We start from the raw sequence: 144,179 nt of genomic DNA, 5'->3' as shown, positions 1-144,179 counted from the left end.
TGTAAGGGAAAGTTTGTTTTCCATCTCAGTCTCTACTTTGTGGATACTTTCTTATTCCCTTGGTAGAAAACTTTTCCCCATGTTTTTTGAGTTCCTTAGTATCTTCAAGATCTTGGCTTCTTCTTAACACTCTCTCCAGCCTCTCACCCTCTTATCCCTTATTTAAATCTGTTTTCAGGACATAACATATGAATGAATTTAAGGTGAGGAGGTTATATGATGTAGTCAGTGGATAAGGCTCAAACTTAGAAAGACCTGCGTTTAAATATCTTCTCAAATCCTTACTGGCTATGTGATCCCTGGATCAGTGACTTAACTTATTTCAGCCTTACTTTTCCTCATCTGCAAAATGGAATGATCATAATACATTTGACAGGATTGTCGTCAAAATCAAATGAGATTATATATTTATTGTTGTTATGTTTTGTTGACTCTTTGTGACCCCATTTGGGATTTTCTTGAAAAGATTATTGGAGTGATTAGCTATTTTTTAAAAAAATTTTTTTGCTGAGGCAATTGGGGTTAAATGACTTGCCTAGGATCACACAGATAGGAAGTGTTAAATGTCTGAGGTTAGATTTGAACTCAGGTTCTCCTGACTTCAGAGCTGGTGCCCTCTCTACTGTGCCACCTAGCTTCCCCAATTAGCTATTTTATTTCTCTAATACTGTGAAATTTCAGAAAAATCAATGAAGAAGGTATTTTGAGGGGAGCAGTCAATTTGCTCTATCTCTTAAAATCATGCTGTATATGAATTCTACTAATTTTCATGACCAATCTTGTTCATTCCAAAACATTTGGGAGGTGATTGCCTTTGGATCATTCATTGATCATTTAAATAAGGTGTGTGTGTGTGTGTGTGTGTGTGTGTGTGTGTGTGTGTGTGTGTGTATTAAGGGAGAAGAAAAAGATGACAATAAGATCTTTGATAATACTTGATAAAAAGTTTAACTGTCTTGCCTCGTATGTTTCCCCTTTCTCCCTTTGGGGAAGCAAGCTTAACTAATATGATTCAGATAAAAAGTACTAGGCTACACCTGCATACCCTTGTATAATCACCTTCTCTTCCTTTGGCATATTTTGTGCTTGACAAACCACATCATGCATAAAATCATGACCAGCATCCAACAAGCTCTCAGTTCCTGATTTGGGGGACAAGACCTAAAAAGACCCTTGAAGAATTCTAATAACTCTCCCCCCTGCCCCTTCCCAACCAGAACTTGCATAAGTGACAGAGTCTGGGGGATTCTTCCCCTTGCACCTCACAGTATCCCATTCTCTTTGCAAGGGATTTTATATATTCCATAAAGGAAAAAAAAAAACAAGTGACAATATATAAATATTTTGATCTATCTGTCCATGGCTCTAGAATTTGGGTCATCACATAATACTGCCTTAAGCACTTCCAAAGCAATGACATACATTAACTCACAGGTCTAAGACCTGGCTGTTTGAAATGGTCCCATCACTTTTTTTATTTTATTTTATTTTATTTTAACCAGAGGCAATGAGTACCAGCTGTATAATCAGGGAGTTTATAAAAAATTTAACTGACTAGAGAATGGAATTAGTCATCTTTCCTTTTAGCCAATATCTTAATAACTGATTTGACTAAGAGGGCTTTTCAAAAGGGACTCAGGAACAATAAGATTTTAGAGACTCCTCAGCTTCTTCCAGATACCAGCTATGTATCTCCCTGCCAGCAAGTGATTGAGCATCTAATAGATTTTTGACAATATACTTTTGTACATGGCCAGGTGCAAAGAAAATCTCTATTTCTAATCTAGTATAATGCAAGAATAGTCCTAGCAAAGTCATTATTTTTAAAGAAATGATTTTTTTCTTAACCTTTACCTTGAAGTGAAGACATTTCTTTTTTTCTTTTCATGCTATTCCTTGTCATTAAGACAATTCAATGTGTCACATTTAATAGGGTGTGGTTCAGAAAGTATTCCAGATTTGGAATCAGAGGTCCTAGTTTGGAAGCCTGGCTTTGTCTCTTAATTACCAGCACAGTCACTTCCTTTCTATGTATAGATTTTTTCATCTGCAAAATGGCTTCTAGCTTTCAAAAGTCCGTGATCCAAAGTGTTTATTCAATGGTCAATAAACCAATAAGCATTTATCAAATTCCTAATGTGTACCCAAGTTCTAGGTAACATGTTGAATGCTGCTGACAAAAAAAATAGATGAAACAATTCCTCTTCCTCAGGAAACATACATATGTCTTGGAAACAATCCCTACCTCAAGGTACTTCCATTCTATTGGACAATAAAGACACCTGCATATACATATACATACATATATATGTGTGTATATAAATACTTATATATTTTATATATGTGTGTATATTTACATACATATGTAAAAGTTAATATAAGTAGAGAGGAAATATTAAAGGGACTGGATTGAGAATGCATCATGAGAAATAAGAATTCATGAAAGAGTGAAGGATACAGGAAGGTAAATGGGCCAATGTCAGAAGAATCTTAGGCTCAATCCAGAAATGACAACCAAAAAAAAAAAAAAAAAGCCCAGGACAGGTGTGCAGCTTGAGATAAGCCGGACAATTAACTGGAGAAGTGAAATTTCTTTCAGAAAAAAAATTGTTTCTTTCAGAAAAAATTTGGAAGAAAAGGAGGAGGAAGGTTTGTGAAGGATACATATTGACATCTACTCCTTGATTAAAGTAGGTAGGTCTGTAAGCACTTTGGAAATGCAAAGGCCTTTGAACTTGCATCCACTTTGCACTTGTTAGCATATAATAATGGCCCTTGTCCTCTATTATCAAGCAGAACCATGTGCTCCTACACACTTGATTCTAAGGTCATTGAAATAGAAAATAATTGCTTGGGGGAGGAACATACATTTCTTATACACATGAGTATGGGAGCAAAGCGAAGGCTCTGTCTAGGAATGACTCTATTTCAGAACTCCAAGGATTGATATTTAAATTTGCTTTCAACTCAAGTCTCCTTATCTGAACCAAAGACAAAACAGAAAAGGCACAGAGAGTTCCAAGAGTCTTTTTTTTTTTTTTTTTTTTTTAAATCAGTGTCCCGGGGTCTCTGCTGGAAGAAAATAGTCTCCTTGAAGTTTTTTTGACACTAAAGAAAGTGGGAAACAAATGACTTTGAACTCACTTTGTAAAGAATGGAATAACCTTTTCTGAGGCAGCTAGTTGCTTATGAAGTAAGATCACCATTAAATACAGAAACCATCCCCAAGCTACCAAAAACCCAATTTTTTTAGTGTTGTAGTAAGGAAGAGAACATTCTAGCTTTAATCACTGAATGAGTATAGCCTCAGTCAAACTAAGATCTGCTAAAGATCTGAGTTTAAAAAGGTCATGTTCTCTCACTGCATCTAGGACCATCTTCAACCATTTTGATCCATACCTTGCCACTGGACCCAGCTGGCTCTGGAGGGGAAAGTGAGGCAGATGACCTTGCACAGCCCTCCCTTACTTAAATGCAATTCACTTCCTTGTCATGGTCCTGACATCATGACTGGCTTCGAAAACAGAACAAACAACATCTGTGTCATCCAGAGTCTTTGGACCTCAGTTTCTTCATTTCTACAATGACAGAGGTGGAGAGATTATCTTTAAGGACCTTTGCAGCATCCAATTTATCAATTTAGTTTCTAGTCTTGGGAATTTTTTTTTTTTGCTTTGAAAATATATGATTCTTTTGATTAATACAATGCTCAACCATGATTCTTGAGGACTGATGAAAAAAGGATGCTATCCATCTCCTGTCAGAAAGGCAGCCTCAGAATGCAGAATGAGACTCATTTTTTAGATGTGGACAATATGGGAATTTGTATTGGTTGACGATGTACCATTATTACAAATGTTTTTCTTTTTCATTGGGTGAAGAGTTGGAAGGAAAGAAAATAAATGCTTGATAATGGAAAAAAATTAAAAGATATGCTTATTTTCAAAGATAGAAATGAAAGAGGATTCAGTTAGGGAAGACTGGAATAACCTAATGAGCAATCCAGCAATTATTATGTGACTATAAATGGGTTAGGTACTGTATTTTATGATGAAGAGATTATCAAAAGCTTAAGAGACCTCTCCAGACCCTTGTCATCCTTAGCAATTCATCATATCTGCTCCGTGGAAGGTTCCTTCTCCTGAGACTGAGGGAGTAAGGCTTCTTTCCATCATAAAATTGCTGAAGAATGCCAAATAACCCCATGTGTATTTTATTAACCTCCATTTTGTAGGAGGAGTAGTCAAGCTGTTTAATTTTAATGACTTTGCTTTTTCAATTTTTTATCTTTCAAATACATAGTATGGCATGAAATGTATTGCCTCTAAAGAGCTCAATTTGGGAGTATGATTTTTTAGTCTTGCTGGATTTTTCTGTCAAATTCATTTTGGAGACTGGAAAATGACAAGCCTAGACTCTAGACTTTGAGGAAGTCATTAATTCTGTAAAATAAATTTAATGAGTTATTTTAGAATTTTATAATGTCTGAATGTAAATTGTCCCTTATTCAAAGATAGTTTTCAACATTCTCCCTTGCAAAACCTTGTGTTCCAAATTTTTCTCCCTTTCTTCTCCCCTCCCTCTCCCTTAAACAGGAAGTAATCCAAATATAGCTTAAACATGTGCAATTCTTCTAAATATATTTCCACATTTATCATGCTACACAAGCAAAATCAGATCAAAAAGGAAAAAGAATGAGAGGAATAAAAACAAGGAAGCAAACAACAACAAAAAGATGAAAATACCATGTTGGATCTGTATTCAGTCCCCAGAGTCCTCTCTCTGAATGCAGAGGGCTCTCACCATCACAAGTCTATTGGAACAGACTTGAACTACCTCATTGTTGAAAAGAGACACATCCATCAGAGTTAATTATGATGCAATTTTGTTACTGCTATATACAATGTTCTCTTGATTCTACTCACTTCACTTAGCATCAGTTCATGTGAGTCTCTCATCAAATTCAGATGATTTCTGAAATCATCCTACTGATTATTTCTTATGGAAGGATAATATTTATTACATGCATTTACCATAATTTATTCAGCCATTTCCCAACTGATGGGCATTCATTTGGTTTCCTTGCCACTAAAAATAGGGTTGCTACAAACAATTTTGCATGTGTGGTTCCTTTTCCTTTTGCTATGATTTCTTCAGGGTACAGACCCAGTAGAGATTCTGCTGGATCAAAGAGTGTACACAGTTTGATACCCCTTTGAGAATATTTCCTAACTGTTCTTCAGAATGGTTGGACCGGTTCACAACTCCACCAACAGTGTAGGAGTATGCCCTATCTTTCCATATCCCTGTCATTTCTCATATCTGTCATTTTCCTTTTCTGTTTTATTAACCAATATGATACCTCATAGTTGTGTTAATTTAATTTTTCTATTCTAATTCTAAATCTATTTTGATTTAGAGCACTTTTCATATAACTATTGATAGCTTTGATTTTTTCTTCTGAAAACTGTTTCTCTCCTTTGACCATGTATGATTGAGAGTGATTCATATATATATATATATAACACATATATATACATAACTCTCTCTCTCTCTTTCTCTCTCTCTCTCTCTCTCTCTCTATATATATATATATATATATATATAAACATACATATATAATTTGGCTCAATTCCCTATATAGCTAAGAAATGAGATCTTTCAGACACTTACAATTAAAAATCCCTTTGTTTCCTTCTTTCCTTTTAACCTGGGCTGTATCAATTTTGTTTGTGCAAAACCTTGTAAATATAACATAATTAAAATCAACATTTTGCATTCTCTGATTCCCTCTATTTCTTGTTTGGTTATGAACTCTTCTTTTATCCAAAGATCTCACAAGTAATTTTTCTATGCTTCCTTAATTTGCTTATGATAATATCTTTTATGTACACGTACCCATTTAAGTTTATCTTGATATAGAGTATTAGAGTTGTTCTGTGTCTAGTTTCTGCTAGGTTGAATTCTAAGTTTGTCAGTTTTTGTTAAATAGTGAGTTTTTGCCCCAATAGTTTGAATTTTGGGATTTATTAAATACTAGATTATTATAATCATTTGTTTCTGTATTTTATATGCCTAGTCTATTTCTCTGATCAATCAGATTGTTTCAATGATTACCACTTTGTAGTGTAATTTGAAAAATGGTACTACTAGACTGCTTCCTTCACTTAAAAAAAATGATTCCTTTGATATCCTTGATCTTCTGTTCCTTTAGATCAATTTTGTATTTTTTTTCAAGTTCCAAAAAGTATTTCTTTTGCAGTTTGATTTATATGGCATTGAATAAGTAAATTAATTTAGATTATATTGTTATTTTATTAAACTGGTTTAGATTGCCTTTGAACAATTGGATGAAAAGTATCGTATAATAATGTTTACATAGTTACTGTGTATCTCTTGGTAGGTAGGCTCCCAAATATTTTATACTAAGTCCAATTATTTTATTGATTGATTGATTGATTGCTGAGGCAATTAGGATTAAGGGACTTGCCCAGAATCACACAGCTGGGATTTGTTAAATGTCTGAGGTCAAATCTGAACTCAGGTCCTTCTGACTTTAGGGCTAGTGCTCTATCCACTGTACCATCTAGCTGCCCCTCTCCAGTTATTTTAAATGAAATTCCTTTTCCTGTTTGTTCATGACAAATCTTATTGGTAATAGATAAAAAGGTTGATAATTTATGTGGTAATTTATGTGGATTTGTTTCATATCCTGCAACCTTGCTAAAGTTGTTCATTTTTTGGCTATTTTTTTAATTGATTCTCTTGGGTTCTCTAAGTATACCATCATTTTATGTGTAAAGAGTGATTTTTAAAGATAAGATTTTTTAAAAATCTTATTAAATAAAACATTAACTGGATTTCATGTTATTTTTCATAGATTATTCTTACTCTCTCAATTTCCTTTTCTTCTCTTATTGATATTATATGCTTTCTTTTGATGTTAGCTCAGGGGATTCAACTCAGGAGTCATTGATTAACCTTTTTGATAATTTTTAACCCTATGTAGTCTTTTCTTGAATCTTCCTATTGGCAATAACCTTCTCTCCCTGGGGCACCATATAACACTTGCTGGTGACTCTTTAGTAGATTGCACACAACAATAACAACAATAATAATACTTTCCCTATATCATTTGATCCTTACAGCAGGAGGTAGGTGCTGTTATTATCCACGTTTTATAAATGAGAAATTAGAAGCTGAAAATCAAATTATTTGCCCAAGGTCACACATCCTATAAATGTTTAAGGTGGTATCTGAATTTTATTGAGTATTAAAGTTATCTGTGTATGTCTCATCTTTGAATGAGACTGACTATAAGTTTCATGAGGGCAAGGATCATGCCTTATATATATTATTTATTTCCCCCACTGTTCAGCACAGTGCTTCACTATTAAACAGTGATGCTTAATTTTGTTTGTTGAATTAAATTTTGGTAACCTCTGCAGTGAGGAACCAAACATAATTTCTTGTGACATAATAAGTTTTCAATTGGATGTTGACATCACTTACCTATATAACTCCATCTTCAGTTCCAGAGAGTTCATATACTATGCAATGTTGCATGTCTAAGTCTATTGTTGAAGTATCTCTCCTGACATAAGGATGTGAATACAGGTTTAACCTCTGATTAAGAAAATTCTTAAAACTTCAATATGTGCCTCATCTTTCTTATTCAAATGTCTTCAATTACTCTCTTTTAAATTCTTAAACTAATGAAAGACGGTTTTAATTAATTTAATTACATAGCAAAAATATGGAAAAGTTTCATACTTGATGCTATTGATTGTCATAAAAATATTCTCTATTTTGCCACATGGGCTTATTTTAGAATTCATGACTTATGATAGTAACCTCTGTAGTTTGAAGTTGCTATAAAATGAACTGCCTCCCCATGAGTCACAGAATCTGCACAACTCACAATATTGATGAAGAGCAAGATCTGGGTTTATTTCTCCTTGTTGTAGCTCTGTGTTTTCCTGCTCCTGGTCCCCTTTCTCTGGTTCCTCTTTCTCTGATTCCCTGCCACATCAATTCTTCTCCTTCCTCCTCTTTTAGTCTCTGATGCTTTGTCATTACTTTAGTACCCACGCCTGGCACTGACCCTTTCCTCCTGGGCTTTGTGGTTATAGCAGTTTTCAGTGTAGGTGTGATTCAGTATCTCTGCCTGACATCAGCAGATGCGCTCCAGATACTGCTGACTCTAGATCCAAGCAGTTTTGCTCCATATCTGTCTGTTCACCATGACCCTTGCAGCTTCTTTCATATACATACAGGTCCCCTCTCACATTTGTGCCCCAGTCCTGGCTGTCAGCCTTACCTGATGCTTGATATATACCCAAACTACATGTAAAGGAATATATTAAAAGAAATATAAACAAAAATAAAAGTATAAGGAGAAATGATACTGCAGACAACAATAAAGGAAGGAACCACCTCAATTTAACTCCATAATAAGGTTTTACACTTCTAAAGAAGAGATTCAATGTGCTGATTTTTGTAGCAGGAATGTTCATTAGAGCAGCAGAGTGATTAGGGAAGTGAAATTCAGCAAGCTAAAATAGTGAAGTGAGTGACAATTTGTTTCACACAGCTTTGCATTGCAAACAAAACAAAACAAAACAAAGCAAAAAACCTTAGCTATAATCCAGAGAAAGGATTTAATTGGAAACCAAATAGCTTTTTTTGTTAGTTGTGTAGCCATGGAAGCAAAATCTGCCATTTGCATTGGACTCCACTGGACTCCTCTGTTATTTCCTGAAAGAAGAAGTGAATTCCTTAAGACAACCTGAGAAATCAAAACTGACAGGTGCTCAGCCATTCAATGTGCCTATCAGAAGTTGTTTATTGTGTCTAGAGCAAATGATGGTGGCTGCTTTCTCAGAATACAAGAGTAGCAAAACTGTCACCATGTCATTGATTCTAGCACTAGAGTCCTACTGTTTGCTTATTGATTTTCCTAACATTACCTGTCTCATTGGAACGGCTGGAGAGTAAGTCACTTATTAGAATTGCACCTAGATTTGGATTTTCTCATCAAAATCCCATTGTGGCAGAACAAAGGATTATTTTTAATTTAGAATTCATTTCTAGAAAATCCCTGCTAGATACTAGTCCTTTTTTCTTTCTTTCTGTAGAATCATCCTTTCATTAGAGAAACAACAATAACAAAAAACACAACTGTGCAAGATTATATTTCCCCCCTTCTCTCTTCACAATACTGAGGAGCAATTGATTTTGCTTTGAAGCTTTGGTTTATGTGCCTGGAAAGGAAGTTGATATAAAGGGCATCCTCAAATGAAAACACCGACTTTCACTTCCTCTTGGATAATCCCTTTTCTACTTTAATGAGAGCTAGCTCCCACCAATTAGGTGAGCAAGAGACTGAGAATCAGGATTCTTCAAGCCTGAGTTTCAGTTTTATAACATATTATTTCCCTCTGGTCAAACTGAGAGGATTGTTGTTCTGTTTTTGTCAAGGTCTAATATAAATCCATGTCTGTATATGCAAAGCAAATGATAATACCTTGAAGAAACAGTGTATATTGAGTTCATTCATTGATGGATCAGGGATATGAAACCAGCAAAAATGTTGCAGACAGGTAAATCGAACAGTGATTATTTGCAAAGCTTCTAAGAAAACCATCACATAAAAAAAATGACAAATGTGAAGAACTGGGAGGAACATTGGAAGATTTATATGAATTGGTGAAGAGCAAAACAATAGAAATGAAAGGTATCCAAGGTCAGATTAAATTCGGTAACTATAGTTGATTTCAGTGTTTATAATGGAATACATTTTCCTTTTTTCAATGGAAAGTTAAGGAATTTTGAATGCCAAATGTCTCATGTATTGTCTGAAAAAGCACATTGATTTGTATAATTATTCTTTTTTTGTTGTTGTTAAATGGGAGTATTTTTAAGATTGGGGAATAGCTAAGACAATGACTTCTAAAAAATAAAAGTAATCAATAAAAAAGCTTTTTTTAATAAGAAAAAATTAAATCCATACTTGTAGTCCTAGCTATTAGAGAGGCTGAAACTAGCAGATCTCTTAAGCTTAGAGACCTTGGGCTGATTGGGCTTTATTGAGTATTCACACTAAGTTTAGCATTATTATGGAGATTTTCCCAGGAGTGAGGATCACCAGATTGTTTAAGGAAGGGGAAAAATTTCAGTTAAGATCAGGTAAGAAATGCAGTAAGTCAAAACTCTAGTGCTGATTAGTCATGGGATTTGGCTCATGAGCTTCCTTTACATCCAGTCTGGCATACCAAAAAAGCACCCAGTCTTTAAGAAGAATAAAGCAAAATTAGTCTATAGCTTGATTGGTAAATACTTCAATATACATTTTCCCCATGTTCATCAATTTCCTTGTTTTGTCAAAGAAATTGTCCTTTTGTCTATTTTGTGCTTTATTCTTTATAATAGTTTTATATTTTCAAAATGCATGCAAAGATAATTTTTAACATTCATCCTTGCAAACCTGGTGTTCTTTTTCTCCCTCTCTTCCCTCCATGCCTCTCCCCTAGACAGTAAGCAATCCAATATAGGTAAACATGTGTAATTGTTCTAAATATTTTGTGCTTCATTAGTTTGTGACATTCATTATTTTTTTTTACTTTCTAATTCTTTCTTTCCCTTCACTCCTCCATCCAGCAAAAGATTCTTAAAAAAAAAAAAAAAGAAAGAAAGAAAGATGGCATAAAGCTTTACTTGGTTTTTAAAAATTTCAACTGTATTTTATTTTTCCAAATATACATAAGATAGTTTCCAAGATTCATTTTTGTGAGATTTTGAGTTTCAATTTTTTCCTCCTTCCCTCCCTTCCTTTCCCTCTCTACTCCCCAAGATAGCAAGCAGTGTGATATAGGTTATATATGTACAATCATTTTAAACATACTTCCACATTAGTTATATTGTGAAAGGAAAATGAGATCAAATGGAAAGAAATCACAAGGGGAAAAAAAAAACAACAAAAAAGGTGAAAATAGACTGCATTCAGTCTCCATGGTTTCTCTCTCTCTCTCTCTCTCTCTCTCTCTCTCTCTCTCTCTCTCTCTCTCTCTCTCTCTCTCTCTCTTTCTCTGGATGTGGATAGCATTTTCTATCCCAAGTCTATTGGAATTGTCTTGGATCATTGTATTGCTGAGAAGAACGAAGTCCATCACAGTGGATTGTCACATAATCTTGTTACTATATACAATGTTCTCTTGGTTCTTCTCATTTCACTTAATATCAGTTCATGTAAATCTTTCCTGGCTTTTCTGAAATCAACCCACTCATCTTTCTTATAGAGCAATATTATTTCATTACATTCATATATCATAATTAATTCAGCCGTTCCTCAATTGATAGACATCCACTCCAATTCCTTGACATTACAAAAAGAGCTGCTATAAACATTTTTGCACATGTGGGTTCTTTCCCCTCTTTTATGATCTCTTTGGGACACAGACCTAGTAGTGACACCTGAAATAAACTCTTAATTGGTCTTTCTGAATTCAGTCACTTCCCTCTCTTCCATGAGCTACCAAGTTGATCTTCCCAGAGAATACATTTGATCATGTCATGAACTGTTCCAAAAACTTCAGTAATTCCCTCTTATCAAACTCCTATGTTTGGCATTTAAAACCCTTTATAACATGGCTGTAGTCTATCCTTCCTGGCTATTTATGTATATTCTCTCCTCTTTCCAAATTTTAGTCAAAATGTTATAATTATTTTTCCCATATTTAGCATTTTCATCTTCTAATATTGATATCTTTGTACAAATTGCCCCCCATGTCTGGAATGCTTTTCTTCATAACTTCTCCCTCTTAGAATCTCTAGCTCCCTTAAGGGCTTACTTCAAGTATTATCTCCTACAAAGGCCATTCTTAATCTCTTCCTCCCTAATTATTAGTGCTCACTCATATTATATTGTAGGACCCCAATGCCTCTGTTTCTAAACTTGGCATTCAAAAGTTGTAGATTTGTTCCCTGGGAAACACGAGCTATTCCAGGTATTTTTTTATTTGTTTGTTTAATTTTTGTTTTTGTTTTTGCTCTTTTAGTTTTAAAGAAAATTTTCCTGTTTTGACTATATAAGAAAACATTAACACATCTGAAGAAATCAGTACTTGAGTTGCCCCAAGTAGTTGTTGCTTTCACTTTCATTTCTTTGGGTTACTACAGCAACTAATAAGTATATTTAGAAAACAAGAGAGGAAGAAGAAAAAAAATCTTTTGTATTATTTTGTTTTTCTCTAGCACCGCAATTTTTCTTGTTAGATGAAGATAATCTGACTTCCAAACATTATGCAAAAGATTCTCATGCAAAATATACTCAAATAATGTCTCCAGGAGCACAATGTTCACCCAACAGACTTGTGTTAGATGAATGAGGATATATGTATGTATGCATGCATACACATTATATACATATACACAAAATTTAGTCAGCCAACAACTAATTCCTTCAAGGAAAATTTCATACTTTGCAATAGGTTAACAAAATAAAATTATTTTCACCTTAAGACATCAATACCTAGTTGTTTTTATGACCTGTCCTAATCACTTTCGCAACCCCATTTTCTATTTGTTTATATTTAATGATCTGTTAATGATATTGCCTCCCCTACTAGAAGAATGTTAATTTCTTGAAGGCAGAGACTATTTTATTTTGCCTTTGATTCCTTAATCCCCACCACATTACCTGACATATAATTTCTTTTTTTCTTCAATAGTATTTTATTTTCCAATTACATGTAAAAATAGTTACCAACATTCATTTCTGTGAATTTTTTTTTGTTTCAGATTTTTCTCCCTTCCCTTCCTAATCCTCCCCTCCCCAAGAAGTAAGCAATCTGATGTAGTTTATATACATAATTATGTATATTGTGTGTATATACAATATATATAGTTTATACACAGGTACAATAAATTTAAATATATTTCCATATTTGTCATGTTATAAAAGAAAAATCAGAACAGAAGAGGAATACCACAAAAAAGAAAAAGCAAACAAACAAAAAAAAAGTGAAAATAGTATGGTTTAATCTATATTCAGTCTCCGTAGTTCTCTCTTTGGTTGTTTATGGCATTTTCCATCGCAAGATCTGGAATATCCTTAATAAATGGTTTTTTTTTTTAAAATAGAACTGAAATTTTTCTTTAAAGAACTAAAACATATCAGTTTTTATAAGCTGCCATTGGGGGCTCTGTTCCCCTTCCTATAACATTCATAACAGTAGAAAATTTTTTAAAAATTAAAAATTATCTTTAGAAAAATCTACATGTAGATGGAAAGTAAAGACTTCCTCTTTTTACAAGATATGAAATATGAAGCATGAGGGAAAATTAGAAATGTGCTCTTTGAGCTGAGATCTAATTTAACTAATTTTTAAAACTAACGTTCCACAGATGTGCTTGTTAAGCCTTTTGTTCTTCTTTTTTTTAATCTCATGCAAATAAAACCAGGGAAATGTGTAACTCAACTTTTCCTACCAACTACAAGGTTTGACAAATTGTGACTTCTGTTGGATGTGTATGCTCTCTTTTTTGTGAACCCCTCATTTATCATAAGATTACTATGTGAAACAATTTTAAAAAGAGAATACTTTTGGCAAAAGTAAATATAGATTTCTGCTTTTTTCTTTTGAAAATTACAAACAATGCAACAAACATTTATTAATATTTGCCTATGTCCCTATGTACTAGATACTCGGGGTTCAGTAGTTTCCTGCTCTTGTGAATGTTCTAGTCTCCTATGAGACATTTTCATAGGATTTAAAAATTTACAATGTGCTGTCCTCATAATAATCATATAAGGTAATAAAGAGTACAATTATAATTCCTATTTTAATGAGGAGAAAACAAGTTCAGAAAGAGGAAGTTATTTCTCCCCGTTCTCAAAGTAAGTAGCAAAACTGAGACTCAAACTTTGTTTCCTAACTTCCAAGTCCATGACCCCTTTTCTCCAAACCAGGGCCTTTTAACTTGGAGTTCAAAAACTTTTTTTTTTGACACACTTGGATAGCTATATTTCAATATATTTGATTTCCTTTGCAATTCTGTGTATTTTATTTTATGTATTAAAAACATAGTTTTGAGAAGGGGTCCATCAGCTTTGCCAGAATGCCAAGGAGTTTATAGCACATAAAAGGTTTAAAACTTGTCTCTAATATGCTGTCTACCCTATCTTGCACCTATTTCAAAGACAGATTTCCTTCTCCATCCTGCTCCATCCTGTTCTTCAACTCTATAACTTAATACTATCCTATACACATAAATGCTCAGTTAATTGTTATTGCAAGGATCCACGAATACTGTGTGACCAAAACTTAAATACTTAGATACTTGAAATACTTAAAAGCATTTAAATACTTAAGTATTTAAATCACCAAGTATTTTAATTTTAGACAAGTCAAAAGGGTACATTTTACACAAGAATGGGCTTGTTAAGGATGCAGGTTTCCTCATGTTTCAGCATTTCTTTTGTTGAGAGGCAGTTGTGAGAGCAGCACCAGCTGTTTTGGGACACCAGACTACCCTATGGAGTTCTAGAGCAGCAATTAATTTCATTGGTGGCTTTCAATAAAACAGACCACAGATGGACGTAAGTTGGAGGATTATGCACCAGGCTCTACTTTAACTCTTCTATTAAGTTTTTATTCAGATCTGGCATATACAGTCACTTTTAAGTGCTAGAGAAGCAACCTCAGTCAATGGAATAAGTCCTATTTGTAAGAATTTTATTAAGGAAATAAGAGGAGCCTTCAGTGGCTTTTGCAATTGAATGTGTGGCTTTCAAGGCCACTTTTAAAAGTTGCTTCTACTTAATTTTTTTGCTTTTGTTATTGCCTTTTTAGCTCTTGCCCCTCTCTACTTTTTTTTTTTATTTTTATTATCCTTCTGAGCCTCCTTATTAGAAATCTCTATTACTGCAGGTGATAAAGAATACAAAAGTATTGTTTCATGGTTGAAATTTTCCACTGTACTCATTATGTAGCTCATTACTGCCCCCTACCCATCCCATGATCATTTTTCCCCTTTTGCCACAAAACCTCCTCTTTTGCTTCAAATATTCCCAACACTGTCTGAGAGGGTTTTTTAAATTTCCATATAATTTAATTTCCATTTTCTGGCAGATTGTCCTCATTTAAGAGCCTTATCTTCCTCTCCCTTGGGAATCTTCTTCTAGGGAATTCTTTTCTAACAATGAATCAAGCAAGCTTTACCTTTTTTCCTATTTCAGTCTTCCCCTTTGCTACTTCACCTAGTAGCACCTAAATTTTTTTTTTTTGAGAGGATACCAGATTTATTTTTCCTTCATGGAAATTTGATTTGATTTGATTTGATTTGAGTTCATTCCTCACACACTCCTCTCTATCTACCACACCCTTTGATTCACTGTCCTTCTTTGTTCATTTTATTTAGTTCCACAAAAAAAAAAAAAAAGAATCTATTTCCCATCAGAAAAATACATTAACTTTTCCATTTTGGATGAAAATGTACATCTTCCTGAAACATTTCATTCTTTAAATCTTATGGTTATCTGAATATTTTATACAGTCACACAAAATAATTTGGTATCATGATCAAGATACTTTTCAAGGTTTATTTAGTACTTGCTCCCTGATGCTAATATAACTGGTGTGTTGAATACTTTTTCCGTCTTTTGATTAATTACTTTAATTTTGTTCTCTCCCTTGACACAAATGTCTTAGGCTACCTTCAGATTCAGAGCATGAACAGGTATTCTGACCATTTTCCCCTTTTACTTTTCATCAATTCCTGAACCCAAACTGAGATACTCAATGTGTCTCTCACTCAAACACAATCAGGTAGGAAAAACAACAAACCTATTCTAATTAGTGTCTTTTTTTAAAGCAGACTTCTCACCTCTGACTTAGTGTCAAATTGAAAGACTCTTCTTTATGCTGCATGGGAACCAGAACCAAAATACATGCATGCATGCTCTGAATTGGGAAATAGGACCTCCCATATCTATGGAGTTCCAGAAACAAACTTCTTCCCAGGCTATTCTAAATGAACTTGCAGCAGGCAGCCCATACTGTGTATGCTTTGGGAATTCATTGGCCAAGCCCTCATTAACATACCATAGGCTAAAAGATTTACAAAGTAGTTTACTTAGAACAATATCATTATTTGAGTATTACAAATATAATTACATTCATTTTATAGATAAGGACATCTGGGCTCAAGGAAGAAGGTACCTAGGGGTTGGAATACTTTCTCTGATGTTTTCTAATCATATGTAGTTTGTTGTCTACTTTTACAGCACTATGGAACATTAGAAATGCTCTTGTCTTGCAGAATTCTATAGCACTTTTATATTTTTATTTAGTTTGGGTTAATTTTCAGGCTAAGTATGTATAGAACCATTTTCCATATAGGCATATATTAACCCACTGAGGATGTAGCTGAAATTAGTCAGGAATCATAATCTGCATAACAAGAAGGTAAATAAATCATTGTTTCCTTATGAGACAGGAGAAAAGAGGCAGAATCAATTTTTTGCTGAAACTTTTTTGGAGAAAAGCCAAACTTCTACATATTGCACTAGGATAAAAAATATCATTCAGTTCCAAAGCAAAGTCTTTTTTTCTTTGCAATTTTCCATGTGAAAAACTATCAATAAATCTGCCAGGCATTATACTTTTTAGAAATATAATAACATGTTCATTCAAAATAGTAGAATAGTAATTACATAGGGCAAAACTGGCAAGATACAAAAAATGCAGTATATCTGAAAGGCGATAAAATGTACAAATAGTGTTTCCTACATAGAGAATACAATCATAAGGATGATGTAACCTTTCCATTATATCTATATCTATATCTATCTATCTATATCTATCTATCTATCTATCTATCTATATTAGGATTATCATATTTTTCTTTTATTTTCAATGTTTTTCCAATCATTTATGTTCATCTATTTTATTTCTGCTGTCTACTCTCTAGTCTAAAATTTGGGAAAAGTATTCTAATTTCTTCTATTTATTACTTGATTGACCTCTATTTTCATATACCTTGGAGCCTGAGAAGCCAAGATTTCTCACTAAAATTGAGACAGGGAGAATTATATCACAGTACTACACTTGAAATCAATCAGTGAGAATTAGAAACAAAGACTCTGACTAAACAGAAGAAGTTGAAAGACATTAGAAAGCAGACTTCTGTAAGAAGATGCAGGACTATTAGTAAAAATGCAGATTCTGTGGGGATATAGACTTCATCTTATCTGAAAACTACTTGTGAGAAAATTTTTCTAAGGAAAAGACTAAGGATTTATGATGTGAAAACATCAAGGGGAATGGTGGTAAGTGGTTGGGATCATGGTGAAATGTATTTTACCAGTCAGAGGGAAGAGGAGGAAGTATGAAAGGGCATGGAATGGGGATGCTTGGAAAGTTCTTTCTCTTGACTTCTAATGATCTCCCTCCTATCCTTTGATATTACTTTTGATTTATACTGTAACTATCTTGCATTTATATAATTATTTCTATATTTTGAATTCATTAGAATGTGAGCTCCCTTGAGGGCAGGAACTATATATTTTTTTCTCTCTCTCCCCCTTCCTTCCTTCCCTCCATTCCTTCCTCCCTTCCCTCTATTCCTTCCTCCCTTCCTCCCTTCCTTTCTTCCTTTTTTTCCTTCCTTCTTTTTTTCCTTCCTTCTTTTCTTCCTTCCTTCTTTTCTTCCTTCCTTCCTTCCTTCCTTCCTTCCTTCCTTCCTTCCTTCCTTCCTTCCTTCCTTCCTTCCTTCCTTCCTTCCTTCCTTCCTTCCTTCCTCTCTCCCTCCTTCCCTTCTTCCCTCTTTCCCTTCCTAGTTTTCCTCCTTCCCTTTCTCCCTCCTTCCCTTCCTTCCTTCCTTCCTTTGTTCATTTGTTCATTTTTTCATTCCTTCTTCCATTCCCTCTCTTTCTCCCTCCCTCCTTCTCTCTGTGTGTATCTCTGTCTGTCTCCCTCCCTCCCCCACCTCTCCTTCTCTCTCTCTGTCTTTCCTCTCTCTCTCTTCTCTCTCTCTCTCTCTCTCTCTCTCTCTCTCTCTCTTTCTCTTTCTCTCTCTCTCTCTCTCTCCCTCTCTCTCTCTCTTCTCCCTTTCCCTCTTTCTCCCCCTCCCCCTCCCAATTCTTAAGCCTGGCATCTAGCAAACAATTGTTCCTCCTTCATTTTTTGAGATCACAGGGTGATGTCTTGACTTGCATACATATTAGACTTAATTGAGGCACATCAGCCTCACTCTCTCTTCCACAATTACGAAAGTTTAGTAGCAAGACAAAAATTAGGAGACCTTGTGCGGGCCAGGAGGCAGCGAATGACCTTGCCATCTTCAATGTCTGAGCAGGCTTTGAATGTTTCACAGCTTCTGCTTCAGCTGCCTTCATGACTATTGGAACAGCTTGTTTTCATCCATCCATTCCACTGAAGGAAGACTTCACATGCTTGGGTAGACATCTCCCTAACTCAGGGATGGGTTTGAGGCTGGTCAATGACCCTCAACTTGTTTAGCTCATCTGTTGGGATGGTTTACTGGGATGTGGCTGCTGTGCATGTTATAGCTTCTTGGAGCTACAGGTAAGAGTTGGGTGATAGGCAAATGCTTGTAACCTTATTGAATAATTTGCATTTACATAGATATTTGCAGGATGCCCAAATAATAATAATAAAATTAATTTAATTTTATATTTATATAATTTATATAAAATTAATGTGCTAAGTACTTTACAGTGATCTTTTTGGGAGGTAGGTGCTATTATTATCATTATTTTACAGATGAGGAAAAAAAGGCGGCGATTAAGTGATTTTCTCAGGATCACACAGCTTTTAAGTATCTGAAGTCAGATTCAAAATTGATCTTCCCAATTCCAGGTCCAGCATCCTATCCACTGTGTCACCTCGCTGCTTAATGTTTTCAATGTACCTTTCAAGTCCTATCTCATTTGAGTTTCACAACAATCTCATGTGGAAATCACTACAAATAATAATAATAATAATAGCATTTACATAGGGCTTAGGGTTTTTTAAGCTATGTGCATTATAAATATCATCTCCTTTGATTCTCACAACAGCTCTGGGAAGTGAGTGCTATTATTATCCCCATTTTACAAAAGAATCCAAAATTGAGATATAATTTGGAAGAATCCAAATTGAGATGTAAATTAATTAAACAACTTGCTCTTGATCCCAATAGCTACTATGTATCAAGGTGAGATATTAACACAGATTTTCCTGACTCTAAATCTAGAGCCCTATTGCAACTGTTTGTCTCTAAGTCTAAAATAATTTGGAAAGTCAAACTGATACTGTCTGCATGAGCTTTTGTTCATTATCTGAAAGATTTATTTTGTTGAATAAGTACATTAAATACTTTACTATGAGGATTAATAAAGCATTCCTTACTACCTGACACTAATCTTAAAGAATTTAACATTGATACTTCCCATCAATGATTTTGCCATGTTCATGCAAGGACTTCAAGGGCATCCATCAATTCTGGGATTCTCATATCCAAATCCTGGGGGTTTATGGTACAGATGCTCTTTACCAGACTCTCCAAAGTGTTCCATGGCCCTTCAAGCTTTGTGAAAGTTATTTCTTTATTGTTTTTATTTATCCCTTATTAAGCCAACTGTTCTTTCTAGCAAATAACTCTAAGAGCCAACTACCTTTTGTATTGTGTATTGGGAGAGATGCCATCTGAATATTCTTCTCTTAGATACACCTCCCAAAATAAGACAAAGCTTGAGTACTTCAGTGGGAGCAGAGGGAGCTCTGGGGCATTTCCATGATCTAATTGCAAGCTATACACTATGGAATTCCTGAGGAATGTGGACAATGGAGAAAAATACTGGGTATTTTCAAAGGGCTAAATCAAATTTAAAAGCTATATTATATGATTTTTTTTTTCAGAAAACCTCTATGTTAGCAAGCCTTTTGTTGTAGACAAAAGAAAATAAAGTTAATGATAATGGTTGATAGCAATGTTTTTGATGGTCATGAACTTGTCTGCCTAGTCTGTTTATGGTTTGTGGTTCACTGCAAAATCTGTGATGCCATATAAAATAATAGAGCTGTGATTTGGGCCTTCCCCTGGACTGTAAATTATATTTCTCAGTGTGATCAATGGATTTTTATGGGATTCTGAGTGGTCACTAAAAATGGATATTATCCCACAGACTACTTGGTATTGGTGGGAGATCTTAGACCCATCTTTAATTCAAATATATGTTCTGTGAATGCCTCTATTGCAAATGAATTTCCCTTTTGCCACTTCCTCACTCTGCCTTTTCAGTATTGGAATAAGTTGCAATTTCTTTCCAGAAGATAGGGAATTGACTTCTTGATCAACAAACAATCAAATCTTGAAATTATCTGTCCTTTTAAACTAACTTAATTTTCTTAAAATAAAGTGCTGGGAACATAATAGACAATCAATGAATACTGACCAAGGTAAGAGAGGTTTCATCTCCTAATATTTTTTCCACTATACCTTTAAGTAACACAGAAAGAAGAATCCAATTTTGATTCATTTTTGCTATGATCTCTAACTGAAGTACCTTTGACTAATCCTTGTTATGTTCATCAATCTGAAAGAAATATCCTCTCAACATATTTCAGATTTTACTTGGCATCTGGCTATTTAAATTGGCATATGTGTCTATATTTATTATGCTGTATGTATATATTCAAGCATGTATATATGCAGCAGGAATATAGTGTACAGGATTATGAAGAAGAAAAAAAAGGGAAAATTACTCCTAAATTAGAAACCAGTAAGTTTGAATACATTCTCATATAGAGGTAGTGTGGAATAGTAGATAGAAAGCTAGCTTTTAGGACCATGAAGGCATTGAATTTAAGTTTCATCTCTGCTATATATCAACTATGTGAGACTGGTAAGGTTATTTAACCTCACAGTATTCCAGACAACTCTCTAAAACCAGAAATTACTACTTGACAAAGATTAGATAGAATCTCTTCATCTAGGAGTAGTCTATACATTTAAAATCACAGGCCAAGTTGATATCTCTTAATCTCTTACATTGTTATTAAGAATATTTAACCTTCAATTATGTTCTTCCTTTAGCTTAAATATAATAATAGAAGGAATTCTGTTTTCACATTCACAGTTGAGGAAGACAAACAAAGGTCGATTTTATTCTTTGGATCTGTTATAAATAGTGAAGTGAATCTTGGGGAGTCTCACATTTCTCTGGAATTGAGCAACATGGTCAGAAGCAGTACTTCTGATAATGTGCAAGCTATCATCAATAAAATAATATCTGTAGAGCTCTGAGCATAGTGATCGGTACATAATAGGCAGTTAATAAATGCTTGTTCCCTTTCCTTCTCCCTCCACATTCCCTACTGAGAAAATTTGGTTGAATTAAATATTGACTATTAGATATTATCAAGAGTAATTAAACTGTTTGGAGGAGAAATTTTCATTCCTTGATAAACTTCTAATTGTGTTAAGAATTTTGTCTTGAAAACTAGAGTAGATTCAGATTACCAGAAATGGCAGAGAGGCCTTGGAGGAACAGAGTTGAAAATGGCAACAGCAATGCTCATTTGCTATTGAAGAATTGTGCATCTCACGACCAACACTGTATTCTATTTACCTAAAGGCAATAAAACTTGCACCCTCACCTTATGAGGATGCACCTTCACAGGAAACACTGTCATTTAATACACCATGTGATTGTAAGAAGAAGAGACAGACGAGATGTGAGAATGACAAATATGTGTGATGCAGAGTGCTGAACTGATCATAGACTTATTCTCTCCAAGCTGAATGTTCACATTCAACAAAAGCGGTAGCCCCAAGGCAAAAAGACTACTTGAAAAATTAAATCACTATTGATTAGAGAAATGCAAATTTAAACAAATATGAGATACCACCTCATACCTCTCAGACTGGCTAAGATGACAGGAAAAGATAATGATAAATGTTGAAGGGGATGTGGGAAAACTGGGACACTAATGCATTGTTGCTGGAGTTGTGAATTGATCCAATCATTCTGGAGAGCAATTTGGAACTGTGCCCAAAGGGCTATCAAACTGCTAATATGCTTTGACCCAGAAGTGCCACTACTGAGTTTGTATCCCAAGAAAATCATAAAGGAGGAAAAAAGGATCCACATGTACAAAAAGGTTTGCAGCAGCTCTTTTTGTGGTAGCAAAGAATTGGAAAATGAGATGTCCATTAATTGGGGAATGGCTGAATAATTTATGATATATGAAGGTAATATAATATTATTGTTCTATAAAAAATGATGAACAAGCTGATTTTAAAAAGACCTGTGAAGATTTACATGAACTAATGCTGAGCAAAACAAGCAGAACCAAGAATACATTTTACATAGTAACACTAAGAATATGTGATGATCAACTATGAAAGACTTGGTTTTTCTCAGTGGTTCAATGATCCAATGAAATCTCAATAAATGATCTAAGGTAATCTCAAGCTTTGGATAGAAAATGCCATCTACATCCAGAAAAAGAACTATGGAGATTGAATGTAAATCAACACATGCTATGCTCATTTCTACTTTCTGGGTTTTTTTTTTTTTAATCTCCAAAGGTTTTCCCCTTTTGTTCTGATTTTTCTCTCCCAACATGATTCATAAAGCAATGTGTATTTTTTAAAAGAAAAGGAATGGACATCTTTCAAGGATTTGATGGACAGTATGCATCTGCTCATCTGGGTCAGAACATCAAGACTGATTTGATAAAAATTATGGGGAAATTCAGAAGGTGCTAAATGAAAAACAAGAACTCCACAGGATATATCAGCAGGATAGTTCATGCATCTTTAAGAAAGTAGCATGCAATTCCATCAAAAGTAAAGTACAATTGAGACTTAGAGACATCCAGGATTCTTGATTCAATAAGAAGGCAGATGAAATTCAGTTTTATGCTGATGATAACAATCCAAAGTGTTTTTATGATGCATTGAAGGCTATTTATGGGCTTAAGATCTATAGATCTCAAAACTCAGTGCTGATGATACCACACTGATAAATGATAAACATGATCATAGAGAGATGGGCTGAACACTTCCATAGCATTCTCAACAGATCTTCATCAATCAATGCTGAAACTATTTTTGCAACTGAAGAAGAGGATGTAATTAAGCTACACAAAGTGTTGACTCTATTCCAACTGAGATTTACAAGCTGCTCATATAAAAGCTGACTGAAACTTTCCAGATTATATGGCAAGAGGAGGTTATGCCCCAGGAGTTCAAAAATGCTTCCAATGTCCATCTTTATAAAGGAAAAGAGAATAGATTATCCTGTGACAATCACAGCGGATTTCTCTCTTAGTCATTGCTGGCAAGATTCTTGCCAGAGACCATAAACTGGAAAAAGGTCATCTACCTGAAAGCCAGGGTAGCTTCAGAAAGGATAGTCGATACAATCTTTACTGGCTGACAACTCCAGCAAAAATTCCAGGAGTAGAACAGAGGTCTGTATACAACATTTGTTGATCTGGCAAGGCCTTTGATACTGTCAGTCATGAGGGCTTATGGAAAATTATGCCAAAATCTGGTTGCCTAGAGAAGTTTATCATCAATTTCATGATGGCATACTTGTCCCCAGTAGCTTCTTAATAATGGGCAATGCTCTTAAGCTTTCTCAGCCACCAAAGTGAAACAAAGCTATATGTTTGCTCCCATGCTTTTTAGCATGATTTTCAGCCATGTTGTCAAATGCATTCAATGAAGACAAACAGGGAATTAGCTGCTGCACAGATTCCCCAACTTCAAGCCAAAACTAAAGTGGAAGGAGTATTGGTACATGATTTTTGGTGTACTTAATGCAGCCTCTGAAGCTGAGTTGCAAAAAATATGGATAGATTCTCTGCTTCTTATGCTAATTTTGGCCTAATAATTAATACTAAGAAAACACAATCCTCTGTGAGCCAATACCACACTAGCTATATGTGAAACCCTCAGTTTTAACAAAAGGAGCAGTTTTGAATGCTGTGGATAAATTCTCTTACCCTGGCAATATATTTTTCAGCAATGTCCATATGATTAACAAGATCGACACACAAATTGCTAAAGCCAGCTCAGTGTTTGGGAGGCTCCTAAGGAAAATGTAGGAGAGGAAAGGTATGAGACTGAGAACTAAATTGAAGGTCTATAGAGTCATTGTGCTGAACTCATTGTTGTTTGCCTGTGAAACCTGAAGTCTACCAGTACTATGCTATGAAACTAAATCACTTCCATTCAAATTATCTTAGGAAGATTTTGAAGATCACCTGGCAGGATCAGATACCAGAGGATTTTTCTCGAACTAAATTGTTAAGCATTCCAACATTACTGCAGAGAGTACACCTCTGTTGAGTTGTCCACATTGTTTGAATGTCAAATATATGATTGCCAAAAAGATTTATTTTATGGAGATCTGACACATGGCAAGTGCTCACAAAGTGGTCAAAAAAGGTGATATAAGGACACTCTGAAGGTCTCAAGTGTAATGTTCTCTTCTCTAAAATATAATGGTTCTCTGGGAGCAGGTTTCTTGGGGGGCTTTTGAAGGCAGCCTTAGTTTCAGTTCAAAGTAATAATCACTTCAAATGAAGCCAGCTGTTAAAAGTTCAGTCCTTTATTGTCTCTTCCAAAGCCTTCAGCCCGCACAAAGGTGATATATATGGAATGAATTGACTCCTCCTCCCAGAGTGGGATTGTGGGTTCTCTCTGAGCTTGTGGGAGCTCCTCTTAGACTTGTGAATCTTCTCCACTGAATCCTGACTTGTAAATCTCCTCTAATGGGCTCCTCCTCTTATATGCTCTCTTAAAAGTGTGAACTCTTAAAGATATGAAAGGTGTGAATTCTGAACTAGAGAACTGTTAAATACCATGCCAAATTAGACAACCAACTTAGTACTTTGTAAGAATCCTAACACTCAAGAACTTTAGAATTGATTGTACAAGATGGATGATGCTGGCACAGGACCCCCCAGAATGGCGTGCCCTCACCAGAGAAGGTCCTGTGTTCTATGAGCAAAGCAGAATTGAATTAGCTCAGAAGAAACATAAAATGTGCAGTTAGAGAAGCCCCCCTCCCCCAAATGTTCATAGAGACTATTTGTGTCAGACCTGTGGCAGAACACTCCAAGCCAGTCAGACACACTGTAATTCAGCTCTAACACAGTGATGTCATTTTGATCTTCTGAGAACAAAAGGACAACATTCAACCAAACTGCTAATAGAAGATTTTGAATTCTAGACTGATGAGTTGGGGCTTTATCCAATAGGGAACTACTGCAAGTTTTCTGAATGAGAAAATATCATAGTATTCTGAAGAAATATGTGGTTTTGTAGAGTAGGACAATGTAATACTTCCTCTACTTCCCCTATCTTATTTGTATCACCTCTCTCAATTATTCTCTGATCTTCAACATTCTTTCTGCTATGGGTCACAGCACAAACAGCACTCTTGTGCTGTTGCTACAATAATCTCCTTCTTTTGGTTCTTACATCTCCATTCTCTCAGGCTCCAGAAGTTGCACAGTGACCTTAGATTTTGTATTAATAGTAATACATGAATTTGTGTTTGCTAAAGTGTTATTTGTGACAAGACTCTTAAAACTTCAGTGTAATGGGCTGAAGCTCGAGTTGATGCACTGAGATCCCAAGCACATGAGGCTAAATAGTTATTGGACCATACTCTATTAATATATATGCTTGGAGAAAGAATGGCCCCCACCCACTCTTTGTGCAAGTCCTGATGTTTTGTATAGGAAATGACGATTTTGGTGGGTGGAGGCAGAGAGAGAGACAGAAGAGACTGCTTGCTGGCTTCTTGTCGCAGTTGTTCACATAGCTATCGTGATCCCTCTTCACCTCCAAGCCTTCTTCACCTCCACAAAGAATAAAGATCAAAGATTTTCCCCTAACCTGAATTTCTGACTCCAGCTGATTTTAAATACGCAGTCATCACACTTCAGAATTACAACAATAATAATAATGCTTAATATTTATATGACTTTTTAAATTTTACTGAGCAATTTACAGAGATTATCTCATTTGAATTATCAAGCATGAATTACTATTACTATATAGTTTGATGGATCTCCTTGCCTATCTCACAAAAGCCATGTAGTTCTCAAAATAATATTGTTTTATTTTGTTTTGAATTTAATGTAAATGATAAATTTCAGTTAGAAGTGGGTAAAAATAAAGATGTAATTTATTTTTTCTCTAAATTCATGGACCTCCCTGAGATCTTGTCTATGAAATGCAGGTTAAGAACTATTTATCTCTGTTCACCTGGGATTGATCTTTGCCACCGACTTGGCATTTGGTAACATACAACCCTTGGGCACTTCATTTTTTCCTTCTGCAAAATGAGCATAAAATACATTTTCTACTTATGTAAGGTGTTAGTGAGAATGAAGCATATCACAATTTCCAAACATATCCAGCAGAAATTCAATGAATTTATATTGTTTTCATTTTCTCTAATATTATTAGATCTCATGAGACTGTCATGCTAGGCAAATGTATGGTTCTTATTTGCACTGTTTCTGATAAGTAATGGGTAGAAATGGGTCAATTCTTATTGTTTGGAGTTACATTAAAACAGTTTCATTCCACTTATAAGAGCATTTTATTTATTATTTTAAATCCAACATTCTTTCTATGAGAATTTCTTTTAAAATAATAGCCACTTTTTTGTGACTCCCACAAATAACAATCCTCTGTCTTCTTGCTGCTGACTCTGCACTCAAGAGCAGTTAAAAACACACCAGTTCCCAGGGCTGTCTTGACACTAGGCAGCAATGCTAATATGACACAGGCCAGATTTTTTTTCTTTCTGTAACAAAGCACTATATGAGCTGTAGCCGTTATGCTTAAACAAACTCATCGACCTGGTTGGTGTCAATTGCATTGAAAAATGCAGGATGTTTCATATTTTCCAAGGTCAAAAGATATAATTATTGTGTGCTTACTTTTGCACTTTACCTAGGGAATTGTACTTGGTGAAAGATGAATATATTGTAAGTTATAAAGGTAACTGAAAGACTCTTGAGATGAATGTGACCATTTGCTATAATACAAACTTCTTAATTTATTCATTTGGTTTTGTTTTTATTTTTTACATCTCTATTAGCCTGATTCTTCCTTTTAATAGAAAAGTATGAGTTGTAATAAAGCCCTGAGTGGAAGGGACACTATATTATCCTTTGTGTACTCTCCTATATGGATTTCTATAGCTGGTAAAGAAATCCTCCCAGATCTTCTAAGTACTATAGTGTGTGTGTGTGTGTGTGTGTGTGTGTGTGTGTGTGTGTGTGTGAAGATTGGGGGCAAGGAGAGTAGAGACTGCACTTTCCATTTTGTGCACTTTCCACAAGGGGTTTGGTCTGAAACTTGTCAAGGACTAAATAGATTGCAAATTCTATTGCTGCAGTATTTCTTTTTATTTTATTTTATTTAATAATAACTTTATGTTGACAGAATCCATGCCAGGGTAATTTTTTTACAACACTATCCCTTGCACTCGCTTCTGTTCCGATTTTTCCCCTCCCTCCCTCCACCCCCTCCCCTAGATGGCAAGCAGTCCTATATATGTTACATATGTTTGCTGCAGTATTTCTAAAGTAAAAATTATGATTTGAGCCATATAAAAGTAGAGTGGGCTGCCTTATGAGCTTGTTCTTGATTCTTGGAGGTCATTAATTGGAAGATTTGAGTTGTATTGGCTTAACTCATAATCCTTTGGACAAAAAATAACTGTTGGGAGGTTAATCCTGTTTTGTAGCTGATAGCTGAAAAATGCTCTGCCCTTGGTCCTAACTAGGACCAAGGATGAACCAAGTCCCCTGATACACCAACTGCAAATCTGAAACAAGAGCCAAACGCTGATGGTCAAAGAACCCAAGGAGTTTTATGGTCCTTGATGACACAAGGCTATAGGGGCCCTTTTGAAGCTACTTCAGACTGAATTCCACTCTGCAAGACACCCCAACAGAAACATCCACATTCATAACTAAGACTGCTGTAAACCCAAACCAACCTATGGGGGAGGCTGGGATGCTGTTTGACTAAGTACATGTTTTAGTGGACTCAGCTCACATAGACAAAGCAAGCTCTTTCTCATGTTATTCCTGGAAGACATAATCTTGGCAGACAATCACCACGAGTGCTTTGTGGTCTCAGTTTCATTGTCTACTAGCTTACACGGTTTTCTTTTGTTTTTTAGGATTAAGTGCCGTATGATCCAAGAGTTGACATTATATTCCACTCTGGAGAAGAGGGTTGCCAATCAAGAAGTCACATGGTAACTGCAACAGTATGATGGCTCTGGAATGTAAATCGAATTCCAAAATTTATATCATCAAAATTAGCTACATTTTATCAGGTGCTTTTGTTTTTTTTTGCTCTTCAGAAAATAGAAGAAAACCAAATTCTAGACTTATGGACCTTGATAAAACTGATGCTTAATTTAAAAGCAATCTTGATTTCTTGAAATGTAGTGTTGATTACCATCTAGGTTCCTTCACTATCTGCTTCCTTAGGCTTAAGTGACTCTAAATCTCATGGAAAGTATTGGGCTGTAAATTATAATGGCATCAATGTATTTATTTCACTGAAGCAGGAAAAAGCATAGTCTAGCTTGGGCTCCTGGCGTGTATTCCATCTAAAATTTCTGTCTGGTTTACTCAGCATATGTTGGAAGTGAAAAAGGACATGTCAGTGATATCTGTATATTTGGTTATTCATACAACCTTTTTGTTGTTGTTGTTGGCTTTTTCCTGGCATTGTTCCAAGGCATCTTACAAGTTATCAATCTTGCCAGGATAGGCAGTGTTGTCTGACCACTTCCTTTTTGCAATTAAGGACTGTAATCACTCGCTTACGCACAGACTGAGACCATCATCTCCAACCCCAAAAGAGGCCAGAAACTCCCAGCAATTCCCACTGAAGGAGGGGACCAAGCTGAAAACAACATATTGGGTATTTTAAAGTTGAAACTCTAGTTGTGACTGAAAAGGACTAGGAACACCCATTAACACCTTGCTATATTTATCCTATTGCTTCCTTGGATCCAATAGCTATGGAGCAGGGATTATAATTGCAACATGTTTGTAAGAACTTTATTCATATGTTGATTTTTTTACATGGCCATATTTCTAATATTTAATTTTAAATCACTATTGAGCTACAGAAGAAAAAAAAAACTAAAAAAGAATTCTTTTCCCCACCCTCCCTAAAAAAAATAAAAGAACCCAAAGAAATCCAAGAACAACAGCTGCCTGTCTTTATTTGCAGGATCACCAACAAATAATCTGGGTTAGTGTTGGTTGCCATGAGGCATATGTTTCCAGCCTCATTCCTAGAGTTGGTTAGCTGCTCCACAAATAAAATTTGGCCTAGACACACAGTGGGCAGGTTTTGTTCACATAGGAAACCTGCCAGTTTGGTGACATGGATAAAAGTCAGGTCACTATTGGCGTGGTGAGCTTTTTGAGTTTGCTTATTGTCACAGAATCTTGGAATGTTAAAAATAAGAAACCTGGGAAATCATGGAGGTCAACCTTCCCTTTTGTCCTCTCAGTGTGTCCTTCTCTGTGTAATACTGTGTTACCCCTTTCTAGTTTGGGAGTCTGAGTTAAGTCTCCTAGATTACTGCATGTCTCCTTCTTTCTTGGTGGTTTAAACAAAAATAGGGAAGTAGGACAAACATAGTAAGGCTTATTGTGGGTAGGAGAGAACTGAGGAGCTTGGGCTGATTTCGGTTGGAGATAGGAAGGTCAAGTTAAATTGCTTCAGGATCATCCAACCAGGCAGGAAGGCGCGCGCACGCACACACACACACACACACACACACACACACACACAGCCTTTAGAGCTGAAAAGGTCTTTAGAGATCATTTAGTCTTACCTTGTCTTTTTATAAATGGAAAAAAAATCAAGGACCAAAGAAATCAAGATACATGGCTAGTTACTGGTAGAGCTGAGACACAAATCCAGTTCTCATTCTGTACACAATAGTTTTTTTATGTATCTCATGGCTTCCTTTCTTATATCCTTTTCTACTTCTTAGACAAAAATAAAAGCTTCCTAAGGTATCGAAATAGAGAAGTATTCACCAAAATAATGTACATGGAATGTAAGATATGGCCATACTATAATGAATATACTGAATACACTTTCACTGTATTTGGATAGTTTTGAGATATTTATGCTATTTGTGAAGAACGATATAACTTCTTTTTTTTCCTGAGGAAATTGGGAATAAGTGACTTTTCCAGGGTCACACAGCTAGGAAGTATTAAGTGTCTGAGAATTCAAGTCCTCCTGACTTCAGGGTTGGTGCTCTATCCACTACACCAAATAGCTGCCCCATCTTAGGAAGGTGAGGACTATATTTTCTCTGTGAGGGGGATTTGAAGTTTAAAGGAACTAAAATAAATAGGAAAAGAGAAGGCTAACATATATTTCAAATGAAAGATATGGGATATAATGGTATACCCACCTGTCACTCCAGCTACTTAGGAAGCCAAAACCAGATGATTTCTTAAACTCAGGAGTTTTGAATTCTATATTTATCAATCATATGTCTGCCCTAAAGCCAGCATCAATTTGATGGGTCTGGGAATAGAGAGGGCCACCAGGTTGCCCAAGGAGGATCAGAAATTTATCAAGTGAAAGCTATTGTGCTACTCAGTGGTTGAATAGGGAAAAGTAGCCAGTACTTCTGGGTTGGGAGACAGAGATAGAGAGATATTGACAGAGAACAGAGGGAGACACACAGAGAATAATGATAGTTTCAAATAGTTCTAAAAGTGTGATTTATAGCCTGAAGAATTTAAGTTTACTATAAGGAAGACTTTTTTGAAAGTGTTTTTAAATTATGAAATGAATTCTCCTGGGGAGGGATAAGGGGATTGGGAGGAGAAGGTTAAAAATAGAATACACATTTATCTGGATAACATAGGACTAGAGGGATGGATGCTCCTGGACTCGAAGCATTGTGAGTTTAATAAATAGTAATTAAATTGTTAAGTCAGAGTGAAGACAAAAAATGGTAATATAACCAAAATTGGAAACTCTTCCCATTTGTCTTATTCTGAAATACTGACACAATATCCCTTCCCATCTTTTTCCATTGTCACCAGATCAACTAATGATAGTCTGCTTGAAAAATCTCAAAAACCTATTAACAAGTATTTTCACTGCTATATTCTTTTCCTCTTTCAATCCATTTTTTCTCCCTCATCTTTCTGATGTATATATCGAAAATTATTATCCCTTCAATCAGTGTGGTTTAGAGTAAGGAGAAAATCTGCTGAATTTGGAAGATGGAACATACTGTTATTTACTACTTAAACCTTCAGCAAGCCATTTAACTTTTGGGGGTCCTTCATTTGCCAAACAAGGAGAATGAGCTAGATTTAAGTCTATGAACCTATAAACAAATATACTATTTACCTCTCATATAGAAAGAAAGCACTTTGTAAACTTTAAAGTGCTATACAATGTTACTGCTTTTAGTACAAATCTTCAATGGCTCTTCAATCCCTACTAAGCAAAGTAGAAATTACTTAGCCTATTATTCAAAGCTTCTTTTTAATTCTATAGGCAATCTTTGTGTGAGATTCACTTTGTAAACTTTAAAGTGCTACACAATGTTACTGCTTTTAGTACAAATCTTCAATGGCTCTTCAATTCCTATTAAGCAAAGTAGGAATTACTTAGTTTATTATTGAAAGCTTCTTCTTAATTCTATAGGCAATATTTGTGTGGATTATTTTGATTAGCATAGGTAATTTTATGTGTCCAGAAGTTCTGGGCAGTTTTTTAGGTTTTTTTTTTGAATGGTTATTTTAGATTTTTAATTTGTCATTTTTAGGGAGAAACTATAATTCTTTAATTGTCTCTATGCAGTCTGTCTTCAAGTTCAATAAGTTTTACTTGTATTGAGATTTTTTAAACATTATTGATTTTTTGCTTCTTTTCTTCCAGATTATCCTTTGCTTCTGTGTGTTTGGATTCCTAATCAGTTATTCTGTGTGTGTATGTGTATGTGTGTGTGTGTGTGTGTGTGTGTGTGTGTGTGTGATTTGCCACCATGGAATAACATTTTTCTACTCTTTCAATTATTTCTGTTATTTAACCACAAATTCTGTTTTTAAAATTCTTGTTTTTTCTTAATCTATTCAGGAACATTCTGATATGGTTTCAATTTATCAATAAATAAATATATATTATTTATATAATGGGATTGGTTATAGAATGGAAGAAAAATCAATTGAATGGGTCTTCCCCTTCTAGTAAAATCTGAGTGTCTATGTTAACACAAGGGCATCTGAGTCAAATCCCATAGTCTAGTGCTCTAAATCTTGAACAACCAGGCATGGAAGTGAGAGGTAGGGTAAAGCATCTGAGCCAGTAAACAACTGGTGATTTGAATCTCAAGAGAGCTTTAGAGATATAGTTCTCAAAATGTGATCTTTTGGCCACTGATAGTTGAAAGTTTAGTCATATTTGGTACTAGGACATCATGTAGATTCCTACAAATCATTCATTTCCTCATATTCTTTAATAATAATTTATTTAATAATTTAATAATAAGCAGATAAAATAATAATAGTAATAATAATTGCTAGCACTTATACAATACAAAAATGTTTGGAAAGAGGTATACATATGTAATCTTATTTGATCCTCACGTGAATTCTATAAAGTGTTTCCTATTTTAATTCTCATTTCATAGATGAGGAAACTGGGGCTGAGAGTTTGGGTAACTTGTTCAGAGTCACCATTACCAGAATTACCATTAGTAAGTATCTGAGACTTTAAGTCTCAATATTGTAATTGAGACTTTAAACTTGAACTCAGGTCTTCCTGACTCTACATTCAGCATTTTTACTTACTTCATCACTTAGTTGAAGTAACATTCATCTCAATATTAAATGTAGGAGGTTTTGTTTTGTTTTGTTTTTAATGATGAGAAACTAGAAGAGGAGAGGTAGATCATTTTGGGGGTCTTCTAGCCTTGCCAAAAATCATACCCGGTTTATAATCAAGTCTTATCTGAGTTTCTTGGAGCCATCTTTTTAAAACTAATCCAGACTGTCCATTTTGAGATTAGGTGTGATCCTGAAAGGTTCTGATTGTCTTTTGCCACATATTGTGTGAATTCCTCTAGGAAGTTCAGCTCAAACCTTGGACAGAAGAAGAGCCAAGTGTTTTGAATGACTATTCTTCTAACATCCTTGTTTCTACTGCAAGTAAAGAATAAAACATCATGTCCCTGTTAAGCAAGCTGAGGCATCACAGAGAAGTCAACAAGTGGGTGACCAGTTCACTCCAGACCATGGACCTTGCCAAGATGGTAAAATTGCCACAGCCTCTTTTGTTTTTTTGAGGACTGGGTGACCTCAGTCTTCTTCATGAGAGGACAGAGTAGAAAGATTTAGGAAAAATCCAGGAGCAGCTTACTGCACTTTTGTGATACTGGTTGTTCTCCTTACTGATTCCCAAGAGAAATTTGGATGAATGTTCATTCTACCAAATGTAGAAAAAACAGTCTTACAATTCTATCAAGGATCTAAAACAATCTGAAACCATGACACTGTCCAGACTGACTGGGCAGTGGAGCCCATTACTTAGGATGTATTACAATTATATTTATTTGTCTAGACTCTCCTTAGTGTTGCAAAACTGACCCCCATGGACAATTTTTTAAAAAAGTGAGACATTATAGCTTTATTCGTTTCACTATTCTCTGTGGCTCCAAATCCTGTGGTGAAGAAACTCAACCAGACTGCAAGAAAAACCCAGCCACAGTGGAATTAAGTCGACAGAGATGCAGAACCTAGTAGAAGTGGAAGACAGTGAGGAGTGGTCACTGAGGACCCTTCCTGCCTGGACTGGCTTTCCTTCTTAGCCTATTTTACATTCAAGATGGGGAGGGTATCTGGGTCACTTGGGTAGAAAGGATCTTCACCTATGAATAGCTTTACAAAGTAAAGTTAATAAAAAGGAGCGAGGGGGAAGGGTAAGAAAGAGAGGAAACAGCACACACAAGTCTTTCCTAAATATCTTTTTCCCCTGCCCAGACTGTGGTAAAATAGCATGGAGACCAGCCAGCCAGCCATGTTTATCTAAGCTATTGACTAATCTCTGAGTTCATGTGGTGAGCTAGTTCATGAAGTTCTTGAACTTTTATTATCCTGGGGCTTCTGGCTGGGTGGGAGTGAGATAGGAAATTGGCACCAAATGAAGAAGGGTACCTTTAAAAAGAGTCAGTGTGGCCTTGCCTTAAAGAGATCAAGAGATCTGAACTTTTCTCTCCAATTCTGCTATGAACTCTCAGAGAGCTTTCAAAACACTTAGCCAATTTAGGCCTTCCTTAATCTGTTCCAGAAATGAAAATAAAATTATTTAAGAAGACTTAGGGACCCATACATAGATATATTAAATCATACTCATCCTTTAAAACTCAACTTAAATTATTTATTTCACTGAAACTTTCCCTGGTCTCACTCCAACCAATTGTAATTCTCCCTTTTTCCTCTCTTAAATTCTTAAGAATTTAATATTATTCTTATGTCATTTATAGCATTCTGCTTTATATTATAATAATTAGTTTACTTGTTTTAATTCTCACTAAAGAGGAGATAAATAAAACATTTATTAAGTATCTACTATATGCTAGTCACTATGCTTATCATCACTAGAGTATAAGCTCCTTCAGCGTAGAGACTGTCATTTGTTTTTGTGCCTTTCCTAATTCCTTGCATAGTCCTTTTTATTTATTTGCTAGTCAATACATATTTGTTAAATTAACAAATGAAGAATGAAGTATTATGGAATCAATTATTGTACTGAGTAATACAGTACTCAGGTATTGGTCTTTATGTTAAATAGCCCTTAAACACTATTATTTTCAATAAAGCTTTTTTTCTCTAGTCCCCCCATTCTTAGCAGTACAGCAGTATAGACAGTATAAGCAGTACAGCTTACAGGAATGGACCTTTTAGTCAATATGACCTTACTGTTCCCAATCTGCTGCCTTTCATTTCTTAAAAATTTCACATATAAGTGCCTGGACAAGAGCTCAGGAATATTGCTTCTACCAAGTAATGTTAACAGTCTTGGTTTAAGCTATTTCCCATGATGCTCAATGTTTTTCTAAATTAATTCCTACTAATGGTTGTGATATAGACACTCTGCAGATGTAAACCTTTGAGGAGTTAGGAAGGAAGTTTGGTACTGTCTTTTGGCACACACTCATTTGAGGTTCTGGTTGTTAAAAAATTAATGATTATGATTTTTAGATTCAAAACCAGACCCAAAAGTACATTATCTCCTTTTAGGAAAGATGAAGTTGATTTGGTTTAGATGCTTGGGATCTGCATTTGCCATTCTCCACAGGTAAATGTTGTCACAATTAGCAGAGAATTTATATTCGTTATAAATTTCTTCTTGCCTCTGCACTTTGATAATTCTGGAAGAAAGAATGAGAATGTTGACTTTTTGCAATTTACCTCACATGCATCCAATTGATGTGCAAGTCAAGACATCACCCCATGATATCATGGATCCTCTTTGAAAACAAAGAATGAACAATTAACATCTTCTCACTGAAAGATTCCTCAGAGTCTGGTGTCCCAGTAAGTAGAGCTGTTATTACATGTTTCTATCATTTTAAGTGGATTTAATGTGTAAATATTCAGAATTTTTTTTCTATTGAAATGAATTGATCAGAACCTTTTTTGAGAGAAGCCACTGATCTTCATCTTCTATTCTGAATATGAACCTTTGGTGTATTTTGGGAACAATACAAGAAAGTCATGTGATAATACAGTCGTTCTGGATGGGTCTTGAGCAGCTATTAATAATGTGCATATAGGTACTTATTAGCCTTGGCTTGTTTATGATGATATGTTGTATGTTTGTTGATCATGAAAAATATTTGTTCGGATCCAGAAAAACCCAATCTGTCACTACATGATAGAAAAGTATAAAAAGATATTTAGTAATACTTCATGATATTCTTTTTGGAAAATTAAATTGATCTTCTCCTAGTCACATCTTTGAATATTTCCTTTATGTTTCTTCTACTTTTCTCAAGACTAGGCTAAACAAAAGTGACTAATGAAAGTAAATACTTGCCCTGGAAAAATTGGGAGAGTTTTAATTCTTCTATCAGTCTGCCATAATTGCTGAAAAAGTGGGTATTATAACCTGAAGTGGAGTCAAGCTCAAATAGAAATGATTCTTATAAATATCACATTTACTTAAAAAGCACACATTAATATTATCTGTTATATTATACTTTTATGTATTTTGTTAAACATTTCCTAATTATATTTTAATCTGCATCCTGTAGTTCTCTAGACTTTTGCTATTCCCAACCAGGTGTTGCAAGTTTGATACTTCTGGTGTAGTGAATAGTATTCTAGACTGGAATCAGCAAGACTTGAGATCAAACCCTGCCTCTTTCTAACTGTATTGATCTAGGGTCAGTCACTGTCAGCTTCAATGTTCTCATCTGTAAAGTGAGTACAAAAATAATATCTACCTTAAAAAGGTCATTGTGATAATCAAATGAGGTAATGTTTTGTAAACTAAACTAAAATGATAATCTATTTTTGTCATTATTATTAGCTCCAGAAACTCTGTTAAATACTTGTAGAAGGAGTAACACACTAACAAATAATTTAATTTCAATTACATGTATGTATATATATATACACGTGAGTGTGTATGTACAATTATGTGAGCAACTAGGTGGCACAATGGATAGAGCTCTGAATCTGGAGTCAGGAAGACTCATTTTTATGAGGTCAAATGTGACCTCAGACACTTATTACCTGTGTCACCCCAGACAAGTCACTTAACCCTGTTTGCTTCAGCATCCTCATCTGTAAAAGGAAATGGCAAACCATTACCAAATCTCTGCTAAGAAAACCTAAAATGGGGTTGGAAAGAGTCAGTTATGATTTAAATGACAAAAATATAAATATGTTTCTATGTAATTATTTATATGTATGTATGTAGTAGAAATGGGTAAATTACAGCAGAACTACAAGGCAATAGGAGGCATGTGCTTGTATATGTTCTCAAAGGAGACCTCAAGTGCCCTTCGTGAACTTAAACTTGCCATTTGGGGTTCTTTTGGACAAGATACTAAAGTAATTTGCCATTTCCTTTGTCAGTTCTTTTTAAAGATAAAGAAACGGAGGCAAACAGGATTAAATGACTTGCTCAGTTAGTAAGTGTCTGAGGCTGGATTTGAATTCAGGTTTTCCTGACTCCACACCAGGTGCTCCATCCACTCTGCCCCCTAGTTCCTCCATATCTTTACCAAGTACCAAGACTCCATGAACTGGAAGCATATCCTAGCTGATTTGCTTAATTTGTCCCTTGAAAATACTATATTTGGCAAAACAATTCCCTGGGAGTCATTCATTCCATGTTTTTGTGATAGCAATATTGCAATTAGTTGAACCATATTATAATAAGACAAACCAATGTTTCGATAATGTTTTGTTACCATGAATAAAGAGTGTTATTTTACCTGTGTAATAGAGTAGAAAGAGTACCAGACTTGGAGTTGAAAAAAATCAGGTCCAAATCTTAGCTCTATTTTTTACTAATTTGTGTGACCTGGGACAAGCCATATAATTTATATTAGCCCATTTACTTATCTATAAAATTTAAAGAATACGGACTAGATAATTTCTAAGATCCTGTCTAGGTCTAAATTCTAAGACCTCCTCTATGGCTTGGGAATGGTAGAAAAATAAACTGAATTAATTTATTTCATAAGTAGAGGATGAATTGGGCAAACATACTGAAATAGAATAAAAGAACAACTAGTCATTTAGTTGGACTGGAATGGAGATAATATTAAGTAGATGATATTTACAAATGCATTACAGACATGATATTAGGCTCCCCCTCCAGCACAATAGACATTTTATTCCCCAATAACTGGTTTACGTAGAAGATTGGAATTTCAGAAGACTAAATTCAGTGGAGAATTCAGTTTCAACAACAGAGTTTTTATGATTTTGGCACACAAAAAGAGGCTTACAATTTACTGGCTGAAAGGACATGTTCATCAGGAGAAGTTGACCACATTTAGATACTTATTGTAATCCTATTTGCAAGCTGTACAACAAAGCATGATGAATGATGAATAAATAGTAAATAATTATTAATATTTATGTGCAACTCTATACAAGTTACATTATTTATTTACTAAATATTTTTCCCAGAGGTGAAGAGATAGTCTTCATATTCTCTTTATAGTAGATATAAAAAAGAGCAGAATGATTGGTAATAGACCTGTTTTTTTTATTTCTCTAGTTACTTGCCATAATTTAAAAAATCCTACAGAACTTTCTTTGTATCATCTTTATTTGATTTATTACTGATTAAGTAATTTTGTCTGAAGTTTCTATTATTTGAATAAAACACTGATTTTATTGTGTCAAAAGGGGTTTTTGTTGTAATTTGTATTTACAAATTCACCATCAAAAAGCGTGGGGGATGTTATGAGACTTGTATTAAAGAAATATTATCATGCTCCATGCATGTTTTAAATGTCCACAACAGTCAGGTCACATGGCCCTACAAAAGGAAAAATGTAATCTGTGATACAGAGGAATTTTTTTAAGAATTCAGGATGAAGCTCTGGGGAAGAGGTGCTCCAATATTAAGTCATTTCTTGATATAGAGGTAGAGAAGAAAAAAAGAGGAAAAAAAGGAGAAGAAGGAGAAGGAGAAGGAGGAGGAGAAGAAGGAGAAGGAGAAGAAGAAGAGGAGGAGGAGGAAGAGGAGGAGTTCAAGTTAGGCATGTAGGAACTGCCAACCACTTCTTTTTTCAGGGACATGATGTTCCACTTTCTTTGGGTTATATCCCTAGCATGCACATTCATTTTGGGCTGTTATTATTTTTTGGGGGAAACATACTTTTTTCATCAGAGTCTTGGGAGAGACAAGAAGGACAGAAGCAGGAATCTAATAAAGAAAAGAAAACTTTTTTTATTTAAAAAAATGTGCTTCCAAATGATCTTAATTCCCTTATGAGAAGAAATCCTTTATCATGTCAAACTAACCTTCCAATGGTGAGTTTAGGGATATAGACAAAAGTTACACAGGAATGGGCAGAAATGAATGCATTGTTAATGTGCTGGAGAAGGGACTATCCACCTCAGTGAGAACAGATATCCATTGGAGTAGTAGAGAGCCCCACACAAATGTAAGTATCCATAAAAGACTTTAATTAGTACAGTATTTCTGAGATATCTCTTGTTGGTTCCCTCATATCTACTTAGCATATTAATGCTTAGATGTGACACAGTCATTTGAATTTTCATGCAGGAAATTTGAGTTATCATGTTATCTCCAGATAGCCAACTCTCCTGGAATTTAATCTCCATCTTGGTATTTCCCTGTATAGTAATACTTTCCCAAGTTACTACCAAGATTTTGGTCATGATTCTGCTCAGGAACCCATTTGCCCCTTCCTTAAGGCAGAAGTTAAGAGTCAAGTAGATTGCATTGAGGCCAGAAGGAATTGCATAATGGTGTATTGGCTAAAGCTTTACTACCCAAAGACTCAAGATGGCTCAATGTCAAGGTGGCTGTGAGAGGAGAGTGAAAGACAAAAAATAAAACAAAAATCAAAGAGTGCCTCAATTTCTTCATCTGGGGAATAAACCCATTGGATTAGATTGACTCAGAGAGTTTCCAGCTCTAGATTTAGTATAGTCAATAGTCAAGAAACATTTAAGTGCCTACTATATGTCAGGCACTATAGTAAGTGTTAGGGGTACAAAAAGAGGCAAAAATTATTAGAAGACAAACTCAAGAAATTTTACAGACAGAGGGGAAAATAGGAAAAGGAATTATATGGGAATATTATTATATGCATATGGTATTTAGATAAGAGAGATTATCTGACAAAAATAGTCCTCTGAATATACTGGCATTTCAAAGGATTTGATGTAAGTCTTTAAAATGAGTGTTTTCCTTGTTCCAATCAAGTTGTAATAGTTTGTTAAGACATTTCCTAGACTTATTCAGCTATCAGATCTACAACTTAAGTACCACCTGGGGTGGGGAGAAGAACAAATGACAAAAAGAAATGAAAATGAAAATTAACTTTTTAAATAGATTAGTAATGTTCTGACATTGTCACTCAGAACAAGATTAGGTACAGAATTATTGGCCTTGCATGTATGGTTATTCTGCGGTAATTAGGAGATTCTGTGAACTCACAAGTCTATCTTTTGGTTAACCAAAATTTTTTTCAGCTCTGTGTATCTGGCAGGTATCTGTCTGTGGTCTCTCAGTTTTTCAAACACCTCAGCACTCTCTGGGTATTCTTCCCCAGGCTTTGATGCAACAAGACAAGCCCTTTGTTCAGAATAATTAAATACACACAGATTGTGGCCATGTCATTAAGCATTGTCAGTTTGTTGTAGCGGTGGTCAATCATCTGCTGAATGATCTTGAAAGCTTTTATGTAGGTTCCCTGAAGCCCACAGCAATCAAGTTGGGTCCATCCATGTTATGGAAACTTTTCAGATACAGAGCATCAGCCACTGGCATTGTGGAAACAGCTTAATCCCTGAAAGCATCAGCCAGGATTTCTGCTCCACATTGATTCATCCTTCTGAAGAGACGCACAAAAAATTTCCTGCCTGTGAATAAAACATCTCCACCATCCAAGGCTGCATGTTCATCTGTCATTTCTACTATGTTGAGCTGAAGGATTTCTAATGCTCCATTCCCCTGACTCACCACCCCAGATCAGTTGGGAAGGGCTGTCTCCTAGCTTACCACTGCCATGCCCTCCACAAACACACAGTCCCACAGACTCTAGTCCTCAGCTTCACCATTTACAGAGCCACATAGACAAATATCATGGCGGTCGGTCTGCTCTTCCTTGCCACTCACACCTCTTGAATCTACCAAGATAGCATGCCCTGGGGGACTTCAGGAGACTCTGAGTTCACAATACTATAGCCATTGCATGGGGGCCACTCAAAGAAAGTCATTTCCCTCTTTGGTTCTCCCCTAAACTTAGACCAAAATTCCAGAGAAATAGTAGAAATAAAAGGTATACCTGGAGCCTGCCCAAATTGGCTTTCAGCATATATAATATTGGGTATGAGCAAACTTAATGTTGTTCCACAGGTGTACAAGATGCTCAGGACTCATTGGAGCTCATGAACAAATACAGAATCAGAAAGCAAGCAAACAACTCTTTAATCCCACCCTCACGTTCAAAGGGAATCTAACTTAGGGTGGCTGTAGGAACAACTTTGCCTTGTTCCAATGAATCTCCTCTCCCTAGAATTATACGAAACAAATCTAAGACTCATTGTACCACTCTGTCATTGAGACTTTACCACCTCTACTCCTGCCATATCCCCTGTAAGTAAATATTATTTGGCATTTACTGAATAATCTAACCACTTTAATGTAAGAAATGTACTAATGTGAGTAAATAAGAGGTTTTGCTTCCAAACAGGATGCTTCACAGGAACCATGTGACCCATCTTCTTCCTTCTTGAAGGAATAGGAAATCTTTTCTCTCTGGAAAGCCCAGAACTAAATTCAAAAATTCTGGAAGTCTTCCTCTTGAAGTTACTCATATGGTGAGCTTCAAAGCCAATCTTATATAGGAAATCTCCTTTGTAATTCTTGTGACCTAAGAAGTTCAAAAATTTTCTCCTCTATAATGGGATCACAAAGAGTTAGACACAATTCAAATGAATGAACAACAATAACAAAACAGATGATGGAGTTAGAAGATTCTTAACATGCATATAGTGCAATAGACCACTTTCCCCCCTAAAGAAGCAAAAAGAAAACACTATATGAGTTAGGTGGACAGGTGGGGAGAAAAGGAGACAAATAATAAATATATAATAGTAAAACTTAGGCTCTAAGGAAAGTTAGAAAATCAACCACTAGAATTGAATCTGGCAGTCAAGGCTGGGGGGGTGGGGAAGGGGAAAAGCACAAGGTTTTGTTCTATTTCCTGTTAACTGGATAGTTCTTCAAAAAACCTCAAAGACAGAGACTTTTGCAAGACTCACATAAAAGTAAGAGTAGCTAAACAATTTTCTATCAACCAAAGCAGAACAATGTACAAACTCTTTTAAAATAAGGAAGTCTAAGCTTTATATAATGCAACACACATTTCCCGTAGAAAATATACAGCATTTATGAGTATATTGTCATACATTAAGCCAATGTTGAATTCATTTATCATTAATTTCATTAATTTATTAGTGACACATGCCATCTGCTTTTATAATGAATTGGAAGTGTCTTCTGATTAATTAAAAATCAAAACATGAGTTGTAAAACATTAGAATAACAAACAACTTTAAGGAAAATAAATACATACATATCTACACAATGAAACATTGTGAAATAAAATATGAATCTTTAAGATTAATTTTGACCGTCATGTTGACATAAATAATATAATGAATAAATCATTTCCTTTTAAATTTTTTATAAAAGTCTCTGTATTGTGGTTCCAACTACCTTTCCAAATTTATTTTACATTCATCCCCTTCATGCACACTATGTTCTCACCAGTCAGTCTGATTTGTTATTCTCCACATTCAGCTTTCTGTTTATGAATTACATTTCTTTGTACATGCTGAGCTCCATGTCCAAAATGTATTCCTTCTTTACCTCTTTATCTTAGAATTATTAGCTTCATTCTAGGTTTAATCTAGATTCTACTTTGTAGAAGAAATCTTTCATTTTCCCTCATTTACAATAACTCTTCAAATTATCTTTTCTTTAATTAGTTGTTTATACATTATACCCCTCAGTAGAATGTAAGCTTCTAGAGAACAAGGGACTATTTGGAGACTTTAGGTTTGGTATACCCAGACTTTACCATGGTACAAAAGGCATAATAAATGCTGAATTAGACTAAAAAAATTGTCAGTGGAAAATTATGAGAATCTGCACACACCAACAACTTTCAAATAGGAATAAACATAAGCCACTGAAAGGGTTTTAAATAATCCTTTGAAATTTAGGGGTCAGATAGATTTTTCCTACTAAACCACCATGATTCTTTACTTACATTGCCTCTATAACCTGTTACCTGAATTGCAATGTATTTTTTAAAATTCCAACACAAATAGAATATTTTTGATAATTGGGACAAAAATATCAAAAATAAAGGGTGGGCGAATACCCTTATCTCTATCCTGCATCCCCTCCTAATCATCTGTTAAATAACAAACATGGGAATACAAAAACATATGTTAAATCCGTGACAGAATACATACATACAAACTAGTTTCTCTGAAGTGCTCTAGTTTTAAACGCAGTGCGTATTTAAGTAACATTAAGCCCATGAATCAATAAGCTTAGAAAGAGAATATTATAGCTTGTAATTCACATAAACAAAAGAATGGTAAACAAGAATGTCATCCTGCCATTATTATTGAATAAGGCTAAACAAAAACCAAAACATAGCTGAGTATGGTAATAGTTATTCATCTTTCATTTTCAAAGCGAACCAATGACATCATGGGTGAGATCTTGACTCACTTGTGAATTGGATTCAAGTGAGACAGAGTTACACGAAGTCATTAAGCCTTAGTTTTCTTGGGCAAATGAAGTTCAGTGGTGAGACAAAAGTCAAGACTATTGGTAATGTCCCAGGATGCAGTGCATGACCTTGATATCTTTGAGGTCTGACAAAGCTTTAAGCGCCTTGCACTGCCCATTTCAGCTGCTCTCATAGCCGTTGGAATGAGTCATTCTCATGCATCCATTCTGCTAGGGGGAAGTCTTCCCATGTTTGGGGTAGATGCCCTCTAAGTCACAGACAGGTTTGAAGCTTATCAGTTACCCTTAACTTGGTTTAATGGTTTTACTGCAGCACATGCTACAGCTTCTTGGAGCCACAGGTGAGAGTTTGATGGTAGATGGACATGAGAGATGGATGAGAAGCTCTGAAAAGAGCTCAGCAGTTCTCATGAGCTGCTCAAATACTAATCATCCCTTACCATCCTTGCTGGTCAGCAATGTGGAAGCTAGCAGATTGCTTGAGCTCCAGAGTTCTGAGCTCCAGTAACTCTCAAGTCAAGCTGGTCTTCATATTTAGTTTGGCACCAATGTGGTGAGACCAGGCAAAAAGGGGAAGGAACCCAAGGCAAAAAGAGAACAGGTTAAAGGTTCTGCACTTATAAGCAGAGGGTATAGGTCATAAATAGCTATTGCACTTCTAACTTGAGAGAGAGAGACAGAGAGAGACAGAGAGAGAGAGAGACAGAGACAGAGACAGAGAGACAGAGAAAGAGAGACAGAGAGAGACAGAGAGACAGAGACAGAGACAGAAAGAGACAGACAGAGACAGACAGAGATAGACAAAGAGATGGAAGCTGAGACAGAGACAAAGACAAAGAGGAAGAGGGAGAGACAGAGTAAGAGAGACAGAGACATTGTATAACATGGCAGTGTGGTGTATTGAATAAAGAAATGACCTCTGAATGAAGAAGACCTGGATTCATTCTTGTTTTTGACACTTGCTATCTCTGTGTCTTTGGACAAATAACTCAACCTCTCAGATTCCCAGCCTACTCTCTAGAGTTCTATATTATTTAGCAGCTGCTTCTCTGCTTGAGAAGAAAATATATTCACTTACTGAGCATTCCCTATATCAATAAAATCACAAATCTGACTAAAAAATAAGAAAGAAAAAGTGATAACAGTAACTGGTTTTATACATTATATGTAATGATGGTAAAACACTTTGAATCTTATCCCAACAACCCTGTGAAGTAGACACTACAGGTTTTATCCCATTTTAGAAATATGGAAATAACCTCAGAAATAAAATGACTTTGACTGGAGTTTTGTCACAGTGGCTGAGCCAAGGCCCATCCTCAGGTTTTAGGACTATAAATTCTTCTAGTGTACCAAGCTACTAAATTAGGATAGTTTGCTGTTCTTTTTAAACATATTAATGGAGTGCTTACAATATGTTCATTGATATGCAAAGCATATATCAGGAATGATCATTTACCCTGGAAATAAATAATTGGCTCTTGAAAGTTCCAGAATTCTGCTATCTTGGCAGCATATTGTCAAGGTTCTATAACCCCTGATTGCCAAATTCTGTAACTATTCAGACAGATATACAGTGACCCATAATTCCCTTGGCAGTTATTTCTTAGAGAAGGGCAATCAAATGCCTATATGTATGTCCCAAATGTGTAAGTGCCTTTTCCACAAATCTCATTTGGCTCTAGCCTTTGCTCTCTTTTCACATGCAAAAAGGCCTTTCACAATGCATAGTTATAATGGCTAGCTGTTTGTTCAAAAATAAATCAGTAAACACTATGGCCATAGCCAAAGGCAGATCAGCTAACCTGGCCAAAGCTACTCTCAGTAATTAAGATATAGTGCAAGTCTCCTGCAGATGTCTTCTATCCTGGCACTCCATAGAATCCTACCTATAATTTCTTCCTGTTCTGTTGACACACCCTATTGGGTGGCCCAGTGGGAACTAAAGTGATATTATACAAGGAAATTACATAAAAGGAAGAAAAATTATAAAAGTCTCTAATCTGAAGATATGTTAAATATCACACAATACAGTTAATGCAATTATCTCCTATTTCAATGAAGGCTATTCCAGTGGGACTATGGCAGGTCCCACTTTGGGAAAGCTTTGTGTATGGACCTGGTGACTGACTGAGTGTCCTTCATCAAAAAGACACACACACACACACACACACACACACACACACACACACACACAGATAGGGTGAATTTAGAGAAGTTTATCTCCAGAAAGTTTGCCATCAAACCAGGATTTCTCTTTTTTCCCTGCACAGAAAGATATGAAAATATCTCTTAAGATGTAGAAGGGTTGCAGTCAAGAAAGGACAGTGTATATTCATGAAATCCTTGATCTACAGAAGTTGGACAGAGGCTAAAATAACCTCTCTAATAAGACCCTTTCCTTCAGGGAGAAAAACAAAACAAAACAGTTGCTATAGATACATAGGACAATGCAGCAGCTACCTTATAGTAGAGAAAGAAGCACTTAAGACCAAATCTAAAAAGTTCAAAACAGACATTTCCCTCCAATTTATTCACCAAAAAAGGGAAGTGTGAAAGAAGTAGAACGGTGCTTTCCAGAACTCTAGGAAAATGCTAGAAGACCTAAGAAATTGAGAATTTGAGTATAAAGACACCAGAATACTAAAGTAGAGAGTAAGAAAAGGAAAAGGTGGTCATGAAACAAATCTCCCACCACTCAATTTTGTAATGAATTTATTGCCTATTTGGAGTAAATTTTGAGCAGCACTTTTAGATGCAGTTTTGTAATGGGGAAAAATGAAGTCCATTATGCTAGTATGTGTGTAATAAACTTTAATAAATAAATCATGTTTTTCTATTAGCTACATTTCCCCTTGTCCTTTCCTCCTCAGCTGCAACCCTGATAATAAAGGTTTTTGATAAAAGAAAAATAGGAAGAAGAGAGGCAAAAAAACTGATAAAACTTATCAACATATTGAAAAGTTACTGATTATTTGTTTTTAAGGAGGATTAGAAGTCAGTAATAATGGATACTTTCTATTTTGGAAATGATCATACATTTTGATGGACATTATTGTGGTGTTTTTCTTCTTTAAAATATATATGATGGTTTTCTCTGGGAGCGAGTTTCTTGGGGAGGTTTTCTGGAGGCAGCCTTAGTTTCAGTTAAGAGTAATAATCACCTAAAATGCAGCCAGCTGGTAAAAATGCAAACGTTTATTTTCTCCTTCCAAAATAGCCCGGTTAGTTGGGGCATATCTCTCTACTTGGTTCTAAGAACTCTTGCAGCTTTGTCCTTTGCTTCTGCCTCTGCTTCCTTTAGCCTCCAGTCAGAACCAAGTTGCATCTGTCTTGCCTCCGAGAGAGGGCTTCTGGCTCTCAATCTCCCAGAGTGCTCTGCGTCTGTCCCAGCGTGCTCCTTTCCAATCTAATTCAGCTGAACTCTCTTGGCTGGGCTCACTGAAGCTCTATTTATGCTTCTTCTTCTTCTTTGAGAGGGATCATGGGATGCAAGAGAGTGGGATTATGGGTTTCCTCCCAGAGTGCTCTCTGGCCCTAAGAGCTTCAAGGGAGGTGTGAATTCACAAAGTTATAAAGTTTACTTTGTGAATCTCCCATACTTGTGAACTCCAATGAGTACTTAAATACTTTTTGCTTATATGAGCTCTCTAAAGTTGTGAACACAAGCATTGTTTCTCTTAGTTCTACTTAGTACCTTGTTTCAGGTTCTGGCCCAAAACATCTCCTTGTAAGATCAGATCAATGATACTGAACCATGCTAAATTAGATAATTATTGTCTCTATCAACTCTAATGACTTAACAATTTATAAAGATTCCAACACATTATGTTGAAGAGGTACTAAATAGTAAAATGATATCACATGTCCCCAAACTATGCAAAAAGGAAGAAAAATCAGATTACTTAGTAAATGAGAAAAATACCCAAAATAGAAAAAACAAAAATAAATGATGGATTGCACGGATAGTTTGAATCAAAGAAAAACATTTTCTTAGAATATATTAAGTAATGATTTTTGGTCAAAATTGATTATATCTTACAAATTTTTTTTTAGCTTATGAATTATAAAAAAATATATTTCTACCATGTTTGACATATATTAGATTACTTGCCATCTAGGGGAGTGAGTGGGGGAGGGGAAGGAAAATTGAAACATAAGGTTTTGCAAGGGTTAATGATGAAAAATTATCCATGCATATATTTTGAAAATAAAAAAAAACTTCAATAAAAATGAAATATAAAAATTGTCAGAGCGATTTGTTAACATCGATTCCCTGGGATCAAAATTACTGAGCACACTGTTAAGTATTGAAAGGATCTTACTTGCTAATTCCTTTGAATACTGTTTCCTTTATGACTTCTACATCATCCCTTCACTAGATTTCTTGTTTGGTTTTCTTTAGATCTATGGCTCATGAACTATGGCCTGCTGTATCCATTGTCATGTCTGTGTTCTTGGTGACTGGTCCAGTTAGCTCATAGTAATTAATGTACAAAGATCTCTTAACATTTCATTAACAAATGGTAGATGGAGAGAAAATAAAGTTCCCATGAGGAAAATGATGAAGATGTTTACATCATTTTCTCCAGGATCCATTAACAATACAAAGCATTTTTCCTTACAGAAAAAATGCATCAGAATCAAGGAGAAAGAGAATGTCATTAGAATAAAGAGAGAAAGTAGCATCATTTTGTAGAATTTTGAAGTTAGAGAAACTTGACAAGGTATAAATAAAAATTTGTCCTTACAGAACTTGGACCCCTTCACTTAAGTGATTTTTCAGATTGAATTTCATAAATGGTGATGATGATTGTACTTGAAGTATATAATGGTCTGTATTGTAGTGTATTTCACCTCAAGAGGGTGACTGCTAAAATCATGAAAGTATTTGAGTATAACCAAGTACAATTAGTCTATCCCATGGAAACTAGACCTATCACTGTGAGAACAGATTGTAATATGCAAGACTACCTAGTAAATGAGTATTAACCGAGTAAATAAGTATGAGTATCTTACAAAGTAAGATTAACCATTCCACCTGAATTATAATCTGAAAACTTGTGCACTGGCAATTTTCTCTCCTCCTCTCCCATTCTATGATATTTATAGGTAGCTAGATGGTGCAATGGATAGAACATTGGGCTTAGAGTCAGAAAGAAAAGTTCAAATTTGACTTTAGACACTAATTGTGTGAGCCTGGGCAGATCACATTAAAAAAAACTTTTTGCCTCAGTTTCCCCATCTATAAAAGGAAGATCATAATAGCAGCTATTTCCTAAGAGTTATGAGGATTAAATGAGATAATATTTGTAAAGTACTTAGCACAGTGCCTGGCATATAGTAGGTACTCTACAAATGTTAACTATTATTATTATTTTTAGAATGGGAATTTTTTTAGCTTCCCTTCATATAGGGAAACTAGGTGATTTAATGGATAGAGTATCAGGTCTGTGATCAAGAAAACCTTATTTTAAATCTGATCTCAGACATTTACTTGCTGGGTGACTAGGGGCAAATTGTTTAACCTTGTTTGCCTCAGTTTCCTTATCTTTAAAATAGGCTGGAGAAAGAAATGGAAATTTTCCAGGAAAAAACCAAATGGGGTCACAAGGAGTCAGACATGACCAAAAATGATTGAACAGCAACAGTTGCATTGAAAGGAACTTCTTGTTTGGAATTTATTGAATACTCAGTGTTCCCAATCCAAAGTTAAAAAGCACAAAAATAGGAGAGGAAACACTGCATGAGGGATAATAAGGAGGTCAATATGGCTGCTAATAGTTTTTTACACATGATGTGAGCCAGAATAAAGAATAAATAAGAATAAAGTAAGAATAAAGGGAATATAGTAAGGCACCAAGTCATGATGTTTGCTCCTCTATGAAAACTCTTTGACATTTAAAGTTCTTTAAAACCAGGTTCCTTCTTATCTTTCCATTATTTTTGCAGATGATTCCCCTCCATCTACTTTATGGTCCAATTATACCTGCCTACTTGTTGGTCTTTAATTCATGTCTCCGGCCTTTCTACTACCTGGTCCCCTCCCCCCTTCATAGAAATAACCTCTTCCTTTTGTCCTCCTCAAAAAATCCATAACTACTTTCAAGAACCAGATCAAGCATCATCTTCTATCTGAAACCTTTCCTGATCCTATCAGCTATAAGCATACTCTTTCTCCAAACTATTTTATTCTAACTTTATATATATTATGCATGTATGTGTGCTATATGTGTATGTTACATGTATTTATATTTAATCATACTGGCCTCATGTCTGTTTCACAGATAACAAAACCCCACCTCTACAGAGATGTTACTGGAAATGTGGCAGCTTTCTCAAGGAGAAGATTAAAAGTCAAATTGTATATATTCTTCTCATTTTTCAAAATATTCCTTTTTAATATTACTATTTTGATTTAAAAAAGAGAATATATAGAATAAAAGAGAAAAAGAATAAGGAACTAGTCTGAAGTTTTATCTTTCCCTTTTGAAATCATAGTGAGAAAGGGCAGTATCCTTCACAAAAATTAAAAGAAAAGGAGAAGGAGCAGTTTGAGGAAAAAAAGTAGCAAAGATGTGTTAGCACGGCTACCAAAAAAACAAAACAAAACAAAACAAAAAACCAACACTAGCTCAGAAACTGAAAAGGACTGTTTGCAGATCTCAGTCTGATATTAATTTTTGGGAAGCTCAGTGTTAAGCCAATCTCATAACATATTTGTAAAATATAAGATATGACTATAGTCTGTATTAATAAATGGATGCATAAAATATTAGAGGTGACATTTTTCCATAGCAAGAATGTGTTAGGTTGGTTAAGGACTGAAATATTACCCCAAAGTGCCTGCTAAGGACCATGCCTAAGTGTGAAACCCAAAGAGCTTGTAAAAGTCTAAAGGGGACTATAACATTAAGGGGCAGGTCTTTTCTCTCAAAGCCCCCACAGCTGTGAATTATCACACTTGAAGGAATTGCAAATCAACCTTTATTGATGTAGATGTTGCTTGTGAATTGGGAATGAAATAAATTGGAGGCAAAAGGGAAGAGGAGAGAGGTCAGAAAATGCAACTGCCTCTCAGTCTTCTTTTATTATCATCCTCTCTCATGAAAGTATCTATTCTACAGATCAGAATTAAATTCCCAGCAGCAACTAGCAAGTGGCTTCCATAACAAGTATCTAGCTTCAGGATCTAGATGGTGCCTATAGAATATTTCATAGAGTAGGATATAGTACATTCCTTTCTTCTTTCATTTTAAAAATTTACATTAATACATATTAATGGAATAAAACAAGTATTTCTATAATGTAGTACAATAAAAATGATTGTACATGAAACTGCAAAAGTACTATGTAGTACTACTAAGTACTACAACTTACTATTTCTTTCAAATATACAACAAAATGATTATGTAATTTCTTTTTGTTCTTCCTTTTTTTTTTTTACCTTCCTTCTCTCTTGCTATATATATTTATTTATCTATTCTTTCTCTGAATGTGTATAGTGACTTTTTTCATAAGTCCTTTGTACTTAATTTGGGTATTTATTATGGCCAAAATAACTTATTCACTCAAATTCACTCTCTTTTTTTTTTTTTTTTTTTTTTTTTTTTTTTTTTTAGATTGATAAAAGAGGTTTATTATTATATTAGCAAAGTTAAAGTATAGGAGAAGGTAGAGATAAGGAGGGCACTGGACAGAGGGTCCAGTGGACAGAGGGTCCTCACATGGTAGCCATGTTTGGAATCTCTGCAAAGAGGGGTTCCCAGCGTGGCCTTTTTATAATAGGAGACTTAGCTCGAGGGGCTTTCGGGTGTAGCCCCAAAGTTGGCTCATATCCGGGTGGGGCTGGGAACAGGTCAGATCTTCTATTGGAATTCAAAAGGACCAGGATTTGTGAGTTAAAGAGCAATTTACATTATTAACTAGGAGAGGGTGGGAATCTAGAAAGCAAGCTTTCCGGCATCATTCCCCCCTCAAGCAGTTGGAACTTAAATTCATTTAAGGAAAAAGAAATAGGGCAAAGTCTCTTGAGACAGAATTGAAGATTTTCTCCTTCCAGGATTTTCCAAGTTCAGGGATCCCCTGTTCATCCCCCCCTCAAGCAGTCACCTCCAAAGGCATGTGGGAAAAGGGGCGCCGATCTCCTCTTAACTGCTTCGAGCTGGCAAGGGTCGTAGAGATTTGGGGGTTCATGCCAGGAGGTGAGGCATGAGGTTTGGGGATGGCAGTAGGGCATCTAAGGGGTGTGTGTCCCGGTCAGTCATTCCCAGTCAGTTGTCCCATGTTCTCCAGGGTGAAGGGCGGTTGAGAGTCCAAAGGTTGAAGCCCAGATCTTGGGAGCAGGTTAAAACCGGGGTGTCATCCATGGTGGAGATGGAGACAGCAGGAGATGCATCAGGTCCCTTCTGTGGGCTGCCTGTAAAATGCTGATGGCCCATCTAGCAAGGAGAAGTAGGAGAAAATGCTGGGAGCAAAAGATTATTTGTCTATAGTAAAAAGTATTAAGTAGCCTCGAATTTAGCCCTTTCACTCTTAATTTCCAGGAAAGCTAATTTCTCCTGGTGTTGGTCCAGGGTGTAGACTAAGAAGTCAGGGGAAACTGGAGGCCTATAAATCTAATCAAGATAAGAATGCAATTTAAGCTCTTAGAAGTCTTTTAACTGTATTTTAAAAGTTGGTGACAACCTTTCCGGAGATTTGAGAAGATTTAGATTGAGTGCCCAATCTCCCCACTGTACAGTAACCCCAAGAAGGGGACAGGATAGGAGCATTTAAACGGCAGGTTGCCAAGCCACATGGGAGAGGTCCGAACCAGGCCTCGAGTTCTACACTCCCCACTCCATGGAAGAAGGGGGAGGAAAGGCCAGAGCGAGGGTGGGGGAGGAAGAGATGCCATCTTACCCAGCGCAGTGCGTCTTGAATGGCGAGGGCTCCTCTGGAGATTCCACGCTGGAACTTGAAGGCGAGGCAGCTCATCTAAGCCCCCAAATCTTGCTGGAGAGCAAAACCTGAAGGGAAGACCGCTTGCCCCTGTCCAGGAGCAGCTGCCGTGGGCAGAGACATTCTCTAAACTCACCCCAATTCAGTGACCTTTCTCCTCGTGGCTACAGCCTGACCATTAGAGACTCCATTGCACTTAACAGTGGCATGGGAGAAGGGCTCAAACACAGCTCCTCTTAACGTTTCTCCGGCTATCTCCCCAGAACAGAGCAAAGAGAGCGCTGGCCTGGGACCCCGAGAGGGGTGGGTCCCCAGAACGGCCACATGACCACTCTTTGGTCTGGGGTGGTGTTAAAGAGACACTTCCTCTCGTGTCTCAACAGTTCCTGCTGGAGAACAGGACTACCTGGTGACGGGAAAAAAAAGATTAGAAATGCATTGAGATGCAAAGGAAGGGCCTTTCTCTCTCCAGAGGGAGTTTCTTCAAGCAAAGCATCTGCTCCAGGAAAGACTTTAGAGAAGCCTTTTCACCTGAAATGGAAGTAGGGTGAGACGGAACACAGATATTCTCCCCATTACCTTTAGAGATAGAGTGAGACCAAAGAAAGAATGCAGATTCTTCCCGGAAGAATACTGCCTGAACAGCTCAAAACCCAGATTGGTTCCGAGTGCCCCCCGAAAAGGTTGGGGTCCAGTTTGATCGCCAAATTATCTAGCTTCCGGTGTTCCCGGTCAGGGAACCAAATGTTGAGGTCTAGCTTTGGGGTACCTAAATGAAATTAGGGTTAAGGTCTAGTGGCAGGTTTGGGGTACAGATTCGGCGCAAGGTGGTCTAGTAGCGGCGCGAGTTCCCAATAAAAGCATTTATTGGCCCAGAGAGCTAGATTGATAAAAGAGGTTTATTATTATATTAGCAAAGTTAAAGTATAGGAGAAGGTAGAGATAAGGAGGGCACTGGACAGAGGGTCCAGTGGACAGAGGGTCCTCACATGGTAGCCATGTTTGGAATCTCTGCCTCAAATTCACTCTCAAAACAATATTGCTATTACTATATACAATTTCTCTTGGTTCTGCTCATCTTACTCTTCATTATTTCATGTAAGTTTTCCCATTTTTTAAAAAAATGATTGAGTTCATCCTTTCTTATAGCACACTAGCCTTCCATAACAATTATATATCAAGACTTATACAGCTATTCTTAATACAATTTTTAGCAAAGAGAACTCTTAACCCAAGGATTACTTTTTAAAATTAAATTTAGACTAAGAATAACTGGCATATTTACTGTGTTTTAAGGTTTTCAAGGCATTTGACTCATTTTATTTGAACTTCACAACAGTTCCCTTTTACAGAGAACTGAGTGAGAAAATTTAGTTGATTTGTTCACATTCACCCAAATAGCCAGATTAGAGGACTTTGAACTCAGATTTTTCTTGATTCCAAAATCAGGACTTTTAGTGCTACACAATAAGGCATTTCAAATCTTACACTAGCCAGGTTTGGTGACACATATTTCTAACTGCTATAGAGGAGGCTGATAGTGGAGATTTCTTGATCTCAGGAGTTCTAAGATGCATTGAGTGAGCTAAGCTGATCAGGCACGCTCGCTAATTTCTGTATTAATGTGGTAAAAAGAGAACAGGTAACCACCAGGTTGACTGAGATGGGGCAAACTATCCTATGGTCACTGGAAAATGGTGTCCATTAATGTTCCTATGCTGATCAGAGTGAGGTTAAAACTTTGAGTGGCCTCTATACTTCTAGTCTGGGTCTGAGTGATTCAAGGCGACTCAAATTCCAAACAAAACAAAACAAATAAAAACTTGAGAATAAATAGGGAAAAATCCTTAGCTCGATGCAAAATAATAATAATAAAACAACTCATTTAATCAACAGATAAGAAATTAGCATTGACAGAGAAATCCTCAAAAGCCATTCATATCTTAAGCATTAATTTAGAGAAAGAATTTAGTTGGATTATTTTGTATTTACATTGTATAAATTTGTGTGCATATTCTTTACCACAACGTCTCACTCAATAGAACTTAAATTCCTTGCAGTCAGAGAATAGCTTATTTTTATCTTTGCAACTCCAGTACTCAATGTAATACCTACATGTTTGTTGAATGATTGTTTGTATATTTCCCAACTATATTCAAGCAGACAGATGCTGCCAACTTCTGAAAAAGTAGCTGTGGCTCTGTGGAAGCAATAGTTTTATCACCATCTGTGCAAATGTTGCCCAAATTTTATTACCTTAGGTGACAGAAAATCCAGAATGATTCGGGAACAAGAGTCCTTCCCAGGACTCCGCTCCAGTTGGTAAATGGACCCTCACTTCAATTTTCCTCACTTCACTTCAATTGTAAATTAAAAAGTCACATGCATGCATCAGGGCTGTACTCATGGTTATGATCCATGTTCACTGCCTTCCTCACCTTCTATTCCTTTAGCCAGCTCTTATTTCAGTACTTCCAAAAAGTTACAAAAATTGTCTTTGAAAGTAAAATGCCCCATGGCTTGGTGCTTGTAGCTTCTCATCTTCTTCATTCTCCCCATAACTGGTAATTAACATTTTGTTTGATAATACTTTCCCTTCAAGGGGTAACAAGTCTTGCCTTTCTTCTTTTCTCATCTAGAACAAAGCTTGATATTATAAATATAACAAGTACTAAATTCATACTTGCCAAATAAACTGAGGAAAATATGTCAGAAAAAAATGGACTTTGAAAAGCAAACTAAATTGAGTGATAGAACCTCAGAAAATTTATTAAAGACTGTGATTATGCTGGGAGTGGGAGTGTGGATGCTTAATATGAAAAACTTTCAGATCAAATATGCTTGAATACTTAATATAGAAATTTTGGGAAACAACTTTTGTGGGATATAGTTAGGGGATATGCTAACAAATGTTTAACAATAACTTTGTGGGGAAAATGCATCATATGCTTTCAAAATTAGTCTACTTTACTCACAATTTATCTCTTTTAAACATCTAGACAATTAATAAAATAATAAATCAAGCCCTGACTTGCAACATTTGTTGATTTCAAAGATGCAAAATTTAATACTGAAAATTTAACAATCTGCTCTCAAGTCTCTGAGTTGACTATAGCAAACTTGTGGATAAAAGAACCCCAAAATCAAGAAGCCTAAATGGAATGAAGTAGCACAGGCATTGTTTTATATATTTAATTTCGAATTTCCTCAAAGAATGTTGGATATAAATAGGGTCTGGAGAGAGCCCATCTTATTTTCTGCATCTCTTTTTTTAGAAGGAAGATTAGTTGACCTTTGAGACACAAGAAAATGAAAACCTTTATTGTAGAGTGAAAAGACAATAAAAAATGATGGCAGGAAAAGATTAGAACTGAAAGCAGGCAGAACAACAGATGGTAGTTGTAGCAGTTGATAAGAGAATTGTAATTAGCAGGATCATTCTTTCCCCTACAAAGGACAACCTTATTGTTAGCCCCATTACAGTCTGGGTCTTCTGTAGCTTTCAAAATTTTCATTTGTACCTCTAAATTATTTGTTAATGCCACAGAATTACATGGTCATTTAATTTTTTTCTGGGATGGAGAGAAATTGACAATCCGTTGGTTATTCTTCATTCTTGATGAGGACCAAAATAACATCTCTCTGTTGGAGTCAAAGTACTAGGAGCCCAATTGTGGCTGATCAGGCTAATATTAGCTTGGAAGGTTCTATCACAAGTTTGGCACAAACAATTCATAAGAACATTGGGAGAGGAGATGGCTCTAAATTTGAAAAAAAAAAGATAAAATGGTATGGATGATGTCTTTTGACTCATACATAAATTAGACTTAAGTGAGGCACTTAAATCTTAAGTCCTCAGTCTCACTTTCTCTTCAAGAGTTCAGTGGCAAGACAAAAATTGAAATGACTGGCAATGGCTTAGGATGCAGTAGATGACCTTGTTATCTGTGTTATCTAACCAAGCAAGCTCAAATAGCTTCACAAGCCCAGCTTCTGTTGCCTTCAGAACCTGCTAGAATTGATTGCTCACATTCTATAGGAAGTTTTCACATGCTTGGGGTAGACATCATCACCAATTGGTTTGAGACCCCTCAATTACTCTCAATGTGGTTTAGCCATCTGCTAAAATAGTTAATTGAGATGTGGCTGCTATGCATATTGCAGATCCTTGGATCCACAACTGATGGAATGAAGAATAGAAGCAGCAGAATGGATCAAAAATCATAATTTAGAAATATGTTGTTTTCAAGAAACAAACTTGAAAAAGGACACATAGAATTAAAATAAAGGACTGGAACATAATCTATTGTGCTTCAGTTAAACTTAAAAAAAGGAAGGGATAGCAACCATAATCTCATACAAAGCAAATAGATTTACTTAAAAGAGATAATCAGGTAAAATTGAGTTTTTCTGGAAGATACCATAGACAATAAAATAATATAAAATTTTTTTTACAGATGGGCTTCTCTGGTAAAGGCCTCATTTCTCAAATATATACTGAGAATATAACTGAGTCAGATTTATAAAGTAAGAGCCATTATCCAGTTTATAAAAGGTTTTCAGGAGAAAAAATCAAAGCCATCTATAGTCATATTAAAATGTTCTAAATTATATTGATTGGAAAATGACAAATTAAAACAACTGTGAGGAACCCCCTCACATCTATCAGAAATAACAAATGTTGGAGGGGATAAGGGAAAATAGGCATACTCATGAACTGTTATTAGAATAGTAAACTGGTCTAACCATTCTGAAGAATAATTTGGAACTCTGCCCAAAGAACTATAAAGCCATGTATACGCTTTAACCCAGAAATGCCAGTGATAGATTTGTATCCCAAAGGTATCAGACTAAAAGATAAACGACTTACATGTACAAAAATACTTCTAACAGCTCTTTTTATAGAGGCAAAGATTTAAAAATCAAGATACTCATCAATTGGGATATGACTGGATAAGTTGCAATATTTGATTGTGATGGGGTATATTGTGCTACAAGAAATAAGGAGGGGATAACTTCAGGAAAAAAAAAAAAACCAATGCAAGACCTATTTTAACTGATGCAAAATGAAGCGAGAAGAAGCAGGAGATTATTGTGTACAGTAACAATAATGTTGTAATGATGATCAACCGTAAAAGATTCCACTATTCTGATAAAAAATGTGATCCAAGACAATTTTAAAGGACTCATGATGAAAAAAAAATGCCATCAAAGTATATATATTTTTCATTTTCTTTATTTTTCCTGCTCTTTGGGAAAATATGGCTAATGTGGAAATGTTTTTTAATTTCAAATATAAATTTAAAAAGTGATTTTATCTGTCTATTTGAGATTGAGAAGAGGAAATTAATTTATGGGGGAAGAGATTTCTCCAGTTTATTATAGGGTGGGGGGGCGGGGTGGGTTGTGTCAATTAAAGAGCTTATTTATACAATTTTAGTAATTCCAAAGCAAAACCACCAAATGAATTTTGAACCCAAAGAGATACAAATTAATAAGAAGATGAGTTAGTATCACTGAATGGATTATAGGTTTGGGAGATTACCTTTGAAAGAATCCTACAATGTAAACCTAAATAACAAGAGAGTTTAGACACAGTTAAGAGACGATTTTAATGCATTTTTAGGGATAAATCAGCAAAAGAACATCTCTTGGAGGATGTGACATTTTCAATGGTCCTTGGTATTTCAGTTATAGAGGAGAATATCAAGATATTGTTGCTAATTTTTTTATCCGAAATCAACAGACATTTATTAAGTATCTCCTCTATCAGATATTAGGGATACAAAGATAGAGGTATCTAAACAAAAAACATTATGGAGTACCATTTGCCTTCAATGTTTCAAAATAAGGCTTATGCTTCAAAATAGCTATCACAAATGATGAAATATAGAATAAACTAGTTAAAAAACAATGAATATTCAACTTCCAAAAATTAAATAAAAATAAAAATCCAGTGAAGGATATCAAGCAAAATAGATTTGTTTCACATATGAATGTTTCAAATATGAAAAAAAAATTCTTTCCTAGAATACTTGAACAAATTAAAGGCATTTTCTTGCATTTGAATAAAATATTGTATTTGTATTACATCTTACCTCAGTGTACACATCAATATGACAGCGTTGATCAAGAAAATCATGAAGGCAGAGAAAATGCTATCTTTGACTAGTCTCTTTTTAAATACACACCACAGTATCAGCTATAGAGCAGGGCTATGATAATAAGTATTACATAAAAATGCTAAGATTTATTCAAAATGGCCCTAGGCTTTGATTTCCTCATCTGTAAAACATCAGAGATGGAATGTTAGATTAGATCTCTAAGGCCCCTTCCAGCTTTAATAGTTTGATTCCATAATCATGACTTTAAGTTAACTAGCCTGTAGGTGATTCTGGGAGCATGTCTCATTGTCATTGCTATCCTCAGATTTCTAGCACAAATTCCTTTCCTTAATGATTTTAATATTTGGTTTATAGATTTTCTCTTTGAGCCTCAACATACTTGGTGATTTTAATATTTATATTAATAGCTCTTCTAATATCTTAGTCTATTAGCACCTTAAGCTCCTTTACTTTTCCGGCCTCCATTTCTATTCATTGTCAACATTTATATGGGATGGCCACAATGTAGATTTTACCATCACTTGAGAGTGTCTGATTTCCAAGACTGAAATTCATTTTTCTTACTACAGTCTACTGTGGTAATATTCCCATCACAAACATATTCCCATTTTTCACTCTTATACTGATTTATTCATTGCTTCTCATTCTCTACTTTTCTCTTCTCCAAGCCCAACACTCTTGTTTGTTTTCCTTCCTTTTTTCACCCTCTGGTGAGTCATTCCAATGACATATTTCTCTATCTTTGAACCTACTTAACTTCTTAACTTTCCAATGTTTCTTTCCCAGCATTACCCAGTGCTATATAACCCCTGGTTTATCATCTTTATTTCTATCTCTGAGCAATAGCATGCTTTTGGAGAAATATTGTTGATTAGGTCCTCTATAACAAAGCTTCTTAAACTGTAGGTAAAGTTCCTATATGTGATCATATAACTCAATGTGGGGGGGAGGGAGGTCATGAAATTATTATTTATTACCAACAAATGTTTGAGTTGTATGCCTGTTTTATATACTTATATACCCAAGTATACCTATTACTTATACATGACAATTTCTCGGGGAAAAAGGGGTTGCAAGTGGAAAAACTTTAAGAAACTCTGCTCTACAAATCAGTCTAATTTCAATCAGAATATCACTTCTCAGTAATCATTTTATTAATCTTCTAGCATACTATACTCCCTGTACTATGTGCTCCAGACATACTCCTTTCTCCATAAGCCTCTAAATTTATCCTGCTATTTTTTGGAGTTAAACTTCTTACAGTATTGGAAAAAAGCCTTTCCTTGTGAATTTTCTTATTTGTCCTCTTTCACAAATCTAAACCTCTTCTGCTCTTCTTCTCTATCTTTCCCCTTCTCCTTCCCAAAGTGAATCCCTTTGTTTGTTATCATCTTATACCCTTTCAACTTCTCCAGAACCTCACCCTATCAATCTCTAAAACTTTTTCCACCCTGCCCCGATTTTCTCAACTTCTCTCTTATATGAATGTCCCCTAAAGTCCTGTTCTCCTTTCTTTTCTTTTCTCTATATATATTCTCTGACATTTGACAATTTCATGCACACCCACTTCAATTACCTCTTCTAGGAGCATGATTACTACATTTGTATTGCCCATCCTAATTTTTCCTTGATCTCTAGACCCACATTTCTAACTTCTGGTTGGACATCTAAGAACTCCTTACCAGGATGTCCTGTCTGTACTTGAAACTTAATAATTTCCAAACTCAGTTATTGTGCTTCCTTTTCCATTTGTATTAACAACTACCATTTTCCATTTCTCCAGCTAACAACTTCAGAATTCTTGAATTTTTCTCTCACTCCCCTAGTCCATTAAATGGCCAAGTCCTATCAATTCTTCCTGGCAACAGCTCTGTTCCTTCTCTGTTTCATGGCTATTTTGTCATATCAAGGTCTAATTTCCGCTAAATTAATGTTCTTCTAACTGGTCTCTCTGCCATCAGCTCTCCATTCAAATTCATTTTTAGCCATAATATCTTCATAATTTTTCTAATACACATAATCATGTCACTCCTCTTTTCAAAAATCTTTGGTGGCTACGGAATGCCTATTGACTAAAATACAACTGGCACTCAAGGCCTCCACAAACATATCAAATTCAATATATCCAAAACATAACTCATTATATTTTCCCAAAATCTATTCTTTAAAACTTCCCTATTTATTATGTCAAAGGTACCAACATATGTCAGGTCAATAAAATTTACAATTTTGATTGTACAATTGATTGCTCCTTCTCCTTTTCCCACATGTCCAACCAGTTCTTAAATTTTGTGGTATATCACTTACATTCATTACCATATTTCAGCCAATCCAGCCAACACATTAGCTTAGTCCATCATGTTCTCTCTCCTGGACTACTATAATAACTGCCTAATCCATCCAAAGAATGTTTTTTGCAAAAAAGTGCAGATTTGACAATATCACTCCTCTACTTAATGCACCCCAATAATTTCTTATTGCCTCTAGGAATAAATGTATCCTATTATGTTTTGATTTCAAAAACCATCAGAACCTGGTGCCAAACTATCTTATCAATCTTATTATATACATTATTCTCTTTTCTAGCCAAACTGACGGTTCTGTTCTTCACACACATTATTCTTAACTCCTGTCTCCATACATGAATGTTTATACTGCCTATTCCCCATTTCTGGAATGTATTCCATTTTCACCTCTATTTCTTAGGATTTCTTGTTCCTTCAAAATCCATTGCAAATGCCACCTTTTAAGAGAAGTAGCATCTCCTTCCCCTCAATTACCTCTTGCTTATTTTGTACCCATTTATATGTGTACATATCTCCTCCAAGGGGATGTAATAAGTAGGCTGAGAATAGGAAGTTACATTTTTTCACTTTGCATCTGAACTCTAGTTCATAATTGATGCTTAATAAATACAGGATAGTTTATCTCTCAGACCTGTGGAAGAGGAAGGAATTTATGACCAAAGGAGAATTAGATATCATTATTGATCACAAAATAGAAAATTTTGATTATATCAAATTGAAAAGTTTTTATACAAACAAAACTAATGCAGATAAGATTAAAAGGGAAACAATAAACTGGGAAAACATTTTTACAGTCAAAGGTTCTGATAAAGGCCTCATTTCTAAAATACATAGAGAATTGACTGAAATTTATAAGAAATCAAGCCATTCTCCAATTGATAAATGGTCAAAGGATATGAACAGACAATTTTCAGATGAAGAAATGGAAACTATTTCTAGCCATATGAAAAGGTCTTCCAAATCATTATTGATCAGAGAAATGTAAAACCCACTACACACCTCTCAGATTGGCTAGGATGACAGGAAAAAATAATGATAACTATTGGAGGGATGTGGGAAAACTAGGACACTGATACATTGTTGGTGGAATTGTAAATGCATCCAACCATTCTGGAGAGCAATTTTGAATATGCTCAAAAAGTTATCACACTGTATATACCCTTTGACCTAGCAGTGTTACTATGGGATTTATATCCCAAAGAAATCTTAAAGGAGGGAAAGGTACCCACATGTGCAAAAATGTTTGTGGGAGCCCTTTTTGTAATGGCAAGAAACTGGAAACTGAATGGATACCCATCAATTGGAGAATGGCTGAATAAATTATAATATAGGAATGTTATGAAATATTATTGTTCTGTAAGAAATGACCAAAAGCATGATTTCAGAGAGGCCTGGAGAGACTTATATGAACTAATGCTAAGTGAAATGAGCAGAACCAGGAGGTCATTATATATGGGAACAACAAGATATATGATGATATATATATGATATATATATATATATCCCATATATAAGGGAGCAACAAGACTATATGATGATCAATTTTGATGGCTCTCTTTAACAGTGAGATAATTTAAACCAGTTCCAATTGTTCCGTAATGAAAAGAACCATCCACACCCAGAGATAGGACTATGGGAACTGTTTTTTTTTCTTTCTGTTATTGTTTGCTTGCATTTTTGTTTTCCTTTTCAGGTTTTTTTTTCCTTTCTTTCTAGATCCAATTTCTCTTGTGCAACAAGATAACTGTATAATATGTATGCATATATTGGATTTAACATATATTTTAACATTAACATGTATTGGACTACTTGCCATCTAAGGAAGAGGTTGAGGGGAAGGAGGAGAAAAGTTGGGACAGAAGGTTTTGCAAGGGTCCATGTTGAAAAATTACCCATGCATATGTTTTATAAACAAAAAGCTATAATAAAATAAAAAAGAAAAAAAGACAGGACAAACTGGAAATAATTCATAGAAGGAGGGTACAAGCATTAAGGAGAGTGGAAAAAAAGATTTCTTATACGAGATGGGATTTCAGCGGGGGACTTAAAGAAAGGATGAGATGAGGAAGGGAAGTATTCCAGGCATGGGGAAATGGCCCAAATCAGGTGATGGAGTGTCTTTCTGATCATCTTCCCCACTAAAAGTCTCTAGCATTACATTTAAAAAGCACTAATCATTTTAGAAGTTATTTCTGTAATAAAGGAAATACTGTCTCTTCCTTTGCCAGTGCTCCTAAGAGGGAGAGAGATCAGAGGGGTGTTTCACTAGGCCAGGACAGAGAGGAAATCCCCCTAAATAGTTCTTTCCAGTCACCAATGACTCCTTTAGAGCTTTCCCAAAACTTGATTTCTGAGGAATTTATGACTTCTTCCATAGGCAATAGGGAGCCACAGAGTTTTGGGGGTGGAAGAAATGCCAGCATCGGGCTAGTCTTGGTTACTGGAACGATATACAGACAATGGAATGAGGAGGCTGAGTTAGAGAGTTGGGTAAAGCGAGTGAGAGAACAGCTGGGGAAGGGGCTGCTCTTCCAGGAATAGGAAAATTCTTAGCCTCTGCTGTTAGGATTTACTGTTAAAGTAGCCCCAGGCGGGGAGGAGGGTGTGCTGGGCTAACGAGAGGAAGGGAGGGAGGAAACCAGGGGAGATGAAGAGGTGGGAGTGGAAGGGCCAACTTCTCCCCGGGCTGATTGGCTCCGAGACCCAGCCCTCTCCTCCGGTTTAAAAGAGTTGGAGAGGCCAGCGCTCCCGCTGCCTGTGCCCAGGAGGAGGAGTCGCGGACCCCAGGCTCTCCTGCTCTCTCGTGACCTAACCCCCGCCTCCATTCTCGCCAGTTGCTTTGAGTTTGCCGCCCAGGAGGAGGAGGTAAAGGGTGGGCACGGATTGCAGAGCCCAGAGCGCCATGCGCCGCGCCAGCCGAGACTACACCAAGTACCTGCGAGGTTCGGAGGAGATGGGCAACGCCGCCCCTCACGATGGTCCCCTGCAGCCCGCGCCCCCCCCAGTCCCGCACCAGCCTCCGCCTGCCTCTCGCTCCATCCTGGTGGCCTTCATGGTGCTGGGGCTGGGCCAGGTAGTCTGCAGTGTAGCATTATTCCTCTATTTCAAAACTCAGGTGAGTACCCGCCCGCCTGCATCCGTGCGCCCTCTGGGTCTTAACCTGGGGTCACTCGGACCCTCGGTCTTGTTCCACCATCCCTTTCTCCCGACTCCCCAAAAGGCTGTAGCGGCCCCGAGAAACGATTTGTTAAATCTCCTCCCTTTTTATTCTTTTACTGTGTCAGAACTCAACTTCCCTCCGAACTCCACCTTCCTCATCCAAGTGATGTGGGATAGAGGACAAAGTTGCAGTAACTTCCAAGCCAGCTGTTGGTCGCTGACTTCTGCCACTTTAGCAGCCTGAGCTAGGAAGGGACCCATCATTTACCGATCGTTTCTCTCTGTATCCTAGTTTGACTCACCTGCTTTGAAATGACTTTTCCTCCCTTTTCCTTCCTTTTCCCTCTCCCCACTAATAGGACGGTCGTCCACTTCCCTCCTCCCTCCCTCCAAGGAGATGACTGCAGACTTGGATTTTATTACCATCTTGATAAAAATACTAATCCAAACTCATCTAGCAGAAAAGCTGGTCTCGCCTCGCTTAGCCTCCTGCTCCCGGTTGTCCCAGCCCCAATGGGGTTTTAGCGTTTGGTTCTTGGGTTTTTTTCAGGCACCCTCTCAGAATAGAACTCCATCCTGGGTATTCGAGAAATAGTTGTATCTTGGAGAGGAAGTTTCAGCGGTGCATGAAGCACCAAGCAGACTGTTGAAGAATAGTTCTTCTTTAGAGCTGGCATCTTGTGAAGGTCTGATGTGTGCAGAATAGAAAAACAATACCAACAATTAAAAAAAAAAAAAAACAATTTATTATCCTTGTTTCCTTACTCAAAGCTGATGTTTCTGAGCTTTTGTATGCAATTGTTTCACTGAGCCATACAACTGGGTTCTCTCTGTGCTTTCCAAAGTGAAGCTGAACAGTGATTCCCTCTCTCTCCCAGAGACTGTCAGCTTGCACATCACAAAAAATCTAGCAAATAAACCCCCTCTCTCCTCCTCCAGCTGTGTGACCCAGGACAAATTTCTTAATCTCTCTGTGATTCACTTTCTCATCTTTAAAATGAAGTGTTTGGACCTCATGACCTCTGAGGTGACTTCCAGCTCTAAATCTGTGATTTTTGTGATGCAAGCACTGTTTTATGGATCAGAACTAGAGGGAGATAGTAAAAAGGCATGGTTAAGGCTGTAACATTATGCTTTCTGGTGGTTTATGCTTTTAAGTCCTTGTTTCTTGGAAATTGCAGTGCAGCTAGTTGGATTCATTTAAATCCCCTTGTCTGCTACTCTGAACTCTTTCTCAGAGGAAGTGGGGGGCTGACTGTGCATTTCTTTATGGGAAAAGAAAGTTGAAGTTGGGCTTCTTTGGCTTTTAGGCTCATGGAAAGGTGATTAGCAAGCTGAGGTGCACTAATGTGGGAAGTTCTATGAGTGCTGGAGTTGAGTAACAGAGTGGATGTATATATATGTATGTGATTTGTATGTACTCGCAAGTTTGTAGGGCTGAAAAAAGAGCAGTAACCCTTGGTTTGTGGGATTTTTGTTGTGTTCATTGAAGGGTCTATTTTTGCAGAAATATTTTTTATTGTTTCTTAAAGGGAAAGTAGTTATATATCATGACACTCAGAACAGTACTATTTAGAAGGTAACAAATTGGTTACTTTATGTTGATTTGGAATACATTTTCTAAAAAGATCTGCTTTTAAAATCGTATAAATATAAGCAATTGATACATTGATCAAAATCATTTTAGAATGCAGTTCATTCATGGGCAGATACTACTAACAAATGCATATACTGCCATAGTTACCCATTCAGTGATTTTTTAAAATATTCTAATTCAATTCAAATTTATTGAATGCCTATGCTGTGTGTCATGTAATACTAGGTGATGTGGAATGAGAGTTCAAAAATGCTTCATTTAACAAACATTTATTGAACTCTTAACTATTTACCTAAGTATTGTTAGGAGATACAAAGAAGAAAAACATGAGCTTTGCATACAGCATCCACTTGCCAAAAATTCTATATGATAATCTTGATATAATAGAAATAAAATATACTTCTAAAGAATATCTTTTATCAATGCTTGTGCTCAACTAATTGAGTTCCAATTTCAAGATAACCTCTCCCTTAAGGGCTCTGAAATCAAATTCAAACAAAGTAGAACAATATGCAGAAAAATAAATGGGAAATACAAGCAATGTAATGTGGAACTTACAAAGGTAAGCAATCTGAAAGATATTGCATTCTTTTATTACACTGATGTAGAGTAACTAATTGAAGGTTTCCTGGAGGTGAGATTTTAAAGTGGTTGGCACATAGGGGAGGGGAAAGCTGAGGGAATAGTAAGTAGGAACTCAGAGGACCATTTAAAACAGGCTTCTTTGTCAGGAACAGAATAAGAATGGGTTGAACAGTAACAGGAAATAAACTTGGCTAGGTGGGAGGAAAGGAACTGGTGGTGTGTTGCTATCACTGATTTTTTTTCCTAAGATAGTATCAGATTAAAAGTGGTTAGTGGTATGAAACTTCCAGCTGAACGAAACATCTATTGTAAGGGTAATGTCAGTATAATTTTTTAAAGCAAGTTTATGTAGGCTTCAAAATTCAAGAGTATTGCTTTGAAAAAAAAAAGACCCCCAATTTTTCCTAAAGTCTGCATGTCCGTTGGTTGCAATTCAGCAAATGAATGTTTTCAAAGTACCTACTATGTGCAAGAAAAGCCACAAGCACTGTGAATACAAAGATGAAAAATAATAGTCTCTACTCTAAGAAAGCTTACTTTCTATGTATGTGTGAGGAGGTAGACTTAAGTGGCAATTTAACCAGCACATGGACAAGTGAATTCAAGTTAATTTGAAGAGGAAGAAAATATTAAAGGGATTAGGATAGGTCTATTGGAGGTGGCTTATTGATGGAGCATTGAAAGTATGTAAACATTACAAGAGGAACAGAATAGAAGGTAGTATATTTTAGCTTGTGCAAAAACATGAAAGCTGGATATTTATAGCAAACAACTAGTATCTTAGCTTGGCTTAAATATATTGGTTTTGGTATTCTGGGTTTGTTGTTGTTCAGTTGTTTTCAGTCATGTTCAACTCTCTGTGGGTTTCTTGGCAGAGATGCAGGAATGGTTTCCCACTTCCTTCTCCAGCTCATTTTACAGATAAGGAAACTGAGGCAGAATTTAAAAACTTGACCAGATTCACACAGCTAGTGTCTGAAGCCCAAGACTCAGGTCTTGGCCCAGTGCTCTATTTATTGAGTCATCTAGTTGTCTCCTAGGCAAATGGGTTAAGTGACTTGGCCAGGGTCACATAGCTCAAGTCCAAGGCTGAATCTTAATTCAAGAAGACTAGTCTTTCTGAGTCCAGACCCAGCTCTCTATGCACTATGGCGCCACCTAGCTGCCCTGGGTTAAGCATGATCAAAAGAATCACAAAACAGAAAAATTTGAGTGGGAATAGATCTTGGTGGCAATATAATTCAACCCAAAATGAAAGGAACCCTTCTTTAATATAGCCAACAAATTGTTATGTAGTCTTTTCTTGTAGACGTCCAATAAGGAAGAACCCAATTGCTCATTAAGACCATTTTGGACAAAAAGGCTTTTCTGACTTCAAGTTTTAAGTTGCTATTTTTTGCAATTTTTACTGAATTATTACTAGTTCTGCTCTCTGGAGGGAGAGCGAAACAAAGTCTATTCCTCTCACCCATAAGAAGACCTCTAAACCCTTGAAGAAAGCTCTCTTAACTCCTTGAAATCTTATTTACTCTTGGTTACACATATCTGGTTCTTGCATCTTCTCATGGACTCAGAACCCTTCACATCTTGGTTGCCCTAGATTGGACACTTTCCAGTTGATCAGTCTTCCCAAAATGGAGCACAATACTCTAGACATCGTCTGATCAGCGAACAAAGGGATCATTATGGCAATTGGATTCAGAGGATATGAATTTAAACCAAAGCTCTGTTGCTTACTGCCCTATGGCATGGGCAAGTCAATCAATTCTTTTGGGACTCAGTTTCCTCATCTGTAAAATGATAAGGTTGAACTGGATGACCTCAAAGGTCTCTTAAAAAGAGGCCCCTATGACCTGTTTGAAATCTTTTCCCTCCTAATGTCCCCATGTTGGCAAGCATGTCATACAGCTGATTCAGAATGTGTAGGATTCTTCAAAGAACGGTTTAACATCCTTTATAAATTGTCAATTTTAAATTTACAGTTCAATTAAAGGGGCAGCCATTATTTTTATCATATACGGGGTAAAACTTCTATTTTTATCATATGAACATGGTTGGAATATAAATATCTTGAGAGTAGGGATTGATTCATTCTTTGTACCTCCAGTACTAGAAAAATGTTAGCATATACTAGGTATTTAATAAGTGGCAATTAAGTGGCACAATAAATAGAATCCTGGGCCTGAAGCCTGCAAAACTCAACTTCTTGAGTTCAAATCTGGCCTCAGATATTTACTAGCTTTGAAACCCTGGGTAAGTCCCTAAACTCTGCTTGCCTCGATTACTTCATCTGTAAAATGAGCTGGAGAAGGAAATGGCAAACACTTTGGTATCTCTGCCAAGAAAATTCCATGAAAAGTTAGACATGACTGAAAAACAACAAGGTATTTAACAAATGATTATTGATTGATTGATTTGAATAGCAAAAATTAGCTTTAAGCTTTTTTGTATTTTGTATTTTTTGTATTGTAAGATTTTTGTATCCCCATATCTAGAGGAGAAAAAAAAGCCATCTTCTGTCCTCTTTCAGAATGAAAAATAAAACTATGGTTACATATTTATTATTTATTCTTTAATATACAGAAGGATATAATTATTTTCAGGTGTTGCTCATAAAAAAATATACTATTTCTAAATCTCCATAAGTTTAATTGAATGCTTAACTGAAGCTGAAACTTTTCCAAACTCTCAAATTTTTACCTATTCAATATTGTCCCTTGTATGCACAAGCCACAGGACTACTGTGACTTACAAAAAGTTATCTGATGTAGGGATGTGGGGGCTGCCTATTTGAACTCACAGATAACAAAGCGCTAGAAATGTCAAGCATCCTGCCTCACTTAACCCTATTGAAATGAATTAGAAAGCTTTGATGAAATATGAAAAGGTTAGCTTATTTTATAGGAAATATGGAAACAGGTAATTGTCATTTAAATATCAGTCAATTATAGAGATAATTAAGATACAAAGCCATTCAATACTGTGCCATATTTCAAACATGGACATTTATAATTACTCTGTATTCATTAAACATTGCTGAGGTTTTTCAAATAATTAACCTAAAATAGCAAATGATCTATTCCTCATACAGAAACTGTATGTTTGACAGAAATCTATTCATTGATTACTGAGTAATTATACCTAACAAGAAGCAGATTTGATTTAGTAAATTATGTACACAGTGGCCCAGGGTTCAGAAATGAGGACTGCTGGGTAGCTAATATCTTTCCGCAACTTAAATCCTTTCTTTGGTATAGTCACACAGACTTGGAAGCATTGCAGTACAAATACTACCTCATATAAGGCTGTGCTCTGTTTTGGCCTTTATTTTCAGGAGGACAAGAACTGGAAAGGCACTAAGTTGAGAAAATTGTAGGTTGTGGTTTTTTTCTAAATACAATAAGTCTACATTTATTTCTAAATTAATTCTGAAAAATTTTATTAGCTGCCTGCTCCATACAAAGCACTGAAATTGGTATAGAATACCAGGATTAAAAAAATCACATGATTTCTGAACTCTAGGAATTTATTGAATGAGAAAGGATCTACTCATTTAACTAATAGAACTCTGAAGAAATATTTCCTCTAATAAGGAAGATGCTTACTTATTAGTGTGTCTTCCCATCAGACTGACACAACTAGCTTATTGGATAAGCCAATAGATGAATATAATCCTATGTATATTTTAAATATCTGCAAGTAGAATAAATTAAATGTGTTTATAAGAATTATTTTATGCAGAAGAGCACATTATTTTTGTTGTTTGGACATTTCAGTCATGTCTAACTCTTCATGACCCCATTTGATACTTTCTTGGCAAAGATACTGGAGTATTTTACTATTTCTTTCTCGAGCTCAATTTATAGATGAGGAAACAGGGTTAAGTGACTTGTCCAGTGTCACACATCTAGTAAGTATCTGAAGCCATATTTGATTGCTAAAAGATGAGTCTTACTGACTTCAGGCCCAGAATTCTATATACAGAACCACCTAGCCGTCCATTTGAGCATAGCATATATCTATATGTAATAGTTTATTTAGAAATTGTTCTTTCTTCTCCCCCCCCCCATCAAAAGATATGGATGCAGATATTTTTCTTCTTTGGTACAGATTATAACCCATCTATAATTTTTTTCTCCTCCTGTATGATTTTTGTTCATATTCTTCCATAAATACTCTATAGAAGATTCAACCACTATACTGGAAGACTTTTTCCAAGTGAATGAGTGGCTATCCATCTGTTATCCATTGTTCTAAACATATGACTCGCCCATCTCCTTTTCCCAAGCATATATTTCCCTAATGAGAATCATTGGAAATATGCTAGAACTTACCTCTGTACTTCATCTATCTTTTCATCATACACTGGGTCATCCTCAACTTTGATTCATCTGACATTGTAACATCTTTATATTCAGCATCACCATCAGAGTTTCTCCACTTGGGTCTTTTCATGGTGTTTTTGCATCATTAGTGCCATTTTAAATACATAGTGCTCCTAGTATCAAATTACATTAAAAAGAAGATGCCTAAATTGTTATATATTAACTGTCATCAAATCCCAGTTTTGTACTAAAATCATGTACATAGTATACACTTAATAAATGATTGTTGACTAATATTGTAATCTATTGTGGTCATTTATGTCACTTAAGATGATCAAATAGATGGACTTTTGCTTTCATTCCAGTGATGTCCAAAATTATGAAGCCATTGTAACCGCCACCAAATATAACTCCTTTCCCCCCCCACTTTATCCTTTCAACCCCCAACTATTTTAGGCTTATATGACATTTCAGTGTGATCTATAATCAGTGTTCTTTGTTATTTCTTTTGTGGGAATATATGCACTTTTCCTTCAGAGATTTAATATTAGGAATTCTAACTATATTTGGAGATAGGACATTTGAAAAGAAGAACCAAAAAATTTTCTTTGTGTTGGAAGGTCATAAACCAAGTTTTACATTGTCAGTAGGAACTAAATTTGACTAATTAACATATGAGAGTGCACCACAGACATAGGCATATGCCAAAAAAATATTCATACTAAGGTCTCTATCTCTGATACTATCCCTAATGTCTTATGATACAGCATTCTTTTGAATTCATTGTCTAGGGTTTTTTGTTGGGGGTAAGAATGTTATTAAGTTAGAAAAACAGCATTGTAAGAAGTTAGGAGTGCTGGATTTTAATCTCATATCTGATGATTATTATCTGACTAATCTTGGCAAAGCAATTTGATTTTTCTCTGGGCAGAGTGGTCCAATGGATAGAGCTCTGGGCATGGAATCAGGAAGAATACCTAAATTCAAATCTGACTTCAGGTACTTGATAGCTATTTTACTCCTAGGTTTAGTCATTTAGCTTCTATTTATCAAAGTTTCCCCAATTTTAAAATGGTAGTAATATATACCTCCCATGCTTGTTATAAGAATCAAATGAAAGCATATTTGAAAAATGATTAGCTCCCTACCTGTGCATAATAGATGCTTAATAAATGCTAGTTTTCTTCCTTCCCTTTTTTCTCCCATCCTCCCTCCTTCCCTTCTTCTCTCCCTCCCCTCTTCTCTCCCTTCCCCCTTTCCTCCCTCTTCCCTCCCTTCCTCCTCCTTCCTCCTTCTTCCCTCCCTTCCTCCTCCTTCCTCCCTCTTCCCTCCCTTCCTCCTCCTTCCTCCCTCTTCCCTCCCTTCCTCCTCCTTCCTCCCTCTTCCCTCCCTTTCTCCTCCTTCCTCCCTCCCTCCCCCTCTCTCTCTCTCTCCTTCCTTCCTTCCTTCCTTCCTTCTTTCCTTCCTTCCTTCCTTTTGTAAAATGAATTATTAGACTAAGTTATCACTAACTCCCTCAGGTCTTACATTCTATGACTCTTAAGTCACACCTTATAAGTAAGCAGTTGTTATTTGTTAGTCAAAGAATTTCCTCTTGGACAATCCTTGTATCTTCTGATTCTTGTCAATTTTTAAAAATGAAACATGGGAAATAAATATTGATTTTACATCATTGTTTTCCGTGTTCCTCTTTCTAAGTAGTTAATCTATTACCAATGGAGATAATTTTCATATTTGCAAAGTTGAGAGGAAAATCCATTACATGGTTGAACATCAGCTATAAGCTTTCTAATTTAGACTTTAGTTTTGCAAAAATGAATAAAGAGCCTCCTAGGTTATTACTATCGGAATCAGCAAGTTTTTGCATAGAAAATTGGTCCTAACAGTTAAACATATCTTTATTGAAGGGAAGATTAAAGCAGGGGTCTTATCTCTGGTATTATACTTCTCTACCCACTTGAACCATATTGATAAAAGTTAGGAATTTCCTTGGTAGAAGAATATTATTAGAATCATCATTCTCATTATCCTCATCATCCTCATCCTTGTCATAGTCATTATCATCATTACAATGATGATTACATCTTCAGTTCTCTTCTTGTCTCTCATCATGTAATTTTCCTTTTAAAATTTCTATATAAAGATGTTAGGGCTTTTTTCACTTTTCACAAATAAATTGATTCTGGCAGCTACTGGTAGAATCCCTTGAATTTTATTGCCTCAGGCTGTTGGCTAGTGAACTCCAGTAGTTCTGTAAAGCAATCCTTTATTCTTTCCTTTACTAATCAGTTAATCTTTTTTTCCCCTTTCTTTCCACATCTATTTGAGAGGCAATGTGGTGTGATCAAAGGGTTCATATCTAACTGTAACTTTCTAGTCTTAGGATGCCTGTTTCCCCTTTTATAAAATGAGGGGGATTGTTTCTGAAGCTGCCTCCTAAGTGTAATTCCTTGATGTAGAGTTAGAGATTCTAGGTTAAACACCTGAATCTGCTTTTTGCTATCTGTATAACCCTGAGCAGGTCAGTTGAACTGTCTGGGCTCTCATTTTCCTCTTCTGTAAAAATGAGATGTTGGACTCTGGTCTTGTTAACTCTAAATCTTTGATTTTATGTTCCTAAAGTGGACTTTGCCTCAAGAGATTTATAGTCCTTTGAGAAGAAATTCTATTCTATTTAATGAAAGCAACACACTCTTTCTAGGAATTATTTAATTTCTACAATTTTGATTTCTGAACTTTTATTGAGCCACTGAAATCTGAAAATAAAATTCAAAGACATGACTAGTACCTAGCAAATAGTAGGTGCTTGATATGTGTTTATTCATTTATTGAATATTATCCTGAATGTTTTCCCATCCTTCACAAATGGTCTTTCACTTATTTTCTTTAGACTCAAACTTAAAAGTCATATTATTATTATTATTATTAGTGTTTGTTAAAAGGAAAAAAAATCTTTGAAAATTTTTAGTCCATTTCTTTGATTCTTACTGTTTGTATTGATTCCAAACTCTTACTATGTTTTATCGCAGTAGACTAATAAAATTGATTTTTTTTTTAAATTTTAGAGAAAATGTTTCTTTTTGGACTTCTTTAATATGAATTTTTCTGACATTTTTCTCCAAACCAAATTCATATCACTTTAAAAAAGGAGTGGTTATGTTTATATTCCTAACTTTTTTTTTTATTTAACTCTTGTGCAACAGTTTCTAATATTTCATTCTTTCTGATGTAGATGTAGAAAGTGTTCCTTTATTTAACCTTTGAAATTAACCTTTGTTTGAATATGTGAATAACCAAGTTGTCTCTACATTTAGATAGTTGAGGACCTCTACTTGATGGATTGTGGGGAGAAAGTTTACGTATTTTTTGACTCCTTTGCATCTCATACAGAATAATTGATTAAAACTTTGCTGTAATGGATCTGAGTTGCTTTGGGGACTATAAAAGGGAAGAGGCAGATCAAATGAAAAGAGCAGATGATTCATAACACAAACAAATGCACAAAATCAGGATACCTCTGTTGAGAGAAAAGTCTTTGTATTTGCACAAACTCTCCTGAAATTTGGCATTTATAAAAAGGCAGTAGAATCTCTCAGCTAGAAAGATGATGGCAGATGAGAGAAATAGTGGACTGATCAGAGTTCTTAGATCTAACTTCCTAGAAAGAAGGAGAATTTCTTCAACAACATCAACTTCTTGGAATCAGACTGTTGAATATAAAAGAATTAAGGACATGATTTCAGAGGTAAAGGAACAGAAAAAGGAAGAACTATCATGTGGAATAACAGACTAATTCCTTACTTTCAATTACTATTATGAATTATGTGCCCTTTGCAAGTCTAATTGGAAAGGGGTTGGGGGAGCCCCAAATCTTATGATGGCAGTTATTGTAAGTCTGGAAGACTGTATAATTCTCTAAAGTAAAATAGAATTCAGCAGAGGATAAAGGATCATTTTTATTGACCTTAAGAGCATTTCTTTCTGTGGGGCATCTAAAACATAAGGTTGCACTATTAGTCTAGAAGACTTTAATCTTGGAAAACACAGAATAAAAATGGGGCTAATAGGGATTTGATACTTAATATAAATAAATTGATTGTTTTTCAAATTAAATCTCTCAGATTAACAAGTACATATGAAAATACTGCCAGATGTGATTGCTGATTTAAGATTGGTGAGATTAGGTATAAGAGAAAGAGTAAATGTCTTTATTTTAAACACATGAGGGAAGTTTAGAGTATATAAACTATGGGCCATTTAGCTTGACTTCAATTCTGGCAAAATTAGAGGACATAATAATGAGTTGATTGCTGAACATTTAGAAAATATTATAAAAAAATAACCGCTTCATCAGGAAGTCATGTCAAACAAACCTTTTTTTTTATTTTCTTTTGATTTTTTTAGCTAGAAGATCAGAGGAATTATGTGGATTTAGTTGGTTTAGATTGTTACCAAAGTATTTGATAAAATCATGTCATTCTTCTGGAAATGATGAAAAGATATTACAGAGTTGGATTTGGGATTGTTTGAAAGACATCCATACTTGAAAAAAAAATTATTGATATTTCAATGTCTACTTGGAAAGAAGTCTACACTGTTGTGCTCCAGAGATCTGTGCTTGACCTAATGGTATTTAATGTTATTAATAATGACTCAGAATAAAAGCTTATGAAATTTTCAGATGATGCAAAGATAGGGGAAGGCTAGCTAATAAAATGGATGACAGTAATGTTTCCAAAAGATCTTGGTATATTGGACTGGTATATAAAAAGAATGAAAGCAAAAATCTCATATTTGACTTTAAAAAGTTGCTTCACGAATTCAGAATGGGGATTGTGTGGTTAGAGTTCATGCAGAAAAAATAAAGATCTGGCAGTTTTAGTGAACTGCAAGTGCATTATAAGTTAACAGTATGAGATAGCAGTTTTTAAAAAAAATCTAATTTTGATGTTTCTGAGTGGCATAGGGAGGTTTAACTTCCTGGAATAAAGATGTAATTGTCCTGTTGGACTCTGCTCTAGTGAGATCATATTTGAAGTATTATGTACTTTCTGGGCACTGGTGAGGAAGAAGATTAGCAAGCAAGAGAGTGTTTGAAGAAAGGCAACTAGTATGGTGAAAGGACTTGAGTTCATGCTCTATGAGAATTAAGGATGTTTGGCTTAATGAGGACTAGTAGCTGTCTTGGGTATTTCAAAGAGCTAAACCTTTCTCTCTTCCTCCTTTTTCTCCTTATCTTCTTTCTCCTCCTCTTCCTCCTTTTTTTCTTCCTCTTTCTTCTCCTCTTCTCTGTGACTGTATAGTCTCTATTGTGTCTGTTGGTCTTCCTTGTGAATCATTTCTTTTTTCTTTTCTGATTTTCACCATTCTTATTTTCAATGAGATGAAATAAAGGTTGTGATTTCTATCATCAGATATCATCCAAATGGATGAGGTCATAAACTCATTTGAATATTTGACCAAGAAAAAAAAATGTTCACTGTAAGGAACATTAATTGATTGCTTGCTTGGGAGTTGAAGGACTTTTTAAACCTTTTTCTGAGGAGACAGACAAAATTATATTCCCCTATTTCTAGAGTAAACTAGACCCCAGATCAGGTAAAATAAAGCAAATTCTGAAATTTCCAGGGGGAAAACTTGAATGGAGGGGGGAGATGATGAATCAAAGAGTTATTTATGGGAAGGAAATCTCTTTGATTGAACTAGATCTGTGTAAACCCAGAAGCTGAGTTCTGGGCCATGGTTTATATTAGTACAAAAAAGTAAAGCAAAAATAGAATTCTTTTTTGCATGCTCCACCATTTTTGCCAAGTGTATTTTGTTATCTGTAATCTTAAGGAGTAAATAAATGTATTATGCTCACTATGAATTCTTCTCACCCTATATAGACATAGGATTTCCCCATTGATTACTGCTTTGATTATTATTAGGAGGTAATCTGAAATTGTGAGCATAACTGATAAAGGAAAGGGAAGAGACTTTAAACAGATATTTATATCATGGTTCTACAAACAGAAGTTTTTCCAGCTCCAGTTTGTTACTTGGAAGCACAGAAACTCTATCTCAACTGTATTCTTTACTAAGAAAAAGGGAGAAATTATGCAAAGAAATCTGATTAGCTAAAGAGAAATCACAGTAACTATCAATAAAATAGCACTTTAAGATTTGCAAAATGCTTTACAAATGTTATCTCACTTGCTTCTCACTATAAGCCTGGGAAATAGGAGCTATTGTTATTCCATTTTACAAATGAGAAACCTGAGGTGGATCTAAGTTTATTGACTTGCCTAGGTTCATAGAGCTAATAAACATGAGCTCAGGGCTTCCTAACTCCAATTCTAACATTCCATATACTTTGCCATCCAGTTGGCTTGCTACGAGGTACATACTCTATATGCTATTCTGCTGCATCTCTTTGGTATGTCTAGCATGTCTTTAATTCCACAAACACACATTTGCTAAATGTCCTCTATAGGTAAGATACTGTGCTGTGTGCTAGGGATACAGACAGGATCAAACATCTCTGCCTTTAAGGAATTGACACGTGAACAAAGATAACTAAATTGAAGAGGCTATGAAAAATGAAAGAGCAGAGGATCAGGGAAAGCTTCCTTCTTCCACAAGGATGCCAAGGTTTCTAATATGTGGAGACGGAGATGGGAATTCATTCTAAGAATAACAGAAAATCTCTAAAAAAAAAAAAAGTAGGAAACCAAGAACTGAGATCAGGAAAGCAAGTGAGCCAATTTGAACATAGAACTTTGAACATGATATGTAAAGGAGAATAATGTGAAAAAATGGCTGGAAAGGTCATATGGAGTTGGCTCCTGAAGGGATTTAATTAAGTAGCTGAGGGGTTTGCATTTTATCCTATGGCAATAAACTGTGGGAAAAAATGTACCCTTCTACTCCCTCTACCAAACATTTGTAGTCAAAGTAATGTGGTAGACATTATGAGGAATACAAGGAAGACACGGTTCTTCTCCTTATGAAGCTTCAAATTACTTTCTCTTACTGTTAATATTAAAATCTTTAATATTATGACAAAAGATATTTAAAGAATTTTACTTTTTCTCAACACTTCTTTGGAAAGTATGTAATCACTCTTCAGACTGAACTGAAGCAACTTGAATTATATTGCACAGATTTTTAATATGCTTCTGAGAAAAGGAGACATCTTAAAGTAATGACTTTGTCATACCTAAGTTACACTTTGTTAAATAGCAGGATGAATACAGTTTCTTTAACATTCTTAAAAATATTATTTCAGATGGACCCCAATAGGATTTCAGATGATGATACCTGTTGCTTTATAAAACTTTTCAAACTCCATGAAAACTCAGATTTGCAAGATTCTTCTCTGGAAGGTCAAGATGGGAAATTAATGTCTGATCCCTGTCGAAGAATCAAACAAGCCTTTCAAGGAGCATTGCAGAAGGTGAGTGGGCCCCACTCTCTATTATTGAAGGATCATGGGTAGAGATTTGCTTTTCCAGTTTTCAGAATTAAATTCATTCAGATACAGCCATCTTTGATGATTCTTTAAGAAAAGAAAAATCACTTGTAAAAGAACCAGGCAATATTTTTGTGTACAGTCAACATAGAAATGCATTGGTCAATACCTTCCTGATGTCACAGAACCTCAGAACTGGAAGGAGTTTTAGAAGTTGTCTATTCCAGTCTCTGGATAGATCAGAATCTCCTCTATAAGAGATGTAACAAAGGGTCATTAAATGGTCCTCCAGGAAAGGAGAACCCATTCCTTGCTGAGTAAGCACATTTTGGACTTTTGGATAGTTTTTTTCTTAAGAAGATTTCTTAACGCGAAATCTAAGTTGCTTCTTTGCTACTTCCACCCTCTGTTCTTAGTTCTGCCTTCTGGGGCCAAGCAGAACTAGTTTAATTCCTCATTTCCTGTGATGACTCATCAAATACTTAATAGTCCCCAGATTAATTAATTCTGAATGGATGCTCTCATCTTCCATCTTCCTTCTCTTCCCCTACTTTCCTCGTTTTTAAAAAAATGTTTTTTAGAAGATGAATTTGAATTCATACTTGGAGGAAATACATGTTGGTTTGTGGTAAGTTGATGGGTCAATTTTCTGGCTTGAAATCAGTGACCCAGAAATTGTTGCCCCAGTGAATGACTTCATTTCTTTTATATAGGTATACATTTTTCATATTATATTTTTTCTTTTCCAGTGAAGATAATCATAGCCCACACTTAAATGTCACTATTAAAATTTTTATTTCTAATTCATGGAATAAAATAGACATTTCCACAACATAGTACAATAAAATAGATGATTATACATCAAATTGCAAATCTCTCATATGCAATTTTTTATTCCCTTAAAGCATACAACAAAATTGTCATGTAAATTTATTCTCATTTTTAATCCAGCCCCACTCTAGAGATGACCACCATTATATACAAATAAGTACATATACACCCGCATCTATATATATATGTAAATGTAAAAATCATTCTATACTAATGTCTATTTATCAGCTCTTTCTCTGGATGTGGATAGTGTCTTTCTTCATAGGCCCTTTATAGTTAAATTGAGTATTTATATTAATCAAAATTTACTTAGTTGCTCAAAGTTGTTTCTTAAAACTATATTAATGCTACTGTATACAATGTTAGAAAAACATGGAAAGATTTGCATGAAATCATTAAATGTGACTTTATAGTTTACAAAATGTTTTACAGTAGCCATGTGAGCTAGATTCTTGCATAAAGAAATTGTTGCTTCTTAAGTGAGGAGAGAAGAGATTGAAGTGACTTATCAAAAATTACATGGATAGGAAGTGCTGTAGACAGAATTTGAACCCAGGTCTTCGGACTTCAACTCCAATGAGAAGACTGTATTTAGTGCTTATTAAATGGTTAACAATTAGGATAGGAAATGTTAGAAGGTGGAGAGGGGGAAGAAGAGAGAAAACTAAAGATTAAAAAGTACTTTCCTTTCTTTAAACAGAAGAAAATAAGGAAGTGTGAAGAAGTTAGAAGGTCAAAGATAAATGACATCACTTCTACAAACTAGGAGATATTGGGAATCATGGAATCAATCATAAATTAGAAGGATAGCATTGAAAGTTACACATTGGATTGATTATATTTTTATTTATATTTAAATATGAATTTTAAAAAAGACAAGCAGTTGCACAGAAATGAAATTTGCAGTTTAATTTATAGCCTTCTTTTTCTGTATTATGATGAGTATAGAAATGTCCATCTTATTTAGCATTTCAATCTAGAATAATTTTTTTTCAAAAAGAATGATAGAATATTTCAGCTTTAAGACACCTTAGAGATTGTTACCCAATCAATAGAGTCAAAATCTTCAGTACCTAGAATCAGGAAGTTCTGAATTTACATTTGAGCTCAGATATTTATAAGTTGTGTGATTGTGAGCAGATTAGTTAACTTTTGGGGATAATATTATCTGGGGATAAAATTAAAACTTACTTTGTAGTTTGTTATTAAGGATTATATGAGATTGTATTTTTCCTGTTTTTTTTTTAATCTTAAAGTGCTATATAAATGCTAGCTATGATGATGATGAGGAAGAGGAGGAGGAGGAGGAGGAGGAACAGGAAGATGAGAAAAGGGAGACTAAAGCTTAAAGTGGGGAATAAATTGTTTATAGATATGTAAAACCAAATACTTCTCTTAATTTCTAGGAACACAATTGAGGAATTCTTTCACAACTAGGTCTTTGCTTCTCTTGACATTGTTTAGGTGATTGATCAAAGAATTTGTATCTATCTCAGTGAGTAGAGAACCCATACATCTCAATCTTAATTTTTGTATATTCCCCACTTGTCCAGGTTTCTTCTATTCATTTCATCATGGAAGCATCAACAAGTCTTCCAAACAAAATTACCATTTAAAAATCTCACCAGTAATTTTGATTGAATGTACATATTAGAAGGTTGGGAAGAGAGAAAAAATCAAAGTCAAAAACAAATTAAAGTCTTTCTACATGTCTAAAAGGTTTGGGTTTTATTGTTCTAAAATTTCTAAGGGGAAAAGATATTGGTAGTAAAAACCAAAATTTTCAACCACATTGGGTATGTTGCTGTGCTAACATGAAATTTCTGCTTTCATTCTTGCAAAATCAATGAGATTCAAGCACGTCAACAAGTTGATTGGCTCTGTGGCTTCTAGCAAAAATTGTAATATAACATTGGGAACTTGCAAGAATTTAGGGGGGAAAATCCATTCTATAAAATTAAAGAAGTTGTTAGTTCCCCTTGCCACCTACCAAAAAAAAAGTCACCATTTTTTAAAAGTAGACCACAAATATCAGTAACTTCCTTTCCAAAGTTGCTGCTGCACTACAGAAATATAATTCTCTTGTGGGAGGAGCTTGCATTTACAAAACATTTAATCAAAACAATATTTCAATTCATTATATGATATCACTCAGTTTATTTTTGCCATTTCTAGATGTCTTCCATCTTCTATCCAGCTTGATGATCTCTTCCAAAAGTTATGTGAAATTCTAATTGTCTTCCAAAGTTTTGTCTGTATTCTCATTAGCTTTTTGTGGAAATGTTTAAATTTCTCTCACATCCTCTTCCTGGTGTCCTGTGTCTTTAAACAAAATGAAGTCAGACATTTAGCTAGAGTAAATAAAAGAAATTCATGTTCTCTCAGAAAAAAAATATATAGGTGGTTTGAAAAAGTAGAAGCAGAGTCCCTGAATATTCTATTAAAATAGTATCATATGCAAAGATAGTTCAACTCTTCATGACCCATTTTTGGAGTTTTCTTGGCAGAGACAACTGGAGAGATTCATCCATTTCTTTTCCAGCTTATTTTACTGATGAGGAAATTAAGTAAACAGAGTGAAATAACTTACTCAGAGTCACACAACTAGTAAGTGTCTGTAGTTAGGTCTGAATTCTAGAAGATGGGTCTTTTTGATTTCCAGCACCCTATCCAAGGTGCCATCTAGCTGCCCCATATAGGTTACAGGCAAATATATTATGATGGGTTTAGCAACTATATAAGAGTGGCTATATAGGTTATTCATTCTCTCTCTCTCTCTCTCTCTCTCTCTCTCTCTCTCTCTCTCTCTCTCTCTCTCTGCTTCGTAAAAGAACAAGAATGTTGACTTTTGGAAACTCAGTGTCCTACTTAGAGAGACTAGACATTATTCTTTAAAAGCATTTGTTAAGCTCCAGCTTGTAGTTTGCACTGAAAAAAGTGACAACTACATATGAGCTTTCTTAATGGTCTGCAAAATAAGATATGATGATACTAGAGCTGGTAAACAGGGCTGTTCAAATAACAGAAGAAAAATATTAAACTTTTTATAAACATAGTAAAAGTACATCAGAGACCTAGAGGTCTTCACTGCAGTATCATGATTAAGGTAATATAAGGACTTTCTTTTAATAATAATTGAACTACTTTGGACAGGTTGCATATAATCAACTCATGTTATACCAGCATGTTGATTATGTGTTTCATCAAGTACTATTGTATTTATAAATGCTATTAAGGATCAAATGTTAGCAAATAACTAAAGCATGGAAGAACAAATAGCAAATTGATTGGTTGAGGTATTGTTTATAATTCTTGTGCTAAGGCCATATATTTATTTAAATAAGATATTCTATCTTCATTAACACCATTCATGTCCATGAGTCATATCAATATAGGTTTCAATTTCCATGTACTTTACATTTCAAAATTCAGGCTAAGATAATTATTGCTTTTAGGTACTGTTGCATAGAATCAGATCTGGCTCTGAGAACTTACTAAATTGGCCAAATGTCTACCGTTCAGTTGGTTAAATATGTCTTCAGTGTCCTCTGACCTCTCCCTCTTGCTCAGATCTCCTTATGTCCTTATGCCCTTATGCTGTCTCTTAACTATTTAGAAGCCCTATTATTATGTCTTCCCCTAATATTAAATCATACCTATTCTATGTCCCATTTCTCCTCTTCCTTTTTAAGGGACTGACTAGTGATAAATTTGTGTTAAGGTGTTAAAGGAATATCCTTCAGAGGAAATGATGAGTCCTTAAACTATTGAATTATAAGAACTGTACAGGAGCTAATAACTTAATATTATATAACATTTGCATTTAAACAGAGGCCTTTGGGAGACACAATATAATCCCTCATTCAAATGAATAGCTAATGCTAAGAATTTGAGGTGTTATAAGTCAGTGAGGACAAATTTGGAACAGGCAAATCTTTTAGATTCATTCAAATCATACTAGTGGGAATAAAAGAATAAGGTCTAACATAATGGGCAAATGTTCTTCTTAGCAAGATAAATAAAGACTTGCTCCTCAAATTTGCTCATTATACTTTCTTGTATAGTAATTGTTGCCACTCCTTTTTAACATAAATATTATACTAATATTATAATTAATACTATAACTAATAGGTAACATTGGACTTCTGGGGTGGAATAGTGCCAGGCCTGGAGTCAGGAAGACTCATCTTCCTAAATTCAAATCCAGTCTTAGATTAGTTGCGTGATCCTGGGAAAGTCATTTAATCCTGTTTTTCTCGGTTCCTCATCTGTAAAATGGCTGGAAAAGGAAACGGCCAACCACTATACTGTCTTTGCCAAGAAAACCTCAAATAGTGTCATCAAGAGTTAGACATGACTGAAATGACTATACAATAAATAACAAGGGGAAATTCTTTTGTGGGGCCAAAGAACAGTGTGTTTGTATCTCTCTGTGTGTTTGTATACTTTTGAAGTCCCTGTACCCAAACAGAAGGACAACAATTAAAAAAAAATCTCCTTTCCTCCATCAAAAAATTTACTTGTAGGAGATCATTTATTCAGTCAATAAGCATTTATTGCCCAGCACGGTGCTATAAGAAGTTAGATGAACTCAGTTATGTCTAACATGCTGCATTTATTTGGGGGATAGTTATTATTAAATTATATGAAATTTTGCACACACTTTGCAAAATAAGATTTTTTTCCTTTAAAATAGGCCAGTTCAATTCCAGAGTATACTTAAAAGAAAATATCATTAGTTGCCACGCAGTATTTTTAACAAAACATCTCATTTAATTCTTACAACTACCCTGAGTTAGGTAGTGTAAATATATTTATTCTTATTTTAAAGAGGAGGAAACTGAAGATCCAAGACATTAAATTACTTACCTAAAATGATGATCCCAGTAAGGTGGCTCAAGCCCAAGTCTTTCAATTCACTGTCTAGTATTGTAGCTATTCTTACTTTTCAAGGATATTCAGCTTAGTTCTAAGAATGGATATAAAAGTAATCCTCAAACAACATTAATTTGGGAATCCTTATACAGCACAGTTGTCTTAGACATCACGAAGGGCTCAAAGTGTTCGTTGGAAACAGATACAGGACACAATTTTACATCGGATGTGCTCATGAAAATGTTTACATAGCATGTCTTTGGTCAGACAAGTAATGCTGTTTTTTCTCTTTCTTTTTCATTTGTGGTTGGGTTTTCTTGGCTTTTTTTCCCCTTTAGCACAGAACTCTAAAAGCCTCTTAGTGATCCAACCTCACCAACTGCAATTTATGAAGTCTATTATAACAGTCTATGACAATTTAAAAAAACAACAAAACTATTACATATCTGGCACCCAATGTATAAAGTTATTTCATTTCTCCCCTTGTTTCCCACTTTTGGCAGTATTCCCAGTCCTTGCTGTCTTAGGGAGTGAAGTAGCCAGCTTGGGTTTGAGCTCAGGAATCCTTTGTACAGCAAGAACAGTTGGCTACTAGACCACTCATTCACCCATCCTTACCCCTTGTCCTTATAAAAAGCCATTTGTTTATTTGCTGAATATATCTGGAACACACAGGACTGGTAACAAGGTCAGAATTATGAGTACACTGGCTAAAAGACTACTACCACTTGTATTTAGAATGTCAGGCAGTGAGTTATTGTTTCTACATTGAGTAACACCATTGGGAAACAAACCTTTCTTGAAAGATGGCTTCAGAGAAATTTAAAGGGATGGTCTGTACAAGGGACCAGGATCTCAAAGCTGCTAAGCACTTTGCATTAGAAAATACTGCTGGATCTTTGGGTAGCAACAGAGTGGTGCCATGTATTGTCTGCCTTTATTTTCTCATCGGTGAAATTGGAATAATAATAATATATTATATTATTATAGGGAAATAGGGAATAATAACTCTACCTTGTAGGATTGTTCTGAGGATCAATGAGATGTATATAAACTTATTTATAAACCTTAAAGTGATTTATAATTATATATACATATATAATTATGTAGGATATAATATAATTATTAGCTATCATCATTGTCATTGGAACCTGAAGCTTATTTGATTGACTCAATTTTTTCACTTATACAACTAGAGCCAAAGTAATTTATGTACAACTTTATGAGTTCATATCACACCTAGATCTAGATGTTATTACTGTTAAGAGTAGTAGACACAATAACCTAAGAAAGCATTCAGTCTATGCTTTTTTCAATTTTTGTTACCTCTTTTTGTCTTTCAAGCTAGACCTGCTATGGGACATTGATAGACTGCACAGATGAGTGAGATTCATACAATAGGGAATGATTCTGGATTGTATTTACTATGGGAAGTAGGTATCATATAAGTCTCCAAATTAAAGCCCCACTCCCAACCCCACATCACCATTACGCTAAGTTGCATTGTCTCTATCTGATCTTATATTGGTGGACTGAGTTAATTTTGGGAAATGAACTTGGAAGAATTTCAAAAGGCCAAAGTTACTACACAGTGAAACCTTATTTGGAATTTTTTTTCTTTATTTCACTTTTAGGTAGACACAGGACAATAAGAATAAACCAATGATTTAAACAAAATAAAGATATAAAATAAACCACTATGAAAATCTCAAAGAGATTTTTAAAATCTGGGTTCAAATCATTCCCCCCTTACCACCAGACTTTGACCAAATAACTTCTTCAAGGTCTTAGTTTCTTATTCTTTAAAATGAAAGCATTGGACCATTCAGCTTTATCTCCTGAAACTTTTGCAATTTTGTACAGTGAAGACTGATGGATAGAGGGTCATGACCTTGAGAATAGGCAAGTTTTTGGTTATCAAAGAAATATTTAGTAATATTTACCTATACCTTACTTACTAAATCAGCAACATGGACCAATATATTTTTCAAAGTCTTTTAGCAAAAAGGGTTAAAAAACAAAGGATTTTCTACTAAATCCTGAAATAAGTTTTATGGTTAGCAAGTCTTTTTATCATCCAAAGGTCAAAGAAAATCTGGATATCATAGACTAAAAAAGACTTAGGGTTGATTTAATAACAGTTAACTTAGAAAGTCTCAGAAGATTCCTTTTAGGCTTATGTACTTAGAATCTCTAGAATTCTTGGGTAGTTATCTACATATTTCACTTTTAAAAATTCAAATTTTGTTGGATTTTGGAGTTGTAAAATAAAAACAAAACTAGAAATTGATGGAGTAAAACTTTTTTGATGGTTTGTATTTGCTGATCACAGCATCTCAGTCTAACTCTCCTAAGCAATATTTCCCCAAACCTCAGAAATGAATAAGAAATTAATTAAATTTAGGAAGGTATAATATGCTTTCCACAATTTGATTGCATCTGTGATTCTAATGAATGGAACTTTTCGATTCAAACCATATCTTATTTTTTATATGGTTAGCACACACACACACACACACACACACACACACAAGCAAGGAAAATAAAACACTCATATTTTTTTTGGTTGTTCTCTTAGCATAGATAGAGCATACATCCCAAGGAGGTTTCTTGTAAACCCACAAGGAAACTTGAGTTTCTGGGGCTCTGGTGTTCCCAAATCAAGATGTTAGTCATGTAGTGGTTTTCTAATGGGATTTCATTGTCCTTAGCCATAACACTTTTGGGAAGTGCAATTCAAAATTGATCATACTTAACTTTTGTGAAAGCTGTTTTTATGGGAAAGTTGAAGCAATTCCCACATTTTCCCCTACAAAACATCTACCATCTTATTGCTTTTTGCCTAATATCTTGGCTATGGTAACCTGCAACTCAGTAGAAGGTTGAGAAAACAGGATCATGTGCAAATGGGACATGTTGCAGGCCAGTCTTGTGTGGGTTTGTATGTGTATATATGGGGAGTGGTAGTCATCCTGATGCAAGAGGCAGTAATCCAGAAAAAGGAAAGACATATTAGATGAAGATTTGAAAAAATTATGCAATATACAGAAATGGAAAATCTTGGGAAACAGCCAAAGGTGTGCTGGTAAACATTTAACAACCCTCTTTCCAAAAGCATGACATACTTTCAAAACTGGTTTGCATAATTAACATCTTCTCTGTCACTTTGTTTAGCCCAAAAGTTAACAAAATAATCAAACCCTCATTTATAGTAGCCTTTGCCATTTTCTGAGTGGCTAAATGACATAGTGAACTAGGAGATGCAGTATATAGAAGGCAGGTCCTGAAATCAGGAAGACTCATTTTCCTGATTTCAAATCTGACTCAGAAACTTTCTAAATGTGTGACCTCGAGCAAATCACTTAATCCTATTTGCCTCGGTTCCCTCATCTGTAAAATAAGTTGGAGATTATCTCCTATATCTCTACCAAGAAAACTCCAAAAAAGGAACATGAAAAGTTGAACATGACTGAAACAACTGAACAACAATGAGAAGTGTAAATACTCACACTGAAAATTTAAGTTTGCCCTTCTGAGAGAGCCAGCTCCAGTGTCCCTTTAAATGCAACTTAAGATCTCTTAGATTAAGTAATGTGTTTACTGATGGAATGGAATATTTTCATTATAATTATCTTGGAGAGGAGTATAGTCTGTAAGGAGAAAAGTCGATATCAAAATCGCTTAATCTGTGGGTCTTGACCCCATATGGGGTTTCATAACTGAATGTGAGGGTCACAAAATTGATTTATTATCAGTAAATGTTTGGTTTACATACTTATTTTATATACCTATATACCTAAGGTTGCAAAAATTTCCATTCCTTCTTCATCCAAAAAATTTTAAGCCATATCTCTCAGTTCTGACTTATATAACTTGAAAACCAAACATTTAATGTAGTAAAAAGGGCACCATTGAGCTCTGTAGTTAGTAGCTATGAATCCACCTATTTAACTCACCCTGTGAAATGGAATAAATCATCTTAAACCATCATTATGCATTTGTTAAACATCTGTGTGCCAGACACTGTGTTCAGTTATCTGTTCAGTTATCCTGCTGTTTTTATGCAGTTTAAGGTGAGGTTTGGTGTTCCAGAGTTCATATGAGAAAGATAGTAACAAAAGGATAGAAAGTACAGAAATGTAATTTTATCTAGGGGAAATATTCATAATGAGAAGGATTAGGTCTATGGGGGTAGGGGTATAAGCAGATGGAATTGGACATGGGTTTTTAATAGGGTTCTTTTTCTATCTGGTTGTTTTGTTTATTTGTTTGTTTTTATACCTGAATTTTAAAAAAATTTCAATAATATTTTATTTTCCCCAATTACATGTGAAGATAGTTTTCAACATTCATTTTTGTAGTTCCAAATCTTTTTTTCTCACTATATCCCTTATCTCCCTCCTACCCAAGAGAGCAAGCAATCTGATATAGGTCATACATGTATAATCATTTTAAACATATTTCCATATTAGTCATGTTGGGAAAGAAAAATCAGAACAAAAGAGAAAAACCATGAGAAAAAAAAAAGAAGGGTGAAAATAGTATGCTTTGATCCACATTCAGTCTCCATAGTTTTCTTTCTGGAGGCAGATGACATTTTCCATCTCAAGTCTCTTGGAATTGTCTTGGATCACTATAATGCTTAGAATAGCTAAGTCTATTGTAGTTGATCATCACATAACCTTGCTGTTACTGTGTACAATGTTCTCCTGCTTCTGCTCACCTTCGTTCATCATCAATCCATGCAAATCTTTCCAGGCTTTACTGAAATCATCCTGCTCATCATTTCTTTCATTATTATTATTATCATTAATAGCTTTTTATTTTTCCAAATACATGCAAAAATAGTTCTACTCACTTCACTTAGTATCAGAATCAATATCAGTTCATGCAAGTCTTTCCAAATTTTTAAAAAATCTTGCTCATTATTTCTTATAGAACAATCATTTTCCATTATACATCATACCTTATTCAGCTATTCCCCAATTATGGGCATCTACTCAATTTCCTGTTCCTTGCCACCACAAAAAGAGCTATTACAAACATTTTTGCACATGTGGGTCCTTTCCCATGATCTCTTTTAGATACAGATCCAGTAGTGATATTGCTGGATCAAAGAGGATGCAATTTTATAGTCCTTGTATAGGGTTTTATAAGATCCAGCAGGACCAGATATTGGGTCAGGATCTGCTGTGGATTCATGCTGAGGAAATTGTTAGTTAATACATAATCTCCCTATTATCTAGAAGAGGCTTTGGACCATGACTCTGGCAGGGCAACTTAGGAATTTTGAGCCTCTCCTATTTTTTTTTTTTTATTTAGCAGGGTGGAAAGGCTAATCCCGAGTCCCTAGTCATTAGCATTTATACAGATATCCCATTATATGAGTTGTCTTAATATACTTTTAAGTTATTAAAGCTTAAGACTGTACTAAGATTTTTGGGACACCCCATATGGCATTTTTATTCTCACAATAATCTTGGGTGGTATAGGCTATTATTCTTCTCAATTAATAGGTGAGGAAACTGAGGCTGGAAGAGGATGAATGATTTTCTTAAGTTCACATGGCTGGCTGTGTGTAAGGTCACATTACGCACTTAATTTATATGAATTTAAACATATGTGCTCAGCAAAAAAAATGAAGAGATACTGAGACAGACAGAAGGGTGAGAAGAAATAATGATAAGGTCTATCATTTGCATTGCACCTTAAAATTTGCAAAGTAATTTACATATATTATTTTATTTGATCTTCCTAACAATCCTGCAGAATAGATACTAGTGTTATTTCTCTTTTACAAATAAGGAAACATGAGAAAATTTTAGTGACTTGCCTAAGATTATACAGATAGTAAAAGTCTGAATTCATAGCTTCTGTCTCCACAAACTTAGAGTTTCAACACAGATATTCCTAACTCCAAGTCAGTGTACCATTGATTTAAATAAGGCAGAAATTCCACTTGCCATTTTACTCAATAAGCATATACCATAGGAATGAATGAGCATGAGTATGAAGACATGAAAATTCTTCTCAATCTTGCATATGTTGATGTCCACCTCCAGTAGACCCTTGCAAATCTCAGTCGGAGGGTTCAATCCCGTCTTTAGCCCATGTGACTCAAGCCCTTACCCTTTAAGTTTTGAGTCAACCTTATCATGGAGTTTCAGATCCTGCTGGTTGATTCAAAATTTCCTTCAGAGAGAAGTTAACTTGCAGAAGAATTTTTTTAAATTTATGCACATATTTTAGCATCTAGCCCTCCATGTATGATGCATTTTCTCCATCATAAGAAGAACAGTGGATTTGGAGAAAAAAATACATCAATTTGCAATCTGCTTGCTTTTTTACTTTCTCTGTGGCTTTGTTTCCTCATTATGACATGGGGATTGTGATACTAATGAATCAGAGGGAGTGTATATAAAATTACATTGTAAATAGTAAAGTTCCTTAGATATTTCAGTTATTGCTATCGTTACCTACTGTACAGAATAACTGAAGAGAGTGTTTTGTAAGCTATAAGGCATTATAAATGTGAATTATTTTTGGAACTTAGGAAATTTTAGTTGCACTTCTTTTTTTTAATATACTAATATTAGTTCTAATTCTGTGATTTCAGGGAAAACACCATACTTCTCTGAAAATTGCCTTGCTCACCTAGGAAATGAAGAAATTCAATTAGATAATTCCTGAAGTCACTTTCAGATTTAAACTCTTTTGGTCCTATAATGATAGAATTGTTTATTTTTTATTATTTGCTTTGCATTTTCTAAAGTTAGAACCTCTACCCCATCTCTTTCTGGCTTCTTATAGATCATTATCACTTCTTTGTTATTGTTGTTCAGACATATCTGATTCTTTGTGATTCCATTTTACAGCTTATTTTACAGATAAAGAAACTGAGGCAAGTAGCATTAAGTGACTTGTTTAGGATGACCCAGCTTATAAGTGTCTGAGGCTAGATTTGACTTCAAGGAAGATAAGTCTTCCTCCTCCATACCCAGCATTCTTTCCACCAGACTACTTAGCTGCCCATTGTAGCTTCAGTGTACAGTTATATCTTTTTCTTTCTCAGAGCCAGATTCCAGGCAGCCAGAAATTTCTGCAGCAGGATCACTCCCCATTCAGTTAACCATTCTGTCAATTGGTAAATGGAGCCCAAACATGGGAAATAGTCAGTCTTTAGTTGTTAAACTGTAGTTATTCTTCCTAGACTTGAGATTAGTCTTTTAAAAGAACATAGTAGCTTAAGACATTTTTAAAAATTGGGCTCTTTATGAAGACTAATATTGCTGTCATAAGCCTACTTTATGAAAACTCAAGGGGACCTTTAACTGTAGCAGAAGCTTCCTCATTTAAACGATGAAGGTTAAACAATAAAAACTAATTTTCTATTCCCAGCTTGCCCATAGCACTGCCAAGAAGAGCATCATTTTGCTTCATGAAAACAAGGAAACAAGGCCACCTTGTTCTTCAGTCCTTCTGTGTGCATCAAACATTTATTTTTAAAGGCACATTTTAAAAAAAGCAACTTTCTAGCTGAACAAATGGCAATTTCACTAATCACATTCCTAGTATGTAACGCATAGTGTGGAATAATTCTTTACTAGCCATGCTAATTTGTATGTTATTTCTCTGATATATTTTGACCAGAGATTGCATATGGAGGAGGCTACAGTTAGCTGGTTAAACAGAAAGGTGCTGGTAGGTCATTTTTAAGTTATGTTCAGTCCTAGATATACGACATCAGAAGCAAGTAATGAATCATTCTAAGCCTAAGAGTGAGCTGTCTCAACATATCAAGAAGTCTGGGGTAGACATGGGAAATATGTCTGAGAATTCAAAGTATTGATGAGAATAATACCAATGGTAGGATTCAAAGGGCAAAATAGGAAAATACTAAGTCAAACAAGAATGTAAGAAACCAGTCTAAGTAGACTTGATCATATGCAAGAGTGAGTTTAAATTTGACTCAGTGATATATATGACAGTGACAACACATAGTGTGTGAATACAACCTCACTTGATCTAAAAGAGCTTCACTCCTGTACAGTTTCCTAATATCACTCATTTTTCCCATGGGGCAAACAGTTATATTTGCATAGTGTTGGAGGATATGTAGATGTCAGTTTTATTTTAGTAAGGGGAAAATTATCTTGAGAAGAACCTGGCCTTATGTCAAGATGATTTCTTAATGCTTTTTATTAAAATATAAAACATTGATAAACAAATTTAATACTAGAGTTATAACATCAGAAATAACTCATCTCAGGGAAAGGTGTGAGTCTATCCCTTATATTACCAGAATCCTTTCTATAGATTTGTTTTTCTTGTATATATTCTAAGAATATTCAGGACTCCCTATTATTTTTTAACCTAGGAATTCAGTTTCACTTTGAAAATAAAGGTGTTTATTTTTATCAAGTGTAGGATTAAAGTATACACTGATTACTTCAGGAAAATTTTAACTCTGAAACAAATCCAGAAATATTTTTCTTCTAAACCAGAAAATTGGTCCATCCAGGTAACTACCTTGAAGAGGATCTTACATCAGCATGAGTGTGGGTATTTGCTATCAATGTAGGTTGCAACCCATCATGAGGTACATTTGAGGAACAGTCAGTAATCCAATTTAACTAGTGTAAATTAAGTACATTTAGGGGAAGCAGTCAGAGATAAGGTTATAAATGCTCATACTGAGTTGGTCTTGAATTCCAGAATAGGAAGCCTATTTTTGTTATAATTATTATTGTTTAGTTATTTCAGTTATGTCTAACTTTTCATAACCCCTTGGGGGTTTTCTTGGCAAAGATCCTATAGCAGTTTGCTATTTCCTTCTCCAGATCATTTTTACAGATAAGGAATTGAGAGAAATATGGTTAGGTGACTTGCCTAGGGGGCACATATTAATAAGTGAGGCCAGAATGAACTCATTTGAGGCTAGATATTTCCTGATTCCAAGCCTAATGGTTTATCTACTCTATCACCTAGCTTTCTCAGAGCCTATTTTTACTTTATTCAATAGGAGATGGAGTACCCAGAGAACATTTTAATTGGGCAATGATATGTGTAACTGTACTTTTGGAGTATTAAATATTAATAATTGGAATATAATTTGGCTTGGAGAGAGAAAGTCTGAAGATAGAGAGACCAGTTGAGGCCATTTCCTAGACCAGATAAGAAGCAGTGAGGTTTGGATTAAATTGGTATTATAGGGGACATATAAGAGTCAATGAATGGGAAAGACATTAGATAAGAATTAACAAGGTTTGATAACTGGATATAAGAAAGGAAATGAGTTCAAGATAAATCCTCTGTGGCTAGGAAAATTATGGTGTTATATAACAGTCCAGAGGAAAAGCTAGGAATTTTGGGGGGGAGAGGGAGTTGCTAGTAAAAGAAGAATATGAATTCAGTTTTGGATGGGTACTTGCGATGCTAAGAAGAAATCCAACTAAGTTAAATAATAATTTTAATTGTGAGGATCAAATGAGATAACAAATATATGTCATTTTACATACCCTAAAACACTAAAGACATATTTTTTATTATTGTTGCTAGAGAATGTTACACTAGAACTTATGACAGAAATCAAGGCTTGAAATATGGATTTTGGTGTTGTATGCAGAAGATGATATTTGAAGTCATGTTAATGGATGAGAGAATTGAGGCAGGAAAAAGGAAAGAAGAGGAGATGATTTAAGGAAAAAAGAATGTCCAAATGAATGCGATGCTTGGTAGCATCATGTTTTAGGAATATTGAGAAAGGTGAAGACTGAAGGAAAAAACTCTTTAGACTTGATGATTGAATCATTTGTAACTTTTAAAAGTGCACTGTCAATTAAATGTTTAGGGAGGAAGATAGGAACTGAGACATGCATCATTGGCAAAGTAGAGACAGTGAGAATAGATTGTTAAGGCTTGAAGTAGAAAGGGAAATCAGAGATGGGAACATAACTTGGGGTAACAGGATGCAGAAAGGATTTTAGGGGGGTAGAAGGAATTCAGAGTTGTGCTGGAGGCAGCTGAAATTAGCTAAAGAGAGCTTCTTGCTAAATTTTCAGTGGGATTATTTGTGCATCAGAAGTCAATAAGTGCTACAAATCAGAACTTGATTTTTTGATCATCTAGACTTAAGAAAATGATGGAGAAAATGTTAATGCAAATTAAACTCAAGTATGTTGAATCTACATTTTCTTCCCTGAAAGTTGCTTGTTAAACATTTAGCAGCACATTCCTCTAGAAATCTGAATGTATTTATAGTAGTAGGGAAAGGACAAATAGAGAATAAGTAAAAAATGTTCTTATTTCTTTCTGGAATTAGAAAGGAACATGGAAGCGGTCTGGCATGCTTTACAGAGTCTTGAATACTCTTGTAAACAATAGGAAAATGTCAATTTTTTTTTTTAACCAAGGAATGATAATTTTATTGGGCCTCTTTATCCCTTGCCTTCTTGACTTCTTTGGAAAGTTTATTCTATCAACCATTCACTTTTTCATTTATATAGCAAAAACAAGGTTAAGTTGCAGGGAGGGGAGGAGAATCCATGTTTGAACTCAGATCTTCTTGACTCCAGATTCACTGCTCTATCCATTATACTACCTACCTTGCCCCACAAAGAAATGCAAAGCAATTTTAGAAGCAAGAATTTAGGAACTTGAGAGAGGGAACGGGTCTCATGTGGAGGAAAGAGGAAGCTAGACTGACTTTGCAGGAAGCTAAGTAAGAGATTGATGTGAAAAGGGAACACATTCCACTCTTGGGAGGCCATTTGTTCAAAAGCACTCAGTCTTTCTATCCTTACTTTTCTCATCAGTTAATTGGGGCTAGTCATATGTGCAGTGCCTGTAAATTTCAAAGGAGTCCATGTATGCTTAAAGTTCTTTGTATATCTTCAGGTGTTATATAAATGCTAGTTATTATTCCTCCACTTCTGAAGCATATATTTTCTCCAGAACTCAGTTTTATCTTCTTATTTTTCTAAAATGGCAGCAGCATTGGGGATTTCTATCATAGCAGGGGAGAAATTAGGGAGTATGGGAAGTCAGTTAGTTTTATATTTGGGTTATTTGCCTAACTTTTTCTCCCCTTAGTCAATGACTGTATGAAGAATTGGCTGCTCATTTTCAGTAACTACAAAATATAACAGTCATATGCTAACAACATTCAGTTGATTGGAAATCTTAATACACTAGGCTTGTCACAGGGTTGTAGAAGAATTAGGAATATGGCCTCATTAAGATGTTAAAATGAATGTGTTGCATATGTTAACAAGTGGCTGCACCCTGTGATATATCTGGCAATTGGAGTGTTAAATCCTAATTCATCTAGCCAGATGTCCCTGCAGCTGCTGCTGGTATTGCAGAGGAAGGCAGTCACCTGAGACCCCAGTTATGAGCTATGAGCTGATGACAGTGGCTTCAGTAGCATCTGGTTGTACAAATGACTTTTTTGAGATTCTGATTGACAGGTACCGAGTGACTCATGTCATCATGAGCATTTTAGGATTTTTAGATGGGTAAACCCAATTTGCAGACCTAAGACTCTTGACCTTCAGAAAGAAGGAAAGTCCCCCAGTTGTAGCTTAAACCTGTTTATTTTGGATCTCTTGAACATAATTAAAGCTTATTAAGATCAATTGAATAATATTCACTACTAAATTGGAAGAATGTCAAAATTTTGTTTTCAGAGAGTGATACAGCTGAGTTTGCAAAGGGAGGTTTACAATTTACTGTAAATGTTTAAATGACCTGCAGCAAAATTCCCAGTGCTACTCGGAAGGAGGGAAGGTGTGTGGATAAACATTTAACTACAGGTACACAGTATAACTTTTTTTTTTTTTTAAATAAGGCCTTCATATACCTAGATCTAGTTACAGAAAGTGAAATCTTTCTTCTCTATCCCTTTCCCTCATCAACGAATGCTTTTAATTCCCCTTGAAACTTAATAATATGGTAGGACTTTGAATCATTATGATAAACTTTGGGTGTGGTGAGCCACCAGGCTATCTATGGAAGAGCAAACCCAGATTAGAAAAATGGAGCCGATTCAAATTTCTTCATATTGGGAATAGCCTGTTACTATGATTCCAACCTGGGCTTCATAGGAAGACATAGTGTTTTAAAAAAAAATTTCCTGTGGGTCAATATGTTCCATTAACAATTCACTCTACCATATTGAATCTTGTCAGTTCATGTTCCATGTGCTTAGGAAATTATTTAGAACATGAAGCTGAACATTTTTCATCATATTTCATGGAGAATAAAGCTTAGGGTTCTTTGATGTCAAATTAGGAATGAATTAATAAGAGCCAACTAAGAGAGCACAGTGACTTAGATCTTTTGTTTTCTTATTTACTAGGGGAGAAATTGTAAAAATCAAAATATTTATGTAGGCATTCAGTAAGTATGACTGAAATAAAAGATAAAAAGCTAAAGTTTGGGTTCCACATCAGGACTCAGTAATTAAATAGAATTATATAAGTGAAGAGTTGTGAGATGAAAAATTACTGCATCACGAAGAGGAAAATCATCAGCTATTGCTATACTTCCTTGGCCCTTAATATTTCCCTACTCATGAGCATTTTGTTAGACTTTGAGAATGGGGAAGAATATGCATTTGTAAAAGCTGAAGAAGGCAACTTTATTCTAAGATCTTATCATAATATAGAATGGCCACGAGATGGCGGTGTGAGGAAGACTTGTATTTTTAACTTGGCAGCTGTTTTCTTAGGTGTTCTGCAAAAATAATTTTTTCTAATGGATTTTAAGGCTAAATGGACACTATCATAGCTTGGTAAGTCAAAATTAGGCTTATTTTCAAAAAATGGCAGTATCCTCTCCTTCTGCTGATATTGCCAGTCCTGAAACTGAGTACATTAACCATCCTACCTAGAGAGAGTGTGTTATTCATTCCTATTAATTTGCTGAAAAAATGACTATAAATAACAATACCCATTATTTTTGGGGAAGCTCATGGAAAGCTATTGGCTTACTTGATATACACCTGGACCAGTCTTAGTCTCTTGCATGTAATAGAATAGCTGACAAATAGACTGTAGTTGGGAGAAAATGGGTAGCCTTGTTTTACGGGATGGCAGGGCATTATGGGCAGTATAACAGTGGCAGGTGTACAGGAGCCTTCTCCAAGAAAGATGAGACAGCAGGGTGTGTTTGCTTGGCTTCCTCACCCTGGAAACTGTCCCTCCCATATGCTTGAAGCTATTTGCAGGGTCTTGCTTCAAAGGCTACTGTCCCTACTTTATGCAAATCTATTTTAATTAGGGATTGGAAGAGTTCTGATCTATAATTGCACAGGATGTTTAACCAAAATAACAAACTGACCAATTAAAATAAGTTATTCATAACTGAGTTTAAATATGGATGAATTATAGGCATTTTTTCTTTATCTGAATAGTTTATTCATAGGAAAGGAAGAGGTTGGAAATGTTCTTTGTGGCATTTCTGTCTTTCTCTTTGACATATAAAATCATTGAACTTAAGCAGAATGTTATTCATTCGAAGACACCTCTAGAATTCAATGAAAATACACAAAATATTATTAGAAAAAAACTTCAAAGAGTCTCACGATTGATCCAGGGGCTGGTTCTTAACCTTTTTAAAGTTATGAATTCCTTTGGCAGTTTCTGCCTTTCTGAGAAAAGTTTTTTTTTAAGGTATAAAGGAATACAATTACAAAGGAAACCAATTATTTTGAAATACAGTTATCAAAACATGTTTTTTAAAATTTTTGCACCTCAAGTTAAGAGCATGAAATCCTTTATAACTGTCCATTGTGACCACCTTTTTCTACCAGGTACTCTACTAAATAGTGATAGAAATACAAAAGCAAGAAAATCCTTGCCCTTGATGAACTACATTCTAATAGAATGAGTTTAGCTTTATAAAGAACAACTATAACCAAAGAAATGAAAAATATCAGAAAAGACAAAGGGAGTTCATTTAGAAGTTTTACATTTCCACCTCCTTTTTTATTAGTCCTAATAGCTCACATTTTTGTGACATTTGAAAAGCTTACATCATAGAAATCTTGAGTTGTTGGCAATATCAGTTATATATTTGCTGGTAAATATATAACTAGCTCTCAGGAACAATTTTATGTACAACTTACTTTTTAGTTTAACATGCATTGTTAATATTTTCTTCATTGTTGCTTTAAGTCTAGACAATAAAATAATATATTATTTGTAGCTTTTATCAATTTCTGTGGTGTAAATATTTACATTGAAAATTTAATAATGAGTTCTTAGGATTAGGCTCTAACCACATCTAACACATCCCTGGTCATAGGTACTATATGTCTTAGTTTTATAAAAGGATATATAGAAATAGATAAGTTTTTCATTGGGCAATTTATTTAGCTTATTAGCATATGTGGATCTCAGATGTAGACTAGACCAGAAGAGGAAAGTTCATTTTTTAGGGATATTGTAAAAAAGGTTTTCAAGTTGGGCTGGAAAGCCCTTTTAAATCTATCTCTCTGGGGTACAGATCTAACATTGGTATAATTGAATAAAGGTATATGCAGAATTTACTACTTTGGGGGTTATGGTTTCAAGTTGCTTACTAATATGCATATGTCAATTTATATAGTTCAACCAAGAGCACATTGATATGCCTATTTTATTTTCCTGTAGCCCCTCCAACAGCTGTCATTTTTCTTTCTTTTTTTTAAGTTTCTCAATCTGATGAATGTGAGACAAAACTTCAGAGTTGCTTTAAATTTGCAGTTCTCCAATTATTAATGATTTGGAGCATTTCTTCATATAGCTTTTGCTTAGATTTCTTCCTTTGAGAAGTACTCATTCATTTGTTATCAGTTGGTGAATGGTTTTTATTCTTTCACATTTAAACCAGTTCTTTATATACTTGGAAATGATATTTTTATCACAAAAAATTTGGTACAAAGATTTTTCCCCTTGCTTATTTCTCTTTTAATTTTATATTGATTTCATTTGTATAAAAACTTAATAATTTTTTGTAATAAAAATTATGCATTTCATCTTCTGTGTTCCTTTCTATCCCTTATTTAATCTTGAGCTCTTCCCCTTAGCCATAATTTCTTTCTTGCTTCTCTAAATTATGCCATGATATGGAGGCTTATCTTGGTATATGACATGAGATGCTGATTTATACTAAAATTGCTACAAAATTGCTTTTGTTTTCCTGGTACTCTTTGTCAAATATTGAGCACATATCAATAATTAGAGTATTTGGGTTTATTGAACCCTAGTCTCTTATTTCTGTTTTCTTCTATATGTTGCATACTTAATCAGCTCCACTGATGAAATTCTCTAGCATTTAACCAGCTTCAAATTTAATGATTACTTCTTTGTAATATAATTTGATATCTCATATTTCTAGATTCCCTTTCTTCTCCTTTTTTCCCCATTATTTCCCTTTAAATTCTTGACCTTTGATTCTTTCAGATGTATTTTATGACTTTTCTAATTCTATGAAGTAATCCTTAAGCAATTTTATAATAATTTAGAGAATATTGTCATTTTATTATATTGGCTCAGCCTTCTCATAAGCTATTACTATTTTTCCAGTTATTTATGTCTACCTTTATTTCCCCAAAGAGTGTTTTATAGTTGAATCCACATATTTATATATAGTCTTGATGAGGTCCTGAGTAACTAGGTGGGATTGTCTGAGAAAGACTGAAGTATTGATAAGATTACTTCCTGAGGTAAGCAAAGAAAGGTACTGATAGAGAATAGTTCAACTTTATAATCCCATCCTTAGTGAATATCATGGGTAGCCAGCCCTACCTTGCTGTTTCCAATCTGAAACACAAGTTATGTCAAAGCCCCAGGTTAAATTTCCCCTATAAATCTATCCATGGTTCATGCCATCTTTGCTGACTCCCATTTGGATTAGCTATGAGGCACTCTGCCTCATGGTGTCTTTCTTCTCATCTCCCCCCCTCACCTCCCCCACCTCCCACCACGTTTCATGGTATCTTTTGACTTCTTATGGCTAGTAACTCTTTTAGGATGCTAAACTGTTCTATGGATTTAGCCTGCCAGTCAATGGTATATTCCTACTCACGGAATATTTCTTTTTTCCTAGTTAATTGTGAATTCCACTAAGAAATTTGTCTTTTCCATCATTAATTGTTAAATATCCCTTTTCTTTTAACTATTTGCTTTCCCAACTCTATTTCATAGTTACTACTCTTGGTGTCTATTGTCTTCATTTTGTCTGTAACTTCTTCACCTAAATAAACCTGCCTTTTGCCAAATAGAATGCCTATAGTGAATTCTTCATGTGACCGAACCCTTAACATTTGGTGTTGAAATCCCAAACACATCATTTGGAACAATTGTTACCCTGAACACTTCATTTGGTGCCAGTTGCTCTCCTAAATCTTATCATTTGGTGGCTAAACCTGAAACACATCAGTTATACATAACTATTCACATTAGGCAGCTAGATGGTGTAGTGAATAGAACACCCAACCTAAAATCAGGGAAGTGTGAGTTCAAACCTAGCTTCAGATGCATGCTAGTTATGTGATCCTGACAAGTCACAAACTCTTGTGTCTGTTTCCTCATCTTTAAAATATGGATAATAATAGCACCTGCCTCACAGGGATGCTATGATCACATTTTGAATATGAGATCATATTTTAAAAGCTAAATGCATTTTGTAAATCTTTCAACTTTATAAATGCTATTATTATTATTCCTGTAAAATCTCACTTAATGGATGATCTTACCTTAAGGGGACACTAACTGATTCTAATTTTTTTTTAATTCCCCCTCTCCCCATACCTATTCATACTGAAAGTACTACTAAGAATAAGTGTGCTAGTTATTGAAATCTGTTTTACCTGTAGTCTGTCTACATATCTAACCTGTTATGTTTATATATTTATATAGGTTCATACATATTTACATATCTATAAAATACATTTTATGTAGTTATGTATGTATCTATGACATCACAAGCTTTTAGCCTTTAACTGGAGGTACCTATAGAGATGGAGGAGCCCCTTTCAGCCTTAAGTTTAGTCAATAGCTTAAGACTTTTGCTTTGTGTTTCTACCTATAACATCTGTCTGCTAGAAACCAGAATAAAACTTAAGTCTCAGTTATTTCATCTGTGTAATGCAGAAGAGGGGGTGGTTGACCTCCCTTCCTATTCATTCCAGCATTATGATTTTATGACATATTCAGCTTTTCCTACCTTCTAGTTGTCAGATGGCAATTATTTTTTTCTATAAAATTCTCCATGTTAGGTATAAACTTAGAGGTATCCAAAACATGAAAGACTAGAGAGTGTTTATAGCTTTCTCAATCTCCTAGCATGGAATGTTCCATTAAACTTTTAAAGGATTTCCTAAACTTCTGTATATGCTTCTGCAAAATGAAGTATTTAAGGATATACATTAACCATGGAATAATTTGATTTTTAATGGGTTCCTAAGTGCAGTGGTCTCCCAAAGGTTATCTGATATGAAATATATTGAAATGTATGAATTATGCCTAATTTCTAATGCTGCAACTATGCATTGTAAAACCAGAGAAACTGAGGCAAGCAGAGATTGATTTTAAATCATTAATGCGGAGTTTAAGCTAGTTGATCATATGGGACTCCATATGCATTCAATGCAGATAAACTGAGGCAGGGAACTTATATAGGGTTTTAGCTAATTAAGGTTTGCAAACAGAATACATAACCTGAATATACAATCTTATAGGGGAAACAAAGGCAGATAAGGAAGAGTGAGGAGTCTGGGAAGATGGACAGGCCATAATTCCAGGAAAGAATCATAACTTAATCCTGACAAGATAGAGGTCAAGATAAGAAGGTCGAGGGCAGGAGACAGGAAGGCGAGGGGCAATACTCAAAAGGAAGGGGAATTGTCCTAGCAAGGATCGAGATAATGTACCTAGAGTTTATGACACGGTGGTATGTAAAGGTGGTCAGAGCTTCAAGGTTTTTCCTAAATTCTTTTTTTAAACCCAATTTCTAGTCCGAATGGCAAGGAATGGAGGTGGCTATGATTTTTTTTTTTATTCAGGGCTCAACAATGTAATATCATCAATTAAAAAAGGAGATATAAACTCAATCTCTATAGAATTTCAGCAAGGGCAAAAATGAGGGTATTGTAGGATTCAGTGCCCAATGGAAGCTGAGGGAAAATGATTAGTGTTTACAGTGTGCCAGTAGAACTTGTTAAAGAGCTGGGCAAAGGCTTAGATATCAGATAGAATAGGGAAAACTTGTGGTTCAGAATGAATCTCTCGCCTTAAATGTTCTAAAGTAAAATGTGATTGTAATTCATTTAAAAAATTATATTGTATTACTTAGGAAGACTGTGTGATTCCTCAAAAGGGTGGGGGTCTTTAAAAATAGAATTGATTCTCACCTTTCTGAGATGATATGATATATTCTTGTCCAAGGTCAAGGAAATGGAATAATTTTTTTTCTTTCTGATTTCTTCCAGCTTTGTAATTTTAGAGAATGTAATCATTGCTGATGCTTAGTAATGATTAGGATATTCTTCCTTAGAGCATTACAAAACATTTGACTTGATGGTATCCATCCTGTTCTTTGAATGATCATCCTAACAAATGATTGGCATGAATCAGCCTTGCTGATTTAATGGATAGTTGAACTAAGTCACAAAGAGGTTAAGTACTCTCTCAATATAATATGAAGTCAGTTAACATTTAGAAGGTCTGAATTCAAATGGGGCCTAATTCTTCAGCTGCTCCCTAAGGGATTTAAGACCACTATTTTACATGCACAAATCCAGTACTTAATGACTTGATTAGCAGGACATCTAGAAGAGGTCTCTGAGTGGCTTTGATGAAGTAGCAGCCTTGAATTAAGATGCAAATACCTGTTCTCTTTGTGGACACCAGTATACTTTCTCTGGCCTGCTTTTTTTTTTTTTTTTTTTTTTTTTTTTTTTTTTTTTTTGTAAACTTTTATTTCCAGCAATATTTTAAGTTAATTACAGGCATTCTAAAAGCTCCCACACTTCTGTGTAGTACTTTTTAATGCACTGTGATTAAAAAAAAATTAACCACTGGTTGTTGACCATCATTCTCTTTTCTGTGGGCTGCGCATAAGTAGTATACCAACCATGTGCTCTAATGAAATGGACATAAAAAGTATTCCCCCAAAGATTTAAGAGAACCACATATTCTGTGTAATTGTTATTTTCCTGGTTAATCTCCTTTCCATTTGTGTACCTGCTGACTATTTTTAATTATGCTTCAATTACCCCGTGTTTTATAAATAACACAGTCTTTTTTTTTTTTTTTTTTTGCTCTTATTAGCTTGGATAGTTTGCAATGCCCCATATTATTATGCAAGCATTGTATGGTTTCCTAAAAATAGCCAGGTAATTTTTTGTGGTGAATTTATTCGATTAACAGCACAACTAGTAATGAAAGTACAAATTAAAGGTTCTGATAAAGGCCTCATTTCCAAAATATATAGAGAACTGACTCAAATTTATAAGAAATCAAGCCATTCTCCAATTGATAAATGATCAAAGGATATGAACAGACAATTTTCAGATGAAGAAATTGAAACTATTACCACTCACATGAAAGAGTGTTCCAAATCACTATTGATCAGAGAAATGCAAATTAAGACAATTCTGAGATATCACTACACACCTGTCAGATTGGCTAAGATGACAGGAAAAAATAATGATGAATGTTGGAGGGGATGCGGGAAAACGGGGACACTGATGCATTGTTGGTGGAGTTGTGAATGAATCCAACCATTCTGGAGAGCAATCTGGAATTATGCCCAAAAAGTTATCAAACTGTGCATACCCTTTGATCCAGCAGTGTTTCTATTGGGCTTATACCCCAAAGAGATACTAAAAAAGGGAAAGGGACCTGTATGTGCCAAAATGTTTGTAGCAGCCCTGTTTGTAGTGGCTAGAAACTGGAAAATGAATGGATGCCCATCAATTGGAGAATGGCTGGGTAAATTGTGGTATATGAATGTTATGGAATATTATTGCTCTATAAGGAATGACCAGTAGGATGAATACAGAGAGGCTTGGAGAGACCTACATGGACTGATGCTAAGTGAGATGAGCAGAACCAGGAGATCATTATACACTTCGATAACAATATTGTATGAGGATGCATTCTGATGGAAGTGGATTTCTATGACAAAGAGACTTAACTGAGTTTCAATGGATAAATGATGGACAGAAACAGCTACACCCAAAGAAGGAATACTGGGAAATGAATGTGAACTATTTGCATTTTTGATTTTCTTCCCGAGTTATTTTTACCTTCTGAATCCAATTCTCCCTGTGCAGCGGGAGAACTGTTCGGTTCTGCAAATATGTATTGTATCTAGGATATACTGCAACATATTTAACATATATAGGGCTGCTTGCCATCTTGGGGGGGGGTGGAGGGAGGGAGGGGAAAAAACGAAACATAAGCTATTGCAAGGGATAATGTTGTATAAAAATTATCCTGGCATGGATTCTGTCAATACAAAGTTATTATTAAATAAAATAAAATTAAAAAAAAAAGTAATGAAAGTACAAAATTTATATGTACCTAATATAGTATGATGAGAGAAACATTTCATCATCATACCCTGGCATTCTTGTATTCTATCTACTTTATACAAAGATGGTCATGTTCTGTCAAGTGAGTAGCCATGTGTCCAAGGTGTCTGAGGTTTGGTGAGAATCTAATGAGATAACAAACTTATGTAAAAACACTTCAAAGAATTGTGAGACACTGAACCCATGTAAAATGTTGCTATTGCATTAAAATTTTGTGTTTTTTTTTTTCCTTTTGATTTTAGGAGCTAAAGCTCATGGTTAGATCAGAGAATGCAAGAGCAGAAAAAGGTGAGTACTGGTCAATATAAATATTTGACATTCTGATGCATTGATGTTCTTGGATCTAACATGACATCTTTTATCTTCAGCTATGATGGACTATCCTTTGTTGGATTTCCCCAGGAAAAACCAGCCATTTGCTCATCTCACCATTAATGGCACCAATATTCCCTCGGGTAAGTTATCTGGGCATCCAGCCAAAAAAGCATTTCTGAGACTCTTATTAGCCATTTGAATACTCAAAGCTCCCAACTAGTCACTAGATCACTGCAAAATCTTTGTTCCACCAAAGAGCATTTGCTCTTAAGATGACAAAGATTGAAATTTTACTTTACCAGAAAATACTTAGTTTGTATTTTCAGCTGATATTGCATATTGCTTATTGCCAACAAGTACTTATTGATACCATCTTGGTCCATAAGCATGCTGTGTTCACTCAAACTAAAAAAAAGTGCAGGTATAACTGTTGTTGAAAAGGGTAATAGATGCCTTTTGAGAATTGTTTGTATTCTTTCACATACCTAGATTGTGTTGACTTAGCTGTCTTTTGCAATGGTCTAGCTGGAGTCTAGCTAGTGGAAAAACTTTGTGTCTGTCCTAAGAATGAAGCACTCCTGACAAAGTGAGGAATATCATAATTTTACTGTTATTATATAGCATTTAAAAATAAAACTTGCAGAATAACAAACTGAAGAATCATAAAATTTATATACAATGCTATTTGTAACATTTCCATAAAATTCTATGTGTAGCATGGAATACTGGACATTTTTAATAGCATTTTATTTACAAAACATTGCCATTCCTGTGTAAGAAGCAATATTTTACATTATTTCCACAAGAAAGATTTAGTAAAAAAAATTCTACTAATTTTTATTATAATTCTACTAAATCTATTAATCAATTTTCTGGGACATGAGAGAGTCAGACCTGAGACATCAGCACAGAAAACTCCTAGTGTGGAATCTTCCTCATATGGTACAGAACCTCAATTAATTATGTCTTCTAGAGTTGCCTGGGGACCTTGAGAGATTAAGGGAGTTGTTCTCAGATGTATAATTAGAAAATGTCAGAACCAGGATACATATATATATGTATATATAGTTTAAATAGATTTTTATTTCAGTCAGAACTACTGTTATTATATAGCATTTAAAAATAAAACTTGCAGAATAACAAACTGAAGAATCATAAAATTTATATACAATGCTATTTGTAACATTTCTATAAAATTCCATGTGTAGCATGGAATAGTGGACCTTTTTTATAGCTTTTTATTTATAAGACAGATGCATGGGTAATTTTTCAGCATTGACCCTTGCAAAACCTTCAGTTCCAAACTTTTCCCTTCCTTCCCCCCACCTCCACCCCCTCCCCTAAATGGCAGGTAGACCAATACATGTTAAATAAGTTAAAGTATATGTTAAATACACATATGTATACATATCCATACAGTTATTTTGCTTCACACAAAAAATTGGACTTAGAAATAAGGTTAAAATAACCTGAGAAGAAAATAAAAAATGCAAGCAGACAAAAACAGAGGGAGTAGAAATGCTATGTTGTGGTTCATACTCATTTTCTATAGTTCTTTCGCTGGATGTAGCTGGTTCTCTTCATTATTGAACAAATGGAACTGATTTGGTTCATCTCATTATTAAAGAGGGCCACATCCATCAAAATTGATCATCTTATAATATTGTTGTTGAAATATATAATGATCTCCTGGTCCTGCTCATTTCACTCAGCATCAGTTCATGTAAGTTACTCTAGGCCTTTTTGAAATCATATCAGGATATATATTAATAATGACAACATTAACATATTAATCTATATTTTTCCATAGTGTTTATGATTATATATAATATATATGTAATATCAATGAATGTAATATATGACACATAATAATGATATATAATATTGATATTATATAATAATATCATTAATATTATATATATACATAATAAATAAGAGTGAGACTTGGATATCTAGAACCCTCCAGAAATGAGTTATTCTGCATGGCTACAATTTCCAGATAAGTGAGAATTTATTACTTTAGTTACCAAAAGTTCAAAAAATCAATTTTGCATTGAAACCTTTATGAAATAGATATTTCTCTATAGGAATAAGTAACATATTCTGAATGTCATTTAAAATTTTCTTAAAATTAATGTCATTATGGCACTAATCTACAGTGACATCATCAAGCATATTGATGTACATACTAAATGATTTAATTTTTCTATGCTTTTAGTACTTGTGTCTGTTTTCCTCTCATGCTTTCAGCTTCCACCTCTCCCTGCTGTCAGAATAACTTTTTTCCTACTTTTATTTTGTTGGCTTTTACTTCCTGTAGATTTAGAAAGCCAGACTCATGAGAAACATGAGAGTGTGGCAAGTATTCTCTGAGTGAGGATTTGAGGTGTTCTCCTATCAGTCAGGTACATAGACTTTATTTGGTGTGCCTAGATCTTATAAACTTGAGGGTAAGCTTGTGCAGTTTGTGCTAGACCTGACCAATGAAATGGATTCTAAATATGTTTCATCGACATTTTATCTTTAGTTTCTCTCCATCTCCAAAAGTTGTATACTAATTTGCTCTAATGACTGAAAGACTACTTTACATATTAGCACATTTAAATGCAATCAGCTTAATAATGAAACATCACTGTTTACAATATGAAAATACTTTTCTACATTTATCTTTTCAGGTTGTTTTAAATGACTTGTGATAAACTTTATGCTATGAGATATGCTGAAGTCTATTTGGCAATGGCAACCATACTTTTAGGTATAAAAATCTCTCAACAGGCATCTCATATAAATCATTGCCGAAAGGACAGAGCAGACTCTTGGATATTTGTGAGGTTTACTGAGTTTGTGCCTGAATGAAATGATTTGTATACTTTACTATTTAGGAAAATAAGATTTGCTCTTCTAACACAAACCATTTTCCCAAGCCTACTTATTCCTTAGTTTTGGTAGTCATCAATAATCAAAGGATCAATAATTCAGAGAAAGACTGCTATTAAGTTGTTTAAAATTAATTTTTAGGGGGCAATGAGAGATAACTTGGGGTAATAGTGTCTAAATCCTGTTACTGATTCTTACTAGTTTTACAATTATAGGCAAATTACTTAACTTTTCTGAATCCTTGCTAATTCTTGAAAATTCTTAAGTATCAAATGTAATATAATTTGCATTGCTGAAGAGAATTTCGACCTGAGACATACCTTAAAGTGCCTAAGTCAACAAAATCATTGACCTTGATGATGTTATGGAGCTATATTTTGTTTTGTGGGACAGTACCAAATAAGCATATAACTACAAAGAGAAATGAAAACCCAGCTCACTGCTAGCAGCAATATAGAAATCTCAGGCTTTAGAAGGCATAAACATCATTTTGCCCATATAATATTCACTGTTTCATTTTCGCTATACTGGCTATATCGATTTCCACTGACATCATTTCATTCTGCTTTCACATTTGTTTACAGTTATGACAGTGGTGGTTGGGGTAAAGAATTGGTCAAGCCCCATTAGTACAAAGTTTCTTGGCCAGACATTCCAAATTCTCTCTAGCCTGGATTCAATTTATCTCTTCAACCACTATCTCTCTGAACCAAATTTTTTAGCTTGACTGATCTTAATGTCTCGTTAGATTTCTATACACACTTCTGAATAGACCATTGTTCTTATCCTTGGTGAGCCTGGAATGTTCTTATTCCCCTCCTTCTCTGTCTCCCCAAATTTCATGCATTTTTATCAATGAATTCCTTCTAATGTTTCTATCCCACCATGATCTCTCCTGCCTCTAAATTCCTCTGCCTTTACCTAAAGCACTTGTTTAACAGCAATGATACTGTATTCCCTTATGTTGCAGTGTGGTACAGTAAAAAGAACATTGGATTCACATTTACAAGTAGGTTGTGCTACTTACTAGCACGGTGATTTTGGACACTTTTTTCCAACCTCATCCAACCCCTTGGATTCTGTATGTGATCTGCCCTGCCTGCTGTATAAGGATCATAAATAAAGGAAAGTACTTTACAAAGTTAAAAGTAGCTATAAAAAGAATGAGAGAGGGCAGAAAAATTAACTTTCCTTATTTGTCTTAGCTGCCCAACTAGACTTAAGTTGTCTATTTTATCCCCATAGTGTACGTGTGATATACCTTTGTTCTTGTTCTGTCACATCTGACTCTGAGGCCCTTTTTGGCGTTTTCTTAGTTACTGGATACTTAGTTACTTAGATACTGGAATTGTTTGCCATTTCCTTTTCCAGCTCATTTTACAAATGAGGAAACAGAGACAAACAGGGTGAAGTGACTTACCCAGAGTCACATAACTTGTAAGTGTCTGAGGTTGGATTTGAACTCAAGTTTTCCTGTCTGTAGACTGAACACTCTATCCACTGTTCCACCTACTGTAGCACTTATATAATATGTATTTGATGAATAAATATGGAGCCTTCTTTAGTTTTTGGTAGGAATCAAAACTCTCATTAGACTAAATATATTTAGTGTAGGAATATTGAAGCTCAGCGATCACCTTTTGCCTTACCTACTTAATCCCCCTTTCCAAAATCCTATAACTTAGACCTTTACATCTGTCTTGATTTACCCAATATATACAGAAACTAGCTTTTCCTTTATTGTTCCCAATGCTGCTTACCCATTTGACCTGATAAAGCCTCACAAAGGACAGGATGTGGTATCACTGTGGTTGTTATTCATATAAATAACCATACTATAGTATGTCATATCAGAATAAATTCCTTCTCTAACCTTTTAATCATGACAAAAAAAGATCAAATAGCTGTAGCTATTTGAGTACAAACTTAAGGCAAGTTCTCCCAAGCCAGAAAACCTGGTGATTAATTGTGTCTGTTGCCCAAATGCCAGACTAACTAAGTTCCCAGTGGCCTATCTCCAGAAGAGTGAATACTCCATGACTATTTTTTTTTTAGTCACAACTAAACAGACTATCTCCTAATATGGATTGTAGAAGGAGTAGGTTACATTGTGCAATTGTCAAGGAAGTACCCACATTGGTAAAAATCACAGATCCTTTCAAGTAATAAAGAATAGCAGACTTTAAGGATTTGTAGGGCTGATGGGATGAAAAGAAGCCTTCAGAAGAATCAAATGCTATGAATTTCTTTCAGCTTCTTCAGGACACTATATTGTTTTCAGGAAGAAATGACTATTAGAGAATTTTTTTTCTCATTTAACTAATTAACTTTAAGGCCATGATCTTAAATAATGAGTTTGTGTTTGGAACTTAAAAGAGTTGGTTCCAACTAGGAAGCATCAATAAATCATCTCAGTGTGAATCAGTCCCTTTATGTTGTTTTTTTCCTTGGTCTTTCTGTTCTCAATTTCCCCCTTCATCCCCACCATGAATTCTTTTGATCCTATAATGATAATCACTAGCTTTATATAGGGTTTTAGAATATAAATGCAAAATGCATTATGTCTATAAGGACATACCAAAAGTCTCATTTTAAGCTTTAATAGTCCAAACTTCACTAAGATTTTTTGGAATACTCTAGACTTGGCAATTCTGATCAATAAAATGATCCAAGATAAGACCTCATGATGAAAAAATATGCTCTACCTCTAGAGAGAGAACTGATAATGTCTGAATGTGAATTGAAGTATAATTTTCTGTTTTTAATCTAACTTTTTGCTTTTTTGATAATATCTAATATAGAAATATGTCTTGAATGATTTCACATATATGATATCCTTTTGCTTGCCTTTCTCAGTGAGTGGAGAAAGGAGGGAGAGAATTTGGAACTCAAAATTTTAAAAAATAAAAAACTTAAAAATAAATAATGAAATTGAAAAAAATTAAAATCTTCAAGTCTATTCTTTCTCTCCTTTTTCTCTATCCAAATTGTATCACGTTATTGGGTTGACTGGTTTCTAATCCATTCTGCTATCCACTTCTATTTTATAGGTGAGTTTATCCCATTCACATTCACAGTTATGATTTCTAACTGTGTATTTCCCACTATCACCTTTTTAAAAATTTATTCTATTGTCTATTTTTATTCTCTATCCTCAAAAGTCTGTTTTATTTCTGACCACTATCTCCCTTAATCAGCCCTTTTATCATCAATGCAGTCCATATCTCTTATCTCCCTTTCCTTTCTATTGCTCTATTGGATAAAATAGATTCATATATTCAATTAGTGTGAACCAATTCTGATGAGAGTGAGGTTTAAGTCTGGTAAGGAGATTCTAGTAGCCATAGGAATGGGATTTCTTGGTATTAAACCTAAAAACTGAGGTATTGATTTTGTGTGGTCTGTCTTGGTGATATAAATGACTTTTCTAATTGGAGAGAGAGATTGTTAAGACTTTAATTTAAACTTTGCACCATGAACTAAAGGGAAGTTTGTTCTCTGCACTTGAGCAGCATTTCATATATAATAAAATCTTATTTGGAATGGTTGGATTTGGTTGTTTTGCTTAATTAAATGTGTTGGATAATACATGACTTTTGTGGAGGAGAAAGTTGTGAAGTAGATTGATAATGTAATTGGCATAGGCAGCTCCCAGTCAGGAAATTTCCTCTTCTAATTCAAATTGACTGCTTCTACAAGTTACGGTCAGAAAATTTCCTGTAAACACTCAGAGTTTTAATGACTTGCCCAGAGACACATGGTAGGTGTAAGAGGCCATATTTGAATCCTGACCTTCCCAACTCAGACATGCTCTCTCTCTTTTTATATTAAGCTTTTTATTTTTCAAAACATATGTATGGATAATTCTTTGACATTAACCCTTGCAAAACATTGTTTTCCAATTTTTCCCCTTCTTCCCTCATTCCCTCCCCTAGATGGCAAGTATATATTCAATATATGTTCAACATGGTAAAAATATATGTTAAACCCAATATATGCATATATATATTTATACAATTATCTTGCTGCACAAGAAAAATCAAACCAAAATGAAAAAAAAGAGAAAGAAAATAAAATGCAAGCAAATAACAACAAAAAGAGTGAAAATGCTATGTTGTGAACCACACTTAATTCCACAGTCCTCTCTCTTCATTGCAAAGTCATAGGAATGGTCTGAATCATGTCATTGTTGAAGAAAGCGAGGTCCATCAGAATTGATCATCAGAAATGATCATCAGATAATCTTGTTGTCAGGCCTATTCTCTATCCATAATGCTTTAAGAGTTACTAAATCTGTTTATTATTCATGAGTTATCAATTTGCAATCAATTTAAATGTAATACAAATTATCTGAATATAACTTTGTCCTTTATTTAGGAAGCATGTCAGATATTCTATGATTATTAGATATCATTATATAAATAGATATGTGGAATTGTCAGTTAGTATAGAGTTTGATCAATACTGACCATTGGATAGTAGTGACTACCATTTTTTGCCATGTAGGAATAAATTCATTATTCTGATAGACAATGTTCTGAGTAGAAAGTGAATAAACTTAGAGGTTTCATGTGACATTTCAGAGAATATTAGAAATTTATCACATAATGGATCCTTAGAAATTGAGTTTAATCTCTTCCATTTGTACACAAAGAAACTGAGGTCTAAAGAGATTAATACTTTGTTTAATTTCATGTAAAAAGCTAGTGTTACAGCTAGGCCTTCCCAGATCCCCTGATTTCCAGTCAAATGTTGTTTCCAAAAATAGTCCTTTGCTTTTTTGTTAAGTACAAGTAAGTTTTCTCCTCTGTTGAATCGTAGGTTTCAGTTATGAGTACAAATTAAATTTGAAAGAAGAATAAATAGGGAAAAAGGAAAAAAGATAGTAGGCAGCAATATGCTCACTGTTCTCTTTGCATAGAGCCACTGGAATTGAGTTTCTGATTTCCTCTTTTATGCACCTCAAATATCTCTTCATGAATTGAAAGTGAATGTTGATACAATTGATATGTATAAGCAAATGAAATAGTCAATTCTGGTGCAAATTTTGAAGCTCAATTACTTAATACTTTGGAATACTTATTGGTGATTTGCTTTCAAGTTCAAAGATCAATTGAATATCATACTCAAAAAAGGAACTAAATTTTAATTCTTTTTTCTTTTTTCTGTTGTGCTTAGGCTCCAGAAAAGTGAATCTTTCTTCCTGGTACCATGACAGAGGTTGGGCAAATATATCAAATATGACTTTCAGCAATGGGAAACTAAGAGTAAACCAAGATGGCTTCTACTATCTCTATGCCAACATCTGCTTCAGACATCATGAAACTTCTGGTAGTCTGGACACAGAATTTCTTCAGCTGATGGTCTATGTCACTAAAACCAACATGAAAATCCAAAATTCGGATACTTTGATGAAAGGAGGAAGCACTAAATATTGGTCAAAAAAATCAGAATTCCACTTTTACTCCATAAATGTAGGAGGATTTTTTAAACTGAGGGCTGGTGAAGAAATAAGTATCCAGGTATCCAACCCATCATTATTGGATCCTGCTCAAGATGCAACTTATTTTGGGGCTTTTAAAGTTCGAGATATAGATTGAGCCACAAGTTTTACTAGTAGTAATTATACATTTCCTAGGATGTTGTTAATTTTTAAAAATATGTCAGAAAGATGTTTCATAGCTGTGTCAGACTACTAGGAGACGTGAACTAGAGCCTTCTGAGGTTACCCTCAGATGTGTACATTTGACTGTGTGTACACATACAAAAGGAGTATTTGAACTCAAGATATATTCCAACATACAGGCTTTATTACACAATGGTTTATATATTTTGTAATAAATTCCTAGAATTAAACTGGAGTGTGGCATTTATGGTTACCTTCATGAAACACTGCATTTGGGCTATGAGAAGGGGCTATATTTGACGCCTAGTCTTGTTGCAGTTTCATGCCATTAGGATAGGATTTTATCCTAATTGTAAGAGGGGGAATAATATGAAAGGTTGAGTTCTTTTGAATTGTTACATCATGCTAGAACCTGCAAATAATTTTTTTCTAAAGAGGAAAGAAAAATATGTATTTTTATATAATATCTAAAATTATATTTCAGATGTAATGTTTTGTGCAAAATATGTAAATTATATTTGTGCTATAGTATTTGATTCAAAATATTTAAAATGTCTTGCTGTTGGCATATTTAATGTTTTAAATGTACAGACATATTTAACTGGTGCACTTTGTTAATCCCCTGGGGAAAACTTGCAGCTAAAAGAAAGAAAGATTGTTTGCTCATAGCAAATGTAATATATTTCTTTGTTCTTTTTAACTTAATAGATTTTTCAGACTTGTCAAGTCTATGCAAAAATTAAATGAATTCCATGAATAACGAGTAGAATGTTGGTCACCAGGTGCCTTTCAAATCTAGAAGCTAATTGACTTTAGGAAGCTGACATTGCCAAAAAGAATACATAATGGGCCATTGAAATCTGTCAAGAATATTTATGTAATTATTGAACAGGTGTTTTTCTACAAGTGCTGCAGATTATAGATTTTTGATTTTTCTTAAGTGTAAAGTTATCAGATGCATATTGGCCAAAGAAACCATCTTCAATTTAATAGGGATAATTTTATATTATACAATGAAAATATTTTCTTTTTCCTTTTGGTATAAAAATAAATTTATATTAAAAGATACTTTTAGATGCCATGGTTTCCTGTTATACTTGTTTTTCTCTGTGATACTTTTCTCCTCATTATACTATTTTGTAGTTTATAGCCTCTCCCCAAATTTTATTGGGAGAAACGTGGATTCAATTAAAAGTAAGGAATAAAGTCCATTAAATTAATGAACCCTTGAACTCTGATAAAATAAATGAGAGATTTGCATGTATATTGGTAATCACTAGTCAAAGAGGCTTTGCAAGTTAAAAAGCGGGAACCTATACTTATACTGAAGAAGAAATATACTTAACACTAGGTCAAAGTACCCTTGGGAACAATCAGCCATTTGCTCAGTGACCTATGGGATCACCTGCCATTTTAATACTTTTTTTTTTCCATTGTGGAAAAGGAAGCAATGAGGGCCTCATGGACTAGCATCATGGGAATTTGCCTTTGGGAAGCAACTTAATGTTGGTGGACTAATTAAAGGCAAATGATATAAGAGAAGGAGCCACCTGATGAAGATCGGTTTGTAATAATTATGGTGTAACCTTGGCACTAAAAGACATGGAGTTCTGTGATAGTAACAGGAGGGAAAATAATAATCAAATGCTATTGTAAGAAATATTGAGTAATACTGAGCCCCAAGTCATACCTAAAATATATTAATTCAGGTTTATTAAAAAAAAAAAAAACTAACCATGTTATCCAGAAAAGTCAACATAGACTCATAGAAACTAGAAACTTCAAAATAAGTCTATGAGGAAGACTGCTCTGTTGAAAGCTACTTGAGGGCAGGAACATTTTAGTCATTTTTGTCTTTGCATCCCTAATGCCTAGAACAATACTTAGTACATAGTAAGTATGGTAAATATGTAGGTAGGTAAATATGCAGATGTATGTGTGTGTGTGTGTGTGTGTGTGTGTGTGTGTGTGTGTGTGTAGGTAAATTCTCTTGAAATGAATTGAATTTTTTGTTCCTGTAAAATGTAATGTAAATTTAATGTAAATAAAATGTAACCTCCTTGAGGGCAGGAACTGTTTGTTCTTAACTTCATTATTGTATTCTTAATGCCTAGCACAGTTTGGATTGAAAATAGAGGTTTTTTTTCCTCTCCAGAAATGATATGTTTGACTAGAGCATCTAAAGTGCTGATTGCTCCTCACTATTGACCCTCTTTTTTCCCCCCACCAAAATATCTTTGTTTTTCTCTATTTTTTTCTTACTTTCATGATTTTTCTTTCCCTTCTTTCTTTTATTTTATCCTTTCCTCAATTTGGTTTAAGGAAAACATTCTGTAAGCTTTTAAGTCCTGAATAAAGGTGAGTTATTATTTTACCCTGTCCATGCCCTAGGATTCTCAGTGGCACGGAGGAGGATTGCTTCTTCGTGCCAGTAGATCTCAGGCTCAAAGGGCTGCCAGCCTCTGGAGAAATTCTCAAATTGGGTCAAGCTAAAAGCTGGAAACCAATTATTTTGGAAGCTTAGTTACAGTATCAGACATGCATGGGATGAATACCAGAAAACAAAAGCTTACCAAGTCTTGTGGCAAATCAAATTGTTTCTTTTCTTGATATAGTAGAATGAGTGTTGGATCAGAAGTCAAAAGACCTTGAATGATATTAGCTTTGTGAGCCTGGGTAAGTCACAATTTTCATAGCTATAAAATAGGGATAATAGCATATTTACTACCTAACACAAGGTTATTGTGAAAATAGAAGTTTGTAAAATTCTGTATAAATGTGAATTCTTTTTCCTGTAACTCTTACCAGAGGGAGTTCTTCAGTTAACTAAAGGTGTCAATATAAACACAAGTTCCATTTTAAATGGAGTTCCATTTCTCCAATTTTGCAAGCCATAATTTGACCATCTTGTGCCAAGTGCTTGTGTTTTATTGATAGCTTTAATTTGGCTTGAGATGTTAATTATTGGTTGTATATTGACATTTCAATTTTGGTTTTATATGTTAAAACTAAATTCCCCTACATAGCCAAAATTCTTCTAAGCCAGACTTCTTAATAGATTCACCAGTATAGATATTCTCCTAATTTTCTATAAGAATCTGTCTTTTATAATTGAAGGCTCTTTAAATGTTTGCGCTAGTGACCAGATGTACTCAGAATACACAAAGATAGTGCTTTTTCTTTGAAAATCCAGCTATTTATCAAATACATACAACATGTTGATTACTTTAGAGAAATTCCAGCTCCATACCAAACACACTAATTTATCAAATAATATATCTGGGGAATTTTAGTTCTAATGCACAATCCTAACTATATTTTTATGCAAAAACACATGCATTCAAAAACAGAGAAAAGGATATATCTTTCCAGAATTCTGATATAATATTTGATCTCATGATACAGGTTACTAGAAATACCACTGTTGTTAAGTATGGGAGCTGGGGATGAGCAGGGGGGAGAGAGAAACAGAGACAGAGACAGACACACACACAGAAAGGGAGAGGGAGACAGAGAAAGACACAGAGAGACAGATAAAGAGAGAGAGATTGGTGGGAGGAGAGAAAAAAGGGGGAAGAGAGAGGAATGGAGGAAAAGAAAGAAAGTTAATAATTAAATAGAAACAGTTGGAATTATTTGTCTTCCAAAAACACTATCCTAAGTGAATTAAAATATCTGAGAATATTTTGCCAGTGATTTGGCATATCATTTCAGCTGTAAAGATGCTTCTGGCATTCATAGCATAGTGAACTCAGCCCATACTTTATGTAGAACTACATCTCTGACCCAGAAAGAGCAAATGTTTTTCAAGAAACCAAGGAAAAACAAAAAGCTATCTTAAATTGGTACTTATACCCTATTCTTTTATTGACTTTACTGATTTCTAAACTGGCAAAAGTCACATTCTTCCATACTGTTGTGATGATGCTCCTTAGATTATTAGGCTAGTAGAATAGAAGAGAGTAATCAAAATACTATAATTTCATATAGCTCATTGTTCTCCAATTGGTAATTATAGAGAACTGATGCTGCACTTTTGGTATATATTTAAATTTCCTTAAATCATCAGGTTGGGAGTTGGGGTAAGGTGTACTCTGCTGAAATTTCAAAGTCAGCTGAGATCAGAAAACAGCATCTCGGTATACAGCACTTTCTGTATTAGAGGACAAAATATGTTTTAGGAAATTTGAAAGGAAATTCATTGGGGATCTTATTGGACCTCCTGATTTCACAGATGAAGAAACCAAGATCCAGGGAGGGTTGCCTTGCCCACAGTTACATAACTAGAAGTAAAGATTCTGATCCCAGCGCCTATTTTTTATCACACCTTTTTGTCTCTTGCCCTTTGCTCCAATAATTCTGCCTGAGTAACCCATCTTTCCACATTTACTCAAGCTAAATTACCGCTTCCCCATCGCCCCACCATACATATCCTATAAAGTAGATAGAATTCAACAAGGCATCAGTTAGTTCACTGGCATCCCATCTGTGGTAGTTACCAGCACTTGTCAAGAACAGACTTCTTTTCACTTTGGGTCCTATAAATCAATTATCCAGCTTCAATGCTATGAAATTGAAATATGTCTCCCGGTAGCTGCATTTATAAATGTTAATTAGTTATTGATTCACATTATTATGATTTAGTCTTGTGTCCATTTTTACAATCAACACTGTGTATACAGTGAGTGTTAGATGTCTGTTTTATGTCTAAAAAAATCTATCTTGTCAGAGCTTGTTGATTAATAATGTTTCTAGGACACCCCTACTCTTTCTAATCCAATCTCCCTTCCCCCTTTTCTATTTACTAATCACTCTCTACTCTGATAAATGATTTCTTTTTACAAGAATATGACATAGTTCCATATTGACCACATATTTTGGCTAATCATAGTATCAATCTTGTTGATATGATCAAAATGTTGCAATTATGATATAGCTAATAACTTTCAATAGTCTGCTGAAGAAACCCAGACAGTGTTTTCCCTAAAAGAATTTTAAGAGGAAAGGGATGAACCCAACCAATTGCTGCCTAAACCATCTGCAGTAGTGAATAGTGATAGTCCCAATAGAGATTCCTTATGGGACATAATAAATAAACTTTCCTTTTTATTAAATGACTCTGAAGTGGATGCCTAGTGCATGGACCTCGAATCAGGGAAATCCAAATTCAAAACAAGCCTCAGATACTTATTAGTTGGGTGTCCCATGCCACTTAACTTCTGTTTTCTTCCACTTTTTTCAATATAAAATGAGGGTAAAAATAGCATCCACCCTACAAGGTTGGTGTGAGGGTTAAATAAAGTGTAAATCACTTAGCACAGTGTCTAGCACATAGTAGGCTCTTAGAAAATACTTGTTTCCTTCCTTCTGGAAGCCATAGCATTTATGGCTTTGCATTTATGATCAATCTAATTCAGCCTCCTTTTGCCCTAAATACATAGACTATTGCCTCAACTTATCATTTTATAGCTATATGTCCAGAAGAACTTCAGATGCTAGCTAGTCTAACTTTTTTATTTCATAGATGAAGAAACTGAGGAACATGAATGTTAAGTTACTTTTTAATCATTAGAGGCAGAATGTAAATCGATGTTTTCTTTTTTCTTTTTCTTCTAGTTTTTTTATTAAAGCCTTTTATTTTCAAAACATATGCATAGTTTTCAACATCCACCCTAGCAAAACTTTGTGTTCCAAATTATCTTTTCCCTCCTTTACCTCCACTTTCCTCTTCCTCTAGATAGCAAGTAATCTAATATGTGTTAAACATGTATAATTTTCCTATACATATTTCTACAATTATCATGCTGCACAATAAAAATCAGATCAAAAAGAAAAATAAATGATAAATGAAACAAAATGCAAGCAAAAAAAAACAATAAAAAAGGTGAAAATACTATGTTGTGATTCACACTCATTTCCCACAGTCTTCTCTGTGGGTGTCGATGCCTCTCTTCATCACAAGTTTAGTGGAACTTGCCTGAACCATCTCGATGTGGAAAAGTGCCACGTCCATCAGAAGTGATCTTTGTATAATCTTCTTGTTGCCATGAATAATGATTTCCTGGTTCTCTCACTTCAGTTAGCATCAGTTCATGTAAGTCTCTCCAGGCCTTTCTGAAATCATCCTGCTGGTCATATCTTAGAGAACAATAATCCATAACATTCAGATACCATAACTTATTTTAGGCATTCTCCAACTGATGGACATCCATTCAGTTTCCAGTTTCTTGTCACCACAAAAAGGGCTGCCACAAACATTTTTGCATAGGTGGGTCCCTTTCTCTCCTTTATGATCACTTTGGGATACAGGCCCTGTAGAAACACTGCTGGATCAAAGGGTATGCACAGTTTGATAATCCTTTGGGCAAAGTTCCAAAATGCTCTCCACAATGGTTGTAGGTAACTCCACCAACTCCACCAACAATGTATTGTTGCATCTGCTCCAACATTCATTATCTTTTTCTGTCATCTCAGCCAATCTGAGAGGTATGTAGTGGTACCTCAGAGCTGTCTTAATGTGCATTTCTGTGACTAATAGTGATTTAGAGCATTTTATCATATGACTAGAAATGGTTTCCATTTCTTCATCTGAAAATTGTCTTTTCATATCCTTTGACCATTTATCAATTGGAGAATGGCTTAAATTCTAATAAATTTGAGTAAATTCTTTATATATTTTAGAAATGAAGCCTTTATCAGGCTTGTATGTAGAGATTATTTTCTGCAGTTTATTGTTTCCCTGCTAATCTTTCTGCATTGATGTTGTTTGTACAAAACCTTTTTAACTTAATATAATCAAAATTATCCATTTTGCATTCCATAATGTATTCCAGTTCCTCTTGGCCATGAATTCCTTCCTTCTCCACAGATATGAGAGGTCGATTATCCTTTATTCTTCCAATTTTCTTATAATATCACTCTTCATGTTTAAATCACGAACTCATTTCGACCTTATCTTAGTACAGAGTGTTAGGTGTGGGTCAATACCTAGTTTCCGTCATACTAATTTCCAATTTTCCCAGTAATTTTTGTCAAATAGTGAGTTCTTATCCCAGAAGCTGGGATTTTGGGTTTACCAAACACCAGATTACTATATTCATTGACTATTGTGTCCTGTAAATCTAATCTATTCCACTGATTAACTAGTCTATTTCTTAGCCAGTACCAAATGATTTTGATGACTGTTGTTTTATAACATAGTTTTAGGTCTGGTACAATTATGCTATCTTTCTTTGCATTTTTTCATTAGTTCCCTTAAAATTCTTGACTTTTTGTTCCTTCAGATGAAATTTGTTATTATTTTTTCCAACTTTATAAAATAATTTCTTGAGATTTTGATTTGTATGGCACTGAATAATAGATTAATTTAAGTAGTATTGCTGTTTTTTTTTATATTAGCTCAGCCTACCCATGAGCACTTGATATTTTTCCAACTGATTAAATATGACTTTATTTGTGTAGAGTGTTTTGTAATTGTGTTGCTATAGTTCCTGACTTTGCCTTGGCAGACTCCCTAATATTTTATTTTATCTACAGTTATTTTAAATGTAATTTCTCTTTGTATCTCTTGCTGCTAGACTTCGTTGGTAATGTATTAAAATGCTGATGATTTCTGTGGATTTATTTTGTATCCTGAACCTTTACTAAAATTGTGCATTGTTTCTAGTCATTTTTAGTTGATTTTCTAGAAGTCTCTAAGTATACTACCATATCAACTGCAAAGAGTGATAATTTGGTTTCTTCATTACCTACTCTAATTGCTTTAATTTCTTTTTCATCTCTTATCGCCAAAGCTAACATTTCTAATACAATATTGAATAGTAATGGTGAGAGTGGGCAACCATGTTTTCACCACATATTGGGAATGGTTCTAGTTTGTTCTCTTTACATATGATACTTGCTGGTGATTTTAAATAGATGCTACTGACCATTTTAAAGAAAACTCCATTTATTCCTATACTTTCTAATGTTTTTATTAGGAATAGATATTGGATTTTATCAAATGCTTTTTCTGAATTATCTCAATATATAATCATATAATTTTTGTTAGTTTGGTTATTCTTATAGTCAATTATGCTAATAGTTTTCCTACTATTGAACCAACCCTACATTCCTGGTTTAAATCCTACTCAGTCACGGTATGTTATCCTGGAGTTAACTTGTTGTGATCTCTTTGCTCATATTTTATTTAAGATTTTGACATCAATATTCATTAGGGAAATTGGTCTATTATTTTATTTCTCTGTTTTCACACTATATGGTTTAGGTATCAGCACCATATCTGTGTCATAAAAGGAATCTGGTAGGACTCCTTTCCTTATTTTTCCAAATATTGTGCATAATATTGGAATAAATTGTTCTTTAAATGTTTGGTAGAATTCATATGTAAATCCATCTGGCCCTGGAGATTTTTTCTTAGAGAGTTGATTAATAACTTGTTCGATTTCCTTTTCTAAAATGGGACTATTTAAGTAATTTATTTCCTCTTCTGTTAATTTGAGCAACCTATAACTTTGTAAGTATTTATCCATTTTACTTAGATTATCAGATTAATTGACATATAATTGGGCAAAATAGCTTCTAATATTGCTCTACTTACCTCTTCATTGATGCAAAATTCTTCCTTTTCATTTTTGATATTAACAATTTTATTTTCTCCTTTCCTTTTTCTAATCAAATTAACTAAAGGTTTATCTATTTTGTTGGGTTTTTTTTTATATAAAACCAACTATTAGTTTTGTTTATTAATTCAATAGTTTACTTACTTTTATTTTTATTAATTTTATTAATTTCCCCTTTTATTTTCAGAATTTCAAATTTTATATTTAATTGGGAATTTTAAATTTATTCCTTTTTTCTAGCTTTTTTAATTGCATGGCTAATTCATTGTTCTTTTCCTTCTCTGTTTTATGCCAGTAAGCATCTAGAGATATAAAACTTCCCCTAAGAACAGCTTTGGCTGCAACCCATAAATTTTGGTATGAGTTTCATTATTGTCATTCTCTTGTAAGAAATTGTCAATTATGTCTATGATTTATAGTTTTACCCACTCTTTCTTCAGGATTAGATTATTTAGTTTCCAAATAATTTTTATCTATTTTCCCCTGGCCTTTTATAGCATATAATTTTTATTGCAACATGATCTTTTAAAATGCATTTTTAATGCACTTTTGCCTTTCTGCATTTGATTTTGAGGTTTTGAGATTTTACTAAATGCTCAATTTTTCTGTAGGTCCATGTACTGCTGCAGAAAAGTATATTCCTTTTTTATCTCCATTCAATTTTCTCCAAAGGTCCATCATATCTAATTTTTTTAAAATTCTATTTACCTCCTTAACTTCTTTCTTATTTATTTTGTGGTTCAATCTATGTCGTTCTGAGAGAGCAAAACTGAGATCCCCGACTAGTCTAGTTTTGCTGTCTGATTCTTCTTTCAGCTCTCTTAATTAGAAATTTCAATAGCATTTGGTGAACACATATTTAATATTGATATTACTTCATTATCTATGATACTCTTTAACAAGATGTATTTTCCTTCCTTATCTCTTTAATTAGATCTATTTTTGCTTTTGCTTAATCAGGCTCACTACCCTTGCTTTTTTTTTTTTTTTTTTTTTAACTTCAGCTGAAGCATAAGAGATTCTGCTCTAACCTTTTATCTTTATTCTATATGTATCACTCTACTATTAATGTGTTTCTTGTAATAAACATATTGTAGAATTTTGGCTTTTAATCCAGTCTGCTATCTGCTTCTGTTTTATGGGCAGTTCATTCCATTCACATTCATAGTTAAAATTATTAATTCTGTATTTCCCACCATCTTATTTTCCCCAAGTTATACTTTTCTCTTTCCTTTCCCTTTTTCCCTCCACTCTAGAATTTTGCTTCTCACCACCACCTCCTTCAAACAGCTCCCCCTTTCTTATACCTTTCCCCTTCTACTTTTGTTCTTCTTTCTATTTTCCTTTTTCCTTTTCCCTTTCTCCTCCTATTTCTCTATAGAGTGAGACAAATTTCTCTGTGAAGCTAAATATGTCTGATATTTTCTTTGAGCCAAATCTGTTGAAAGTAAGATTCAAATAATGCTTATCCCTTTCCCCTTTCCCCCTCAATTGCAATAGGTCTTTTTTGCCTCTTCATGATGTGCAATTTTACCTCTATTTTCCTCTTCATTTAGTCCATACCCTTTCCATCTCTCATTTCTTTTTTATATCATCACAATTAAATCAAATTATACCTGCACCCTCTGAGTGCATCCATAACAGAGAAACAGTTCTCAAGAGTTAAACATTATCATCTTCCCATATAGGGATGTAAACTTTTTAACTTTTAAAAGAGACAGTTATTGTTATTTCATTTCTTGAGTTCTATATTTGACATTCTATTTTTGAACTTTGAGTTCTATATTTGAAGATCAAATTTTCTGTTCACCTCTGGTCATTTCATCAGAAATAAATGAAATTTATCTGTTTCATTGAATGTTCATCTTTTTCCCTGAAAGATAATGCTTAATTTTGTTAGTTGATTCTTGGCAGTAATCTGAGTTCCTTTGCCTTTGGAATATCATATTCCAGACCCTTCAATTCTTTAAAGTAGAAGCTGCTAGGTATAAACCTGATTGTGGCTCCTTGATATGTAAATTGTTTCTTTCTGGCTGCTTGCAATATTTTCTCCTTGATCTTATAATTATGAAATTCTAGGGTTTTTTTTCATCTTTTTTTTTTCAGGTAATCTAATAATTCTTAGATTGTCTCTCCTAGATATATTTTCCAGGTCAATTGTTTTCCAATGAGGTATTTTCTATTTTTTCCCTATTTTTTTCATTTTTTGAATGATTCTTCATGTCTTATTGAGCATTAATTTCCATTTGTTCAATTCTATTTTTAGTGGATTATTTTATTCAGCTTGTTTTTTTAATCTTCTGATTTGGCCAATTGAACTTTTAAATGAGTTATTTTGTTCATTGGATTTTTTTTTCCATTTCACAAATTCTGTTTTTCAATGAGTTAGTTTCTTTTTCAAATTTATTTTTCCATTTCATTATAACTATTTTATAAGGACTTATATACTTTTTCCATTTCATCAAATCCTTTTTTGTAAAGAGTTATATTATTTTTAAATTTCACTAAATCTGTTTTTTTAAGAGTTTTCTTCAAATAATTTGTTTCCTTTTCCAAACTTTCCTGCAAAGTTTTCATTTCCTTTTTCCATATTTATCTTCACTCTATTTTAAGATCATTTTTGAACTCATCCAAGAGAGCCTTGTGAGATGGGGACCAGCTCAGATCACCTTTTGGAACTTCATCTAGAAGTGATTTGCCTTTAGTGTCCTCAAGATTTGAGATCTGTTCTCTGTCTTCATAAAAACTATCTGTGGTCACATGTCTGTTTGCTTTTTGCTTTTTTAAAGGTTGAGGTCTGCTTTTATGACAAAGGCGAGATTGTCCCAAGCTTCCTCTATAGGCAACAGTGGCTTCATGCTGCCCTGGAACCAGTACTGCTGATTTCCTCCTGGGAATTCTGGAGTTCAGAGGCTCACTGTTTGCCTTTTGCACTTGTGTTGGATGTCTCACAGCTAATCTGCTGATCCAATGGCTTCTGAACTAAGACTGAATAGCCAGTGCTTCTGTATTTTAGCTAAGAGCCTCTGGGTAGATTCCCCAGCCCATGGAAGCCACACTGTCCTGGATCCCTGTGTGCATCTGTGCTTGGCTGCTTCTCTCCCTTTCATCCCATGTCCAATTGAAACACACCTTTTCTGAAGTTTTTCCAAAATATTTGTGGGTTCTGTTACTCCAAAACCAGTTCAGAGGCTTAATCTGATGTTGATCTGAGGGATGCCAAGAAGAGCTCAGATAAAGACCATAACGACTTGTCTGCTCTCTGCCATCTTAGCTCTGCCTCAGAATTCAGGTTTTCTAACCCCAGATCTATTGTTCTTTCCTACTTTATCACACCATAGACACAACTAAGAAAAGACCATTTTTTCCCAGATAGGACCTAATTTGAGGTAGGAGAGAGCATATGGACTCTGGAGTTATTCAGAGAAAGGGTTAGAAGAGATGTTTGTGGAGATTGTTATTGAGAAATTGTGGAATTATTAAAAAATATCAAATAAAACTTTTCTTACAATAGGAATACAGGATTGGAAAATTTTTGTTTTCTTTTAAATGAAGATCATGAAAATTAAATTCTTAGGAGCACCCAAATAAAAACTGTAAGTAATGATTATTTTGTAGAGCTGAGGGGTGAAGGTGGTCAAATTATTCAGCAAATAGGACAAAAAGTCTTGATGCAGTTTCTTTACTTCTTACCTTCTCTTCTTCTTTATTGTCAATTTACTCCTGGATACTCAGGATTAAAAATTAATCTGTTGACTTAACATTGTAGGTTTTAATGCTAAAAGAACCCAGGACCAATTGATAAGAACTTATTAACTTTTTGAAACAGTTCATCCCAGGGCCTAAAGGAAGGTGAGTCATCATAAAAAGTGAGAATTGCAGAGAAGCAGCTTTTTTGGCACCTGGAGAACTGATATTCCCTTGGTGACTGTTCTCTACTATTCAAAAGCTTTGGCCAATGTCAAATTTTGAAAAATGTGTTTGGATAATGTGGTATAAGGTCAAAACAGAGTCAAGAACTTCCCCCATCTTTTATTTCATTATACTTGATTTATCTCTTGTCAGCTTTCTTTTTTCCCCTATTTATGTTTCCAAAAGAGATTTCCTAGATTGACCATTCAAGGGAATTTGGAAAAGTGGGGTTGATTATGATCTTGGTGAGGAATGAGTATTTTTTTTACTAATTTTTTTCTACTTTTATTCTTGTATTGGGCATAGAAGAACAATATTTCTCACCACAGTTATTGTACCACATTGCACCACAGAAATCATAAAAGAGGGAAAGGAACCCACATGTTCAAAAATGTTTGTAGCAGTCCTTTTTGAAGTGGACAGGAATTGGAAATTGAGTGGATTCCCATTAGTTGAAGAGTGGCTGAATAAGTTATAGTATGTAAACGTAATGGAATATTATTCTAGAAGAAATGATGAGCAGACTAATTTTGGAAAAGACTGAAAACACACGAACTGATGCTAAGTGAAGGGAGCAGCATCAAGAGAACATTGTACACAGCAACAAAAAGATAATGGGATGATAAGCTATTGGAGACTTGGATCTTCTTAACAATGTTGTATTTCAAGACAGTTTTAGACTTGGGATGGAAAATGCCATCTGCACCCAGAGAGAAACCTATGGAGAGTGAATATGGATCGAAGCATAGTAGTTTCACCTTTTTTGTTTGTTTTTTTTTTTCTTTCTCAGAATGTTTTTTTCCCCTTTTGGTCTGATTTTTCTTGCATAACATGACACATAAGGGCATATATTTAAAAGAACTGCACCTATTTAACTAATATCAGATTGCTTGCTCTTTTGGGGACGAGGGAGGTAAGGGTGGAAGGGAGAAAAAATTCAGAACACAAAGTCTTACAAATGATGAACACTATCTTTACATGTATTTGAAAAAGTCAAATACTATTGAAATTTTTAAAAAAGAGAAATAGAAAAATATTGGTCCTAATGAGAGAGAGAGAGAGAAAGAGAGAGAGAAAGAGAGAGAGAGAGAGAGAGAGAGAGAGAGAGAGAGAGAGAGAGAGAGAGAGAGAGAGAGATTGATTCAGGAAAGGCTTGGTCTTTTTGGTGATTTTTTTTTTTTTTTGTAAAATTGACTTGACAGCTTGCACACCTTGCTTCCTGTCATCAACAAGGGAGTAAACACATCAGACAGCAACAAATTAATTGAAATGAATCCCAAACATGCAAGCTGTCTGGGCAAAGACTGTAACTGCAAAGTATGGCTGCTTAATGAAGCATGATTTTTTTCATTCTTTCATTCTTTATTCATCATTCATCCATTCATTTATTTATTTGCTTGATTTTAAAAGATATATTAAGAAGGAATTTATATAGTTAGGAATATATTTTTGTCTTAGATTTAATTGAGATTTGAGAGAAATGTTTGTTTTTAAAATAAACATTTTTCCATTTGAGTCTAATAATGTGATATGTTTGCTTGGCTATTAGGCCCCATCAGTGCCCATTTATTGCCCTGATAGGTAGTTAACCTCTGGATGAAAGATGGGTACTAACCCAAGCATGTCACCAAAGAATGGTTCCTGTAAGTTACAGCTGGCTGATTAGTGAGACAGGCAAGGGAGATGTGAACTAGCTCCCTATGATCTATGTACCTTTCCTATTCCTCTTACAGTGAATTCCTTCAAAATTCTTAATTAATCATGAATATTAATGGAATCACATCATTAATTATTCAAACAACCCACAAGCAACTCGAAGAGCTCAGTAAGACTCCTTAGTCAACAGTGAACATTAGAAGGAATTTGTTTCCAAACTTTGCAGACTCAATGTATTTCACTATATATGCCAGTTAAGACTTCCAGAGAAAATAATTTCGCTTTCTACTTTAAAAAGAGTTTTGAATTGTTTAAAACATAATAATAAAAAGTCCTGTATACTTTTTCTTAACTAGAACAGAATAGGCAAGACTCATATAGCCCTTTCTTTTCTTCCTGGGCATTCATAATATACTAGTTTCATCAAATTTATGAATAATGACATATATTTGGTCCCTTTCCTTTCTTGATGCCTTCGGTAAATTCATGACAAACCTCCTGCAAATGTGCATCCTCTTTCCTACAGAACCACATTGTATACAAACTTTAAGGCCCAGCTCAAATCCCACATCTTCTCTCAAGCCTTCTGTGATTATTATAAACCCCACTCACCTTTCTCATCTCTAAATTTGACTGTTTGAACTATACCAGCTAACATATATATTCTAGTAGTAACCATATGGATATTATTCTCAATAGTTTCCTTAATACTTCTAACATCTTGTAACATCTTGCCTTTCTGTTTGAATGATAAGCTCCTAGAGGGCATGGACTATTTTCTATATATTTCTCATATAATTTTCCTATCCCACATAGGTCCTAATACAGTAGATCACATGATAGACAGTCAATAAATATGTGTTAAATGGATGAATGGTATTCAATATTAATCATTTGGGCAGCTGCCACACAAATATACTGCTTATTCTGCCAAGATCCTCCCATCTGGCCATCATACCCTTTCTCCACTCAAGAGATTGTCAAGAATTGATTATGTGAAAGCTATGCATGAGGTCATGTATCTCTCAGCTCAAGTAGTAGCATTATATATATTAGAAGAAAGCACTGGACTTAAAACATTGGATGTAGTTCTGGTTCTGTCTTTATACAGCTTTGCATCTTTTTTCACTTGTAAAATGGGACCACTTAGTTGAAAGGATTAGTATAAGAATGAAATAACATTATAGTTATAAAATGGCTTTAAAAAGTATAATGTACTATGTAAATATAAGTATCATTATTATTACTATTCCTCACATTAACCAGGATAAAATGTCTCTAAGCCATGTGGACAACAGTGAAGGCAGGGTATAATGATAATAACTCATATTTATATAATGCTTCAAGCTTTACAAAGTACTCTCCTTATAATCATAGTTAGTTTGGTCAGATTTTTCACTCTTCACTTCATTCATTTATTCTAGCTTGGGGCTCCCTTTTCTTGTCTGATTATGAATAGTGATCATTTCAGGCCTAAAGGGTTAGAGGGTCTCATTGGGGTCAATTCAGACTCTGGTTTCTATAGCAACACAGATCCTCAAATCAATTTTACTTTTTATTTGAAATTTTAAATGGTTTTGCTCCCAGTCAAACTCTGGTCTGGCATTCAGGAGACTAGGATCATCAATTCCAACATTTCTTTTTTTTAAAGTAGAAAAGGGAAAGAGAGAGGGGAAGTACATTTTAATAGCAGTAGTAATGGATCACCTTCTTTTTTTTCCCTCAAGGCAAAATAAAAATGTCCTTAATGTGGAAATGAATTAGCATCTCAGGGTCAAATCCATCTTGTTCTGCATCTTCCCAAAACACTTTGTTCTTTCTCTTTGCCCACCCAGTGGAATTGCTTTAAAACATTGAAAAAAATCCTAAGGAAATTACAGAATCCAAAAGGATGTAACGAAAAGAAATGGTGGACAACGATTATGTTTGTTGTCAACAATAAACAATTATGAAGCATTCTACCAAGCATTTGGTGAGATTTTTTAAAGTTCAGATGAAAAAACAATCCAAGTCCTCAAAAAGCTATAGTCTAGTAAGAGGCAAAAGATATCAATACAAATAAGAATAGTATTCATTATTATATAATAAGTACAAATTTATATATGAATATATATATATATAATTTCATTCATAGATCTTAATCTTTTCATGGGCTGGTCATGTATGGTGGTAAATTATTATCATTTACATTTGTAAAGTCCAGTGATGTATTTCCTCTTTTACTATTGTTTTGTGAAGTGATATCTATTCGGGAAATATTTCTGTAAAAATTTAATCTGTTTGTTATGTAGTTTGAGAACTTCAGTTTTCTTCTTTCTGACAAAGAAATATTAATTTTTCAATAGATGCCTTAGGAAAACCCTGTGTTTTCTTAATATTGCATGAATTTTTCTTTGGATACTTCCTAAATCTGTTATCTATTTTGCTGGTGTTGTGAAGGTGTTAATTGTTCTTGCATTGAGTTTTGACTTCAGGATGCCAGTAAATCTCTTGACATATATGATCAATCTTTGTCTTTCATAGTTTGGAGATTGATATATTTTGCCTGGAGAAAATATTACATGATGTTTATTAGCTATTTGTTGTATCCATTGGTTCTGTTTGAAATCCTGATTCAAACTCAGAGCTTTCAGTGTCTTTTAAAAATTTTATTCACATTTTGAATTTTATATTTGTTGAGTCCAAATGACATTTTGATAATGTTAGAGATCTTTTTTGAAGGAGCTATACATTATTACCCATCTATGTCAAGTGATTAACATAATGCAATAATTACATAATATAATAATATATAATATGACAATATGATAATTCATAATAATTTTGGTACTACTCTTGCTTTCCTTTATAAGCTTTATAATGTTTTATAGATTCTATTCTTTTTAAGAGACTTAGGCTGTTCGCCTGAAAAATCCTGTACTTCAAGTCAATTATTGTATTAGTAATATTTTGAAATAGAGAATGTTTTTCTACATAGAAATCAAATGCTGCAGTATTATCACTACATGCATGAATAAGTCATGAGTGCAGAACTGAGTCTAAAGCTTTGTAATAATGACTAAAAGTATTACACAGGTTAAAGTGCTTTTAGAAAGCTTACTCAATAATTATCAACAATGATAAGTTGTAATTTATCTCCTGGGGAATTTAGCCAGTATATAGGTTCCTTGTATTTAAGAAAAAAGTTGGTGAATGATACAAGAGATATATTCTTTGTATAGACCATAAAAACCATATAATTGTCTTATATTTGAAAGTTCCGTTGGTCTTTCCATCTTTTGTTATGGTATGTGATGCCTTTTGTTAAGGAAGATGGGATTAAGTTTGTATCTGAGAAGAAGCTGGTAAGACACTTTGAAAGAAATTCAATTGTCATTTTGAAGCATCAATGTCAATAATTATCAATTTTCTCTGTGCCTTTTACTTTCCTGTTCTGAAAAAAAAAAAAAAAACTTAGTTGTGCTCAGTTATTTTCCTCGATATAGAATTTCTATTATTCATTACATAAGAGTATCAAAGCTATTTATTTCACATTTATCTCAATTGTGTGTTAAATGGGCTTATATCTCTTACAATCATAAATATTTCCATATCTTTTTTCTTCAGGGATTCTTTAATTTCCTTGCTTCTCAAATTTCCAAAATAAAGCTTTTGGTTAAAATTAAATTGTTTATTTTGTTCTCTGTGCTTCTTTGATCCTTATTTACTTTATATTTAAATGACACCAAGCATAAAAGAATAAATAGAATAGTATATTTTTATGAAAAGGAAAAGCTAGACTTAAGATTTTACTTTTAATTGTTGATTGAGGAAGGTTAGAATTTAAAGTATGCTTTGGTTGAACATATTTCTTTTTTTGTTGCCTTCAGTTGGTTAATGTGGTGTTCACACACGTACAGAAAGAGCTAACTAGATATTGATGTAATCTTTCAATTTCTTCAAGCTTTCAATAGTTTTCTCAAGCCTCTTCTGCCATGGTGGTGTTGGACATCTGTCTTTGGCAGTATTCCCTGAAGTCTTAATTTCTCCTCTTATAATCCTTAGCATGGCAACAGCTGTAGCATGTATTGTCATGTGCAGATCCTGAACTTTTTTCCCCTTTTTTGATAAGTGCTATGGAAGAATGAACTTATTCTTAAAATTTGAAACTGAGGGGAGCAGCAGTATAAACAAACAAATAAATAAATATACACGATGCTTCCAATTTTGTTGTAAAAACAGTAATACTTAATGAAAATGTTCATGTCTTTAGTTCATTTCATGCATGGTCATGTTTTTAGCTGCTTTAGTGATTATTTATTATTATAATTATTATTATTGTTACTACTATTAATTAGTAATGGCAGATGGTCAGTGAGATAATGGAAGCTGATACCTCATTGAGTAAAACATAAAAGTGGCAACCAGACTAAGCTTAAACATAGAGGAAAGGAAATCAGAATAGGGCCAATGAACCAAGAGAGAAGAGTTCTTTGGCATGTTCTTCATTTATTGTCTTGTACTGAACACATAGGAAATTCAAGTGGTGTCAGAAAGTAGTATACCAACCTGGATTATGAACAGTAAAAACTCTCATGCTCCTTTTGTTAAAACAGAAAATTTGTTAATCTACACTGAGATGTGACATAGGAAAACATGAGAAATGTATGATGATCTTGACACTGGGTTGTAAATCAGTTCAAGAAACAAGAGAATTTTAGCAAAATAAGTATTTGAATCAGTGGAGACTTATTTTACTATGAGAATCATAGAATTTCAGATGTGAAAGATACCTAGTTCAACCTAGGTCTGAACAATCTCTGAAAAGTTATCATAACTACCTTTGCTTGAAGATATAATGATTGCATTTTGGAGTAACTGTAATTACTTGTTTTTCCTGATATCAAGATGAAAGCTGCCTCTCTTGTATTTGAATCCAGGGTTCCTTATTCTGGTCAAGCAAATCAAATCCAATCTCTTTTCTTTGTGATGACCCATCAAATACTTGAAGAGACCTATCATCCTCCATGTTTGGGATTCCTTCATTCCATATACCCACCTTGTAGAATGCATTTCTTCCTTTGAGGAGTTGTTCAAACTCTATTCTCTTCCTGAAGTCTTTCTTTATTCTGTAAAACTTCCTTTCCTACATTGGTATGGATTTCCTCCCAAATTACTTTGTCTTTAACTATTTTATATGTAGTTGTATTTAGTCCCATTAGATTTATGCCATATAAATATATTATGTAATATAGCATATATATACACTATGTAACATATATCATATATACACATCATACAATATATGTGTGTATACTTTTTGTACACCTTTGTTCACACACATTTGTTGTCTTCCCTATTAGAATGGAACTCACTCTTTGTGAATAGGAATTGTTTAATTGTTTGTATACCTATTTTCTAGAACAATGTCTGGCACAGTAGATTCTTAATGAATCCTTATTGATTAATTGATTGATTAAAACTCTTCCTAGTCTTCTCTTCTTCATCTTAGGTACCCCCAGTTTCTTTAACTATCATCAATGAATGAATGAAAAACTTATCTTAAGAAGTTACTATATGGCATGCTTTTGAGTTCATTCCTATTTCCATCACCTTTTTCTTAACCAATTCATCTGATCAATGTGGGACTCCTAATTGGCTACTAGATGTGATCCTCTTATAGTAGAACACCTCTGGACATTGTGTTTTTGTTAGCATTCAGTACCTATGTATTCAATGTTTACTTTGGATAAGCTCTGCAAAAACTTGGATTCAGCCCTTTTCCATACAGAAGTCTTAATAGGAGAATCAAATTGTCTTTCTTGTAGCTCCTCACTCATCTCACTCTTCCATCAGACCACTGGCTTTCACAAAGGGTATCTTCTGTACCTAGAAATCTTTCTTTATAGATACTAAAAAGGGAAAGGGACCTGTATGTGCCAAAATGTTTGTGGCAGCCCTGTTTGTAGTGGCTAGAAACTGGAAATTGAATGGATGCCCATCAATTGGAGAATGGTTGGGTAAATTGTGGTATATGAATGTTATGGAATATTATTGCTCTGTAAGGAATGACCAGCAGGATGAATACAGAGAGGCTTGGTGAGACCTACATGAACTGATGCTAAGTGAAATGAGCAGAACCAGGAGATCATTATACACTTCGACAACGATATTATATGAGGATGTATTCTGATGGAAGTGGATTTCTTTGACAAAGAGACCTAACTGAGTTTCAATGGATAAGTGATGGGCAGAAACAGCTACACCCAAAGAAAGAACACTGGGAAAAGAATATGAACTATTTGCATTTTCGATTTTCTTCCCGAGTTATTTTTACCTTCTGAATCCAATTCTCCCTGTGCAACAAGAGAACTGTTCGGTTCTGCAAACATATATTGTATCTAGGATATACTGCAACATATCTAACATATATAGGACTGCTTGCCACCTTGGGGAAGGGGTGGAGGGAGGGGAAAAATCGAAACATAAGCAAGTGCAAGGGATAATGTTGTAAAAAATTACCCTGGCATGGATTCTGTCAATATAGAGTTATTATTAAATAAAATTTTTTAAAAAAAGAAATCTTTCTTTATTTTCCTCTGCCTCTTGGAATCCCTGCTTCTATGTGATGCCTTTCCCAATCCCCCAAATTGCTAGTGCTTCTCCAAATTATCTTGTACTTTGTGTATATTTTGTATATGTCGTAAGTATGCACATTCCTTTCCTTGATAGTATATAAACTCCTTGAGGGAAGGTACTAAATTATATTTGTCTTTGTATCACAAGCACTTTCCCCATTGCAAGTGAATTAAGGAGTGCTTATTGATTATATACAGAAGAGATCATAATAAGATTTTGAGATGCCAAGGGAAGTCTAAGAAAGATTCACCTAAGGAAGATCAGGGACTTTGAGGAGAAGCTGATATTATAACTGGATCTTGAAAAATAGGTAGGATTTCATGAAAGAGAAAAGAGAGTGGAGATCAGGAAATCACTCAGAGTTGGTGTGCCAAGCATTGCCATTATAAATTTGTTGATATGTCCTTAGTGTTAAAGGATCCCCCCACCCTCATTTATGAGCCACTCCTCCTACTTGTGAGATAAGGACTCAAGAGGCATTTTATCCAGCTTGCTGAAACAAAGAGGTGTTTGGAAGTAGTAAGGTAAAGGCAAGACAGATGACCAGTGTCTATTGATCTGGAAGGAAATTTGTTTTCTAAGTCCCCAGCAAAGGCGAGATAGAGAAGGAGTCCAGGGAATACAATATCAAAATCAGAGATCATCATTCTGGTAAGGAACTTTGTACTTAGAGCAATTCTTTCTCTGTGGAAAAGCCAGAACCAGGCAGGGAAATAGGAAAGCCAAGTCTAGGGGAAAAAGTTAACAAGAAATATCAATGAATTATATCTATAAACTAATTCCTGGTGAAGGAGTGTAATGACCCCTCATGGAATCAAGTGGCAAGCAAAGACACATAAATAGGAGAACGTTGGTTATGTATGAAATACTCCCACCAATGTAATTTGTCTATAATGTATGTATGGAGAACAGACAGAGCAGTGGACAATTCAGAAAAAATTAAATCCAACTAAAAGCAAAATTCATCTTGCTACATTATGATCTCTAATCTAATGATGTCCTAATGTTGTGCTATTACCCTCATTTGATTATAGGAGCAGATGAAAGCACTGAGTGAAAGAGAAGATAGAAACATGCCATATAATTTCTGTCCTTCAACCCAAAGTGTTATGCACTTTACCAGAGTTACTCACATTCTATTTTTGAATCTCTGGTTCCTTGACAGTGCCTGGTATATAGATTTACTCAATTCCAGGCAAGTCACTTAATAATAGTATTGGATTTGATGTCCTAGAAAGTCCCATCCATCTATAAATCTTTGATCCTATAATATTTGTTCATTTACTGATTGATTCACATACTAGAAGATCCAAATAATCGACATCTTCTTCTTGCATTTAAAGAATGCATATGATGTGATCTATGATCCTATAATATTTGTTGATTAATTTACTGGTTGATTCACAGTACCAGAAGATCCAAATAATCGACATCTTCTTCTTGCATTTAAAGAATGCATATGATGTGATCTATGATCCTATAATATTTGTTGATTAATTTACTGGTTGATTCACAGTACCAGAAGATCCAAATAATCGACATCTTCTTCTTGCATTTAAAGAATGCATATGATGTGATCTATGATCCTATAATATTTGTTGATTAATTTACTGGTTGATTCACAGTACCAGAAGATCCAAATAATTGACATCTTCTTCTTGCATTTAAAGAATGCATATGATGTGATCTATGATCCTATAATATTTGTTGATTAATTTACTGGTTGATTCACAGTACCAGAAGATCCAAATAATCGACATCTTCTTCTTGCATTTAAAGAATGTATATGATGCAATCACTTCCTGTTTATCCAATCTTGCTTAGAAATATCTAGTTACTTTGCTTTAACCCTCTTTATTTGTCTTTTCATCACTCTATGGTTTGTGTCTTTCTCTAGGGTGGGGCACAACAGTGGTTAGAAAGAGGAGAAATATGAATTAAGCATTTTGGCTTCCTGTGAGAAAGATTTTTAAAAATAGTGGGCAGAAGGTTTGTTTTTTTAATTGCTTGTGGCTGACAAAGTACCTAGTTTACTTCCCACCTCCCACCCGCCTACTCCTTCCTCCTTCCACAAAAAAGCAGAAGCTGGATTTACTCTCATTCCATGCAGTAATCCCTCAAGAAAACCACTATCTGATTCTCAAGGAATTTTATCCCCTGTGGGATTAAGCAAGTGGAGTTAATATCCAGTCTCTGCAGAACCAGCCTTATAGTAGGGAAGTGGATGGTGGAGGAAAGAGAAAATGGATATTGAATTATCGAAGGAAAGAGAGAGGCACCTACAGGAGGGGGAGGAGAGAAGTTAGGGATGCTAAAGACATGCTTCTGATTATTCAGAAGGTCAGCCCAGACTCAGTGAGGCAAAATTGCTTTACCTTTCTTAATACTCAGTTGTAAAATTTCAATGTATCAAGGTAAAAAGATTCCAACTTTTTTTCTGCTTGCTTGGAAAGGGTAGGATTTTATCTTTGGTCAAGTTTTGTTGAATTTGAGATACATCTCAAATTATTTCATTCACTATATTTGTATAATTGGATCCACAGATCCAGTACAGTGTCTAGTACCCAGGAACTTAAAAATACTTATTTCCTTTGATTTCTTTAATAGATACTTAATAAAAACTTGGTGATTAATTAATTGATCCCAGATCATTGATTCCTACATCCCTCTTTTTTCTTTCCAAAGATAGGAGACTATTTTTTAAAAAGCCTTCCTTCCTTCCCTCATCATGAAGCATTCAATTTTTGCTAGGAGGAAGGAGATGATTGCCTCTACTTCTCTCCCTGGTTTTGAAGTGCAAGTATGCTACATAAGAACATAATGATAATAATAATCACCATTCTGAGCTTAAAGCCAGAAGTCTTAAAGGACCTGGATGATGAAGAGAATGGAATTCAGCAAATTCCACAAACTAGATCAAAGTTGGAAGCCAAATGAGGGGAGAGGGAGCAATCCTCCTAATTGTCTCCAGCATGGAAACAAAAACTAGAATACTGCTGATAATACATTCTCTGTTCTTTGTCCAAGGAGCTTCAGCAGCCTGACAGATCTTTCTGTAACATAATCTACCTGTAGCTAAATGACCTTCACCTAAGTCACTCACTGTGTTTATCTGAATTAAAAATAATGTAACATATTTGGACTTCACTTTATAGCTAGAATTCTACTCTTTATTATTATTATTTTTGTGTGTTGTCCATTGAGTCAAAACATCCCCTAAATTTTCCAGATATTAATCAACCTTGTGAGATCACAGGAGAAAGAAATTCTGATCTAAAATTTCTGGACTTTTTATTTTTAAATCCCAAGCTTGTCTTGAATCTTGGAGGTCATAACTTTATGACTAAAACTACCAGACTCCAAGTTATGTGGTATTTTCTGGCTATCTCAGCAGCCAATTTGGATCAATTGCACGACTGATTCAAATGACTGTTTAGAAATTTAGAAAGATTGCCATCTTAATGGCAGAAAAACTTTTTAGCCAAAGAACAATCAATTTAGGGACAGTCAATTGACATGGTCATGGTGGCAATCCAATCTGGTGCAGTTTTTCTTATCACACACACACACACACACACACACACACACACACTCCTATTAATATTGACTAGGACCAAAGGCCTATTAGAACTAGCTCATACCAGCTCTCAAAAGCCAATTGTTAAAATTTTGGTTGGATATTTATATTTCAGAAATTGACAAAACAGAAAACAATCAATTGTGGCTGGATTTATTGTTCTGTTGGTTGTCTAGATTTTAGAATGGATGGAGCAAATTAATAATGCAGATTAAACTTAAAAATGTGCTTTGAAAACATTTTTCCCCAGATATCCAGTTGTAAAATTTTTTAATTATTTATTTTTAATTTATGGAATAAAAGAAGCATTTCAATAACATAGTATATAATTTAAAAAAGATAATTGCACATAAAACTGCAAATCTATTAAGTACAACTTACTATTCCTTTTAAATATATAATAAAATTATCATGTAGTTGTTAAGCATTTACTAGCACTTTGCTGGAATGGAGCACAAATTAAAAATAGGACAAAAAATTACTAAGTGGAAGAATCTGTCAGACCTGTTTATAGTAAAATAGAAAGCAAAGATACATGAATGGGAGCAGAAAATAGCATAGCCATACACAGTCTCATTTCTATAAATAGAAACTGTGGCCAAATGAACAGTGATTAAATATATAAATTGCCAAATATGACATCTATGACTCCCATGACTTTTTCATTTCTTTTAACTCCAATTTCATGTCCCACTGGTTTTAGAATTAAAGGAAATGTGTTCCAAGCATGGTTTTGCTTCTTATTTCTTATAGAGACTTGAAAAAAATCCTTCAACTTGAGTCCCAATTTCCTCATCTGTAAAGATTGTAATATTTGGACTCTGAGCTAGCTTCTAGCTCTAAATCTGAGGTCTGGTGACTTTATGAAGTTATTTAACCTTTCTGGGCTCTAGTTTTCTTATCTTTAAAATGAGGACCTTAGATTAGATCATAGAAACAAAATTTTCAAAGTGGTCTTAGTGCCCACCAAGTACAATCCATTTGTGAAAAAAAATCACTATAAACATACCAACAAGTATTCATTCAACTTCCCACAAAGATCTCTAGGGAAAGGGTAAGCCAAGATCACATAAGCATTTTTGGATCATATTGTTGATTCATACTGAACTTAAATCCCTTAGTTTTGTTTTGTTTTTTTTTTTTCAGAACAATTGCTATTTCTTTACACTTGCCCTATCTAATATATGTGAAGTTGACTTTTTATATCGAAGTACAAGACTTTACATTTATCCCTATTGACTTTCATCCTCTCACATTCATCACAATACTAAACCTGTCAAAAGCCAGTGTATTAGCTATGATTTCCAGGTTGTTTCATCTGTAAATCTGAAGAGTATATATATCATCTACATTTTTATCTAAACTTAGGATAAAAGTGTTAAAAACCAGAAGACTAAGCACAGATGATAAGGATACTCCACTGTATTGAACCATTTGGAATACATCTGATTGTATCATTATCTAATTTGCATCTTTCTATCTTCTCCAGTAACAATAGTATAAGTTGCTTTAGCAAAAACTTTACTAAAATCAAAGTAAACTATGTCTACAGCATTCTCTTCTTTTACTACTTTTAAGAATCCTGTCAAGATTTCTTTTCCTCAACAGTATTTTATTTTTCAAAACATACATAGTTTCCAACCATCATTTTTGTAAGATTTTGTGGTCCAAATTTGTCTCCCTCCCTCCCTTATCTCCCCTCTCTCCAAGACAGCAAACAATCTGATACAGATTAAACATGTATAGTCCTTTGAAACATAATACCATATTGTACAATATTCATGTTGTACAAGAAAAATCAGACCAAAAGAGAAAAAAATCATGAGAAAGAAAAAGCAAAGCAAAGAAACAAACAAAAAAGTGAAAATACTATGCTTTGATCCACATTAAATCTCCATAGTTCTCTCTCTGGATATGGATGGCATTTTCCATTCCAAGTCTATTGGAATTGTCTTGAATCAATACATTGTTGAGAAGAACCAAGTCCATCCCTTTTGATCATCATCTAATCTTGCTCTTACTGTTATGCTTATTTCATTCAGTATCAGGTCATTTCTTCCCAAGCTTTTCTGAAATCCTCCTCATCATCATTTCTTATTGAACAATAATATTCCATTATGTTCATATACCATAACTTATTCAGCCATTCCACATGTCTTGAGTATGGTCATTTTTTTCCTTCCAAACTCCCAAATTCTTTGCTCCTATCCTTTATTTGTTCTTGAACTTCCTCCATTGGTACTTAGATTTCATCAGTTACTCTCTCATGTAATTCTTTTGATCTCCTTATCTCCAATGACTACAATAAGCAATCTCCCCATCTCCTACCCACCCCCATCTGCTACCTTCATCCCAACTCTATACCAGTTTCTGAACACAGATGCCATTACTGTTATCAGGCCAATACTCACATTCACTTTATTCTCTTACTGGAACTGTGATAAATTTTCTGAATAGAAAACTCAAGTGGAATTCTAGACTATTGAGTTAATTGAAGGTATTGTCCCATTGATCTCCCTCTTTGATTAAAAAATATTTGACAAGTCACAGCAGATAAATAAAATTCAACAGTAGTTGGAGGCCCAAAGTTTTTTACTTCTGCATCCAATGCTATGAAAAATACAAACTCCCTTTGTCCTAGAGATGTTTGGTTTTGCATGTACAATCAGAGCCATATTTTACCTGTTTGTGTCCCAAGAGGTTCATTTTATGAATCAAGATCTTTTTTTTAAATCCAGTGATGATTTTCTAAATCACAAAGGCATTCTTGATGTGTTACAGTGTTTGAAATTTCCTCATTCTTGTTTAACATTGAAGGTGGAAAGAGAAGATAGGATGGCTGGGTATATGTGTCTATGTAGACATTACATGTGAATAGATGTGGAATAGATGGTGGTTTATGTAAATAGATGATCATGAAAAAGGTGATGTCTCCTTCATGTGTCTCAGAAAATTCGCAAGTGTATGGGAGGGTACCAATTCACTGAGGTACTACTTGAAGAAAATGTAGGGAGGTCTAAGAAGTCAACAAAATATTCCCAAATGTGTCCTTACAAGATATTGACTTATTTATAGAAATCTCATGAGCATTTTCAGGATTCTAACAGTGTGCTTCAGATTCCTAAATGTGGGAGAAAACTGAATATTTGGAATCGATGGTTATTTGTCTTCTGAATGTTTATTTCTTCTACATGAGCACATTTAAACATATATATGTGATATATATGTTTTCAAAAACTGTATTTCAGTATAATTGGTTTCTTTTCTAATTCTAAGTATTCTATTTTATATATTTAAAAATGATTCTGAGAAGGGGTTCACAGACTTCCCCAGACTGCCAAAGGGATCCATAGCACATAAAATAAGTACTTTAAGCAATCACCTAAAGGCTGAAAAACTAGAAAAATGAATATTATTAATGACTGTGTGTATAACACATATTTTATGTATATGTGGACCCATACATAACCTACATATTTCTTATACATATCCACTTACATATGCATTTTTACAATAAACATACTCATTTATTCATGATTTATTTTACCAAAGAGTTTTAGCTATTAGATGATTGCTTAAACCAAGTTTTCTTAATATTTTGTATATTATAGCCTTCTTTAGCAATCTGGTACAGCCTACAGATTCCTTCTCGAATTATGCTTTTATAGTAATAATATAAAATACATGGGATTAATAGAAAAGCCTATTCTATTGAAGTGATCATACTTCTTTTTGTGAACTGGCTATTTATGTAATAGTTATTTAGTTTAAAAGTCAATGCATCCTCTGTATTAGAGCAATAAGAATTAGAATAATTATAATGTAAGAAAAATTACTGATATTTTGCATAGCTCTTTATGTTTTACAAATTGCTTTTCACATAGTATCACATTTATCTTCATGATAATCCTATGGAGTAGTTTTATTATTAGCCCCATTTGACAAAAAAGGGCACAAAACCTAAAAGGTTGAGATTTTCCCCAGTGTCACAGCTCTTAATTAGGTGATATTCCAGACCAAGTCTTCCTTATTCCAAATTTAATGCTCTACTTATTAGGAAGTAGGTGTGTTTAATACCCTGTGGCAATATTTCTCATTTGGCACTTAGTATATGGTGCACTGTTTTGTTTTTTTTTTGTTTTTTTTTTTTTGGGGGGGGGGAAGTGGGTGCATTTTTATATCTGACCTACTAGAAAATAAGCTCCTAGATGTTAGTGATCTTACCTTACACATATTCTTTGTAGACTTGGAATGGAAAAGTGGATAGGGTTCTGGACTCAAGTCTTGGGTATAAATACTATCTCACAGTAATTAGCTGAGTGACTCAAAGCAAGTGATTCAGTCGAAAAACATCATAAACATCAGATACAATGCTAACTACTGAGGATATAGAGAAAATCAAAAGACAATCCCTATTCTTAAGAAACTCGCCATTTAGTGGAAGAGATAACATGGAAAACAATATGCAAACAGGACAAACACAGGATAAATTGGAGATAAACTAAATAAAAGCATTAGCAGTAAGGGAGATCAGAAAAGTTTTCTTAAAAGATAAGGTTTTAGCTAGAACTTGAAGGAAGTCAGAGAATCCAGAAGTCAATAATGAGTATTGCAGAGATGGGGAAGAGCCAGAAAAAATTCCAGGCTAGAAATGGAGTGTCAAATGTAAGAAAAGAGCAAGAAAATAATGGTCACTGGATTCTTTTTTTTTCACTGAAATTTTTTTAATTTTGCCAAATATACAGTTACTAGGATTATCAAAATATCACTTAAATTATAAAATTGATATAGATAATTCTATAAAATAATGCATGCAATTTACATATCAGCAACCCCTGCAGTCCAGTAATGGTCTTCAAAGTTTCAAAGCACGAATTACACATTTTTTAAGGAGATATAATTTAAACATTTAAATCAAAGTAACTAAGATCAAACTAAGTACATTCATTCAAGTATAATAAATTTAGCTTTTTAGTTTTATAATCATCAGTTAGTAACAAAATTTTTAGGTGCAATTTCACATGTTCTCATAAACTTTCCAGTTTAGTTCCCCAAGTAATAAAATGTTTTTGTGTACTCCAATTATTACATGATTGTAGATTGGATCGTTGAGAGTGTGGAGGGGAATAACATATAAGAAATGGGCCTGGAAGGGTATTAAAAGTTAAACCAAAGATGCTCTATTCGATCCTGAAAGTGGATTTCTGTTGCCTTCAGAAGCAAATAAAAATGCTATTTGGCATTCAAAACTCTTCATAACCTAATCCTCTCATACTTTTCCATTCTTCTTATACCTGCTCTTCAACACCATTCTTTGACACTAGCCTGCTGGCTTTTCCACAAATAAAAGCCTCTATTTCCTAGCTCTAGGTATTCTCTATAGCTATTTCCAATCCTTGGAATTCTTTTCTTCCTTCATTCCAATTATTTACTTCCCTTTCTTCCTTTAAGTCCCAACTAAAATCCCACTTTTTACAGGAAATTTTTCCTAATTCCTCTTGATTCCAAGGCTTTCTCTTTGTTAATTATTTTCTTATTATTCTGTATATAGTTAATAAAATAATAATTATTATAGCAATTATTCTATATATTATTTAGTTTGAATATATTTATTTGCATGTTAATCTCCTCCACTGGATTGTAAGTTTTTGAGGGCAGGGGATGTCTTTTTCCTCTTTTTGTGTCCCCAGATCTTAGCCTAGTGTCTGGAACATGGGTGCTTAATATATCTATTCATTGAATCATAAGTTTATTGAATTGAATTAATGGAGTGACATAATCAGACCTGAGTTTTACGAAGGTTACTTTGCATTTGAGTGGAGAGAGACTTAAGGCAGAAAGAACAATTAGAAAGTCATTACAATTCAGATTGTTGCTATTTGGGTTTTCCCCTCTATTTGCCCTAGTCCAGTGCCATATGTGTGGTAAGAATGCTAAGTTCTTACTGATGACGAAGACAAATTTGCCCAAGTTTTACTCTCCACTCTTATTCTTGGGGAAAATCTTTTCTCATTCCAGAACAATGATTACAACTATATAGCATTTTGCAAAGTGCTTTACATATGTCTTTTTCTTTATCGTCATAATAACACTGTGAAATATTATCTCACATTCTCATTTTGCAGATAAAGAAACTGAGGCTGAAAAGTTAAATGTCTTGTCCTAGTTCACATAGGAATTAGTGTCTGAAGCAGGATTTGAAAGTATATCTTTCTGATTTTAAGTTCAGCATTCTCTCTACTACCTCGCTACATCCAAAGTGATTCTACTTCCAAAACATTAACCTTCTTAACCAACTGAAATTACAGAATAGTCATTAGTAGCCCAAGATGACATTCTAGACTCACAGAGTCCATTTTTTCATCAAGAATTCTAAAGTTTCACAAGGATGTCATGGACTGTCACCCCCATCATCCTTATCACCAGCAAGAAGTACTTAGGTGTCTTTCTGCCCAGTGAACTGTACCAGACTACATATAGTACAGAGAATGTTAAACAGGCTAAGACTTTGACATTGCAGAATTTGGAATCTAAAAGTATGATGCACAAATGTATAAAAGTAAATATCAGGACACAAACAGCT

General features: G+C 34.6%; 1 protein-coding gene and 1 pseudogene across 1 annotated transcript; one reads left to right on the top strand and one right to left on the bottom strand.

The window, feature by feature from the left end:
• Window positions 1–40,271: 40,271 nt before the first annotated feature.
• On the bottom strand, window positions 40,272–63,810 carry LOC127557045 (N(G),N(G)-dimethylarginine dimethylaminohydrolase 1-like; annotated as a pseudogene).
• Window positions 63,699–115,151, top strand: TNFSF11 (TNF superfamily member 11). Its single transcript, XM_051983866.1, has 5 exons — window positions 63,699–64,100; window positions 77,922–78,089; window positions 104,637–104,682; window positions 104,763–104,849; window positions 112,765–115,151. The coding sequence occupies exons 1-5, from the start codon at window positions 63,888–63,890 to the stop codon at window positions 113,184–113,186; spliced, it is 936 nt and encodes a 311-aa protein (XP_051839826.1). The 5' UTR covers window positions 63,699–63,887; the 3' UTR covers window positions 113,187–115,151.
• The last annotated feature ends 29,028 nt before the right edge of the window (window positions 115,152–144,179 follow it).

The sequence above is a fragment of the Antechinus flavipes genome, chromosome 3, assembly GCF_016432865.1.
Source record: "Antechinus flavipes isolate AdamAnt ecotype Samford, QLD, Australia chromosome 3, AdamAnt_v2, whole genome shotgun sequence".
Lineage (NCBI taxonomy): Eukaryota > Metazoa > Chordata > Mammalia > Dasyuromorphia > Dasyuridae > Antechinus > Antechinus flavipes.
This window is presented reverse-complemented; position numbering and strand designations above follow the sequence as displayed.

What these genes read in the sequence shown, in the direction of transcription:
- TNFSF11 (XM_051983866.1), top strand. Translation starts at nt 63,888, where the DNA reads ATGCGCCGCGCCAGCCGAGACTACACCAAGTACCTGCGAGGTTCGGAG. An exon ending in TCCTCTATTTCAAAACTCAG is followed by an intron (nt 64,101 to 77,921) that starts GTGAGTACCCGC and finishes ATATTATTTCAG; the next exon opens with ATGGACCCCAATAGGATTTC. An exon ending in TGGCACCAATATTCCCTCGG is followed by an intron (nt 104,850 to 112,764) that starts GTAAGTTATCTG and finishes TGTTGTGCTTAG; the next exon opens with GCTCCAGAAAAGTGAATCTT.